At 43.6% G+C, this 116,083-nt stretch overlaps 4 protein-coding genes across 12 annotated transcripts in view; 3 read left to right on the top strand and 1 right to left on the bottom strand.

Moving 5' to 3' along the window:
• LOC311107450 (equilibrative nucleobase transporter 1-like) overlaps positions 1 to 15,254 on the bottom strand; it is a 16,494-nt gene extending 1,240 nt beyond the window's left edge. The window contains exons 1-13 of one of the 4 annotated variants that reach the window (XM_084149944.1): positions 15,149 to 15,254; positions 11,766 to 12,031; positions 11,405 to 11,534; positions 9,660 to 9,706; positions 9,424 to 9,500; positions 9,073 to 9,165; positions 8,821 to 8,960; positions 7,624 to 7,739; positions 7,299 to 7,442; positions 5,327 to 5,434; positions 4,433 to 4,619; positions 3,956 to 4,079; positions 1 to 3,779 (exon numbers count right to left, since the gene is read on the bottom strand). The exon at positions 1 to 3,779 is cut by the window's left edge and continues 1,240 nt beyond it. In XM_084149944.1, coding sequence (XP_084006070.1) covers positions 3,651 to 3,779; positions 3,956 to 4,079; positions 4,433 to 4,619; positions 5,327 to 5,434; positions 7,299 to 7,442; positions 7,624 to 7,739; positions 8,821 to 8,960; positions 9,073 to 9,165; positions 9,424 to 9,500; positions 9,660 to 9,706; positions 11,405 to 11,534; positions 11,766 to 11,952 — 1,482 coding nt within the window. In that variant the 5' untranslated portion in view covers positions 11,953 to 12,031; positions 15,149 to 15,254 and the 3' untranslated portion in view covers positions 1 to 3,650. Of the gene's footprint in view, positions 3,780 to 3,955; positions 4,080 to 4,432; positions 4,620 to 5,326; positions 5,435 to 7,298; positions 7,443 to 7,623; positions 7,740 to 8,820; positions 8,961 to 9,072; positions 9,166 to 9,423; positions 9,501 to 9,659; positions 9,707 to 11,404; positions 11,535 to 11,765; positions 12,032 to 12,344; positions 12,396 to 13,365; positions 13,515 to 15,148 lie in introns of those variants that run through there. The other 3 variants (XM_084149947.1, XM_084149946.1, XM_084149945.1) reach the window with 3 other exon arrangements.
• An 8,156-nt stretch (positions 15,255 to 23,410) lies between these two features.
• smtnl1 (smoothelin-like 1) lies at positions 23,411 to 29,325 on the top strand (the record flags this gene model as incomplete). The annotated part of the gene is made up of 6 exons (XM_084149704.1): positions 23,411 to 23,491; positions 24,343 to 24,523; positions 25,181 to 25,274; positions 25,389 to 25,503; positions 25,594 to 25,745; positions 29,001 to 29,325. 6 exons carry the CDS (start codon positions 23,411 to 23,413, stop codon positions 29,323 to 29,325), a joined length of 948 nt encoding a protein of 315 aa, XP_084005830.1.
• A 28,201-nt stretch (positions 29,326 to 57,526) lies between these two features.
• LOC311107841 (uncharacterized protein) lies at positions 57,527 to 61,870 on the top strand. The gene is made up of 4 exons (XM_084150407.1): positions 57,527 to 57,887; positions 58,824 to 58,918; positions 59,007 to 59,094; positions 59,199 to 61,870. Exons 1-4 carry the CDS (start codon positions 57,599 to 57,601, stop codon positions 60,035 to 60,037), a joined length of 1,311 nt encoding a protein of 436 aa, XP_084006533.1. The 5' UTR covers positions 57,527 to 57,598; the 3' UTR covers positions 60,038 to 61,870.
• A 2,423-nt stretch (positions 61,871 to 64,293) lies between these two features.
• On the top strand, positions 64,294 to 104,785 carry LOC311107591 (catenin delta-1-like). 6 transcript variants are annotated; one of them, XM_084150102.1, is made up of 21 exons: positions 82,456 to 82,518; positions 85,496 to 85,647; positions 86,975 to 87,043; positions 90,017 to 90,139; positions 90,248 to 90,513; positions 90,636 to 90,932; positions 91,044 to 91,278; positions 91,410 to 91,632; positions 92,075 to 92,267; positions 92,398 to 92,515; positions 92,630 to 92,786; positions 93,744 to 93,761; positions 94,237 to 94,305; positions 94,375 to 94,502; positions 94,629 to 94,779; positions 94,937 to 95,129; positions 95,281 to 95,480; positions 95,606 to 95,647; positions 95,739 to 95,815; positions 96,012 to 96,108; positions 102,834 to 104,785. In XM_084150102.1, the coding sequence occupies exons 2-20, from the start codon at positions 85,501 to 85,503 to the stop codon at positions 96,069 to 96,071; spliced, it is 2,766 nt and encodes a 921-aa protein (XP_084006228.1). In that variant the 5' UTR covers positions 82,456 to 82,518; positions 85,496 to 85,500; the 3' UTR covers positions 96,072 to 96,108; positions 102,834 to 104,785. The 6 variants fall into 6 exon arrangements, with proteins under 6 accessions (XP_084006232.1, XP_084006233.1, XP_084006228.1 ...); XM_084150106.1 differs by lacking the exons at positions 82,456 to 82,518; positions 85,496 to 85,647; positions 93,744 to 93,761 and adding exons at positions 64,294 to 64,382; positions 65,394 to 65,471; XM_084150107.1 differs by lacking the exons at positions 82,456 to 82,518; positions 85,496 to 85,647; positions 93,744 to 93,761 and adding exons at positions 64,478 to 64,647; positions 65,394 to 65,471.
• Positions 104,786 to 116,083: the final 11,298 nt, after the last annotated feature.

Consider the following 116,083-nt stretch of genomic DNA (forward strand, 5'->3'; position numbering starts at 1 on the left):
AGAAAGAAGAGGGGGGAAAACAATACCATAGGGGGAAAGGACTGTATTCAAGTAGTTTCATTTTGTTGACATCATGTTATGCTGTTACTTATTACATCTGATCTGCCTGTACTTTTAAAGGCATGGTGTTCACACTACACTTCCCACAGTACTCCCATACTTGGGCAGCATTTTGGTTTTGAGCTCTCGGTCGCTCACCGGGTGGGACTGATTGTACAGGGGCTGTCCCTGACCAATGGGCCTGATTTGACCAGGGCGTGGTTTCACAACAGGGAAGGTGAAGGACGGTAACATCTCAATAGGAGGGGGTGCAGTGCCATTAATAAAAATGTCTCTAAGATACAGTGACAACAGTTACAGCACGCTGGTCTTTCAATGGATACAAGTTCACATACTAAGTGAAATAGTCTTGGATGATGTCCTAAGGGTGATATAGGGAGCTCATGTCAGCGGACACTTTTTTGGAACGGGCGTGTCGCGGGGGCTGTCTGGAGGGGGCTAAATCTAGTCCCCGCTACTCGCCCGTTCCAAAAAAGTGTCCGCTGACATGAGGTCCGCTGACATGAGCATTGCTCTTGACTGACATCCTATAAACTCATGACAGTACTTTTCTATATCCCCAGTCATGAAGGGCCAGTAAAACTGTTCTGGACATCTGGCCAGTGTCTTTTTATAACCCATTTGACCCACTGAGGGGTGTCAATGTAGATCCTGCAACACCTGAGGGAGAACTGAGTCTGGGACAAAATTCTGCAGGGAGGTCTCACCTGAGCTATCATATGAACGCTGGCAGACCAATCGACAGCTAACCATCAGTCATGGTTGAATATATCATGGGTGCACCTAATAAACTGGCCGGTGAGTGTATATCATCCCTGTGCAGCTTATTACCATTTAGTCAGTTCTCTCCTCTGAGATCTCAAAGACTGTCTTGAATAGCACATAGCCTAAATAATGCTTTTCTGTGTTCTTGATGCAGTCATATTAAATGCAACCATACATCCTTACACCCTGACCAAATTGCCCAATAAACCAGATGCAATAAAAACAAGACAACTGTCCCATTGCAACATGAATTTCTGTGGAAAAATTAACCACCCTACATTACTCATGTATAACGCAAGTGTTTAGCAACCCAAAGATTGTGTGTTCGAATCTCATTACGGACAACTTTTGCATTTGAGCTAATTAGCAACTTTGCAACTACTTGCTACTTTTTTGCTACTTTGCAACTACTTAGCATGTTAGCTAACCCTTCCCCTAACCTTAACCCTTTTAGCTAACCCTTCGCCTAACCCTAACCCTTTAACCTAACCTCAACCCTAAACTTAACCCATAACCCTAACTCCGAGAGCTAGCTAATGTTAGCCACAACAAATTGCAACTCGTAACATATCATACAAATTGTAATTCGTAACATATCATACGAAATGGATGATGGACATCCACAAATTAATACATACCATACGAAACATAACATATAGTAAATGGAGTACCTCGGATTTACAAACAGAAAGATACAAAATGCTCTGAGACCATGTTGGGTCCGCTGGGAAAGGGTAATGGCATTTTACTACCAGTACCCACTTTACTTGGGGTAGGGGATAGTGTGCATGTGTGTGTGAGTAAGTGAACGAGAGTGTATGAAGTGATGAGTTTCACGTGAGTTTTTGTTGCCAATGTCACAGTGATTTATCTGTGTCATATATTGATTGTCAAATGGACAGTGGTGGGAAAAGTACCCAATATTCATACTTGAGTAAAAGTAAAGATACTTTAATAGAAAAGTGAAAGTCACCCAGTAAAATACTACTTGAGTATAAGTCTAAAAGTATTAGGTTATAAATATACTTAAGTATCAAAAGTGAATGTAATTGCTAAAATATACTTTTTGTATCAAAAGTAAAAGTATAAATCATTTCACATTCCTTATATTAAGCAAAACAGATGGCACAAGGGTTTCTATTTATTATTACCTTTATGCCTACACTTTTGTATCATTTCTTTTATTAATCATACTTACGATGTATGGTGGATTTATTGTTCTCCATGTTGAATCAATACTTTTTTTATACTACTCATCATTTTGAATCGTTTGCTTGGTGGAGTTGCTTGTTTTGGCCTTTTCACTGGCTTGATATAAACTGAAGGGTTTGAAACTACGTGTATCTGATATTTTCTCCTCGACTTTAGTACATGTCGTTCTCGAATTGCGGTGGCATTTGGGCATGGCATTTTGGAAATAATTTACTAAATGTTTCTAGATTTTAAAAAAATGTCTTCACATTCAAAATCACCTAATATGGCAGCTTAATGACTTTAAATACTTTTGAACATTATGATAACATTGTGTCACCAGTAGGAGTAGTAACACCAATGACAGTAACAACAATGACACATTTTAGGTAATTTAGGATTTTCTTAAATGGAGGCCACAGATGCTCACATTTTATGGCATTAATCCTTTGTTTACTTTCTAGCATTCAAAATATTAGATATAAATCTCTAATTCCCCAAAACATCTCACCACAACTCTAATGGGTCACTATGAGGACAAGCCAATTTGCTTACCCTATGTACTTTCAACAATGCATAAACATACAGTTTTGCAGAATAAAGAACTTGTCTAATCATTGATAAACAGTTCACTATAAACAAAAACATATATGATGTGTAACTATTTGTCATTTTAAAGTGTTTTACATAGTTGCTAAGGTAAAAAAAAAAAAATATATATATATCTAATGCTATAGTCCCTGCATGTCCTGCATTGAAAAATCCCTTTACAATTAATACAGTACATTCTCAATACAAATAATAGTCTCTTGAATGTTGTTGACTTCCATGTATAAGGCATAAGTGGTCTATCTCTGCTATCTATACCACACTATAAATAAACCCTATAAAGGTTCTCGCTGTTATGTGATTGGGTGATATAATACAAAGCCCATCATCATGACACGGTTTGTTCAGAGGAGGGTAGTAAATGCCACCCAGAAACAGGCTGTTTCCCCCAGTTTAGGTCAGTAGGTGGCAGACCTGTTCTGCCTTTCCTGCCAAAATGGCCTCTCAGACTCCCGAAGAGAGGTGTTTGATTTATGAATTGGAGACATTGGGGACCCAATTCCTATACCTCAAACTGATTATCACATTAATTAATCCTTATTCTAACAGGCGTAATAAACACTAGATTTGTTTAGATGTGTTGTTGTCCTTGACTGCTTGGATCCTACAATGGAAAGTCTGAGTGTAGGGGTTTGGGCAGCAGTGTCACAGTGCACGGTTAGTTAATACTGCTTAGAGTGGAATAAAAGGAGGCAGACTAGCCAGCTAGAATACATCAGATCAAATACGTTTTCAGCTACAGTACATACAATAGCAGCCTATGGGCTTTCAGCTGTAGCCAAGACCAATGGGGCGGTCGATGCAGGGCTGAACAATAACATTAGCACTTAGGAGGAGTCTGTAAACAGTTTTTGTTCCCACTCTAACAGAGTCAGCTAAAATCCTGATTTAAGACATGTATAACCCTAACGCTAACTAACTGATACCACATGTATATAATATACAAACTGGAGAGGAAACAGAGGAGTGAGGGTTGAAATGGCCTTTTTAAAGTGTGTGTGTTTGTTTCCCTTTTTAGAGCTGTTCTAGGAGGAGGGGGAGGGGAGGGGGTCCTTGGGTTTACCCCTCTGGACTGCCAGGCCACGACAGTGCAGATAGACACAGACAGGATGGATGAAGGCCAGCAGGCTGAGTAACGTCAGGGCTATGTTCACCTGTAGAGGAAAGAGAGAGAAGAGAGAGAGAGTGAGGAGGGGGAAGGGAGATGGGGTCACCACTCTGCAATAACACCACTTTAGAACATAATGGTAAAGGTTAAAGCCTGCTGCAAAGCTCTATCAATGGCAAAGGTAGTCTATCTGGTCATTCTGATAACAGTAGCTCCACTCACGTATAGTGGGTCTCCTCCCAGCACTCCTTTGACCAGGGTGAAGCAGGGGTACTGCAGCAGAGCCACCACTGCAGACAGAGCCATGATCATACCGTACAGCTTCCCAAAGTGACAGGGAGGAAAACTACACACACACAGAGAGAGAGAGAGAGAGAGAGAGAGAGAGAGAGAGAGAGAGAGAGAGAGAGAGAGAGAGAGAGAGAGAGAGAGAGAGAGAGAGAGAGAGAGAGAGAGAGAGAGAGAGAGAGAGAGAGAGAGAGAGAGAGAGAGAGAGATATAAAGATAGAGATAGAGATAGAGATAGAGATAGAGAGAAAGAGAAAGAGAGAGAGAAAGAGAGATTGATTTGTTCCTACACTACAAAAGTAGGACACTAAGAATGTGAGCGTCTATCTGTGCTCCACTTATCCTGTTGCATAATGTTTGTTATTGCAAACAACTGGTGTCTGTCTGTGTGTGTGTGTGTGTGTGACTCACGCAATGCTGATGAAGGCTGCATTGCCTCCATAAAGGAAGGATCGGTTGAGGACCTGCAGGATGAAGGTGAGGTACTGGAGGGGGAGGAAGGGGGTGGAGGCACAGATGGAGAACAGGACACACTGCAGCGCCGTCAGGGTCAGGGAGAGCACTGACGCACGTAGGTCTGCTTCCTTCTCACTCATTCCTGCACACACACACACACAACACACATACACCAAACATACAGTATGTACACACACACACACACACACATACACGCACACACACAAACACACAGATAAGATGAGTGTTGTGTGTATAAACCCATGCTTATTTTACACCCTTCCCACGCCCCCCACACAGTTAGATATCAGGGTCAGAGAATCAAGCAGTTCTCAGGGATCTGGTGTTGAAGTTAGTTTAGAGTATAATTATACTTATGAGTTATCACAAAAAAGTATTGTACACGTTTCAGTAGTGTAAAGATGTAAATCTCGATTTAATTCTGTCTTCTCCATTACATTTCTACGCCACCTTCTTAGGTAGCATACGACACCACCACTTCAGTCACCCCCCTCCAAGTAGTAATGTATACTGAAGGTCAGAGGCTCTTCAGACCAAACGTTCCTCCAGTAAAAATCTTAATAGCAGAGCAATTTCTTTGAAAACAGCTGGACTGTTTAGACATCCTTATATTTGAGACTTGTTTTATTGAGTTTTAACTGAAATTGCAGTAATAGCCTGTTACATTCTGAAATTGTCGCCGTAGCAAATAAATTACCTGTGAAAGACGGCACTGGTCTCATAGCTCTAAAAACATTCTTGGTGTGTTTGGTTTGGAGTGTGAGTGTGTGAGGTTTCACATGTGTCTTGTAGAGAGGTTGTAGTAGTGTCTGTAGGTGAGGTTTGTACCTGGGGCCCTGGGTTTGCCCTTGTGTCGGTCCATGATGAGGCCGTTCCAGGGGGCACACAGCACCCCAAAAAGCTGGGTCACAGCAAACGCATTGGTGTATGTGCTCACTGCAGGGACAAACAGAGCGGATTAAGGACATGCTTAGAAAGAGAGAAGAGTTACACTTTAAAACAACTTTAGTATGTAAGTTTACTTTATTAAACATCAGTAAGATATTTATAAACGGTTAAGACAGTAATACACTACATGGCTAAAAGTATGTGGACACCTGCTCGTCGAACATCTCATTCCAAAATCGTGGGCATTAATATGGAGTTGGTCTCCCTTTTGCTGCTATAACAGCCTCCACTCTTCTGGGAAGGCTTTCCATTAGAACATTGCTGCGGAGACTTGCTTCCATTCAGCCACAAGAGCATTAGTGAGGTCGGGCACTGATGTTGGGCGATTAGGCCTGGCTCGCAGTCGCCGTTCCAATTCATCCCAAAGGTGTTCAATGGGGTTGAGATCAGGGCTCTGTGCAGGCCAGTCAAGTTCTTCCACATCGAACTCGACAAACCATTTCTGTATGGACCTCGCTTTGTGCACGGGGGCATTGTCATGCTGAAACAGGAAAGGGCATTCCCCAAACTGTTGCCACAAAGTTGGAAACACAGAATCATCTAGAATGTCATTGTATGCTGTAGCGTTAAGATTTCCCTTCACTGGTGTCATGACTCTCCCTGGATGAGGATCAAAGGTCTCATATCAGCTTGGCAAATGGCAGACAACAACCAGACCCTCTTACCCACAGGGGGGGGGGGGGCTGTGCCGCCCCTCTTTACCAGAGTGCATAAAAGACTGAGATAAGAATTATCAGATCAGACTAGATGGACCTCAAGCTGCAGCTTTTGTCCATATTGGTCCCGACCCTGAAAATCAACACGAGGTGAAGACGACAAAGTTGCCTCCACTAACAATCAACATTATGGCTGAGTAGCTGTTCTAAGTACTGTATCTAAGAAGGTGAATTTAAGTGGGACCATCCTGTTACTCTCTTCAAACCATCATCTACTACACTGCTGTCATCACCCCACAGGGGATCAATTTCAGAAAGAGTGAAAGTAAACAGAAGACTAAGAAGAAGGACATTGTGACCTCTTGTGGACAATCTGAGCCTTACATCTGAGCCTTACATCTAAAAGGCCATCCAAAAAGAGAAGGCCCAATCGACTCTTCCCACGAAGGCCTGGGTCCAACAGAGACAACGAAGACAAACACGTAAATACATGCATTACTTCTTACCAAACAGGCGGCAGTTCTGGGCAAAGTATTAGGATTACTATGAGCATAGTTCCATGTGTATCCAAGTGTTTTTCTCTCTCTCTCTCTTCAACTCGCCATCTTTTGTAACAAGTGTCATATTGTGTTAGTCCGCTATGGACCCGTTTTCATTGTATTAAGTTTCTAATCCCTACCTATACCGTGTATGTGTTTGTATCTTGTGTTATCATTTTAAATGAGTTAGTAAATAAATAATTTAATAAATGTGTGTGGTATGGAATGATCAGTAAGACCCGTGTTTGTGCAGACTTAAAGAGCCTACGACTTTCAGAATGAGACTGATATGAGGTAAATTATTAATAAATGACTGTTAAATGATAAGAGATATCTTGATATCTTTAGAGTTATTTCGGGAAACGGTAACTCGTTAAACAACTCTTCTCGTGGTGCCCCAAATTCCTAATGAGTTAATTGTTACATGATTCATTTAATCTAGTAACAATTAAACATAGTAGGTAATTATTCGATAAATAATAGTCTATGGGATTTTATACACCTGTCAGCAATGGGTGTGGCTAAAATAGCCGAATCCACTATTTTGAAGGGCTGTCCACATACTTTTGAGTAAAAGAGTATAACATCTGTCAATAGGCATTTGTATGTGTGTGTGTGTGTGTGTGTGTGTGTGTGTGTGTGAGTGTTTGTGTGTACCCAGAGAGGGTTCTCCCTGGGTCAGTCTCTGCAGCATGGGATTGAGGGTGCCGATGAACAGGTAGTGCCTCAGCTGCATGACAGATAGCCACACCAGGTGCCAGATGAAGAACTTGGACAGGAAACACTCCCAGAAAGTAGCCACTGAGATGGGGTGGGGGTGTGGGGTAGGTAGAGGAGGTGGGGGAGGAAGAGGTCAAATCCGTCACAAATACACACAGATTATGTAATTGCAGTAAACAAGGTCTGTATGGTCAACCAATCATGAATATATGGGACAAGGGAACAAGCAGGGCTGATATCAAGGTAACCTAAATCTACACACCTTTCTCTGCGCTCTCCTTGTTAAAAGGCGTTTCCTCTGTGACATCATCACTCTGCACGTTGCAATTGGCTGCTGTCTGCTCCGGGCTGAAGGTCTTGGTCTGGCCACAGTTTATCCTGTCACAGGAAGTAATGGTAACACTGGTTAGAGTCACACAGAGGCCAGACAGAACGGACCCACAGGGGGTGTGCTGGGGTCTCTAGTTTGTTAGAGCTTCTGCTAAGAGCAACAAACACTCAGCAGACATTTATTCCCTTGTTTCCCTGGGTGTGTTTTCTGTCCAGCTCCTGTTCTTACCCCTAGGTGTAGCCCTCAGGGAGGGGGTAGGGGATGTGTTCTTACCCGTAGGTGTAGCCCTCAGGGAGGGGGTAGGGGGTGTGTTCTTACCCCTAGGTGTAGCCCTCAGGGAGGGGGTAGGGGATGTGTTCTTACCCGTAGGTGTAGCCCTCAGGGAGGGGGTAGGGGATGTGTTCTTACCCCTAGGTGTAGCCCTCAGGGAGGGGGTAGGGGATGTGTTCTTACCCCTAGGTGTAGCCCTCAGGGAGGGGGTAGGGGATGTGTTCTTACCCCTAGGTGTAGCCCTCAGGGAGGGGGTAGGGGATGTGCTCTTACCCGTAGGTGTAGCCCTCAGGGAGGGGGTAGGGGATGTGTTCTTACCCCTAGGTGTAGCCCTCAGGGAGGGGGTAGGGGATGTGTTCTTACCCCTAGGTGTAGCCCTCAGGGAGGGGGTAGGGGATGTGCTCTTACCCCTAGGTGTAGCCCTCAGGGAGGGGGTAGGGGGTGTGTTCTTACCCCTAGGTGTAGCCCTCAGGGAGGGGGTAGGGGATGTGTTCTTACCCCTAGGTGTAGCCCTCAGGGAGGGGGTAGGGGATGTGTTCTTACCCCTAGGTGTAGCCCTCAGGGAGGGGGTAGGGGATGTGTTCTTACCCCTAGGTGTAGCCCTCAGGGAGGGGGTAGGGGATGTGTTCTTACCCGTAGGTGTAGCCCTCAGGGAGGGGGTAGGGGATGTGTTCTTACCCATAGGTGTAGCCCTCAGGGAGGGGGTAGGGGATGTGTTCTTACCCATAGGTGTAGCCCTCAGGGAGCGGGTAGGGGATGTGCTCTTACCCGTAGGTGTAGCCCTCAGGGAGGGGGTAGGGGATGTGTTCTTACCCATAGGTGTAGCCCTCAGAGAGGGGGTAGGGGATGTGTTCTTACCCATAGGTGTAGCCCTCAGGGAGCGGGTAGGGGATGTGTGTTCTGGGTAGCAGGAGGAAGGTCCTGACCAGGTGGATGACGCCACACGCAGCCAGGAAGAGGAAAGAGGCACGAAGAGAGATCCCAGCCTCAAATAGCAGCTAGAGCAGAAGAGAGGCAGGAGGGGTGGCATCATCATCATCACCACCATCATCATCATCATTAACTCATGGACAGCTATCAACTGATAATCTATGTGTGTGTGTGTCTTACCTTGATGATGAGGAAGAGGGCGGAGGAGGAGTCGAAGGCACCATTGTAGAGGGTGATGATGGTGGAGCGAGCAGAACCAAACAGGTTGCCTATCTACAAGAGTAACAGAGAGGTGAAGCATAACCGGCTGGGCCTGTGTGTCTGTGTGTGACTCATGAGTACACACCACAGACTGACAAAACCCCAAGTCAAACGGAAGTAAATGCATGGCCCAAGGCAAGGTTATGCTACATCATGGGTGTGTTCTCACTTATGGTCCTCTTTAATTACTGAGAGAACTCCTCTGCCCTGAGGACTGCCGTGTACATGACTGATGTTTATTCAGGAGGTAATACATATGAGAGAACAGACCTGCATGTTGGTGACCAGAAACAAGATGCCTCCCACAGAGATGAAGGACAGAGCCGGGAAGAGGAGGACGGACAGAGCTGAGAGAAAAAAAGAACAGACTTAGCTCTCTTGAAATATTGCAAATTGCTGACAAAAGTGTAACAAACGTTCCAACTGTTGATAAAAATGTATCAAACGCCATGGTGTTTGGGTAAGCTGTGCCATAAAGCCTGTTTTTGAAAAGTCAATGATTTTACCTGAACTTGAGAAGGCCACAAACAAGGCACCAGAGGTGTACAGGGATCTGGAGAATACACACACATAAACACTTGCTGACAATCAGAAACAATGTGTCACAATGAGACCAGTCAGGGGGTAATGCTTAAAGAGACTCAGGTTAAACTTGTCGTATTCTTGCCCTCTGGTGGACCTCCCACTGTCCTAGCCCTGTTTTAAGAGCCTTAGCCCACATTAGCTGTGCTTTCCTGGTCCTACCTAGGAGGTCTAGATCCCATCTCCATCTCTCTTTCTAGTCTCTATCCTCTCTCTATTTGCATTCCTTCTCTTTTCATTTCCCCTCCACCTAGAGTGAAAACATATGGATTGGCTTCTGATTGGCTGATTGGAGTTTGTTGTTGCAGATTTGGAATCTGCGGCTATGGAAGTTTTTTTCAGTAACTGGGTCTGTGCCACATTGGCCTAGTTGGCCCAGTCTAACCCCATCAACCCTAGGCTCAACCACATCCTGAATACTCACAGTCAACAGCATAACCCCCAGCCCTTAACTATATCTGTAAATGTCATAACTCTTCCACCCTGTCCAACTTCATTCCTCTTTCTCATTCCCTCTCTGTTGGCATGTCCACTCTCCCTCCATTCCTCACCTCTGGCAGTGCTCTCCATGGACACCGCCATCTGGCTCTGCCTTGCACCGTCTCTTGGACAACTAGGCACTGAGTCCAATCTACTCCAACAGAAAACTGTAACCCAGACAACTCAACTTACCCCACCACTTTCCTTTGGTCTCTCTCTCTCTCTCTCTCTCTCTCTCTCTCTCTCTCTCTCTCTCTCTCTCTCTCTCTCTCTCTCTCTCTCTCTCTCTCTCTCTCTCTCTCTCTCTCTCTCTCTCTCTCTCTCTCTCTCTCTCTCTCTCTCTCTCTCTCTCTCTCTCTCTCTCTCTCTCTCTCTCTCTCTCTCTCTCTCTCTCTCTCTCTCTCTCTCTCTCTCTCTCTCAGAGCTTACTCCACATCTGTTATTGTGAACAGACATGGGAACCCTCCAAAGGAAATAACAGGATGTGACAGCCAGAGAAAGAGTGACTTAGCACTGGAGGGTACACACACTCATACTTTCCACCGTCACTTAGATACCAGAAGCAGGGAGAAAGATAGGCAGGGACAGAGTGAAACTGTTGGAGAGAGTGGTAAAGAGATAGACATACAGGGGGTTCTCTGTTATGGCTAAGGTAATGGCAGACTGTGTCTTATTGGCCATATATCACACCCCCTCGGGCCTTATTGCTTAAATAACAGCTGGCTGCTTCATAGCACTGTGCTTTTTGTCGGTCTCTCAGTCTAACAGCCATGAAATTAGTCATTAGTGCAGCATCGACCACAGACAAAGAAATCTCAACTCCCATGAGGTTAGGCACATATTAAAGCCTCACTAACTGAACAGATTCTTAAACATTTAACAAGATGTTATAATATGCTGTCTTCACGTAACACCAAATCCTTGCGGGTAACTCAAGACTTAGCGCAAATCAATGGTTGATGTCAACGGGAGATTTGTGTGAAAGGTCAAGCTACAGTCTCAAGTTAAGATAAGACAAGGCTCATATAGCTGTGTTCAGTATCTTGTTTTAGTGAAACTACTGCATTAGGTTGTTTACATTATCTCTGTCAATTGTCTCTTGCCAGATTGTTATGGTTATGGTTGAATATAGGTTATCAACCCTGTGCAGTTTAATGATGCGTTATAACATGTTTCTAAAAATACTCACATTCCCAGCAGCCTGGCCACCATGGTGCCGAAACGGTCAAACAGGAAGCCATTGGGCAGCAGCAGGAAGTTGTTCATGAAGGAAGCGATGGTGAAGATGAGGGAGAACTGTTCATCTTGTCCACTGCAGTCTGACACACACACACACACACACACACAGAGGCAGGCAGAGAGCTGTCAGTATGGACAGGTGTGTGTGTGTGTGTGTGTGTGTGTGTGTGTGTGTGCATGAGTGTGCCCAGGTCTCTGAATGACCTTAAAAATATTGATTTGTATTGTAAGATATACTGTGAATCCAAACAAATTATACATTATGTGAGAATGTGTTTGAAACGGGATGGTGAGGTGTCTCAGTCACTGACCTAGGAATTGCGTTCCATTGACCCCGGTAGTGTTGACACACAGGTAGCTGAAGTAGCCTTCCGTCTTCAGGACGAACACCAGGGAGGCCCAGCCGAAAACGGCCCCCGCAAAACACAGGCACTCCAGCAGCCCTGTGACCAGGGTCAGCCACCGCCGCACCACCGCCCCACCCTCACAACCCAGCATGGTCTTGTCCCGCACACACACACACACCTGCACTTTCACTCTTTCTCTCTTTTCAGGTTCCCTCTTGGAGTCACTTCACCTAAGAGAGAAAAATAGAAAAATAGAAAATCAGAAAACAGAACCCAATAAAGATTTTTTTAAATCCCATCTCTTCTCTGAAAGTGATTTCAAATCTTAATGACTCTTGAATGCCCTCTTGAATAGCATATACCCTAAAATAATGCTTTTCTGTGTAGTTTTGATGACTGGCTATTGCATTTTGCTGCAGTTGCATTGAAGGGAAACATAAATTTCTAACATTCCAAACATATTGCCAAAGAAACCAGATGTAATAAAAAAGAGACAACTGCCTCATTGCAAAATTCATTTTTGTGGACAAATGAACCACTTACTCACGGTTCAGAAGAATATCCCCAGCTACTCTTATAAAACGTATCCTCTCTCTTCCCTCAACTCTATTTTTCATACTTTATATAGCCTTCCTTCCACCCAGTCTCCCCTCCCCTTCGTTTGACCCCTCCTCTCCCCTAAATCCCTCTCTCTCTCACCAAAGGAAGTCCTATTTTCAGGTTTTGTCTGATGGCGAACACATGAATGTGAAGGAAAAGATACAACGAAAGAAAGCCAATACATGCCATGAAAGCAAATTAAATGTCATATGGGAGAGATACTTCCAATATTGCCCATCTGTAAAAAGGACTGTTCATTTGGCTGTACTGTTTTGCTTGTCTAAACTGTTGCTATTTACATTGCTAGTGAATGACCAGTGTCTTTCATGCGTATCAAGGGCATTAGCACTTAGCCTTTGACATCCATGCTCCCTCTCACACTCGTTCACTCCCTACCAGTAAAGTCAAAGGAGGAAGGGCTGGAAGACTCAATGGGTGAAGCATTAAACTATAAATAACGACCACAAGATCTGATGACATCATAATTCAGTTTTTACACCTCGGATCACAAGACCTTCTTTGCCAAAACACAACGTAACTTCCTCAAATCCATGACTGCACACGTCAAAGGCTAGCATCATAAACACGCGTAGAGAAAGAGATAGAGAGAGAAATAGAGACAGAGAGAGAGATAGAGAGAAATAGAGAGAGTTGAGATAAAAACAAACATACAATCTATCACACACATGAAGAAACAGTTATCAAACATACAGAGTCAGAGAGATCATACATTCACATCCTATTCAGATCCATTACTTTTCATGTGTGATAGGATTTATCTTATGGATAATATATCCCAGGTAGGTCTATGTATTGGAACTCTTCCTCTCCCGCACTTAAGTCTAGGGGAACTAGTGGTCAACGTGCCAGATGTAAATAGACTCTGGATTCAAGTTACTGGCTCCAAACTGCTCTAATCAGCAGATTTTTGGGCAGTATTTGTCACAACCATCTTTATAATAACCAGAAACCACGAGACTCTCTTTCTCCATCACCATCACACTTCTCATGCCACTGCCAGAAAGCACTGTCCACTTCCTCTTTCAGGGGGCCAGGGAGAGAAAGGGCATCAAGGTATCAACCACATGTCTGAAGGGATCATCTTAGGGCAAGGGAATAACATAGAAATATAATGGATGCATGCAATGTTCATCAACTCAACATTGTAGATGGAGGAAGGTTCATGGGCTATTGGGAAGAGAAGATAACCATACCAGTCCTTATCTATTTCTATGGATACCATCCATCTACGTCCTAGCACGTATCTATAATAACACCATGATTATCACCCCAACACATCAGTCCACCTCACAACCCTGCAAACAACAGCTGTCACTCAAACAGCCACTATAATAGAATGAACAGTAGTGACATCAGTTTTAGAACTGATTAATGTCAACACGCTAACAACCAAAACGATATTGATGTAACCGAGTAATAATACACAGCTTCTTCTATACAGACGAGACTGAACAAAAGCTATCATTGGAGTGACTGTCATAAAACAGGGAATAGGAGCAGATTCTGAATCCGACACTGTAGCTATTTCAGACTGAATAGAATAAGAGCCTGATCCACACCCTGATCAAAGGCACTTAAATATTTTGTCTTGCACCTTCACTCTCTAAATGGCACACATACACAATCCATGTCTCGTTTGTCTCAAGGCTTAAAAATGATTATTTAACCTGTCATCTGATTGAAGTGGATTTAACAAATGACATCAATAAGGGATTGTAGCTTTCACCTGGATTCACCTGGTCAGGCTATGTCAATGACATCAAATTCAGCCGCAGCTGATTTTTTCTGGAGTGGATGGTAGGTGGGCCTGAACATAATTTGTATAAGATCATGTGTCTCTCTATTTTGCGTGGGAATACTTTGGAACAGATTTCTTAAATTAAAATCACTTGGAGCTGATTTCCTGGTGTTTTTACAGTCTTTTATGTCCAACAATGAAAATATGTTTTGCTTATAAAATTTAGGGGGGCAAATAAAACCACCCACAGGCAAAATTCGTTCCGCTGGCCGCCAGTTGGGGAACCCTGGTCTATGTCATGGAAAGGTGTCCTTAATGTTTTGTATACTCTTTGTATATTGTGCTGTTAGTGTAGCTCGGTGTACATATAGTAGCCTACGTAGCCAACGTCACGTCACGGTTGGAGATGTGGCTTGCGCCAGGCTGTAGCAGCAATAAAAGCTTGGAACAATGATTAACAGAACCGTTATGTAAACCTTTGCTTTTCTATCAGTTAATCTCAATTTGAGGCAAATCAATCTGGTAATGAGGTTATTTAGCAACTGTGTTAAACAGAATACTACACTTTCCCTCAACTAAAGCATACTGTAATATGGGAAACTTAAATCTCGGGGATATATAGCCTAGCTATAGCTCGACATGAAGGCACACCCGCAACAAATATACCAACCACTGAACCAGTAGCAACATTATCTATGTGTTATTTCACACCAGCTAAAGTAACATAAGTATCCTGGGAGGTTAGGGTACTACCAGTCTGTTTGTGCCATCATCATGCCACTCCTTGTCAATGTCATCAATGAAGTTAAAATTATATCGAAAACAGATCTGGGACCAGTCTAACAGAAGTAATCCCTCTGTGTCCTACCGTTTTCATTGTAAATAAGTTTTAAAATGCGTTGTTACTAGCAAATTGGTAGTAAATTGTCTGTTGCTATTATTATAAGCATGGGTCTGTTATTGGAAAAGTGTAGTAAAAAAGACCCACCCGAACGGAATCCTCCTGTCGCCACGTATAGCCAGAACACAGTGGTCTTGCAAACGCAAAAATACATCATAATAAAAGACAGGCAGGCAGGCAGTCAGCCACTGGCTTCACTGTCAAGCCTCGAGCATTGCTCTTCAGCCTGAGGTGCATTACAAATGTCTGTCTTGCACAATAAATAGGTAACTGGAGTGGCATGACAGACGATAAGATAGCTAATAAGACCAGTGGCGACCCATCATTTAGGGCAGGTGGGGCTATTTATAAAATACAAAATATTTAAAAAATACAATAAATATATAAAAATAAAATTGTTGCCTGTTTTGCATGTTATTTTGGCATAAATATATGTCACATATCAGTTTGCAAACAATGTAAAAATATTTTTATTAAGTTAATAAAGCCGAATACAAACATGGTCTCTTTTTTGCTTTCTTGAGTAAGGCTGCTCCCAAGCCTAGCTCAGTGCTTTCTGTGGTGGAGGGGCAGCCAACTGAAAATACAGAGCGTAGGTGTTGGTAATCTTCTCTAGTTGCGCCGTGATTGGCTCAGTGTTCTGTCACTCACGGGGACAATACTCACCGCAGAATCTACAGGGAGAGCTAGGCAGTTCAAGCCCTGTTGGGTGCGGCCATAGATTTACATTAGAAGTGCCCATCCAAGAAGGCTCAAGGTCATTGGCCACAGATAAAATGACATCAAATCACGTTATATATACCGTAGCTTTGATTGGACTGATCATGTCAACATCATACTTTCAAAATCTTAGCTAGCAAGCTAGACAAGCAGTCATCATCATGAATCATGTGGACGATCTACTGGAAAATCCTTTTCAATCCTTGTCATATGAAGAGAAATTATAGATCAAATGCATCGGTGCTCATCAGCCATTGGACATAAACATTACACAAGAAGTTGGAAATCGCAAATTCAACAATGAGTGATTTGGAAGGAATCAGTGGCTAACTGCAAGCATTACAAAGCAATCACTATTTTGCTTCCCCTGCCTGCTATTCGGTGGAGAGGGTGGTCCAAGTCTCGGTTTAAGGGTCTATTTTCCAAGCTTAAAAGGATAAACATTCACACGCAACACCATGGGACAGAAAAAGGTTGAATAGATTGGCCATGCTGTCAATCCAGCATGACTTCTGCAGTGTTCAAAACAACTAGAAACTCAGAACTGGGAAATCTCAGACTTCAGTGAGTTTCTACAACTTGATTGGAGTCCACCTGTGTTAAATTCAATTGATTGGACATGATTTGGAAAGGCACATACCTGTCTATATAAGGTCCAGTTGACAATGCATGTCAGAGCAAAAACCAAGCCATGAGGTCGAAGGAATTGTCCGTAGAGCTCAGAGACATGATTGTGTCGAGGCACAGATCTGGGGAAGGGTACCAAAACATTTCTGCAGCATTGAAGGTCCCCAAGAACACAGTGGCCTCCATCATTCTTAAATGGAAGAAGTTTGGAACCACCAAGACTCTTCCTAGAGCTGGCCGCCCGGCCAAACTGAGCAATTGGGGGAGAAGGGCCTTGGTCAGGGAGGTGACCAAGAACCCGATGGTCACTCTGACAGAGCTCCAGAGTTCCTTTGTGGAGATGGGAGAACCTTCCAGAAGGACAACCATCTCTGCAGCACTCCACCAATCAGGCCTTTATGGTAGAGTGGCCAGACGGAAGCCACTAGTCAGTAAAAGGCACATGACAGCCCGCTTGGAGTTTGCCAAAAGGCACCTAAAGGACTCAGACCATGAGAAACAAGATTCTCTGGTCTGATGAAACCAAGATTGAACTCTTTGGCCTGAATGCCAAGCATCACGTCTGGAGGAAACCTGGCACCATCCCTACGGTGAAGCATGGTAGTGGCAGCATCATGCTGTGTGGATGTTTTTCAGCGGCAGGGACTGGGAGACTAGTCAGGATTATCCTTGATGAAAACCTGCTCCAGAGCGCTCAGTACCTCAGACTGAGGTGAAGGTTCACCTTCCAACAGGAAAATGACCCTAAGCACACAGCCAAGACAACAGAATTGGCTTCGGGACAAGTCTCTGAATGTCCTTGAGCGGCCCAGCCAGAGCCCGGACTTGATCCCGATTGAACATCTCTGGAGAGACCTGAAAATAGCTGTGCAGTGACACTCCCCATCCAACCTGACAGAGCTTGAGAGGATCTGCAGAGAAGAATTGGAGAAACTCCATATATACAGGTGTGCCAATCTTGTAGCGTCATACCCAAGAAGACTCAAGGCTGTAATCGCTGCCTAAAGTGCTTCAACAAAGTACTGAGTAAAGGATCTGAATACTTATGTAAATGTCATATTTCAGTTATTTTTTCTAAAAACCTGTTTTTTCTTTGTCATTATGGGGTATTGTGTGTAGATGGATGAGGAAAAAAACAATTTAATGAATTTTAGAATAAGGCTGTAATGTAACAAAATGTGGAAAAAGTCAAGGGGTCTGAATACTTTCTGAATGCACTGTATGTTTTTTTTAAAGGCAGTTAATGAGGCTGAATTAACTGTTTCGCTGCCAGACAAGGCTCCGCTGTTAGCCAGGCGTAGCACTGGTAAGGATTCACTCCATGGTGCTGAAAATAAAGTTCTGCTGTTGGGACAGCTTTATGTAGGCCCAACAGTTTGAGGGCACCATTTGTCACCGTTATAGGGCAATTCATGTATTACTTAGTGTTGTGTTGTGTTGTGTAGAGGTTTTACTGGCATCAAAAAACAATTTGGGGAGTTTGCCCCACCAAGATTTACAGTGAGGCAAAAAAGTATTTGATCCCCTGCTGATTTTGTAGGCTTGCCCACTGACAAAGAAATGATCAGTCTATAATTTTAATGGTAGGTTTATTTGAACAGTGAGAGACAGAATAACAACAAAAAAATCCAGAAAAACGCATGTCAAAAATGTTATAAATTGATTTGCATTTTAATGAGGGAAATAAGTATTTGACCCCTCTGCAAAACATGACTTAGTACTTGGTGGCAAAACCCTTGTTGGCAATCACAGAGGTCAGACATTTCTTGTAGTTGGCCACCAGGTTTGCACACATCTCAGGAGGGATTTTGTCCCACTCCTCTTTGCAGATCTTCTCCAAGTCATTAAGGTTTCGAGGCTGATGTTTGGCAACTCGAACCTTCAGCTCCTTCCACAGATTTTCTATGGGATTAAGGTCTGGAGACTGGCTAGGCCACTCCAGGACCTTAATGTGCTTCTTCTTGAGCCACTCCTTTGTTGCCTTGGCCGTGTGTTTTGGGTCATTGTCATGCGACCCATTTTCAATGCCCTGGCTGAGGGAAGGAGGTTCTCACCCAAGATTTGACGGTACATGGCCCCGTCCATCGTCCCTTTGATGCGGTGAAGTTGTCCTGTCCCCTTAGCAGAAAAACACCCCCAAAGCATAATGTTTCCACCTCCATGTTTGACGGTGGGGATGGTGTTCTTGGGGTCATAGGCAGCATTCCTCCTCCTCCAAACACGGCGAGTTGAGTTGATGCCAAAGAGCTCGATTTTGGTCTCATCTGACCACAACACTTTCACCCAGTTCTCCTCTGAATCATTCAGATGTTCATTGGCAAACTTCAGACGGGCCTGTATATGTGCTTTCTTGAGCAGGGGGACCTTGCGGGCGCTGCAGGATTTCAGTCCTTCACGGCGTAGTGTGTTACCAATTGTTTTCTTGGTGACTATGGTCCCAGCTACCTTGAGATCATTGACAAGATCCTCCCGTGTAGTTCTGGGCTGATTCCTCACCGTTCTCATGATCATTGCAACTCCACGAGGTGAGATCTTGCATGGAGCCCCAGGCCGAGGGTGATTGACAGTTATTTTGTGTTTCTTCCATTTGCGAACAATCTCACCAACTGTTGTCACCTTTCACCAAACTGCTTGGCGATGGTCTTGTAGCCCATTCCAGCCTTGTGTAGGTCTACAATCTTGTCCATGACATCATTGGAGAGCTCTTTGGTCTTGGCCATGGTGGAGAGTTTGGAATCTGATTGATTGATTGCTTCTGTGGACAGGTTTCTTTTATACAGGTAACAAACTGAGATTAGGAGCACTCCCTTTAAGAGTATGCTCCTAATCTAAGCTTGTTACCTGTATAAAAGACACCTGGGAGCCAGAAATCTTTCTGATTGAGAGGGGGTCAAATACTTATTTCCCTCGTTGAAATGCAAATCAATTTATTACATTTTTGACATGCGTTTTTCTGGATTTTTTTGTTGTTATTCTGTCTCTCACTGTTCAAATAAACCTACCATTAAAATTGTAGACTGATCATTTATTTGTCAGTGGGCAAACGTACAAAATCAGCAGGGGATCAAATACTTTTTTCCCTCACTGTACATGCTAATATCGCCACTGAATAAGAGAAGATAATAATACTGACTAGCGAGTGGAAGCATATTTCAATAAAACTTGAATAACTTTAATTATGAAGTTAGTTCACATGAATGAAACAGGATTTGCGTGTTGCTTGCTCATCCCCCTTTGCTTTCGCAAGCTTTTTTTAAGCCCATGACATAACGTTAGCTAGCTAGTTAGATAGCTATGGATATTTAGCTTGCAAGCTTATGGACTTTTAGCTGGTTAATGTATTTCAGCCAGCTAGCTAAGGTTAGCTAAGTTAAAGCTGCAATATTTAACTTTTTGGGCGACCCGACCAAATTCATATAAAAATGTGTGTTATAGATATGTCATTCTCATTTAAAGCAAGTCTAAGAAGCGGTAGATATTTTCTATGTGCACTATTTCTATGCTTCCTGTTCTTAAGTTTTGTTTTTGTGTCTTTTACTTTGGGTTTTGTACACCAGCTTCAAACAGCTGAAAATACAATATTTCAGGTTATGGAAAATATATTTCACAGCGGTTTAGATGGTACAATGATTCTCTACACTAAACTTGCTTGTTTTGTCACATAAACTGAAATTACTGGCAAACTATTAGAATTTTAGCAACCAGGAAATGGCAGAGCGATTTCTGCATAGTGCATCTTTAAGTTAGTTGGGGGTAAAGTCCAGTCGCTTGTTATTTTCCAAAATACAATTTTAGTTACCTGAATTTAAACATTTTAGTTGGGCCAACTTACCAACATGAGAAAATGTAGGCAACAATTCAGTCAACTTGAAATGATGTGTTTGCTCAATTTGTCTCATATGTTCATTCAATTACACATTATTATTTTGGCATTTTAACATCAATAAAGACTGTGGAACTAGTTACACACACAGTGCTTTTAACATACAATGTTTCAACGTACATATTTGACACACGTTGATATACATGATTACAGTGTGCATGTTCATTTACATAGTGATGTAAAGTAACTAAGTAGAAATATTTCAAAGTATACTTAAGTAAATCGTTTTTTGGGGTATCTGTAACCTACTTTAATATTAATATTTTTGTCAACTTTTACTTTTACTCCACTTCATTCCTGAAGAAAATATGTACTTTGTACTCCCATACATTTCCCCTGACACCCAAAAGTACTTGTTACATTTCGAAGGCTCAGGCAGGACAGCAATATGGTACAATTCTGTCACGGTCGTTGAGAGACGGGTCAGACCAAGGTGCAGCGTGATATGCGTACATATTTATTAAGACGAATAAACACTTGACAAAATAACAAAACAACGAAAACGTGAAGTCCTATGGGCTATACACACAACAAGCCTAACAGGAACACAAACAAGATCCCACAACCAGGCTACCTAAGTATGATCCCCAATCAGAGACAACGATCGACAGCTGCCTCAGATTGGGAACCACACCCGGCCAACATAGAAATACAATGACATAGAATGTCCACATAGAAATTCCCACACATAGATATTCACACCCTGACTAAACCAACTAACCAACTCTATGTCAGGGCGTGACAAATTCACACACCTGTCAATATAATATGTTGTCATCCCTACTGCCTCTGATCTGGGGGACTTACTAAACACAAATGCTGCGTTTATAAATTATGCCTGAGTGTTGGAGTGTGCCCCTGGCTGTCCTTAAATTTAAAAAAAACAGAAAATCGTGCCGTCTGGTTTGCTTAATATAAGGAATTTGATGGATAGCATTTACTTTTACTTTGTACTTTTACTCAAGTATGACAATTGAGTACTTTTTCCACCACTGTACTTAAGTAAATTTAAAACCAGATACTTTTAGACTTTTACTCAAGTTGTATTTTATCTTTATTTTTACTCTACTTTTTACAACACTGCATTTACGTTTGACATTTTAGTCATTTAGCAGGTGCTCTTATCCAGAGCGACTTACAGTTAGTGCATTCATCTTATGATAGCTAAGTGAGACAACCACATATTAAATATACAGGAAACAAACATTCCATTTAAGCCAAACAATGAATACATGTATATATCGTTTTGCCCCCCAAAATATTTTACTTCACTAAAATGTATCTAAAATCTATTAATAGAAAAATCTGAGAATATTAATATTTTACACACACATGAAGGTACCCATAAGCAATAATATCTGATGAAAAACAACAAAACAAAAAATTAATCAGGATGTGGATCTTCCAGCAAGACAGTAACCCCAATCGCTAATCAAAATCCCCAAAGAAATGGTTGACCACAAAATCAACATTTTTCAAATCATATCAACATTTTATTTGCCACATGCGCCGAATACAACAGGTGTAGACCTTACAATGAAATACTTACTTACAAGCCCTTAACCAACAATGCAGATGAAGGATATCAAGGATCTGGAAAGATTCTGTATGGAGGAATGGTCTAAGATCCCTCCCAACGTATTCTCCAATCTCATAATTTTGGGGGGTTGAAAAAGACTGTTGTTACCCTCGCAAGGAGAGAGTGCTAGAGTAATAATTTTGATCCATGTATTTTTTTGATTTTTCTCTGAGCATTTGTATTAGTATAAAATAATATAATTTTCAATTTGATTATGGACCCCACTGTCTATCGGTACAAATCTGGTTGGACATTACAGGACATTAACATTCTGCTTTGAAGAAAAAAGAAAGAGAGAGAGAGAGAGAGAGAGAGAGAGAGAGAGAGAGAGAGAGAGAGAGAGAGAGAGAGGAAAGAGAGACTGAATATATTCACACCTTCTGACTCACTGGTCGCTGCAGTTTATTAACACTATATTGAGAGACAGAAAAACAGAGAGAGAGGTGTTAAGACAAACAGGACAGACAGAAGTAGACACTGACTTAATAGAAAGAGAGAAAGAGTGAGAGAGAAAGAGAGAGAGACAAAGCAGGACACAGTGACCACAGCGAACCCAGAGGGCTATAGGTACCACACAAGGTAAGGGCTGCACCTCTCCTACCACGCAACTCACACTCTTCTATCAACATCAAAGATTCACTGCATGTGTACGTGGAAGTGTTGGTCTCTTGGACTCCATGTATGTTGAAAGATTGTTGGTTGGTGTATGTGTACTGTATTGATTGTTACTATTTCTGTTAACTCTTATGTCTGAATGACTGCATTTACTTTGAGATTAAATAGCCAATTGGGGTCATTCGGTAAGAATTCAATTTAATTTGAGTAGAGTCCCGACTATGCAGATCTGTTTGCTAGGGCTTGACTTGAGACTATATGAGTGAGTGTGTGTGTGTGTGTGTGTGTGTGTGTGTGTGTCTGTCTGTCTATGTGTGTATTTGCACACATGTATACATGTGTGTACTTATGCATGTTTGTGTGTGTATATATCTGTGTAACATGGTTTCCAGAGCAGCTGTAGGACTGTGCCGATGTCACTAGCTCTATTTCTGGAGGTTGTTCTAAAGGTCAGATAAAGTGGCTTGGAATCTTCGCAAGGCAGGAGGCACTCACTAACCACACACCAGAGAGCACTGACAGAGAGATATAGACAGAGAGATATAGACAGAGAGGTAGAGAGAGAGAGAGAGAGAGAGAGAGAGAGAGAGAGAGAGAGAGAGAGAGAGAGAGAGAGAGAGAGAGAGAGAGAGAGAGAGAGAGAGAGAGAGAGAGAGAGAGAGAGAGAGAGAGAGAGAGAGAGAGAGAGAGAAGAAAGAAAGAAAGAAAGAGAGGGAGAGAGAGAGCAATAGAGAGAATGAGAGAGCAAGTGAGGTTTCTTCCTAGAACAGAACTTTGAGGCTACACTGATTGATGGAAGGGACATTGAATGAACATAGATATTGAATGATCAGGAGCAATCCAATAACCTTGGAAAGGAAGAGTCTGATTTGACTTAATGTTTCAGAAGAAGTTGGACAAACAGACAAAGGAAGTCCACCAAACCATGGACGATGTATCACTCCACCAGGAGGATTCTGGGAACGATGCAACAGCCAACCAGATGGAGGACAACAACAACAATCAGGTGTGAGTGTGTTGATGAAGGAAACACACCCATAAACAGATACAGACAACCCCAAGACAATATGCATAGAGACAATCCTGAAACATCTACAGAAAAAAAATGCACACATTTTCAAGAAGAAAAAAACACATACAACATGAGCCATGTAGCTTTACAATGAGGTGGCAGAGTTGTTAGATGTATTTGTGGTGTGGTCCGATTTAGTATTTGGAGCGAAGATAGTGGGAGGGGTTGGTGGTGGTCATGGCTGGGCTACACCTGTTCCTGTGCCAAATTCTGACACAGGAATGTTGCTGCCTTTCTCTCTCTCTCTCTCTCTCTCTCTCTCTCTCAACACACCACACACACACACACACACAAACATGTGTGTCTATCCTATTTCCACTGATGAGTCACTACCCTGAGTCATGACCAGGAGTGACACCTGGGACAGTTCCTCAAGTGCACTTACATAACATAATTCCAACATACTGTATTATCTGCGATGTTATATATCTTAAAATTAGGTTGAATATTTGCATAACATAAAAACAACATAAACATGTAATATGTTTGAGTTGTAATTTATTAAAGCCATGAAACATTATGATAAGCGTGTGTGTGATATTACAGCAATAAACAACTCTGTACAGCCGGAGGCATGTGTTCTGAGCACCTAAGTAACAATGTGGATTCCCTGGAGTGAAGCAGACTAATTTCATATTTTAGTACTTAACTATGTACCATAGTCTCTCCCCTCAACAACTGATTTAAAATCAGGTCTCTGACAACAGTTCTGTCCTATAACCCTAACCAAACTACCTCAAGTGCTCATAATCGCCAATTGTAATCATATCTGGTTTGTCTCTCAGACAGAGAGAGAAGCTCCAGTGCAGGAGTGTGACCCCCCTAAGAGAGAGCACCTGGCGGGAGACACCGTGGAAGGTCATGGGGTCAAGTCAGGGGCTAATAGGGAGAAAGCTCCAGAACAGGCAGCAGGGGCTAGCATTGGAAACATAGAGGAGTCTCAGCCAGTAACCGACACCAATAAGGGTAATGGTGAAGAAGCTTGTAAGGGTGAGGAGGGGCCGTGTTATGGTGCAGACACCGGAGAAGCAGAAGATCCCAAAGTGGTGAACGGAGAGAAGAAGGGGGGGAGAGAGAAGGAGGAGGACAAGAATAGACAGGGGCAAGAGGTGGTCAAGAATGGAGAGATTGAGAAAAAGAAGGAGCTGAAAGAGGACAAAGAGAAGGGGGGAGAAAATAATGCCAGGAAAGAGGGGAAGGGAGGAAAGATAGAAGAGGGGAAAACAGAAAAGAGAAAAGGAGATGAAGAGAAGGGGAAAGACAGAAAAATAAAGGCAGGGAAGGGAGAGGGAGGGAAGGGAGAGGGAGAGGGAGAGGGAGAGGGAGAGGGAGAGGGAGGGAAGGGAGAGGGAGAGGGAGAGGGAGAGGGAGAGGGAGAGGGAGAGGGAGAGGGAGAGGGAGAGGGAGAGGGAGAGGGAGAGGGAGAGAAGGGAAAGGGAGGGAAGGGAGAGGGAGAGGGAGGGAAGGGAGAGAAGGCACCAGAGAACAAGAGCAAACCAGTAAAAGAAAAGGAAGGGGCAGGAGGAGGAAAGGTTAAAGAGAAAAGCAAGGAGGTGGAGAAGCAAGCGAAGACCAAAAGAAAGAGTGGCTTGAATCCCACCGCCTCTACCCCATCCTCTGCAGCCCCCTCTGTGGTCCGACCCCGGAACTCTGCACGCTCTGCCAGGGCGTCCACTAAAAATGACATCATAGCAAAGTTCCAGCAAAATGCACCTGAGTAAGTTCTGACATGTGTAATATGACACAATGTGTATAATTAAATATATAACATTTATTAATATAACAACATTTTAATGGGAAGAATTGTATTTGTCTTTTGACTTATTTTCAGGACACCGGTTGTCCGCAACTTCAAACTTCAGAGATCATCTATGGCTGTGGCAAACGGGGCATCAATCAAACAGAAAGTGCTTTCATGGTGTGCCAACAAAACACGCAACTATGAGGTGAGGAGATGTTCATGGTCATGTGCACAAGAGACATAAGAACTGACATCTGGGGAACCATAACCCTGCCTGCCACCCTCTCTTTCCCAGGGCGTTTCCATAGAGAACTTCTCATCTTCATGGTGTGATGGGCTGGCGTTCTGTGCACTCATCCATCGCTTCTTCCCAGACGCTTTTGACTTCTCAGCCCTGAACGCATCTGAGAGAGAGAAGAACTTCACCCTGGCCTTCAACACAGCAGAGTACGAAGCTGTGTGTGTGTGTTTATGTCTGAGTGTGTGTTGAAAAGTAATTCTCTCTCTCTCATTTAAGGGGTTTATTGGCATGGGAAACGTATGTTAACATTGCCAAAGCAAGTGAAGTAGATAGTAAACAAAAGTGAAATAAACAATAAATATTAACAGTAAACATTACACTCAGATGATGTATATATATACAGTGTTGTAACACTGTGCAAATAGTTAAAGTACAAATGGGAAAATAAATAAACATAAATATGGGTTGTATTTACAATGGTGTTTGTTCTTCACTGGTTGCCCTTTTCTTGTGGCAACAGGTCACACATCTTGCTGCTGTGATGGCACACTGTGGTATTTCACCCAGTAGATAAGGGAGTTTATCAAAATTGGGTTTGTTTTCAAATTCTTTGTGGATCTGTGTAATCTGAGGGACATATGTGTCTCTAATATGGTCATACATTTGGCAAGAGGTTAGGAAGTGCAGCTCAGTTTCCACCTCATTTTGTGGGCAGTGTGCACATAGCCTGTCTTCTCTTGAGAGCCAGGTCTGCCTATGGCGGCCTTTCTCAATAGCAAGGCTATGCTCACTGAGACTGTACATAGACAAAGCTTTCCTTAAGTTTGGGTCAGTCACAGTGGTCAGATATTCTGCCACTGTGTACGCTCTGTTTAGGGCCAAATAACATTCTAGTTTGCTCTGTTTTTTTGTCAATTCTTTCCAATGTGTCAAGTAGTTCTCTTTTTGTTTTCTCATGATTTGGTTGGGTCTAATTGTGTTGTTGTCCTGGGGCTCTGTGGGGTCTGTTTGTGTTTGTGAACAGAGCCCCAGGACCAGCTTGCTTAGGGGACTCTTCTCCAAGATCCAGGTGATGGCTTTGATATGGAAGGTTTTGGAATCACTTCCTTTTAAGTGGTTATAGAATTTAACGGCTCTTTTCTGGATTTTGATCATTAGCAGGTATCGGCCTAATTCTTCTCTGCATGCATTATTTGGTATTTTTCGTTGTACACGGAGGATATGTTTGCAGAATTCTGCATGCAGAGTCTCAATTTGGTGTTTGTCCCATTTTGTGAGTTCTTGGTTGGTGAGCGGACCCCAGACCTCACAACCATAAAGGGCAATGGGTGCTATAACTGATTCAAGTATTTTTAGCCAGATCCTAATTGGTATGTCGAATTTTATGTTCCTTTTGATGGCATAGAAGGCCCTTCTTGCCTTGTCTCTCAGATCGTTCACAGCTTTGTAGAAGTTACCTGTGGCGCTGATGTTTAGGCCGAGGTATGTATAGTTTTTTGTGGGCTCTAGGGCAATGGTGTCTAGATGGAATTTGTATTTGTGGTCCTGGCAACTGGCCTTTTTTTGGAACGCCATTCTTTTTGTCTTACTGAAATTTAGTGTCAGGGCCCAGGTCTGACAGAATCTGTGCAGAAGATCTAGGGGCTGCTGTAGGCCCTCCTTGGTTGGTGACAGAAGCACCAGATCATCAGCAAACAGTAGACATTTGACTTCAGATTCTAGTAGGGTGAGGCTGGGTGCTGCAGACTGTTCTAGTGCCCTCGCCAATTTGTTGATATGTATGTTGAAGAGGGTGGGGCTTAAACTGCATCCCTGTCTCACCCCACAGCCCTATGGAAAGAAATGTGGGTGTTTTTTGCCAATTTTAACCGCACACTTGGTGTTTGTGTACATGGATTTTATAATGTTGTATGTTTTCCCCCCAACCCCACTTTCCATCAATTTGTATAGCAGACCCTCATGCCAAATTGAGTCAAAAGCCTTTTTGAAATCAACAAAGCATGAGAAGACTTTGCCTTTGTTTTGTTTTGTTTGTTTGTCAATTAGAGTGTGCAGGGTGAGTACGTGGTCTGTCATACGGTAATTAGGCAAAAAGCCAATTTGACATTTGCTCAGTACATTGTTTTCACTGAGGAAATGAACTAGTCTGCTGTTAATGATAATGCAGTGGATTTTCCCAAGGTTGCTGTTGACGCATATCCCACGGTAGTTATTGGGGTCAAATTTGTCTCCACTTTTGTGGATTGGGGTGATCAGTCCTTGGTTCCAAATATTGGGGAAGACACCAGAGTTAAGGATGATGTTAAAGAGTTTAAGTATAGCCAATTGGAATTTGTGGTCTGTATATTTTATCATTTATGCTGTTCCTTCTTTTTCCATAGTTTATTTCTGTATTGTTTTAGTGATTCACCATAGTGAAGGCGTAGGCTCAGGTTTTCTGGGTCTCTATGTTTTTGGTTGGATAGGTTTCTCAATTTCTTTCTTAGGTTTTTGCATTCTTCATCAAACCATTTGTCATTGTTGTTACTTTTCTTTGGTTTTCTGTTAGATATTTTTAGATTTGATAGGGAAGCTGAGAGGTCAAATATACTGTTTAGGTTTTCTACTGCCAAGTTTACACTTTCACTATTACAGTGGAACGTTTTGTGCAGGAAGTTGTCTAAAAGGGATTGAATTTGTTGTTGCCTAATAGTTTTTTGGTAGGTTTCGACAATACTTTCCTTCCATCTATAGAATTTCTTAATATTATTCAGTTCCTTTGGCTTTGATGCCTCATGATTGAGTATTGCTCTGTTCAAGTAGACTGATTTTGCTGTGGTCTGATAGGGGTGTCAGTGGGCTGACTGTGAACGCTCTGAGAGACTCTGGGTTGAGGTCAGTGATAAAGTAGTCTACAGTACTACTGCCAAGAGATGAGCTATAGGTGTACCTACCATAGGAGTCCCCTCGAAGCCTACCATTGCCTATGTACATACCCAGCGTGCAACAGAGCTGCAGGAGTTGTGACCCATTTTGTTGGTTATGTTGTTGTGGTTGTGCCTAGGGGGGCATATGGGGGAGGGAATGCTGTCACCTCCAGGTAGATGTTTGTCCCCCTGTGTGCTGAGGGTGTCAGGTTCTTGTCCAATTCAATTTAGGTCGCCACAGACTAGTACATGTCCCTGGGTCTGGAAATGATTGATTTCCCCCTCCAGGATGGAGGATCTGTCTTCTAGCACACAGGAGGACATTTTTCTCTGTTGAGATAATTTCCTTTTGAATTTCTAGCCAAATGTTCCTCTTTTGATTAATTTAATAGAGTGAATTAGGTCTGCTCTATACCAAATTAGCATACCCCCTGAGTCCCTTCCCTGTTTCACACCTGGTAGTTTGGTGGATGGGACTACTAGCTCTCTGTAACCTAGAGGGCAACCAGTGGGTCCGTCTCCTCTATACCATGTTTCTCCCTCTCTCTCTCTCAGGACCATGGCTGACTGCTACCCCCTGTTGGAGGTTGGTGATATGATCCTGATGGGGAACAGACCGGATCCTATGTGTGTGTTCACCTACGTCCAGGCCCTCTGTCATCACCTCTCCAAAATAGAGAAAGAGAAGAAGGACAAGGAAGAAGAGGAGAAGAAGGACACATCAGAGGAAAATAAGAGTGAAAGGATGACAGACGGAGAGGTAGAAACCATTACAGAGAAAAAAGAGGAGGAGAGCGAGGGGGGGAGGAACAAAGGGAAAGATGGTAAAGAGAAAGAAAGCAAGGAGAGCTCAGCGGTGGAGGGAGATAAAGAGAAATAGAGAGAGGAAAGAGAAGTTGTAGTGTTAGTTGAAGCACAGGCTTAAGCTAATACTAAAGATAAATTGAAAAGACCAAAGGAGAGAGATTCAGAAAGACTTTTCAAATAAGCTACATCATGAAGTAGAGTCTTACAGTGTTCAACACGAGTGTGTGTGTAGCATATATGAGCATCATTTTTTAAAGAGTGACACATTACTACTGTGTATTCAAAAGCTGGCTTACTGAAGGTTTGGAATTATGCTCAGATTCCAACAATGTGTGTAAATTCTAACCTGTTGTGATATTTTAAACATTATTTAACATGCTGTGTTTTTTCCCCAATTTCATTATCATGTGTGTTGTGGATGTTTGTGCGCAGGAACATTAAACGTCAATGTGTATTATTATGTATTCTTTTGATTTATTCATCAGACAGACCACCCATGTATCTACTTATTATGGATAAAGTTATTCATGGCCCTTGGGTTCATGGTGATCTATCTTGAATAGAAAAACGAATGATTTATGACAATGATGATGGGTGATTCATCAGAAAAGTAGAACCCCAAAAAATACATTTACATTTTAGTCATTTAGCAGACGCTCTTATCCAGAGCAACTTACAGTTAGTGAGTGCATACATCATTTTTTATTTATATTTTTCATTCCCTGTGGGAATCGAACCCACAACCCTGGCGTTGCAAACGCCATGCTCTACCAACTGAGCTACATCCCTGGCGGCCATTCCCTTCCCTACCCCGGACGATGCTGGGCCAATTGTGCGCCGCCCCATGAGTCTCCCGGTCATGGCCAGCTACGACAGAGCCTGGATTCGAACCATGATTTTTTGGATTTTCATTCAATTTTATCCATAAAAGGGTCCTTTGGAGGAAGGGTTATTGACCTCTATTTTACATTTGTATCTTAGAGCATAATTGAGAAATAATTGATTGAAGTTGAAACATTGGTGACATTTTGGCATTACCCAGGCATCCTTTAAAGTGGAATTAGCAGTTGAAACAATAACCAAGCGAATTCCCTGCCCCTGTTTCCATAAAAAGCTGAGGGATGGAGCTGGAGAAATGTAACCACTTTCAAATTCATAGACAGAGCTATGGATGCAAGGACTGACCATCCGGTATTTTAAAATTATAGTTTTAACCATGTTTTGAGGCTATATAGTGTTTGTTTACATTTACTTTATTTACAAACATTTGTGAAAAACAAGAAAAGATTGTTGGCTGCTATGAAAGTGAACTGTGTGTGCGGGTGATCAGGGGTGTATTCATTTAGCTGATTCTGTTGCAAAATGTTTCTTAAACAGAAGCAAATCGAACGAAACGGGGTCCACCATGGCCACATTTTCTCAGCGCAAAGGCCTGAAGCCGGACCCAGAGAAAGTAAGAGCGATCCTCGACATGCCAAACCCGACTGATGCAAAAGCAGTGCAGTGTCTCCTCAGCTTTGCAAACTATCTCACAAAGTTCCACACCTGTCAGCAGTCTGTGAGCCTCTGTGATGGCTGCGGGACAAAGAGACAGCATGGCATTGGCTACCCAAACACGAAGCCTCGGTGCAGAAGATGAAATCCCTTCCCTCATCCATGCCAGTGTTGCACTAATACAACGTTATGAAGCCTGTCACAATCCAGAGCGACTCCAGCCAAAGTGGACTTGGATGCTGCCTCATGCAGGAAGCCCAGCCCATCGCTGGTTGAAGAACCACTTTGCCTCGAGAGATCTCACCCCCACCGAACAAAACTATACGCAAATTGAAAAAGAGTGCCTCAGCATCATCTTCTCCTGCCAGCGCTTCCATCCCTACTTGAGCTGATCACCACTGAAACTGATCACAAACCTCTCCCCAACGTGCCCAAAAGGCTTCAAAGCATGCTCCTGACTGCAAAACTACAGCCTGAAGGTAATCTACAAGCCAGGAACAGAGATGTACATCAGCAACACTCTGAGCAGTGCCTGTCAGCGACATGCCATCTGCTCCCTACAGCAGGAACAACTAATAGGAGACCCCTTTCACAGTGAGAGAATACTGGACCTTTCAAGACGAGATCGGCAAAAAATGGCAATCTTGTTCAGAGATCAGAAGGTCATTATCCCCAAATCACTACATCAAGAGATGCTTACCCGCACACACTCCAGTCACATTGGAGGTGATGCATGCTCCCGCCAAGCACGCAAAACATTATACTGGCCAAACATGCAGGCAGAAATGAAAGACTTTGTCATCAGCTGTACCACATGCAATGAGCATGCTCATGAACAGCTAAATGAAACCATGATGTTGCAAGAATTGCCCACAAGGCCCTAGCAGATCGTCAGCATGGACTTATTCAGTCACAGACAAAAGGACGATCTTCTCATCGTTGATCACTACTCTGACTTTTGGGAGATTGAACTGCTCCCTGACTTGTCTGCAGAGACAGTCATAAAGCGCTGCAAGGCACAATTCGCAAGGCAAGGCCAGCCTGACAAGGTCATCACAGACAATGGCACATAATTCATTGCACAGTTCAAGTGTTTCACCTCAGAATGGGAGTTTGACCACATGACCTCCTTTCAAAGGCACCCAAAGGCAAAAGGCAAGGCAGAGTCAGCTGTCAAGGTTGCAAAAAACCTGTTACACAAGGCCTTGCATGACGGACACAACCTCTGGAAAGCCATCTTACGGTGGCAGAACACACCCGCCGAAAACATGGACAGCAGCCCAATGCAAAGTCCTTCTGTCGAGACGTCTGAAGACTCCCATCCCCATAGCCAAAAAGCTACTTGAGCCCTAGGTCGTGGTTGGCGTCACCGACAACTTCCCTACAGAAAGCAGCTTGCTAAGTGCTTCTACGACCGGAATGCTTGAGACCTACCAGAGCTGGAGGTGGGTGAGACAATAAGGATGAAACCCACTGCCGGGAGACCACACAGGACTTTGGAGGCTGGGCAGGTGCCTACAGAAAGTCGCACCATGTTCTTACCTGGTGGATGTCGGTTGATTTCTCTATCGCTGCAACCAGGTGGATCTGCACGTAGCAGAGCAGACACTAAACCAAAACATGACGCCATACACTCACTTTTTTTTTTTTTTTTTTTTTTTTCACCTTTATTTAACCAGGTAAGCCAGTTGAGAACAGGTTCTCATTTACAACTGCGATCACTCAGATGAGCCGGATCACAGTCCAGGCTGAAGTGAAAAGAAAATGCAATGAAATGTATATTTTATCCGAATTTGACAAAGTCATGTTGGGAAAGCGTTCCTATTGTTTTTGAAAGAATATTTTGGCACAGCAAAAAAAAAGAAAACACTTTTAGCGTAGCCTCTTTTACACCCCTGGCTTACCCCTACTAGCTAACCACTAGCAGCCTTGAAATACATAACTTATTAGCAGTTCAGCACCTCAGAATTTCTCGTACTGTTACACAAATTCAAGATAAACCTTTACCATCATAGTAGACATTGAACGTCTGTCTGTAAGGGTCTTTCTATAAATAATGGGGCCAATGTTTGACATTGGGATCAAAATTCCAAAATGGTTTGAAACCAAAATAAAAATGATTTTTATGCAGTTTCACATGTGTACTAGAAGAATAAAAGTGAATATATGCAAATTGGCCCATAACTCCCCCTATAAAACAACATAGGCTTAGGACTGTGTTTCGTGTAGGCTTACCCTGGCGTGACGTTTTGATAACCATGTCCTCTGTAGCTCAGCTGGTAGATCACGACGCTTGTAACGCCAAGGAAGTGGGTTCGATCCCCGGGACCACCCATACACAAAAATGTATGCACGCATGACTGTAAGTCGCTTTGGATAAAAGCGTCTGCTAAATGGCATATTATTATTATTATTATGTAAATCTCTTTCGGACAAGGGTAAGCCTACACAAAACACAGCCCTTATTTTAAGTGTTTCCAAAATCCCCTATGGGATAGTGTCGTATCGGGTGAATGGTGGCAATTATTGCTGATAAACAAAGGAGTCCGCTCATACTGAACTTTGATCATAAGGTTTATTCAGATCACAAGCTTCAGCATAAGTGACAGATGTCATGACATCCGGAGAGCGACGCCTCAGAATGGCCGCTCTGCCCTTTCATTGTCTAACCCCTACTTATAAACGATGCAAAAAGATGGGTGGCTCCCTCTTCTGGCCAATCACCAGTCTCCCCTGGGGCGTCACCCCACAAACGCCACATTTGTCCTAACATGAACAACATTCCATTTCTTCAAGAAAAACATTTAACAAAGGCATAATCCCAATACACGACATTTCCCCCCTTCGAGACTAAACAGTCTCGAAAACAAACAGAATAGGATTATGACAAGTGACAATTTATCTTATTGAGTATCTTTAACATTAAACCAAAAAAACATTCTTCTCTAGAGTGTAAATACCTTTCTATGAAATATGAATAACTGTTTATGAAGTGTGAATACATTACTATGAAATATGAACAAATCTTTATGGAGTGTAAGAGCGAAAAACTGTCCGGCAACCTTCGTTCCAAATCCATCCATTAATCAAGACAGTAAAATTCTCTCACGGTCCCTCTGCCCCAGGCAACCACCTCGGTACTCCCGATAAACTCATAAACAATGTAAATGCATTTGAAACTATCATGCAATTAAATACACATGTAAGCCCCTGCAAACAAAATCCTATCCAAAAAATATCCACTCTAAGGCTGGTCAACCCATTGGACCCTACAGTGGACCTCTCCCTGCCTAGACTCCCTGTCCCTAAGCATCACCGAAATAAACAAAAACATCTAAGATCCCCACATGTATTCAATAACATCAAACATCATTCTACAAAAATTAATACCTAAGAATATGACACAATTATGTATTACACATCAAATATGTCTATATTTCATTGCAGACACTGGAATGTAGTCCACTACACTTCATCTCCCCGTAGTCTCGACTTCCAATGGACTGTTGATGATGGAATCGGAATCTTTCCACCCCTCCTTGTTTTATCTCCTCCAGTCATTGTCCTTTCATATTGTCCTTGTTTGAGTATTTCAATCTCCACATGTCCCCCAAATGCTTCTGGAAGAAAAGGAAAGACCAAATAGTATCTTTTGCAAAACAACACTTTCAAATTAAACATCAATATCAACTAAGAATATAGAAATGATATATAAATGATGTATGAATCACATTAACCCTTTCCCCCCTTTGATTCATAAAATCATACCAAAATCACCCTAATATTGAAACATTTTTTTGAAAAATGATCAAATTATCAAAAATGATATTTATCCATTCAGTTCCACTTGTCCATCTTCATCCAGATCAGGAACAGTCAACAACGGCATCTGAGTGTTGTCTCCAGGCATCACTCTCCAACCTATCTCAATATCATAGCTTTCTCAAAGGTCAGTAACAAATTACAAACATCTCACACAGTGCTATCAAAGCTGCAACTACACTCTGAACCATCACTGCCCCTACTGGGCCTACCTGATCTTGCAACCAAGTCTTCGCTGACTTCCAGCTCCTTCAGATATACCAAATGCATCCCTTATATTCTTTAATGCATATATAACCCTAGTGATAATATCTGAACTATCTGGACTCAAAGTATAACTAACATTATCAATAGGATCTTCCCAAATGTTACACCATACCATGGAAAAAGTCCCCCCTTCTCCCTTAGATTTATCCTTCAATGATAGGCTTGAAGACTATGACATGCCACCATGTCTTTTTCACCCTATTTCAAACCTAGCTTCAGATTTATCGGTGTCCGGTGCTACCCCTCTTTTAATGGTAGAAACCTCATATGGAAGCTTCAATGTTGACATGTAACAACATCCTGTCCATCCATAGGGTAAGAATATATATGCTTTATCACCACAAACCCTCAAAATATCTCTAAAATTTCCCATAGTCACATTGTCAGGCAAAAGCTAATATTTTAACCCTCAAAGTCCTGCTCTTCTTACTACCTGGTACATAAAAAGTTACATTATATTTGTCCTCTCTAACCTTATGTTCGTGCTTATCCAAAGTCATCATATAATCATCACAATCTGATATTCCCATAAACATACCCCTTACATCATATGTTTTATTAGAACAAAACAACTTTTAGCCCTCAATGGTTTCACCTCAAATGCTCCAGGGTTTGCTGTTACCTGATTTTACTTCCCATCTAACAAATGCACCCAAGTTAATTCACTTAACCCAATAACACCTAAACCTAGGCTTAAACAAATGTTTTGACCACGACATTATTTTATCTGTTACTGACTGTTGCTGATACCACAGTCATGACAACGCATAAGACTGACACACACTTGATAGAGGTCGAACCCCACGTGTCTGGTGCTGGAATTCTCAACAGACATGGACCCTCAAGATTCCTCACTGATATTACAGAATGAGCTGCTGGAACCTGCCCATCTATCTCTAACTTTCACAACAGAAGAATCAAACCCATCCATTTAGTTTCTCTCTTCCCTAACGAGCGGTACTGATCAGATACCTCTCCTTGTCTGTCATTAAAATCAAAGACCTCATCCTGTACCTCCATGATGAATCTATATTCTCTCTACTACTATCTGTTCTCCTATTTTAACCCTATTCGTACTATCATTGACAGCACTCTCCATCCGTAACATAAACCCCTGAGTCCTTCTTGCTACCCCTTTAATTTCAGAAAAGTTGTTGTCGGTGTCATACTTCCTACATTTGGTATTGCCATCGTATCATTAATCCCTTTCCAAAGTTACCATTAAAGTAGTTGATTTAGTTGATGTATTAACCTCAATTATTTCTACCGATATCCTATGTGTATTATTTACTGTTGGAGTGTCTACTGTAATAATATACTTCTCCTGACCTCCTTTGGTGACTGCGGAAGCTTCAACAGATTTCACATTTTCCATTATAAGCGTCACTTTACGAATTACATAGCCTTTTAACCAAAAATTCTTAACCGGAACAAATTTTTATGCTTGCACTAGATAAGTACACATATTCTCCCTAATCTTCTCTTATCATTACGCAACATAAGTGAACAGTCACTCATAACCCTCTTCCAAACTATACCTCCTTTGATTAGGTGCAACAGCTTCTACTCTTGGTCCTGATAACAATACTTCTTCTCCATAATTATCTCTCCATGTGGGAGGAACGTCCCCATCCTAACCCTAATAAGTATTTTTCCTCTAAAATTGGTGCTGGAGCTATTGGTTCCCTTATAATCAAATGCGATATATTTATGGCTTTAATAACTATCAATGTTGAAAGAGTTAAATTGCTTCTCACTGTTGTTTTAATAGACTGAAGTGTTAATGTCCTTATTGTTACTTCATCCATTTTCCCCAAAGCTTTGAAGTCTTTGCTTGTACTTCCATCTATCACCACTAGTGTCACTTTTTCCCAACTCTCAGTCCTATCTCTAATCCCTGACTTTCAAACTTTTGATTATAAAAAATACACCAACAATTACCTTGATCTTCCTGCTGGGGATTGTAAATATAGATACTCAATCACCCTCAATCTTCTCTTATTATTCAGCAACACATACTTTCTCAATGCATCTGCTCCTAACAGATCTAAACTCCTACCATATCTTCCCCCTAAACTCTAGAATGTCCTTCACCACTGTTCTCTCTCTCTTACTACTAACTTTGAAACTTAGCTTACTGTCTTAGAGTCCCTTCAATCTAGTTCTCCTAACTTTTTAATCTAATCTTTTCTCCTAACCTTTAAAAACCTTTTCCACTGATTTATTCACAAAATCCCTTTACCACCAAATTTTAGAATATGTGATCGGGAAAGTCCCCACCTGCTTCTGACTTCTTTACACACAGACTTGGCAAACGACTAAACACCTTTTAGCCTAGCCTGAAATCTCTTGGTGTAAGAATGTAACCCAGAATAACAGTCACCCCTTTTAACTTTATTTTTCAGACAGATTGTCTAATAGGCAGTCTAATAGATTATCATCCTTCCTATGATATTATCTTTTTAAGCAAATATGATTCCCAAAAACCCTATTCTTCAAAATCCTCTACCAGACATCCGTCTAGTGTACATCTTATTGTACAATTCAATTTAAACAATGCATCTCTTCCCAACACTACAATAGGTATATGTTATAATATTAGTATGTCTATTTTAATTTCTCCTTGATTTTTTATAGCATAGCTCAATTGGTTCCCTAAGAGTAATTAACTGTTTTACTACCTCAAATCCCTATCGGTAGTTAATTTTACATAGTGAGATGTTTAACCTCTTTAGGCTGAACACAGATAAACGCTTTTCCACTATTCACCATCACTTCTCATAGTCCTCTGGTTTTACTTCAATTGTTAGATATTTTCTCTTCTTCTCTAATCGATGCTATCAGCTGACACCCCCCTTCGTATCTTCTAGGCACTCTAGAATCTTTAGGGTTCACCTGGAGAACAGGTGATCTTGACTTGCTCCTTTATCTTCCTTAAAAGTGTTCTCTGTTGTTTCCTCCTGGCCCATTGCACTCACAGGTAAAGTGACCAATCTGTCCATAATTATAACAGTCTTCTGAAAGTTGCTGGAAGTGTAGCTGAAATCTTCCTCCTCCTTCTAAGCCTTCTCGTCCTCTTCCTCTCCAATTCTGTGTCTGTCCAGAAACTGGCTGTGGATATGGAACATCTGGTACCCCCCTTGGTGGCTGGTACATTGCATTTGATATTGTTCAGTTGAAGCTGTAACAGTGATTGTTGATTTGGTTCACTCTGATTCTTCCTAACCAAAGCTTCTCTTCTCCACCAGTTGTATGATTGAGTTTTCTGAGAGTTTCTTGATCCTGTTCTTTCTTGCTGTTGACATATCAGGATTCTTCAAAAGCTTATATTCTAAGTTCTGTCCTCGAAATATCATCTTCCATCATCTTCTTACTATTGGCCTTTCCTTGACCTCAATGTATTATTCTTCTCCTCCAATTCTTGGGATTATTTTCTCAGCAGGTTTTCTCCTTGTCTCTTCAGCGTCTCAAGCTGTTCCTCTAGCTCTCTTACCTCTCCCAAAGTCCTCGCTTCCTCCAGGCCTGATAAGCATCGGTCTATATCTCCTTCTATTTCTTCTGTGCCAGTCCTTGTAGGACAAACTCCTTTTGAATACACAGCACCTTCAGTCTCCTCTTTCTCGCTGTCTTCATCTGAACTCGAATCTCTTGTATCCTTCTTCCTTCAACTTCCATCAGAGATCAAATCTCTAGTATCCTTCTTTCCTCTCTTGCCAACTTCCTTCTGATCACAGAGTCATATCCACCCATGATCTCTTCTCAATCACTCTGATCTTCATCATCTTCTTCCTTAACCTCACTCTTCTCTTTCAGACATCTCATTTTCTTCCTTCTGGAGTTTTGGATTCATCTTCATTGTCGTTTCTGCTTGTCCTCTATCTATTATTCATCTTCATCTCTGATGCAACAATCACCCTCCTGGATGATCACCGGAAGCTGAGGATAAGCATCCCTAAGCTCTACTTCCTTCTCATAAGGTGGGTGTCTTTTTGCTGAATCCGTATGTGAGAAAGGTGTACTAACTTCTGCCATTAGTTTTCCTATCACCTTCTCTATACCGTTGTTTATCTTATCGCTGGAATCTTTTATCAGTTTTTGTTTGAGAATGAAGGGCAACTTTTGTTTCATTTGCCGGATAACCTAGCCATACTTTAGTCAAAGGGTTACTATTTTGTACTATATCAATCGGTGTAATGACTTTTATAGCCTTGCTGTCCTTTCTCCCCATTGTAACAACCCTTTTATATTCCTTTATCGTGAATTATTTTATTTTAGACTATATAGCCTATGGCTTCCCCCCTTTAATTATTAATATAACCTAACAACCCAAAAAAAAAAAAAAAAAAAAAAAAAAATCAATTAAAGATCATGAATAATTAAAACCAATTTTTATTCCTATATCCTATGTCACCAATTTATCAATTAGTGGTGGCTATCTTACCACAACCCATCAAATGCAAGTAGTCAACTTCAGACTACAATACCCATAAACAAAGCCTGTAACCCCTTGCTCTATAACCCCTTGCTCTATAAGCACCTAATTATCTTAAATGTACAGAATAATGTCAGTCCTTGATTCCCAACACAACTCCAATCAACCCCCGTGATGCACATAGCCTCCAAAATGCAATTTTTAATGAAATAGTATTTGCCAAGCCTATGTGAAATTGTCATAACATCAGATATTTTGTAACCAGACCAGTCTCAAACCCTTGACTCGATCCTGTCGCGTCACGTCTTGTCACGTCACGCACACGTTAGCCCCTCCTCTCTCTCTCCTTTGTTCCTCTCATATGACAAAAGAACAAAGACACAGAATAACATTTTAGTAGTTACTGCAATCACTGAGTTATCTCAACCATATTCAACATTCCTTCGTTCACCCATTATTCACTCTAAGACTAAACTCAGAACTAAATAGATCGCTCAAAAACATTTTAATTTTATTTTAATCCGTCATTTAATTTAATTCATTATACTCCGTCAACATATATTTAATGTATAAATTCACTACATCTCAACAAATAGTTTCATGTTCAAACACCAGCCGCTTTAAACTATAAGATTCGCGTTAAAATCTCTCCTCTTTGTTCCCTCGTCTGTGTCTATTCCTGCAGCACGCAGCCCCCCAGAAATATGACACGTTACCCACAATCCCGTTTTGTAGTTTTAGTAAACAACGTTTTGTAGTTTTTTAGTACCGGAACCCAACGTCTCATAATCTCGTGCCATAAACTACAACTCCCACGTTTTGTAGTGTAGTGTCATAAAATTAAACGCATGCGCAAATGCATTCAATGATACGATTCCCAGACAATAGAACGATAGCATTACGCTACAGCTTCACTATTTTATACCTTATACTCACACAATTACACATAACAGAGCTCACATTTGCGTAGAACTTTGAATTCTACACACACATACATATTTTAAGAGGCTTATCCTATCGCAATAGGACCTCTAAGGACACGTTAGCATGTAGCACGCAACACAATTAGCATTAGCCGCTATGTACCATGTAGCATGAACCACACTCCCATTTAGCATTAACATTAGCCTTAGCCTTTAGCTAACTGTGGCCTACCACGCCCTAAGTAACCTTGCATTGTGCCTAAATCATTGTCCATATATCCCCTGCTAACTTTATGCTGCCGTAAGTTCTGGATAATCATATGAGCGGTTACCCCAAACAAATAACCTGTCGACTATAAGATGAGCATAACATACATATAATCTTATGGTTCCCAGAACCAACCTGACCCCACACTAGCGCGTTGCAAGGATTTTATGGCCCACTCATAAGGAGTCGCCTCGTTTCGAGGTCTTTAACAGATTCACAATGCTCTAATTGCATACGTATCCCTGACTTTATTCTGCCAATATCTGGCGTTAATATCTGCCTTCAATTGCTGTACAATTTTAGAATAATTATTACCAGACTCATAGTCAACAGCAATAACGCCACACGAGGCACGGTCGTATGGTACATTTCTCCAGTGTACACAAGCAGGATCCAATCTAACAAGCTCCAAAGCGGTAAGAAAAACTCACCCTTGTCTGGCCATGGCTTCAAAGCGAGTTAGCCTGGCGGCTGAATGAAACAAAGGAGATTTGCAGACCAGCCCCACGTTGGGCGCCATTTGTCGTATCGGGTGAATGGTGGCAATTATTGCTGATAAACAAAGGAGTCCGCTCATACTGAACTTTGATCATAAGGTTTATTCAGATCACAAGCTTCAGCATAAGTGACAGATGTCATGACATCCGGAGAGCGACGCCTCAGAATGGCCGCTCTGCCCTTTCATTGTCTAACCCCTACTTATAAACAATGCAAAAAGATGGGTGGCTCCCTCTTCTGGCCAATCACCAGTCTCCCCTGGGGCGTCACCCCACAAACGCCACATTTGTCCTAACATGAACAACATTCCATTTCTTCAAGAAAAACATTTAACAAAGGCATAATCCCAATACACGACAATAGCTTAATGGTGAAAAACGATTGGAAACATTTCCCTGTTTGACCTCTAGGTTTTATGGGTATTATGACTCATACTGTGCTACTCTATAGTCTATCCTACACAATTGCGCATAGTAGACTCAGTGTCCAATCCGAGGCACAAAAACATATGAAAACATGAACTCATTAACTTGATGCTTTCTCTGTTAAATCTAATAAGACCCTGTTGTAAATCAAGCAGACAACAATAGATGATCAACCTCAATTCGTTAGGGATATTAGATGCAATGTGGATCCAGGCACAACTGTCTTCACCGACGTAACTAATGAGACACCAAAATATTATTTACATTCCTCGCGCACCTTTTTCCAACACTTGGGCTGTTGTTGCATTGCATGCGCTATTACAATAGCTGTTCGTCACTTGGCTCGTCATTCGGAAAATTCTTTCATGGATCAGATGATGATGTGTGAAAATATCATGGTATAATTAATTAGCTCGACACCAAATGCGCATCCAAAAAGTATTATGCATAATTTTTGAAGAACCACTTTAATGACAGTGTTGATTTAGGTTTTAAGTACAGTATGAAGGTAAGGTGACTCTTTTGGTTAGAAGCATTCTTTTTTTCAATCTCATTTATTATTTTGGATTGTGTGCCCATGAAAACTTTTCACCATGTAAAATAAGGAGACAAAATGTTACTTAGATACACAGCATTTCTGAGCTCTCTATACAAAAAACTGTTCGTCAGCTAGATCCAGGATTCGTACAGCGTTCAAGTTCAATGTCTAATTTAACTGATTAATGCAAGGGAGAGACATTCAGAGAAAACTGACACAGATGCAGCTGGAAGAGCTGACAAGAAAGGACAAAAAATAAACACAAGCCCCATGTATCACTCCATCAGCGCCAGAAGAGGGCACCATGGCACCTGTCACCCAGGGATGCCCACAACCACCGCCTCAACAGCAGGGCCAAAGAGCTCCTGCCGCACCAGTAGTGAATGTGTACACGCAACAATCCCCTGGACAGTGGCAAAACAGAAATAATAGAAACAGACCCAAAAATCAAGGGCACCAACCACAGCAGCAGACACACCAAAATGGAGGACCAAGAGGGCCTCCAGGTGTTCGTTGGGGGTGCAATCAATCAGGACATACAAGAAGGAATTGTCCTACCAACCCGTGGCTGCCTAGGCAACCACAACAGGGCAATTTGGGAAAGAAATGGCACCAGCTCAGATGCATGGCAGCAGTCTCAGACACAGGCTCCACAGGGCCCAGTGAACCCGTGGGGAGGACCAAATCAGGGATACTAGGGATGCCCAGGGAATCCTAAAGGGGAGGGTCAGCTAGTGGCAGTAACTATGCAAGCTGATGAAGAACCTATGCTGCAGGTTCAGGTGAATAACAGAGGCACACCCATGATGATAGATACTGGAGCAACTTACTCATGTGTAAGTCCAAATTATGCCTCTCACCTCCACATGCCAAGCAAATATGCAAAGACAGTAGGATGTTCGGGACAAATGCAGCTAATACCTATGACAGTTCCAGTAAAACTAGAAGCAGGAGGAAAAGTTACCTGTTTTAGTATCAGAACACACTCCAGTTAATTTATTAGGAAGAGATGCACTGTGTAGAATGGGCATCCAAATCAAATGCACATCGGAAGGAGTAATAATAGATCAGGAAGGTATACATCCACAGATGATGATGACTACAGAGAAAACAGCAAATGTATACTGGATAGGGAACATATAACCGCCAGTACAAGAGATAATGAAGAAGTTTTGTAACAGGGAAAGAAGGGGCAGCAATGGAAGTACAAGATGCTCCAGGATCTGATATTATACAGACCTGGTTTGAGATACCAGGAACAGAACCTCACATACAGTGGGGAGAACAAGTATTTGATACACTGCCGATTTTGCAGGTTTTCCTACTTACAAAGCATGTAGAGGTCTGTAATTTTTATCATAGGTACACTTCAACTGTGAGAGACGGAATCTAAAACAAAAATCCAGAAAATCACATTGTATGATTTTTAAGTAATTCATTTCCATTTTATTGCATGACATAAGTATTTGATACATCAGAAAAGCAGAACTTAATATTTGGTACAGAAACCTTTGTTTGCAATTACAGAGATCATACGTTTCCTGTAGGTCTTGACCAGGTTTGCACACACTGCAGCAGGGATTTTGGCCCACTCCTCCATACAGATCTTCTCCAGATTCTTCAGGTTTCGGGGCTGTCGCTGGGCAATACGGATTTTCAGCTCCCTCCAAAGATTTTCTATTGGGTTCAGGTCTGGAGACTGGCTAGGCCACTCCAGGACCTTGAGATGCTTCTTACGGAGCCACTCCTTAGTTGCCCTGGCTGTGTGTTTCGGGTCATTGTCATGCTGGAAGACCCAGCCACGACCCATCTTCAATGCTCTTACTGAGGGAAGGAGGTTGTTGGCCAAGATCTCGCGATACATGGCCCCGTCCATCCTCCCCTCAATATGGTGCAGTCGTCCTGTCCCCTTTGCAGAAAAGCATCCCCAAAGAATGATGTTTCCACCTCCATGCTTCATAGTTGGGATGGTGTTCTTGGGGTTGTACTCATCCTTCTTCTTCCTCCAAACACGGCGAGTGGAGTTTAGACCAAAAAGCTCTATTTTTGTCTCATCAGACCACATTACCTTCTCCCATTCCTCCTCTGGATCATCCAGATGGTCATTGGCAAACTTCAGATGGGCCTGGACATGCGCTGGCTTGAGCAGGGGGACCTTGCGTGCGCTGCAGGATTTTAATCCATGACGGCGTAGTGTGTTACTAATGGTTTTCTTTGAGACTGTGGTCCCAGCTCTCTTCAGGTCATTGACCAGGTCCTGCCGTGTAGTTCTGGGCTGATCCCTCACCTTCCTCATGATCATTGATGCCCCACGAGGTGAGATCTTGCATGGAGCCCCAGACCAAGGATGATTGACCGTCATCTTGAACTTCTTCCATTTTCTAATAATTGCGCCAACAGTTGTTGCCTTCTCACCAAGCTGCTTGCCTATTGTCCTGTAGCCCATCCCAGCCTTGTGCAGGTCTACAATTTTATCCCTGATGTCCTTACACAGCTCTCTGGTCTTGGCCATTGTGGAGAGGTTGGAGTCTGTTTGATTGAGTGTGTGGACAGGTGTCTTTTATACAGGTAACGAGTTCAAACAGGTGCAGTTAATACAGGTAATGAGTGGAGAACATGAGGGCTTCTTAAAGAAAAACTAACAGGTCTGTGAGAGCCGGAATTCTTACTGGTTGGTAGGTGATCAAATACTTATGTCATGCAATAAAATGCAAATTAATTACTTAAAAATCATACAATGTGATTTTCTGGATTTTTGTTTTAGATTCTGTATCTCACAGTTGAAGTGTACCTATGATAAAAATTACAGACCTCTACGTGCTTTGTAAGTAGGAAAACCTGCAAAATCGGCAGTGTATCAAATACTTTTTCTCCCCACTGTAACACTCCTAGTGACTGAAGGATATTAGGCAAAAGACCTAGGACCAATTATGAAAAAGGCTAAGAGTATTGTTAGAATTTGCGTAATTCAAATCTGGTATTGGAATAAGAGAAAACATAATCAAGAGATATTCAATCCAAGCTAAATTTATTATATGCAAAATGTATGTATGATAAGTATGATGGTTCGTATACGGGCTCACTGAAATACCACGCAGGGCAGACAGAGAACTAATCCATTGTTACAGGTTCTTCCTCAAATACTCTGACAGAGAGAGAGTTCCCACCTCTCTGCTGGCCAATCAGAGTAGAGACTGAGCGTGGTTTAGACTTACTCAGCCAATCCGTTGGCGCACGGGCTAGTCCCAGACCCTTGGCGCATCCCTGCTGCCAGGTGTCTAGCTGTTTTGCAACTTATCCAGAAAGTCAGCACTTTTGCAGTACACGTCCTTGGACGGTTCACAGATGACAAAGAGAGAGTGTTCGGGTATTGTGAGACATAAGTTCTTATCTGTCCCTAACGTTCCACACATGAATCACAGCCTGTTATGTGAAACAATTTATATCAATATAGTACAAACCTATGCTCATCATTAATGCATTCCTTCTAAGCTATTCATCACATACAAATCCAATTATTAGAAAACAAATCCCAACAGTATGCAATGGTAAAAAACAGAAAATCCATTGATTTTCCAGTCTGCTGACAAAAACCTGATTAAAGTCCTCTGCTTTGCAGAACTGATGGGGGAACCACAAGAAGTGGAAATAACTGAGGAAAAACAGATGCCAATAGCTAAAGAAGAAACAAAACAAGTTAAAGAAAGAAATGGAAAGTATGATTACAGAACAACTTTGGTCAAAACATGATACAGATGTGGGTCTGGTAAAATCAGCCAATCCAATCTGCATTAAAGTAAAGGCAGATACAAGACCTCCATGGAAACAGCAATATCCAATGAAGCCTGAAGCAGAGGCAGGAATTCAAGCTACAATAGAGGGATTGATAGAAGCAGGAGTACTGGTTAAAACTCAGAGTGACTGTAACACGCCACTGCTACCAGTACTAAAAGCGAATAAACAGAAGTGGAGGCTAGTTCATGACCTGAGAGCAGTGAATTAAGTGGTTCAAGACTAACAAGCAAAGGTACCAAATCCACACACACTGCTAACAAAAATCAGCAATATACGTATACAAGGATGCCACAGGGATTTAAGCATTCTCCTCCTGTGTTTAATCAAGTATTAAGAGCTGATTTAGAAGACCTAACACTGGAAGGAACATTAATACAGTATGTAGATGACCTACTGGTGTGTGCAACCACAATAGAACAATGCCATCAGGACACTGTAAACATATTGGAAAAGCTAGCAGAAGGAGGACATAAAGTGTCAAAGAAAAAGCTTCAATATTGCCAGACACAGGTTGAGTACCTAGGAAGAACTATAGCTCAACAGACTAAAGCAATTGTACCCTCACAATTGGAAGGGTTGAGTAAGGCCCCAATACCACAAATAGTGGCACAAATGCTGACATTTTTAGGAATGACAGGATTTAGTTCAGATTGGGTAGAGGAAAATGCAGTAAAAACAGCCCCTCTAAGAGAAATAATGAATAATGCAGGAGTAACGGAGTTAAGAGCAAAGATAAAACGGAATAGCAATGCTGTAGCAACATTTGAAACAATAAAACAGGATATGCAAACAGCTCCAGCACTAGGAACTCCAGACTACACAAAACCCTTTTTAATGTATTAGCAAACCACTGTCAGTGATTTGCAACAGAAGTTTTGATGCTAGAAACATGTGCAGGAAGAAGAAATTGGCCAATAGCATTTTACAGCGCTAAATTAGATTCACTAGCACAAGGGTATCCATCATGCTACCAGGGATTGGCAGCTGTACAGTATGCATATGATAAAGCATCCACATTTACAATGGGGTACCCAGTGGTGATCTATACTCATCATAAAATAACTGAATTAATTGAGCAAGGAAAATTTGTATGGACCAATGGCAGGGTATTGGAGCATTTGACATTACTGACCTAACTAGACGTAACCATAAAACGATGTACTACAGTTAACCCAGCGGAGAGGATACCAATAGAAACTGAAGGTGACCCACATGACTGTGTAGCAGAGTCCTTGGTGTTCACTAAATTGAGACCCGATTTATTGTCAATTCCAATCCTAGGAGCTACGGAATAACTGTTTGTAGATAGATCTTGCTTTAGAGATAATGAAGGCAATTATGCTGGTTATGCAGTAGTAAGGAAAGGATTAGACAACCAATTCTACACTATAGAAAGTGAAAGTTGTGACCAACCATGTTCTGCCCAACTAGCAGAACTAAGAACACTGACAGCAGCATGTAACCAAGGAAGGGATCAAATAGTAAATATTTACACTGATTCAGCTTATGCGCATAGAGTATGTCACCTGTTTGGAGCTGTCTGGAAACAGAGAGGATTTAGGATAACAGATGGAAGCCCAATTCTACATTTTGAACAAATACAAGAACTACTGATTGCATTAATGAGGCCAAAACAAATAGCAATTGTTAAATGTCAAGCACACAAGAAAGGAAAGGAATACGTTACCAGAGGAAATAATGCGGCAGATGAGGCGGCCAAAATAGCATCTAAATGTAAAGTGGCCATACAGGCCCCACTTATTTTGATAGAAGCGGCCCCAGAAATAGATGATACAATAAGAATATAAGACAAAGCCAACATAAATGAGCATACTATGTGGGAAAAAAGAGGAGCAACAAGGGACATGAATAGATTATGGAGAACACATGATGGACAAATAGTGGCTCCTACAACACTTCTGAACTTATGTATTACAAATGTACATGGTTTTGACCATTGTGCAAGCGGGGAGGTAATAAGGAAAATTAGAAAACAAGGTTTCTGGTCTCCATATATGCAAGCAACATTAGATTCAAGATTAGCAGAATGCGAAACATGTGCGCAAAATAATATTAGAAAAGGAATAACGGCACCAACTGGACATATCCCAGTACCAGAGGGACCATTTAAACATTTGGTAATAGATTATGTGGATATGATAAGACCAGTTAATGGGAAAAGGTACATGCTAGTAATAATTGACAGATTTAGCAGATGGGCGGAAGCAGTTCCATCTAAAACTCTAGGGGCAGGAACAGTAGTACAATTCTTAACAAGAGAAGCGATTCCATGATTTGGAATTCCGACAGAAATCAGTTCAGACAATGGTTCAGCATTTATACAGAAAACGGTAAAACTAGTGATGCAGCAGTTGCGCATAAAACTAAGATTGGGATGTGTTTACCACCCCTAATCTCAGGGAATGGTGGAAAGGGTAAATGGAACTATAAAAGCGAAGATTAGAAAGATCTGTGAAAGCACGAGGTTGAACTGGGTAGATGCCTTACCTTTGGCACTAATGAGTTATTGCATGCAAGCTAACAGAATAACGCACCTAACACTGCATTAAATACTTATGGGTTGACCCATGCCAGTGCCAGTTCTTAGAGGACCATATGATGGTCCACTTCTAGAACAGTTGGAAAAAGAATTAGAAGAGTATATCAGGTAACTGACTGATATACATGAAGTTATCTACCTACAGGAGAAAAGCAGAGTTCCAGAACCAGAAGCGAATCCACCACGACCAGTAGAGCCAGGGGACAAGGTCTATGTCCGGGTCTTCAGAAGGAAGTGGAACGAACCGAGATGTGAGGGACCATACATTGTCACCCAGGCTACACCAACGGCCATACGGATAGAGGGGAGCTCGACCTGGTATCACCTAAACCACTGCACCAGAGTACCACATGGAAATTAACAAGAAGAGGAAACAGAAACAGAAGAAGGAGGAGAAGGGATGGAGGCTCGAGCGGAATAACCACTCTCTGCTGGAGCTGGCCAGAATCAGGAGATGGGGGAGGATGGCAGTGGGAATGCTGTTGATGAGCTACGTACTCTGGCTGATTCCCTCAGCAGAGGGACAGACCTCCAATACCTTCCAGACCTCCAAGTCATCCCAGACCTTCAAGATCCTACAGACCTCCAAGATCCTACAGACCTCCGAGACCTTCCAGACCTCCAAGACCTTCCAGACCTCCAAGACTCACCAGACTTCCCCACCATTGATTTCTCTACCCTTGCCTGGTCCCCCTAACAGAAATTGGAAACCAGAACAGTTGAATAAGGAAAATGGCATACTGGCAATGATGAAAAGCACAGGAACAAGACAAAGAAGAGAAACAGACAGGATTAGAATGTCTATTCCTGCACAAACAAGAACCACGATTGAAGAACAGAAAGGGATTGCTATTAAGGAACGAGGGTCAGATGACTATTGGTGTGGGTGGAACCAGCACCGGGAGTTTAAGGAAGTCACATGGGGTAACTGTGATATCAAGATAATAAGAGAAGAAGACAGGTGGATCATAGACATAAGAGCAACAGCCCAAGACCGAGATAAACAATATGATGTAGTAATTACAAGCTCGACATTCCCAGGGGGCAATGCTGCTGAAGTAGTTATTCCCTGGGAATGTAAACCATCTCCCTTACCTATTAGGGCCCCAACAGACTTGGAAGGAGGGGTATGGAAGGAGGCGCTGGAAAATGACTGGTATAAATGGGCACAATATACTACATTCAAACTGAAGAAAGGAAATTGTCTAGTGTGCACTTCCTCTCCCTTAAAATAATTGATAGTAGTACCAAATCCCCACAGCTACCAGGACTGTGCTAAGTTTAACCACAACTTCTGTCATCTAAAAGACGGGGAGAGACCGTATTAACCAGCAGAATGTTTGTCATATTTAGGAAACCCGAAATATAAACAATTTTATAATCGAACAGGGTGGGGGGAGAAGTGTAAGCAATTAGATGTTAGAATAGATCTCGGGAAAATGGAAGCACTTGAGAAATATCAAATAGACTATGAGCAGAAGTATGAATGCTACAACAAAACAAATGCGGTATATAATTTGGGAGAATTCAAGGGAAATGTGGAACTACATGGCACCTAGATAAGAATATCCTTTGGAATGCAGACACCCCTCAAAGGAAAATCTATCATGCTGCAGGGTCAAGTACTGGAGTAATAATTACCCCTGAAGTATGTGAGAATCAGACACTGGCATTACCGCGGACTGCTCTTTATGAGGATCAGTCGTTGGCCGTGGCAGATTTCTTCTGGGTCTGTCAAGGACAACTCAGGGAAACATTACCAAAAGGTTGTAATAGCTGACTGGGAAGCTTTAAAGGTTGATACGAAAGATACCAAATTAAAAAGATCAAAAAGGGCATATCAAGCCAATCCCAAGGTGAAGATAGATGCTATAGGCCAACCCCGGGTAATTCCTGATGAATTTAAAGCTAGAAGTGAAGTTAAATCAGGATTTGAATCAATATTCGTCTGGATAACTCCCAATAAAAACGTAGAATGGATCAATTGCAATCAGCAAAGGTTCATAAATTATACTGACTCAGCATTGACAGCTCTGGGAGAACAAGTACAGGTAACAAGTAGGATGACCTGGCAGAATAGGCAGGCTTTAGATTGGCTCCAAGTAGAAAAAGGTGGAGTCTGTGTTATGTTTGGAAGCGAGTGCTGCACTTTTATTCCAAACAATACTGCCCCAGGTGGAACATTCACTGAGGCAATGATCAAGCATAATGGATTAAGACAAGAAGTCAAGAACAATGCTGGGCAGGACGCACATGCCTGGGACTGTCTGGACTTAACTCTGGGAAAATGGGGAGCAATGTGCACAAAAATGGCAATCATGATAGGCATAGCACTGGTGGTAATGGGAATAGTCTTTTGCTGCATAATGCCTTTGGTGAAATCATTCCTGGTCCAAACCACGGTTAAACAGATGACTGTGAGGAGAACGACCATAAGGACCAGAACCGAATGGGACATGAACTTGACAGAGGTGAACCCAGTCCCAGGGAAACCAGGACATTATACAAATGCTAGTGGGAAGCCCTGCAACATCAAAGGAGGACCACTTGACTGCCCTTATGAAAACCCAGAATGTCTATATGGGGTAGTGGCAGGAGGAGGATGGGCTTGTCATGACTACAAGGACCAGCAACAGCTGGAGGGAACAGGAGCGGGGGATGTCAATCTCCCAGACTTATATCATGTTCCATATTACATTAGTGATGATAAAGACCCTAGAAATGTATAATACACAAAGTAAGCAGAACAATGAAATCATTCCAACATTGCCTAAAATTATAAGATACTAATGAGATATACCTATATAAGCAATATAACAATTGAGATGTACAAACTATGGCTTAAGGGAACAATGCGCGGATAAGAGGCAAGCCGTAATTTCGATTAAGACATTAATGAGCAAGTAGTTTATATAAATATTTGTTCAGCACTTTGGAAATGTACAGCGACAGAATTCAGAACATGGGCTGTTCTTACAGTATTCTCCCTGTACATTTCCAAAGTGTGACTGACGAGTTTCAGAAGAAAGTTATTTGTTTCTGGCCATTTTGAGCCTGTAATCGAACCCACAGTTGCTGATCAATTAGCCTTTTAAAATTATAAACTTGGATTAGCAAACACAACGTGCCATTGGAACACAGGACTGATGGTTGCTGATAATGGGCCTCTGTACGCCTATGTAGATATTCCATTAAAATCAGCCGTTTCCAGCTACAATAGCCATTTACAACATTAACAATGTCTACACTGTATTTCTGATCAATTTTATGTTATTTTAATGGACAAAACAATGGCCTTTCTTTCAAAAACAAGGACATTTCTAACTGACCCCAAACTTTTGAACGGTAGTGTATGTGAGAATGCTATTCATTGACTACAGCTCAGCGTTCAACACCATAGTGCCGTCAAACCTCATCACTAAGCTAAGGACCCTGGGACTAAACACCTCCCTCTGCAACTGGATCCTGGACTTCCTGACGGGCCGCCCCCAGGTGCTAAGGGTAGGTATCAACACATCCGCCACACTGATCCTCAACACGGGGGCCCCTCAGGGGTGCGTGCTCAGTCCCCTCCTGTACTCCCTGTTCACTCATGACTGCCTGGCCAGGCACGACTCCAACACCATCATTAAGTTTGCCGATGACACAACAGTGGTAGGCCTGATCACAGACAACGACGAGACAGCCTATAGGGAGGAGGTCAGAGACCTGGCCTTGTGGTGCCAGGACAAAAACCTCTCCCTCAACGTGATCAAGACAAAGGAGATGATTGTGGACTACAGGAAAAAGAAGAGGACCGAGCACACCCCCATTCTCATTGACAGGGCTGTAGTGGAGCAGGTTGAGAGCTTCAACTTCCTTGGTGTCCACATCAACAACAAACTAACATGGTCCAAGCACACCAAGACAGTCGTGAGGAGGGCACGATAAAACCTATTCCCCCTAAGGAGACTGAAAAGATTTGGCATGGGTCCTCAGATCCTCAAAAGGTTCTACAGCTGCACCATCGAGAGCATCCTAACTGGTTGCATCACTGCCTGGTATGGCAACTGCTCGACCTCCGACCGCAAGGCACTACAGAAGGTAGTGCGTACGGCCCAGTACATCACTGGGGCCAAGCTTCCTGCCATCAAGGACCTCTATACCAGGCGGTGTCAGAGGAAGGCCCTAAGAATTGTCAAAGACTCCAGCCACCCTAGTCATAGACTGTTCTCTCTGCTACCGCACGGCAAGCGGTACAGGAGCGCCAAGTCTAGGTCCAAGAGGCTTCTAAACAGCTTCTACCCCCAAGCCATAAGACTCCTGAACATCTAATCAAGTGGCTACCCAGACTATTTGCATTGCCCCCACCCCTCTTTTACGCTGCTGCTACTCTCTGTTTATGATCTACAGTGAGGGAAAAAAGTATTTGATCCCCTGCTGATTTTGTACGTTTGCCCACTGACAAAGAAATGATCAGTCTATAATTTTAATGGTAGGTTTATTTGAACAGTGAGAGACAGAAAAACAACAACAAAATCCAGAAAAACGCATGTCAAAAATGTTATTAATTGATTTGCATTTTAATGAGGGAAATAAGTATTTGACCCCTCTGCAAAACATGACTTAGTACTTGGTGGCAAAACCCTTGTTGGCAATCACAGAGGTCAGACGTTTCTTGTAGTTGGCCACCAGGTTTGCACACATCTCAGGAGGGATTTTGTCCCACTCCTCTTTGCAGATCTTCTTCAAGTCATTAAGGTTTCGAGCCTGACGTTTGGCAACTCGAACCTTCAGCTCCCTCCACATATTTTCTATGGGATTAAGGTCTGGAGACTGGCTAGGCCACTCCAGGACCTTAATGTGCTTCTTCTTGAGCCACTCCTTTGTTGCCTTGGCCGTGAGTTTTGTGTCATTGTCATGCTGGAATACCCATCCACGACCCATTTTCAATGCCCTGACTGAGGGAAGGAGGTTCTCACCAAAGATTTGACGGTACATGGCCCTGTCCATCGTCCCTTTGATGCAGTGAAGTTGTCCTGTCCCCTTAGCAGAAAAACACCCCCAAAGCATAATGTTTCCATCTCCATGTTTGACGGTGGGGATGGTGTTCTTGGGGTCATAGGCAGCATTCCTCCTCCTCCAAACACGGCGAGTTGAGTTGATGCCAAAGACCTCAATTGTGGTCTCATCTGACCACAACACTTTCACCCAGTTCTCCTCCAAATCATTCAGATGTTCATTGGCAAACTTCAGACGGGCTTGTATATGTGCTTTCTTGAGCAGGGGGACCTTGCGGGCGCTGCAGGATTTCAGTCCTTCACGGCGTAGTGTGTTACCAATTGTTTTCTTGGTGACTATGGTCCCAGCTGCCTTGAGATCATTGACAAGATCCTCCCGTGTAGTTCTGGGCTGATTCCTCACCGTTCTCATAATCATTGCAACTCCACGAGGTGAGATCTTACATGGAGCCCCAGGCCGAGGGAGATTGACAGTTCTTTTGTGTTTCTTCCATTTGCGAATAATCGCACCAACTGTTGTCACCTTCTCACCAAGCTGCTTGGCGATGGTCTTGTAGCCCATTCCAGCCTTGTGTAGGTCTACAATCTTGTCCCTGACATCCTTGGAGAGCTCTTTGGTCTTGGCCATGGTGGAGAGTTTGGAATCTGATTGCTTGATTGCTTCTGTGGACAGGTGTCTTTTATACAGGTAACAAGCTGAGATTAGGAGCACTCCCTTTAAGAGTGTGCTCCTAATCTCAGCTAGTTACCTGTATAAAAGACACCTTGGAGCCAGAAATCTTTCTGATTGAGAGGGGGTCAAATACTTATTTCCCTCATTAAAATGCAAATCAATTTATAACATTTTTGCCATGCGTTTTTCTGGATTTTTTTGTTGTTATTCTGTCTCTCACTGTTCAAATAAACCTACCATTAAAAATATAGACTGATCATTTCTTTGTCAGTGGGCAAATGTACAAAATGAGCAGGGGATCAAATACTTTTTTCCCTCACTGTATGCATAGTCACTTTAATAACTCTACCTACATGTACATATTACCCCAATTACCTCGACTAACCGGTGCCCCCACACATTGACTCGGTACCGGCACCCCCTGTATATAGCCTCGCTATTGTTATTTTTACTGCTGCTCTTTAATTATTTGTTACTTTATTTTATATTATTTTATATTGTATTTTTTTGTGTATTTTTTTAATTCTTTCTTAGAACTGCATTGTTGGTTAAGGGCTTGTAAGTAAGCATTTCACTGTAAGGTTGTATTCGGCGAATGTGACAAATACAATTTGATTTGATTTGATTTGATTTAGAACATGAGGCGACATCCTTGGATGCCCAAATACGGTGAAAGAAATGGAGGTTGCCAAAATCAGGGAAGTTCAGTCTGTTTCCTATGCCGAGGTGGTAAAAAGCGTAGAAAGTCCAGAAGGTCCGATGGTAGTGAATGCCAGTAGATCTACACTGCAACATACATTTACTTTAGCCTGCGTATCACCAGCAGGACATATAAATTATTAATGTAAAGAAAGTGGACTTTGTGTCTTTTATAGTGATGGTGGTAAATGGCACATCACAAGTTGAAAAGAAGTCAAGAAAGATCAACATCATTGTTTATGCAACTAAACTATTTCTGGGTCTAAAAGATTTCACATCCAAGGAACTACATGGAATACTGTCTCGTGTTGTCTCATTTGAGTTTTCGAATGACTGAAGGAGTGGGAATGTATATATTTTTGTTAATTATTATTTTTTTAAATGTAGTCTACATTTTTTGTCATTTAGCAGACGCACTTATCCAGAGCGACTTACAGTTAGTGAGTGCATCCATTTTTCATATTGGCCCCATGGGAATCGAACCCACAACCCTGGCGTTGCAAGCGCCATGCTCTACCAACTGAGCTACAGGAGGCCCTAGTACAGTTTGTGAGGATTAATGTTAATTTTCCCTTCCCATATGGAATTTACTTTTATTTTTTTTCACCCCTGTCCAGTTGGTGGCAACAATACACCTTTTGCGTGTAGTTCGCCATAAAACCCAAAGAAGAAGTCTTATTAATATCTAACCAACTAGCTGTTCTGTTATCCAGACCACTCATGTACAGTTGTCACGGCAAAAGGTCAAAATGGATATATCGTAAAAATTCATGAAAACAAAAATGAGCTTTTTGGTCTTCATTTAAGGTTAGGGTTAGGCATAAGGTTAGCAGTGTGGTTAGGGTTTGGTTTAAAATCACACCTGTCAATATAATACGTTGTCATCCCTACTGCCTCTGATCTGGCGGACTCACTAAACACAAATGCTGTGTTTGTAAATTATGTCTGATTGTTGGAGTGTGCCCCTGGCTGTCCGTAAATTTAAAAAACAAGCAAATCGTGCCGTCTGGTTTGCTTAAGATAAGGAATTTGTTGTATAGCATTTACTTTTTACTTTTACTCAAGTATGTCAATTGAGTACTTTTTCCACCAGAGTACATTTAAAACCAGATACTTTTAGGCTCAAGTAGTATTTTACTGGGTGACTCACTTTTACTCGGGTCATTTTCTATTAAGTTATCTTTACTTTTACTCAAATATGACAACTGAGCACTTTTTCCACCACTGTCACTAATCAATGATCATTCATTCCAAAGATTCTGTGGCGACTTAGTACACCATATTTGCTACTCCCAAAAAAGTCAGCGGACGTCTTCGTATAATTACGGTCAGCTGCGTTATTCACCGGAAGTCGTTTTGTGTACACAGACAGAAACTTGGGCCTTGGCCAGGGGCTGCTTTACAAGTGGGATGCATTGATGAGCGCTACATCCTTTGGGTTCATGCTGAATGTACTGAGATTGTGACAGACGGTTAAATGGTGTCCCTAGACAAGGCAAGAACTAGATGTATGTCAGGAGAAGTGCAGTACTATCGTAAGGAGAGTTATACTTGGAATACGGAGGAGGAATGGAGGGAAAAAGAGAGGCAGAGGAGGTCTAAGAGAGAGAGGGAGGAAGAGGGTGAGCTTGAGTCAGTTAAAAATGGCGGGAAAAATTGAGATAGTTTGTTAGAGAAGAATGGAAGAAAGTGTAAGCAGAGTGAGTTGAAGACAGGAGGAGAAATGGAAGTGAATGAGGGCGAAGTATTGGAGGTGGTAGGTGTGGTGAAGTTCTCGGAGCCCGAGGTTTGCACCGAGGGTCAGGATAATAATGAGTCTGTGACAGTAGGAGTGACGTTTTTGAAAGAAGTGGATCCTTGCCTTTTGGCTGATCCATTTGTGGTTTCAGGGTGGGTGAAAACAGAGTTGGGTGCTGTGGAATCGGTGAGGGTAACCAGAAGTGGTCTAGTGATAATTGTTTGTGTTTCTGCTGGTCAGAGGGAGCAGGCGCTCCGTGTTAAACGAATGGTGGCAAGAGATGTGAAGTGTTTGCTCTCAAGAAAAGGGCACCATTGAAAGGTGTGATTACTGGGGTAGCAGTAAATGTGAAAGCTGACCAACTGAAGGGGAAGATTCCCGGTGTTTGTGATGCTCGTCGATTGGTGCGACGCAGACAGGGTGGCGTGAGGGAGAAACAGAAGAGTCATTGTCTGTTCTTCTGAGTTTTGATGTTGAGTCTTTGTTAGGATATATAACTTATCCGGTATGAGCGTTTGTGCCAAATACATTACGTTGTTACAGGTGTCAAGCTTATGGGCATGTGGCAGCAGTGTGTAGGAGGGAGGTTCCTAGATGTGAGAAGTGTGCAGAAGGGCATGAGACAAAGGAATGTAGAGGAAGATGGGTCAAGGGGGAGGGATCCTGAGAGGAATGGTGTGAGTAGTAGATCTGTACCAATACAGATGGATAAACCAACAAGTGATATATGTTTCAGTAAGATTGGATTTTTGGCATTTATAGCAATGGTTATCAACTGTACTGCAGGGATGGAACATAAGTTGCAGAAAATAGAGGTTGTGGTGGCAGCTGCAGAGAGGTATTTGGGTGTGCGAGACTTGACATCAGAAGAGTTACAGGGTGTGTTAAGTGGTGATGTCCCATCCTTTCAGGCTGTTGGCCTGAAGTAGGAATAAATATATTTAAATAGTGGAGTATGGTAGTTATTATTATTTTTATATTTTTTGTGAGTGTAGTGTTAGATGGTAGGGTATTGGTTGTATTTTGTATTTTTTAAAGCAAAGTATAAGGGAGTTATACTCCAGTCTAGTAGGTGGCAGTAATGCAACATTTATTGGATGCCAACAGCCGTTAAACCTTATCGAAGAAGAAGAATTGTACACAGACAGACGCGTCACAGCTTGTCTGATCTGTTTTCCAATTTCTCCCTCTATCTTTTATGTCGCCAGCTATCGATGTCAACAAACATGCAGGCTCATCTGTCTTTACAGACACAACTTGCTTCGATAATGGACGTGCTTGCTAGAGCGGCCGTTGACGAGATCAGTCAACTCTTTTCCGAGAGCTCGGCTGATTTGCACTTGGAGATTTCTCGCAGCTACAAAGAAAACGACGCTCTGAAAATGAGGATGAAGGTGATGAAGAGCGAGCTTTTCTCCCTGCGGCTACAAAGGGCGAGTACACCGCGCGGCAGTCGCTTTTCTTTCAGCAGAACTTTATGCAGGCCTCGGGGGAAACTCACAGGTTGGTTGAGGTTCTCAAACTGCTATCTGGGAGACATCGGGGTATCACAGATTATCCATTATATTGACCAGATACTCTAGTGGCCGCTCGAACAAAATGTCTTTAAAAATGGAAGACAGCTGGGAGGAGGCACTATCAGGTGGGACCTTTCTAGCCAATGAGAGGGCAGATACGTTTGTGAACAACAGGCACAACGGTTTCCATTAGTTTCTACAGTCACAAAATCTATATCGTAAAAAATAGTGAAAACAAACATTTGCTTTTTGGTCTTAATTTAAGGTTAGGGTTAGGCATAAGTTTAGCAGTGTGGTTAGGGTTTGGTTTAAAATCACATTTTAATAAGATAAATAGTAGAAATGGGCGGGGTTTATGACTGTGTCTGAGGTAACTAGTGACGACCAGGCACAACTCTGATATAAAGTGTTTTTTCTCAAAGTTGCCGGGATGTCACGTGTCCTACTTATATCAGTACACTCCTAACAACCTAACCATTAAGACACTTCTATTCGATCAAATAAGCTACACATAGCAAATAAGCCATTACATCTTTTGTTAACCAAATTCGACACACTCATTGACCTCCATACAAAGACTTAGCTTGCTGTGAGAAAAAAAAAACGAAATCGCAACCTGCTGGAAAATACAGATTTTGGGCTCAGTTATCCCTCTTGCTTCACCTCATCATCTCTGGGTGGATTCCGTTGGATTCGGTTTAATCAAAACGAAAAACATTTTGCAACATAAACAAGAGTTTCTATTGGCCAAACCTCCTCGTTGTTCTGTTTGCTCTGTTTGCTTCCATTTGGTTCCTAGAGTAAACGGTTTTCTCTCGGACAAAACGTTTTGCAACTGAATCCGACTAATGAATACAAGCCAGTCAATTCAACATAATATGTTGGAAGTGGAATGGTTTTTGACCTTTGCTCTCCCTCATAGATAAGACACCTGAGCACCAGACAGCCGTTTACAGCAGGGATGATGCTCCTATTACAATAGGGGAAGAGGAGATACCATCCACAGTCAAAACAGAGGTGAGTGGCAATAATAACAGCTCATCACACATCGCTGACATAGGCTACTACTACTCTACAAACTACATGTGTTTGTTTTATGGTTCAGTGTGCAGATGTGGAGAGTCCAGATGTCATCTTGATAAAAGATGAGGAGGGGCCTGAGGATGACTTTGGAGGATGTGGGCCAGATGCAGGTGTGTAGAGGAAGAAGAAGAGAAGGAAGAGGATGATGGGATGGTATATAGACAATTGACAGCCAGATAACTACCAGATAATATTATCGTTTTGTTTCCCGTAGGTCATGATGGTATTTGTGGTGAGAATGTTGCCATGGTGACGCCACAGCCGGAACATGCCACCCAGAGACTAGGTCACGATGAGGGACTGTACAGCATGAACAACCCTCATGCTCATGGTCGAGGTGAAGGAGCGCTGTGCAGCGTGACCAGTACTGAGAACTACCCTTTCTTCAGAGCCCCAGAACTGCCCCAGAGTTTGCCCTCACACTCTGGTCTGCTGCCTGACCACACAGTCAACCATCAGATGCAGCTGAATACTCATTCTATTGGGGAACCTCTGCCAGGCAACCCCCCAATGAGGGGCGTGCAAAGTGACAGAGGGGGTCTGCCGAGAGGGGATACAGGAGGACGGGGTCTGAAAATCGTACAGCTAGCTTCCCTAGAAACCACCCCAACAACAACCTTGGCAACAGGGGGTGTGACTGTGAGGCGCCCTAGTCATGTAAACCAGTTCCAGCGCCACCACGTCCCCCACGGTACCAAGCCATTGTTCTGTAGCGACTGTGGGAAGCGCTTCTCTCGCCGGCTTGACTTGATCCGCCACCGGGTGGTCCACACAGGAGAGAAGCCTGTCATATGCAACCTGTGCGGGAATTCGTTTGTCAACAAGACGACACTGAGGGTCCACATGCGTATCCACACGGGGGAGAAACCGTACATGTGCTCCTTGTGTGGGAAGGGCTTCACCCAGAATGGCAGCCTGACCATCCACCTGAGGACCCACTCTGGGGAGAAACCCTACAGCTGCTCCCACTGTGGAGCCTCGTTCAACAACCCCAGCAACCTGCGCAGACACATGGTCACACACCCAGAGCAGGCAGGGACACTGACACTCTGACACACACAACCTCACCGGTGGCCAGTGGAGCTTTAGGCTCTTTATTTTTCTTCAGCATTCTCTCATTCTTGTTCTCTCTCGCTCGCTCTCTCTCTCTCAATTCAATTCAATATATGCTTTATTGGCATAAATGGGTTGTTGCCACTGTGGCCAAAGCAATGTATATGAAGTATTACATAAATGAACAATATGTTTGAGCAACAATAATCATATACACTGAACAAAAATATAAACGCAACATGCAACAATTTCAACGAATTTACTGAGTTACAGTTCATATAAGTAAATCAGTCAATTGAAATAAATTAATTAGGCCCTAATGTATGGATTTCACATGACTGGGAATACAGATATGCATCTGTTGGTCACAGATACCTTTAAAAAAAAGTAGGGGCATGGATCAGAAAACCAGTCAGTATCTGGTGTGACCACCATTTGCCTCATGCAGCGCGACACATCTCCTTCGCATAGAGTTGATCAGGCTGTTGATTGTGGCCTGTGGAATGTTGTCCCACTCCTCTTCTGTGCGAAGTTGCTGCATATTGGTGGAAACTGGAACACGCTGTCGTACACATTGATCCAGAGCATCCCAAACATGCTCAATGGGTGACATGTCTGGTGATTATGCAGGCCATGGAAGAACTGGGACATTTTCGGCTTCCAGGAATTGTGTTCAGATCCTTGCGACATGGGGCCGTGCATTATCATGCTGAAACATAAAGTGATGACGGTGGATGAATGGCACGACAATGGGCCTCCAGGATCTCGTCACGATATCTCTGTGCATTCAAATTGCCATCGATAAAATGCAATTGTGTTCTTTGTCCGTAGCTTATGCCTGCCCATACCATAACCCCACCGGCACCATGGGGCACTCTGTTCACAACTTTGACATCAGCAAACCGCTTGCCCACACGACACCATACATGCTGTCTGCCATCTGCCCGGTACAGTTGAAACCAGGATCCATCCGGGAAGAGCACACTTCACCAGTGTGCCAGTGGCCAGCGAAGGTGAGCATTTGCCCACTGAAGTCGGTTACAACACCGAATTGCAGTCAGGTCAAGACTCTGGTGAGGACGACGAGCTTCCCTGAGACTGTTACTGACAGTTTGTGCAGAAATTATTCGGTTGTGCAAACCCACAGTTTCATCAGCTGTCCGGGTGGCTGTTCTCAGACCATGCCACAGGTGAAGAAGCCGGATGTGGAGGTCCTGTGCTGGCGTGGTTACATGTGGTCTGTGGTTGTGAGGCCGGTTGGACGTACTGCCAAATTCTCTAAAACGACGTTGGAGGCAGCTTATGGTAGAGAAATGTGTTGTGTGACAAAACTGCACATTTTAGAGTGGCCTTTTATTGTCCCCAGATCTTGCTGTTTAATCAGCTTCTTGATATGCCACACCTGTCAGGTGGATGGATTACTTTGGCAAAGGAGAAATGCTGACTAATGGGGATGCAAACAAATTTGTGTACAAAATTTGAGACAAATAAGCATTTTGTGCATATGGAAAGTTTCTGGGATCTTTTATTTCAGCTCATGAAACATGGGACCAACACTTTACATGTTGTGTTTATATTTTTATTCTGTGTATATCAACAAAAACAATTATACATTATTATACATTCTCTCTCAGTCTGTCTTTCTCTCGCACTTCCAGCCCCAGACTGGAACCCACCTCTGTCCCTGTCTCTTCTCTCTTTCTCTCCCCGATTTACCCTCTCTCTGTTGTCTAGATGCACATACTACATAAAGTTACTGTATGACTAGTTTTAGTATGTAGCCTACTCTGGCCCAAATGAATAAACATTTGTTTTGATATGAAGGAATTAATTAACAAATGTTTTTTTTTTCTGACTCAGTGGCTGCACCACTAAGCCAAAACTCATATATACAGTGCCTTCGGAAAGTATTCAGACCCCTTGACTTTTTCCACATTATGTTGCAGCCTTATTCTAAAATTGATTAAATAGTTCCCCCCCCCTCATCAATCTACACACAATACCCCATAATGATGAAGCAAAAACAGGTTTAGAAATGTTTGCAAATGTATAACAAAAAAAAACCCCGGAAATATCACATTTACATAAGTATTCAGACCTTATACTCAGTACTTTCTTGAAGCACCGTGGGTAGCGATTACAGGATTGAGTCTTCTTGGGTATGACACTTGGCATACCTGTATTTGGGGAGTTTCTCCCATTCTGCTCTGCAGATCCTCTCAAGCTCTGTCAGGTTGGATGGGGAGGGACAGCTGCACAGCTATTTTCAGGTCTCTTCAGAGATGTTCGATCGGGTTCAAGTCCAGGCTCTGGCTGGGCCACTCAAAGACATTCAGAGACTTGTCCCGGAGTCACTCCTGTGTTGTCTTGGCTGTGTGCTTAGGGTCGTTGTCCTGTTGGAAGGTGAACCTTCACCCCAGTCGGAGGTCCTGAGCACTCTGGAGCAGGCTTTCATCAAGGATCTCTGTACTTTGCTCCGTTCATCTTTCCCTCGATCCTGACTCGTCTCCCTGCCACTGAAAAACATCCCCACAGCATGATGCTGCCACCACCATGCTTAACCGTAGGGATGGTGCCAGAATTCCTCCAGACGTGACGCTTGACATTCAGGCCAAAGAGTTCAATCTTGGTTTCATCAGACCAGAGAATCTTGTTTCTCATGGTCTGAGAGTCTTTAGGTGCCTTTTGGCAAACTCCAAGCGGGCTGTCATGTGCCTTTTACTGAGGAGTGGCTTCCGTCTGGACACTCTACAATAAAGGCCTGATTGGTGGAGTGCTGCAGAGATGGTTGTCCTTCTGGAAGGTTCTCCCATCTCCACAGGGGAACTCTAGAGCTCTGTCAGAGTGACCATCAGGTTCTTGATCACCTCCCTGACCAAGGCCCTTCTCCCCCGATTGCTCAGTTTGGCTGGGCGGCCAGCTCTAGGGAAGAGTCTTGGTAGTTCCAAACTTCTTCCATTTAAGAATGATGGAGGCCACTGTGCTCTTGGGGATCTACAATGCTGCATAAATTTTTTGGTACCCTTCCCCAGAACTGTGCCTCGACACAATCCTCTCGGAGCTCTACCGACAATTCCTTCGACCTCATGGCTTGGTTTTTGATCTGACATGCACTGTCAACTGTGGGACCTTATATAGACAGGTGTGTGCCTTTCCAAATCATGTCCAATCAATTGAATTTACCACAGGTGGACTCCAATCAAGTTATAGAAACATCTCAAGGATGATCAATGGAAACAGGATGCACCTGAGCTCAATTTTGAGTCTTGTAGCAAAGGGTCTGAATACTTATGTAAATAAGGTATTTCTGTTTTTTATTTTTAATACATTTGCAAAACATTCTAAAAACGTATTTTCGCTTTGTCATTATGGGGCACTGTTTGTAGATTGCTGAGGATTTTTTCTTTTTTTTAATCCATTTTAGAAAAAGGCTGTAACGTAACAAAATGTGGAAAAAGTCAAGGGGTCTGAATACTTTCCGAAGGTACTGTATATAATAGTACAGTTGTTTATAGTTTTTACCTCTAGAGTGCAGCATTGCCTCCTCTTAGAAATCTTGTACAGTGGTTTTTAACCTAGAGATTCTTCACCATCATGGGGGTCTCTTCAGGAATCTTCAGGAAATTGGGACATTCCTTACATTGTTCCACCCCCCCCCCCCACACACACCCCACCACACACACACACACACACACACACACAAACCCCACCACACACACACACACACACACATCCCGCCATTTTCTATAGTTTTTCTGGACAGTTTACTTTACTAAAGCTTCCACAGTGCTTTTAAGGCAAATAGCTAGCAGAGCATGAGGCAAACATTTCCAGCTGTTTGATGTAAATGATCATCATAAAACGTCAGAAGGATATAACGGACAATTTTGACCACATAGTCAGACAGTTTCTCCAACTCAACCAAAAATAAAAGTTAAAGAATGTGATTAAGCCAGTGGCTCAGATGGAACTATCCAAGCGGGACATTCTACAACTTCAACATCAACCATTGAACCCAACCTAATTGAATAAATCTTTATTTTAGTTTATGTCCATTCAGTTGGATATTTGTGGATAAGTTAATTTTCTAGTGTGCTGTGTGCTCCTGACTGTTCATTCTGCAACTGGTGACACCATTACTAGGGCGGAATCTTGTTCGGCCAACTGTTATCTGTATTTACGGTAAAAAATAAATTAAAAATATATGTTATGCCCGCCCCCTACCCCTGCCCATCTATTCGTCCCGTTGCTTTGCTCCGACGGAGAAAGCAGGAAAGAAGAAAAGGGGATAAGTGAATAAAAGACATACGTTGCGTTGGGAAGAGCGAGAATACGAGACGGATATGTAAGTAAAATAAAAGATACAAGTGGATTGAATGGATCGGTTGGTAGTGTTTTACTTAGTTCGCAAACCGCAGCGTCGTCAAGGAGTGGTCACTGGGCACAGATCAGCACGACTTTTCCAATGACGGTGATTGGGGTTAAAACGCCCAAATTCCGCTCAGCACGGATAGCCAGCTTGAAGCCTGTCTAGTAGGCCATTGTGTCCACCACAAGTGGAGGCGGAGGACCTGATATCTAGCTACCAAACATTTTAACCAGCACGGAAGGTTAGTTTAAATTTAAACAAGGCTGCTCGCTGTGTTAGCAACTAACGTTAGCGTGCCAGCTAACTTGTTCTAATCTAGCCACGGATGGTTAGTTCACTGGTTAACTAGTCAAACAAACAAACAAGCTAGCTAGCTAACGATAACTTGGTTAACTAATCCTCTTGTTAGCTAACAGTAGCTAACTGGTCAACCAACCGAACTAGCCCGAGCGTTTTAGAAATAGGAACTTGCTGCATTCTTGTCATTCATAACTAGCTAGCTGACGTTTTTCCATTGTTTTGTTAGCTAAACGTAGCTAGTCACTGTTAGCTAGATATGTTTGGATGAAAACCCATTAGAAAATCCAGATGGCGTAACTAACTAGCCATCGTTCCCTGAATAACCATGCACCGACTGATCTTTTGTTTGAATTTTACATTATCCTGGCCTCAATTGACCTCATTCAACTTCAACCTAACAATTTAAGCAAAATAACATTTTATAGATACAAAAAAATCTTAACACTTATTTTGGCCCGATTGCCATGTGAATGTCCTTGCTGACTAAAAATAATAGCTAGCTAGTTAGCTAAGTGTTTTTCGTGTTGGTACGGCTGGTTGATCAAATTAACCTAACTTTTTGGTGTCTGCTTCCCGGGCAACTCATTAATTTGACTAGTCACTATGCAAGACTGAAGTGTTTCAATTACATTTTTCAATGTTACACCTTCGTATTGACTGGTAACTTCTATGTTCTTGTTGTTATAGTATCTGAAGTGTGGTGACAACAGCCCCACTTCAAACGAGGGTCAAGCAAGCATACAGTGCTGACCACACCCGACACAGGTAAGGGTGGTTGAGTTGTCCTATGTTTTCTCCCCATGTGAAGGACTATAAAATAAACCAAGGCCTGAACTAAGAACAAGTTCTCCCTCCACCATATGTAATTAGAGGTGTTTGCTATTACCTTTTGTTGTTTTTGTCCTTACCAGTTACACAATGAGTGTATGGTTGCATGTGACTGTGGTAGTGGGTGGGGTGGTCTTCAAGTTGAATTCCCCCCACGGGTGTTTTTCCCCTGTCAGCTAACCTGTTCTGGTGGTTCCTGAGGGAACTTGTTTCATTAGGGAAAAGGTTGGGCGGGATTAACTGTCACCATGTGCTTTGAACCCGCTATTTTGGGTTGTAATTATTGGCTTTTGTATTTAATGTCTAGCTGAGGAAGCCAGTTAAGTCACTGTTTGTTGCTTGTTCATGTGAGGGGATGTTGGAATTCATTTGGGTATATCAGTCGTGTGTGTGGTGCCTGTGCAGGTGTTCCTTAGTCTGATGATAACAGTCAACAAGGGATCTCCCTGAGACCTTCACTGTGATGCATTGCAGGTGGAACAGGTGCTGCCTCTAACCCTGTGATAAACACAGCTTACAGTGGGGGGAAAAAAGTATTTAGTCAGCCACCAATTGTGCAAGTTCTCCCACTTAAAAAGATGAGAGGCCTGTAATTTTCATCATAGGTACTCGTCAACTATGACAGACAAAATGAGAAAAGAAATTCCAGAAAATCACATTGTAGGATTTTTAATGAATTTATTTGCAAATTATGGTGGAAAATAAGTATTTGGTCAATAACAAAAGTTTCTCAATACTTTGTTATATACCCTTTGTTGGCAATGATACAGGTCAAATGTTTTCTGTAAGTCTTCACAAGGTTTTCACACACTGTTGCTGGTATTTTGGCCCATTCCTCCATGCAGATCTCCTCTAGAGCAGTGATGTTTTGGGGCTGTCGCTGGGCAACACAGACTTTCAACTCCCTCCAAAGATTTTCTATGGGGTTGAGATCTGGAGACTGGCTAGGCCACTCCAGGACCTTGAAATGCTTCTTACGAAGCCACTCCTTCGTTGCCCGGGCGGTGTGTTTGGGATCATTGTCATGCTGAAAGACCCAGCCACGTTTCATCTTCAATGCCCTTGCTGATGGAAGGAGGTTTTCACTAAAAATCTCACGATACATGGCCCCATTCATTCTTTCCTTTACACGGATCAGTCGTCCTGGTCCCTTTGCAGAAAAACAGCCCCAAAGCATGATGTTTCCACCCCCATGCTTCACAGTAGGTATGGTGTTCTTTGGATGCAACTCAGCATTCTTTGTCCTCCAAACACGACGAGTTGAGTTTTTACATTTTACATTACATTTACGTCATTTAGCAGACGCTCTTATCCAGAGCGACTTACAAATTGGTGCATTCACCTTATAGCCAGTGGGATAACCACTTTACAATGACCATATGACATTCTCCCAATCCTCTTCTGGATCATCCAAATGCACTCTAGCAAACTTCAGACGGGCCTGGACATGTACTGGCTTAAGCAGGGGGACACGTCTGGCACTGCAGGATTTGAGTGCCTGGCGACGTAGTGTGTTACTGATGGTAGGCTTTGTTACTTTGGTCCCAGCTCTCTGCAGGTCATTCACTAGGTCCCCCCGTGTGGTTCTGGGATTTTTGCTCACCGTTCTTGTGATCATTTTGACCCCACGGGGTGAGATCTTGCGTGGAGCCCAAGATCGAGGGAGATTATCAGTGGTCTTGTATGTCTTCCATTTCCTAATAATTGCTCCCACAGTTGATTTCTTCAAACCAAGCTGCTTACCTATTGCAGATTCAGTCTTCCCAGCCTGGTGCAGGTCTACAATTTTGTTTCTGGTGTCCTTTGACAGCTCTTTGGTCTTGGCCATAGTGGAGTTTGGAGTGTGACTGTTTGAGGTTGTGGACAGGTGTCTTTTATACTGATAACAAGTTCAAACAGGTGCCATTAATACAGGTAACGAGTGGAGGACAGAGGAGCCTCTTAAAGAAGAAGTTACAGGTCTGTGAGAGCCAGAAATCTTGCTTGTTTGTAGGTGACCAAATACTTATTTTCCACCATAATTTGCAAATAAATTCATTAAAAATCCTACAATGTGATTTTCTGGATTTTTTTCCTCAATTTGTCTGTCATAGTTGACGTGTACCTATGATGAAAATTACAGGCCTCTCTCATCTTTTTAAGTGGGAGAACTTGCACAATTGGTGGCTGACTAAATACTTTTTTCCCCCACTGTATGTGTGGATGGCACGTGAGTGTGTCTGTGTACACTAACAGACCATGTTTTAGTTGGTGTGAAGTAGCTGAGATTGTTGAGATGCTACAGGCGATGTTTGTGTGACCAGATGAGTTGTCTGGAGGTTATAGTTGTTAACCTATCGGTGTCCCGTATATGGGACGGTTGAGCTAATGTGCGCAATGTGATTAGCATGACTGTTGTAAGTAACAGCAAACTTTCCAGGACATAGACATGTCTTATATGGGCAGAAAGCTTAAATTCTTGTTAATCTAACTGCACTGTCCAATTTACAGTAGCTATTACAGTGAAAAAACACCATGCTATTGTTTGAGAGTGCACAACAAAAAAAACGTATCACGGCAACTGGTTTGATACATTCACCCACCTCTGAAGGTAAATAATGTACTTAAATTCAGTGATCTTGCTCTGATTTGTCATCCTAAGGGTCCCAGAGATAAAATGTAGCATAGGTTTGTTTGATAAAATCCATTTTTATATTCAAATGTAGGAACCTGGTTGTACAGTTTGAACCCCTGCTGTCTCTGACTCCACACCCACCCTGCCCGGCCATCTAGATGTGTGAAAGTTAGTGTATAAGTTAATGATCCATCATGTATGACATTCCTGGGAGTGTGTAAACTTTTGTATGTTCTCTATAGTTATGTACTTGAAAATGTATCAATGGACCAATTCGGCACATTTGGGCAGACTTGATACAAAATAGTCCAGTATTGCAATGCTTCACTGGATCAATCTGAAACTTAGCACACACACTGCTGCCATCTAGTGGGCAAAACCTAAATTGTGCCTAAACTGCAATATTATATTGTGGCCTTTCTCTTGCATTTCAAAGATGATGGAACAAAAAAATAAATTTGAAAACGCATGTTTTTTTGTTTGTATGATCTATTACCAGATCTAATGTGTCATCTCCTACATTAATTTCACATTTCCACAAACTTCAAAGTGTTTCGAATGGTATCAAGAATATGCATATCCTTGCTACAGGCAGTTAGAATTGGGTATGTCATTTTAGGGTGAAAATGGAAAAAAAGGGTCCGATCCTTAAGAGGATAAATCACATTTTATTTGTCACATGCTTCGTAAACAACAGGTGTAGACTAACAGTGAAATGGTTACTTCCGAGCCCTTCTCAAAAATGCAGAGAGAAATATAGAAAAAATAATAACACAAAGAATGAATACACAATGAATAACGATAACTTGGCTATATACACTGGGCACCAGTACTGAGTCGATGTGCAGGGGTACGAGGTAATTGAGGGAGATATGTACATATAGGTAGGGTAACCAGAAACCATAATATGAATTAGCTAATAGCAATTACTACTTACAATTCATCACATCACGGGTGACCTCACCAGTAAAACACTTTCTAAAACTCGAAAGTTATCAGACGATGGGTAGTTTGTGCGCACCGCCATGTTTGCTTTTTTGTTTCAAGAGGTTATAAGAGGTTACAAGATGAGTTGGGTCTGTTTGCAGTATGCATGTTGAATATGGAATGCCGTTTGGGTCTTTCCGTGTCAAAGAAGATACAAGTCAAATAACACTATTTGACGCATCAAATAAGCTTGTTGACCAATCAGGACCTGAATATGACTGCACGGCACATAATAATTTAACACGTTAATGCATTTTTGTACGTTATTACACATTGATTACAGTCACTCGTATTTCATATGTCACAACGATTCACCGATACGTATGCTATGATGCTAGTAAAGTTTTGTCTCGCAGACCTGCCGCTGCTGCACGATCGCAGGCAAACTTCCCCAAGCGCTGGACTGGTCATAAAAAAGCTAGCTAGCTGATGTATGCAAACAATGTTCTTCCCCAAAAACATAGCAAAATGACAATCTGTTTCAGTAGCTATAGTTAGCTAGCTAACCTACTATGTGTATTGAACACTATTCCAGAGGGGAAACAATACAACGTGGATGTTTTGTAACCTGATAACTCTGAGGACGACGTTGGGAAAAAAGCACTTGGGTACTGAGTAGACTTATACCCCATTTCATTGATCCCCACTCCTTAGGTAAGGCTGTACAGTGCAATATGAATGTTAATACGCACAATAGGCTGACTGGGGAGGTGATTTCCCACAGTCAAAGTCCCGCAATAAGAGCTACGATGCTAGTATTTGCGTAAACTCTTCACAGTTGTGTTCTGTGGGTGTCACCTAGTAGACTGATATTTCATTGCTCCACATTCCAACCTTGTTTAACATTATCTAGTCTAAATATGGCATGATTCCAATTGCAAAAGCTGAAGAACATACGCACATCCAGGTAGTTTCTGCAGGTGTTGGAGTTGTAGGCAAACTCATGGAAAACAGAAAGGAAAACGCTGCTCATGCTCCCAGGTGATATTTATTTATAACAACAATTGTAACCATCGGCATCACTTTCAGAGGGACTTTTATTTTGAAGGTGAAATGCAAATTCCACTATTGTGGCTAATCCTTATTGTGACTAGCTTCACAACACAACCTGGTCCGGTCAAGCCATACTAGCCAGATGAAGCTAGCTGGCTGCTTATAACGTTAGTTTTGGGCAACGGGGTTAAGTAGCTGGCTAGCTAGTTATTTCAATAGGAGAACAACAAGTGGCTACCTAGCTAATACTTATTCACATGGATTCCTAAATCATTGCTAAGAATATAGAAAATGACTGCAGTTTCTACTGGTCATTGTTTTCAGGCTGGTTGCATTGGTGCTAGCTAGGTACCAAACTAAAGCTAGCTAGCTACCCCAGAGGTTGCTGATAACATCTGTATCAAAGATAATTGCCAACATTTTGGATCCTGCTTGTTTGATCCTGATCTAATTTCAAATGCTCACAGATGTTTTCCCATTCGGTCGAACAAATAGTGCCTTATTACCAACGCAGTATTGTACAGCTTTGACAGTAATGGTGGCGCTTGGTGTTATTTGACATGTATCTGTTTTGACACGCAAGGGGGTCTGTGATCTACCATAATTCCATCTTTGGTCTGACAGACGTTTACGTGACAACCAGAATGCATTGTATGATATCAACAAACATGGCGCCACACATAGCTGCAATTAGCTTAGCATTAGCTCATCATAATCAGTACAACCTTCAAAAAAGTATTTTACACACATCATATGTGTCCATTACAATCTATGCAAGAATCGGAATGCATGATTTGTCACCAGTACTTGAAAACGTGAATAAAACACGGATACATGCATACGGTGTGCTACAGTAGAAATTACAACACATATACAGAAACTATAATGATAACGTAATAAGGCACTTTGATAGGAACTCACATGTCCAAAGTTATCAGTAGTGAAGGCAATGCGGGCGCCAGCCGAAAAATGTGCCAGGGAGGAAAATTTAGTTTTTGGGCTCTCGTCGAAGAGAGAACTTTGTCAGACTCAGGAATGCCTCAAACGTAAATTGTCTGCAACAGTGAAATCGGTAACTTCTGTGAATTAATGAGGCGGAACACACCTCAATTCAAACTGTTGGTAGAAAATAAAACTGGTTAGAAAATAATTTGACATCGACATGTTGAAACAGCCTATAGATAATTAGCAGACAGTGTGCCTTGGTTTGAGGGAAGCGTGGGTTAACGGTCTTGTTGTGTAACAATCACATTTTGGAACAGTGAGTGCATTCTCACATCACGCGCATAAAGAAACCTCACGCTGGGGCGACCGTTAAAGATATTTGGGTACTCACGCGTGAAAAGGTTAAAGGTCTTATTCACATTGGCTACGGAGAGCGAGATCAGTCGTCAAGAACTGCTGGTGCTCTCATGCGTGGTTCAGTGTCGCTTGCCTCGAAGCGAGCATAGAAGCCATTTAGCTCGTCTGGTAGGCTCGAGTCACAGGGCAGCTCGAGGCTGGGTTTCCCTTTTGTAATCTGTGGTAGTTTGCAAGCCCTGCCACTTTCGAGCGTCAGAGCCAGCATGGTAGGATTCGATCTTAGTCCTGTATTGACGCTTTGTCTGTTTGATTGCTCTTCAGAGGTCATAGCGGGGTTTCTTATACGCGTCAGGATTAGTGTCCTGCTCCTTGAAAGTGGCAGCTCTAGCCTTTAGCTCAGTGTGGATGTTGCCTCCATAGCTTCTGGTTGGGATATGTGCATACAGTCACTGTGGGGATGATGTTGTTGATGCACTTATTAATGAATCCGGTGACTGATGTTGTAAACTCCTCAGTGTTATCGGGTGAATCATGTAAACATATTCCAGTCTGCTAGCGAAACAGTCCTGTATCTTAGCATCCACTTCATTGGACCACTTCTGTATTGAGCGTGTCACTGGTACTTCCTGTTTTTAGTTATTTTGCTTGTAAACAGGAATCACGAGGATAGAATTATGGTCAGATTTGCCAAAGGGAGGGCGAGGGAGAGCCTTGTATGGGTTTTTGTGTGTGGAGTAAAGGTGATGTAGAGTTTCTTTGCTTCTAGTTGCAAAGGTGACATGCTGGTAAAAACGAGGTCAAACTGATTTGTTTCCTTACATTAAAATCACTGGCCACGAGAAACGCTGCCTCTGGATGTGCATTTTCTTGTTTGCTTATGGCCCTATACAGACAGCCCTATACAGCTCGTTGAGTGTGGTCTTAGTGCCAGCATCGGTTTGTGGTGGTAAATAGACGGCTACGAAAAATATAGATAACTCTTTTGTTAAATAGTCTGGTCTGCAGCTTATCATGAGGTATTCTGAGGCGAGCAAGAACTTGAGACTTCCTTAACATTAGAGATTGTGCACCAGCTGTTGTTAACAAAGAGAGACCCCTCTCATCTTACCCGAGGCTGCCGTCCGATCGTAACGATGCATGGAAAAGACAATGAGGTGTATATTGTCCTTGTTCAGCAACGACTCCGAGAAACATAGGCTATTACAGTTCAGTTACATTCGCCAACAAAACAGAGGGCAATGGCGGTCTAGATGCTCGCTGACCTACTCTAATAATAACGCCACCTTGCTTGCCTTTTTCGCCGCCTTCTCTTTCAAGTCCCAGGGATCAGGACTGGTCCGGGGTAAGCATAACTTTGAGATGCTGACTCTTTGAAGTAGAAATCTTCATCCAAATCGAGGTTAGTGATCGCTGTTCTGATGTCCAGAAGCTGTTTTCGGTCATAGGATGTGGCAGAAACATTATGCACAAAAAAAATTAAGATCAGCTTAAGAACCGACACAAAATAGCAGAATTGGTCAGGAGCCTGTAAGACTGCAGCTATCCACTGCAGTGCCATCACTATTCTCCTCATGAGTCATAGGCTAAGTTTGTGTGTGTACACTGCACAGTGTTTGGGAGGTTCAGCGGGTGCATCTTTGTTGGTGTGTGTGTTAGGGGAGGTAAGTGGATTAGCAGTCTAATGCTTCAATCTTATTACCAGCCACGCACAATTAAATTGACACAAGTGACCGTAATCTAATTTATCGTCAAACACTAGCGCAAATGATGGACTTTCAGACTTTGTTTTCCCATAATGTCCTACTACTCAATCACTTTCTTCCTGGTCACTTGCTGCTGTTGCAGGTGCAGCAGAGATATCCACTACATTGCTAAAATTATGTGGACAACTGCTCTTGTTCCAAAATCATGGGCATTAATATGGAGTTGGGCCCCCCTTTGCTGCTATAACAGCCTCCACTCATCTGGGAAGGCTTTCCACTAGATGTTGGAACATTGCTGCAGGGACTTGCTTCCATTCAGCCACAAGACCAGTAGTGAGGTCAGGCACTGATGTTGGGCGATTAGGCCTGGCTTGCAGTCGGCATTCCAATTAATCCCAAAGGTATTCGATGGGGTTGAGGTCAGGGCTCTGTGCATGCAAATCAAGTTCTTACACACCAATCTCGACAAACCATTTCTGTATGGACCTCGCTTTGTGCATGGGGGCATTGTCATGCTGAAACAGGAAAGGGCCTTCCCTAAACTCTTGCCACAAAGTTGGAAGCACAGAATCGTCTAGAATGTCATTGAATGCTGTAGCATTAAGATTTCCCTTCACTGGAACTAAGGGGCCTAGCCCGAACCATGAAAAACTGCCCCAGACCATTATTCCTCCTCCACCAAACTTTACAGTTGGTACTATGCATTGGGGCAGGCAGCATTCTCCTGGCATCCGCCAAACCCAGATTCGTCCGTCGGACTGCCAGATGGTGAAGAGTTCATCACTCCAGAGAACGCTTTCCCACTGCTCCAGTGTCCAATGGTGGCTCCAGCCCACCACTCCAGCCGACACTTGGCATTGCGCATGGTGATCCTAGGCTTGTGTGCGGCTGCTCGGCCATGGAAACCCATTTCATGAAGCTCATGACGAACAGGTCTTGTGCTGACGTTGATTCCAGAGGCAGTTTGGAACTCGTAGTGAGTGTTGCAACCGAGGACAGACAATTTTTACGCGCTCTGCGCTTCAGCACTTGGCAGTCCAGTTCTGTGAGCTTCTGTGGCCTACCACTTCGCTGCTATAGAGCTGCTGCCTATGCTGTCTGACAAAATCACTGTTTTAGTAGTTCTTCAAAGTAAATAAGGCATACTTTTGTCTGCTGAATACCAACAATCACTTACAGTGCCCTCAAAGTATTCACACCCAGTCACTGTAAAGATACAGGTGTCCTTCCTTCCTAACTCAGTTGCCGGACAGGAAGGAAACCGCTCAGGGATTTCACCATGAGGACAATGGTGATTTTAAAACAGTTAGTTTAATGGCTGTGATAGTAGAAAACTGAGCATGGATCAACTATATTGTAGTTACTCTACAATACTAACCTAATTTACAGTGAAAAGAAGGAAGCCGGTACAGGAAAAAAAATATTCAACAACATGCGCCCTGTTTGCAACTAAGCACTAAAGTAAAACTGCAAAACATGTGGCAAAGCAATTAACTTTTTGACCTGAATATAAAGTCTTATGTTTGGGGCAAATCTAATACAACACATTACTGAGTACAACTCCATATTTCCAAGCATACAGTGCATTCGGAAAGTATTCAGACCACTTGACTTTTTCCTCATATTGTTACGTTACAGCCTTATTCTAAAATGTATTAAATCGTTTTTCCCCCTCAATGTACACGCAATACCCCATAATGACAAAGCAAAAACAGGCTATTAGAAATGTTTGCAAAATCATAAAAAATAAAAAACGGATCTTCATATTTACATTACATTTTACATTTTAGTAATTTAGTAGACTCACTTATCCAGAGCGACTTACAGTTAGTGAGTGCATACATTATTATTATTATATATATTTTTTTAATACTGGCCCCCCATGGGAATCGAACCCACAACCCTGGCATTGCAAACGCCATCCCTGCCGGCCATTCCCTCCCCTACCCTGGACGACGCTGGGCCAATTGTGCGCCGCCCCATGGGTCTCCCGGTCGCGGCCGGCTATGACAGAGCCTGGATGGATACATAAGTATTCAGACCTTTTACTCAGTACTTTGAAGCACCTTTGGCAGCGATTACAGCCTTGAGTCTTCTTGGGTATGATGCTACAAGCTTGGCACACCTGTATTTGTGGAGTTAATCCCCTACTCTGCAGATCCTCTCAAGCTGTCCGGTTGGATGGGGAGCGTTGCTACACAGCTATTTTCAGGTCTCTCCAGAGATGTTCAATCGGGTTCAAGCTCGGGCTCTGGCTGGGCCAGTCAAGGACATTCAGGGACTTGTCCCGAAGCAACTCCTGCATTGTCTTGGCTGTGTGCTGAGGGTCGTTGTCCTGTTGGAAGATTAACCTTCACCCCAGTCTGAGTTCCTGAGTGCTCTGGAGCAGGTTTTCATCAAGGATCTCTTTCTCTCGATCCTGACTAGTCTCCCAGTCCCTGAAAAACATCCCCACAGCATGATGCTGCCACCACCATGCTTCATCATCGGGATGGTGCCAGTATTCCTCCAGGCGTGACGCTTGGCATTCAGGCCAAAGAGTTCAATCTTGGTTTCATCAGACCAGAGAATCTTGTTTCTCATGGTCTGAGAGTCCTTTAGGTGCCTTTTGGCGAACTCCAAGTGGGCTGTCATGTGCCTTTTACTGACTAGTGGCTTCCGCCTGGCCACTCTACCGTAAAGGCCTGGTTTGGTGGAGTGTTGCAGTGATGGTTGTCCTTCTGGAAGGTTCTCCCATCTCCACAGAGGAGCTCTGTCAGAGTGACCATCAGGTTCTTTGTCACATCCCTGACCAAGACCCCTCTCCCCGATTGCTCAGTTTGGCCGGGCGACCAGCGCTAGGAGGAGTTTTTGTAGTTCCAAACTTCTTCCATTGAAGAATGACGGAGGCCACTGTGTTCTTGGGGACCTTCAATGCTGCAGAAATGTTTTGGTACCCTTCCCCAGATGTGTACCTCGACACAATCCTGTCTCGGAGCTTTACGGACAATTCCTTCGACCTCATGGCTTGGTTTTGTGGGACCTTAAATAGACAGGTGTGTGTCTTTCCAAGTAATGTCCAATCAATTTAATTTACCACAGGTGGACTCCAATTTGTAGAAACATCTCCAGGATGATCAATGGAAACAGGATGCACCTTAGCTCAATTTCGAGTCTCTTAGCAAAGGGTATGAATACTTAAGTATTTCTGTTTTTATTTGTAATACATCTGCAAAAATTTCTAGCCCTGTTTTTGCTTTCTCAATATGGGGTATTGTGTGTAGATTGAGAAATGTTGTAATTCATTTGAGAATAAGGCTGTAATGTAACAACATTTGGGAAAAGGGAAGGTGTCTGAATACTTTCCGAATGCACTGTAGTGGTGGCTGCATGAAGTTACGGGTATGCTTGTAATCGTTAAAGACTTGGGAATTCTTTAGGATAAAAAAAGAAACGGAATGGAGCTAAGCCCAGGCAAAACCCTAGAGGAAAACCTGGTTGTCTGCTTTCCACCGTTCACTGGGTGATGTATTCACCTTTCAGTAGGACAATAGCCTAAAACACAAGGCCAAATCTACACTGTAGTTGCTTACCAAGACAGTGAATGTTCCTGAGTGGCCAAGTTAGTTTTGACTTTAATCTACTTGAAAATCTATGGAAAGACCTGAAAATGGTTGTCTAGCAATGATCAAAAACAAATTTGACAGTGCTTGAAGAATTTTGAAAAAGATAATGGGCAAATGTTGCACAATCCAGTTGTGGAAATCTTAGACTTACCCAGAAAGACTCACAGCTGTAATCACTGCCAAAGGTGCTTCTACAAAGTATTGACTCGGGTGTGAATACTTATGTAAATGAGATTTCTGTATTTTGATAAATTTGCGAAAATGTCTAAACATGTTTACACTTTGTCATTATTGGGTATTGTGTGTCGATGGGTGAGGGGAATTTTTTTTACTTAATCAATTTTGATTTCGGGCTGTAACACAAAAAAATGTGGAATAAGTCAAAGGGTATGAGTACTTTCTGAAGGCAATGTAGGCCATGTTTTTTTCAGGTAGAGATACCTCGCGAAGCAACTGCTTTCTAGCCCTCTCGATCGCACGTTCTCTCGTCTCTATTACACACCTATTATTATAGCTCCGTGCTCAACACAGATAGGACAAGTAGGCAGGCACGCAATGGATTATGGTCATTGTAGTTAATTACCACGTTTTCTGCACTAAACAATGTGGAATTTTTAGGGCCTTCCTCTGACATCGCCTGGTATAGAGGTCCTGGATGGCAGGAAGCCGTACCCACTACCCTCTGTAGTGCCTTGCGGTCGGAGGCCCAGCAGTTGCCATACCAGGCTGTGATTCAACCAGTCAGGATGCTCTCGATGGTGCAAATATATAACCTTTTTGAGGATCTGAGGACCCATGCCAAATCTTTTCAGTCTCCTTAGGGGGAATGGGTTTTGTCGTGCCCTCTTCACGACTGTCTTGGAGTGCTTGGACCATGTTAGTTTGTTGGTGATGTGGACACCAAGGAACTTGAAGCTCTCAATCTGCTCCACTACAGCTCCGTTGATGAGAATGGGGTCATGCTCGGTCCTCTTCTTAATACATCTCACATTTCAGGCTTGATCTGATTTATCTCTACAGAAACCGTGCATTGAGCTCACAGAAAAAACATGAACAAAATGGATTCAAATAATTAAACAGACGTCGGTCAATTAGTTGTTTAAAACCCCATCGCTCAGCACTATAATGCATGAAAGCGACGCTGTATTCAGGTATCTCCAGGCTAGGGTGAGTCAAACTGACTGCTGCAGAATCAGACAGGACGATATGACTCGTGGTGTGTCAGTGCTGCATCAGTCATGCGTGCATGTATGAGTGCTCATGTATTCTGTATCATTGACCCTAAGGCACTCTGCTTTTATCTGCTGACGTGGTGACCTGGAGAAATTGACGTCACAGCGCGGTTTAAGTAATGGTTGGTTGTTGCGGTAGCATCCGCTTCTTCTTCCTCTTACAGGTTTTATTGATTAGTTTACTTCCTCAACACAAGAGTGGGAGGGAGGTTAGGGGTGAAGGTAGAAGCCTCAGTCATAGATGGAAGCGGAAGAACAGTGACCGCAGGAAGTGGCAGCGAGATTAGTGGCAACTTTGAACTGTTGCTGTACCCCATAGTCCAACCAAGGTCCATGAACTAAGAGAACTGAGCTTGAAGCGCTGAATCGGGTGTGGAACAAAGGGCTTGTGCACACCCTGCTGCTTATCTTCAGTAAAGACCACTGCTGTAGAGGAAATGGTTTCTAGTGGTTTACCATAGTGTGGTGGTGTAGTCGTGTCTTCACTCATCCCCAAAGGAGAATCCATAACATCCTGTTTCTTAGGAAGGGCCTGTGAAAGGAAGGGTGGGGGGAGGGAGGCAGCAATGTTTGCATTGTTCAACGATACTCACAGCTGACTTCCGATAGGCTTCAAGGATAAAATATCTTACTACTTACTTGAAAAGGGTGAGATGCAGCAATAGGTCAACTAGGAATCTGCTTAAAGCGACTGATTTAAAAAAATATATATATATCTGGTTGAAACGACTACAAAGTGTAAATAGGATCATTTTGGTCATAGTCGGTCTCGTCCAAAACAGAGATTTGGGAGATTATTAGGGGTAAAAAGGTATGTCACTGAAATGAAGGGTACGTAACAGTTTTCCTTGAGTTTGGGTTTATTTCAATCCTGCCCACAGCTGGCAGCACCCACTCAATCATCAATTTGGAGGGAAGCTGCACGCGATCCGATTGTAATGCCCAACACACTAGGGTTTAATAGCGTGAACCGGGTTGCCGAAATGTACTGTGATTTCTCGCCTAAACTCACTCCACGTTTCCCGTGATAAATAACAGAGAAACCAGTATATTGTAATACATGTATTACTATGAACAGCAGGATGGGAAATGGAACTGTTATATGCAATGTCTAAATCTGTCTTCTCATGGCCTTCTCTATGATCAATCATCAACGCTCAGTGTGTCTGTAATAGCCTATCCTATTGCTTATGCTGAAACTGTACACGCGACCTTGAAATGCAGTTAGTAGGCATACAGTAACAAAATTGGCTCCAATGTTTGAGCAACCGGTAGGGTAGGCTTTTATTGTAATGCCACAGAGGCAGAATGCAAAATCTGCAAGGGCAGAATAAAATGTAGCCTACAGGGGGTTCAACAAGTAGATTGATCGAACAGGCAAGCCTACACCCCCAACACTTGCGAGGCAAATGCAGAGAAGGGGCTTCAGCAAGTGGGGGGGGGGGGGGGGCTTTAGCAGCAAACCTCCTGGAACGATAGTCTTACCTCAAGCCGACACAAGCACTGGATGAAATTCTAGCAGAAAGGGCTGCGATTGATGGGTTCTCCTACCATACCATTGCAAACAGCATTGTGCTACACACTATCTGCCAGACTGTTCCACCGTGTGCTGCAGTCCAATTTCATCTTGAGCTCCTTCCCGAACTATTACTTTACGTAGCCTACCCCTGTAGTTTTTCATCACTGACCCCTGACTTGCGAAAGTGACACGCAAACTTTCTCCACTGTGCTGCGCAGCTCCCCTCTCAGCTCGTAGCTTACTGGGTGCGTTTCTTCACGCTCCCAATCTTCTTCAACACCAAGTTTATGTAGCTATATCTAAATCTGGCATCTCTACAAGGGACAATATTGACAAATTTCAATAGCACAAAATGTCAATGTCAACTTCAAACCAACCATAAATTGTAGAAATTCATATACAAATATTGAAAGCATTTAATGAGAACTAAAAGGTGTGAAACATGATGGATGATTGACGCTGAAGCAAAATCAGTAATTTCAGCCCCCCTTAAACACACAGTCTCAACCGCACTCCAATGCCTTCACGCTTGTGCTCACTCACACAAACTTCTCATTGTTCCAGTGGCCTCCCAAACTAACAGCTGCGAATTCCCCACTCTCTGTGGTTTACACGCAGACCCACACACCAATGACCAAAAAAACTTGCTCAATCACACGCAGATTCCTTATTTGTAAATGATAACAAAAATGTGTTTGGAGTTGTGGTAATGATGGGTTTCACTACATGAATGTGTGGAATGGCAGACTGGGTTTTGCTGGCTTTGTGAATGGGGTCACTGTGACCGAGGCTTGCCTTGAGATGTTGTTGTCTCCATACTGGACCCACAGTTCTCTACTACGGTTTGTTGTGTCTCAACTAGGGACTTTTGTAGCGATTTGACCTGACACAGTCTGAGGAATGTAAGCTCCGCTTTTCTTTTATTCAACACTCCTTATCTTCTCCCTACTCCTCCCCTCTCTTTCGCTCCTGCCTGTAGGGTAGATAACAGTTCTGTGCTGCTGTCCTGAGTCTGCCCATATAAGGGCATGTGTTACTAGACAGGAGTTTGTGCAGGTGGGCAGTGGCCTTTGGCTGTGTGTGTGTGTGTGTGTGTGTGTGTGTGTGTGTTAAAATGTCATCCATCCTCATCACTACTTCACACTCATCTGATTCCTGATCCCCTCTATTCCTAAATAAAGCAACCCTCTTGAGAAATATTTCTCCCTTTTTAAACAATAGAAATTGTATCTCTAGCTGCCTCTTCTGCTCCTGTGTCTCATCCTTCCTACCTCCTTTTTTCTCACACCCACATCCACTGCTCTTCTGGAGTAGCAGAGCAAAAAGCAACAAGGGAGCGGGAATCGGCCTGCACTAGACATGAAACGGGACGTGTGTGTGGTGAGTCACCAGACATACAGGAGCAGACGAGGCAGCTAGAGGTACTACTCAGTGATGTCATTCCATCCTGGCCATCTCTATCCTCGCTGTAGCTTGGTCTCTGACACGTTCTCTCACACTCTCTCTCTTGTTCTGCTTTCTCGTTCTCTCACACTCAGTCCCCCACAGGTGAAACTGTGAGTCAGCCCCCCCCCCCCCCCTTCCCATTTCACAATACACCTCTGTTCCTCCTTTCACCATATTACCCCTTGTCAACACCTCTCGCTCTTTCTCTCACACACACACCTACTGCAAGAAGTGTGAGTGCAGCTCCTTGTTTGTTGCCTAATGGTAAAAGGCCTAATGGTAACAGGCCCACCAAGAAATCTGACTGCCGATAGGTACTTATCACAGTAGGAGGCCATTACCTTCTCTTGCAAGGACAAAACATTTCCCTGCTTTGTACCGACCTGATACCGACAAACCTGTGGTGTATTCATTAGGGAAACAGTTTAAGAACCAAACAGAAGCAAATGGAACAAAATAGGGAGGGACCTAGCTGAATTCGTCCAATACAAACTCTTGTTTGTGTTTTCTGTTTGGAATAAATTGTTTGTTGTAAAATGTTTTGCAACAGAATCGGCATAATGATTACACCCCTGCCGTTTCTACTTGTAGAATCGCAGTGCTCGTCAGTGGCCGAGAACTTGACTTTGAGCCAATCAGAGAGTACGAGTTGATTTTCAGAAGCAGTTGTGCGAGTCCTGTGTGTGTGTCACCTCGGTCTCTCCCCATGCCCCTCCCTAGCCAAACCGGTTTGACAGGTGTATGTGTCCATGCTTGTTCGTGTGTGGCACCTTGTTATAGTAACCTTTTAAAACATCTCATGCACCCCTGGTTCCTGGTTTATCAGCAGATAAGCAAGTAATTACTACTGTCTGCCTGAGCCTTTATTTGTCTGGCTCCAATTATACTGTATGGTATCTAGTCCGTTCTATTGTGTGCTCTGAAGAGGCTGGAACTGAAAGAAACCGTGAGGGAGCGGGATGAAAGAGGGGACTTTGACAGAGGGGGAGAGATTGGTATAGAGAAAAAAGGTGCGAAAGGGCTGAGGGGGAGAGTGTGAGCGAGAAATAGTCTGGGGGAGAGATGGACGGACAGTACTGGAGGGCTTTAAAGAAAGAGAGGAGAGATTGTTCCTAGGAGTTGGTGTTCTTGTCTCTCTGCTAATGGTGTGTTTCGTCTGGCCCAGAAAAGAGCTGCAGTCTCAGCTGAGCCACAGCTACTGTAGTGATAAAGCTAGTGTAATATAGGTGTGTCCATTGTATTGTGTCTGGCGGGATAGCCACTGGGCTGTTTCGCCATATGAACAGATGCATCTATACATGGTTACATTCTGGGTTTTTTCTCAGCAGCACTTGTTTAGCTCTACATACTCAAGTGTTGTTTAGCGATCATCTTACTGCATTCTTAAACTTCTAAATATGTATTTTCACTCTTTCCTTCTCTTTGTTTCTCTCTGTCCCCCTCTGTAGTTTATTTTGCCCTGTCCATCCTCCTCCTCTTTGGGCCTATATCTACTCTACCCATGAGCCCCTGCAACTAGGGCTCAGCCTTTGACCTTGGCCTGACCTCTCACCTCTTCTCCAAAGCCACGCCCCTTGGTGAAGGTCTGTATATCTCTGCTCTTTTGCTCTATACCGAAACTTCTGTACTTTTCAGATACAAAAAAAACCCTGTTCGGTACTAGAATTTGTTTAGTTCGGTACTTCTGTCATGTGTTTCATGTGAGTCTGTTTATCAGCGCAGCCTCTTTATAGCACGAAGAGCAAAGTACCTTCTCCACTTACTCATTCTGTCTGGGCTGCATTGTTAGCATTGTATGCTGCACAGAAGTTAACACACTTGAATAATGCAACACAAAATGTTGAAAATGTTCATAACTGTTCGCAATACCATGTCCACACAGGCTAGAACACTTTTACAATGCAAGATTGTGGTCCTCTGTAGCTCAATTGGTAGAGCATGGCGCTTGTAACGCCAGGGTAGTGTGTTCGATCCCCGGGACCACCCATACGTAAAAATGTGTGCACACATGACTGTAAGTCGCTTTGGATAAAAGCGTCTGCTAAATAGCATATTATATTATTATAAGATGATACCGGTAGCTTCCTCCTTTAATTGTACTAGACTAACTTGCCTTGCTAGCTTACTGCTGACGCAAACGTCAATTCACTACCCTAATACTTTGTTTGTGATAATATGCAAACAATAATGCAACATATGCAGATTTTTAAAAAGCTGATTGTCACCAAAAACATTACTTCACTTGGTCTCCCTCGCTTCCTGTCTGGGTTCCACCAGATTCACAGTCAGATTCTGCCTCACAAATTACATCATTACTTTCTTAAAGAAACAGCGCACACTTTTTATAAAATAATTGTTTATTCTATGCAAATGTTGTTGATCAGATGCATATAAAATTGTTTCATCTGTAGCCCCATGAAATCAGCTAAAACAAGTTCAACTCAATGCATGCACACACTCCTGTTGAATAATATGCAATCAACTGTGTTGTGAATAGACCTAGGCTACATCTTGATTTACCCAGTTTATCAGAGATTTATCATTCAAATAAATTATTACCTTTTGTTGTTTTGTAGTTAGATTGGTAAAAACGGTCATTATGATTGTATAATTGATCATTAATGCATACATGGCTGTCTCTAAACTATTGACATAACGTTTTTCAAATGTAATGATATTTAACTCAAAAGGTGCTCAACGATTTAACAGAGCAGTAGCTGAGTTTATCTGTCTGGATCGAGCCATTCTGTGACTGGCTCACACGCATTCTTTTTTGTGTGTTATTGCTTTGGTATTAAGGATAGTGATGGTATCGCGTATAGTGATAATAAATCTGATGTCGAATTCAAAATGTAGAAAATAGTAAAAAAGAAAAAGGCCCTTGAATGAGTAGGTGTTCTAAAACTTTTGACCAGTAGTGTACTTCTATCTTTGACAGCTGGTCAAACCTCTTAGGGATTTCATGATGAGATTTGAGGCTTCCTGCTCTTTGCTTTAGTGCGGTTCATACTGCTATGGAGGTGTGTGTGGTTCTCTTTATAGTGTATGCCGTGTGTGTGTAACGTAGAGTGTAGGTTTGGGCGGTATCCAGATTTTCCTATCGTCATACCGTCCTCTCATCCCGGGATTTACGGTATTACTGGCTTAGTACTCAAGGGGGCGCCAAAAAACACAATGCCATTGGGCGTCTATTACCAGAATGCTAACAAAATTACCACAGGTAATAGCGAATTTCCATGGAGGCTACTAGCTAAATATGCTTATGAGTGCAAGTGAAAATAAACTAATTGCAGATAGTTAAGCCAGCTGACTAAAGTTATACATATATAGGTAGGAGCTACCGAATGTCATTTTTGGGGAGTTTGGACAGTTACAAGCGAATGTGAACGAGAGACATTGTGCAAATAAAAAAGTTTTGAAGCATGCTTGTCTGAAGGCAGAACAGTACTGGCTCTTGAGCAGCATATGTACACACTGTCTGTATGGAGTCTGGAGTCGCTAGGGCAACGGGCCTGCCTGCTCTGCTCAGAGAAGAGGGGGGAGGAGCAGATGGGCTGAGAATGGAAATAAGAAAAAACAAAAGAAAATCAAGATGTCAGTGGCAGATATACAAATAACTCATCCAAAGGGCTTTGACTTCTCAAACATGTCAGAAAGCTAGCACAATATGATGACACGTCACCTTATTAATTCATCCACTTAATTAGATAACCTGACCCCTAAGTTTAACTTGCTAGTTAATGCAGAATTTTGCGTTTTTCGCATAAGAAATATCTTGTAAACGCAGAGCTAAAATACTCCTTTTTGTAATTTCAGCTCAGCATCACTCATTTTGCCCTTCAGTTGCACTTCTGTCAGCAGACATTCTCTGACTGATGTTTAGCTACTTTTCTCCAGTACTTTTCTCCAGTAAAATGCAAGATTAACTTTAAGCAAAACATTTAGGAAATGTAGCTGGCTACATTCTTTCTATGATAAACATTAGAAATATGATGGCCATGCATTGTTTTTGACTAAAAATACCTTGCTTTTTCATTGTAAGCTCATTTACTTGTGTGGCTGCCAACCAAATAGCGTTGCACTTCTGTTCACGTTTTATATTGAAAAATGAATGTGTTGCACGTCCCTGATCACTCTTGAAGCAAAACACTGACTTTCAATATAAAACGTGACCCCTGTCAATACACAGCTGGACTCACCTGCTCCCGCTTTCTTCCTTTGCTATTTACAAACAAACGTGACTGGCTCAACTGTTCTGGGGAACTACAGTGAGCTTCATAATGTAAAATAATGTGACAGGTGAAATGAAGAACGCATTCTGCTTTATCTCCTAACGTATTGCACAAGTTGACTGCAGGTATTTACTTAAGTAGCTACAAATATAAACATTTATTGAAAAACTTTAAAGAAATAGTTTTGACGGTATTGAAAAACCATCCCGTGGCTATTGCCAAATACCCCGGTATACCGCCCAAGCCTAATAGAGTGTATGGAGCTGTGTGTGTGTGTGACTGCTCTCTCTGTAGAGTGTGTGTGTGTGTGTAACGGCTCTCTCTGTAGAGTGTATGGAGCAGTGTGAGAGCGCTGCGACTCTCCTGGAGTCGGTAAGGGAGCAGGAGGTGCAGTTTGAACAGCTGACCAGAGCGCTGGAGGAGGAGAGGAGGAGAGTGGGCCTCCCCAGCCCCCCGTCCCGCCCCCTCCCCCACACACAGGTAACACCCCAGCCCCACGTCTCCCCAGGGGAGATTTCCTAGGGTCGTTTCTAGATGCAGGCGAAAAGACCAGTCATAACCTAATCTTTCCTTCTATCCATCCCTCCATCATCCAGTGATTACTGTTATCACCCTCCATCCATCGCATCCAACCCCATAATCCATCCCTCCGTTCCTCCACTGGCGCCCTGGATTGTGTGTGGTACCTGTGCGTTGCATTTCAACCCTTATCCTTTAACACACTACTGTGTGTGTTTACATATCTCTACAGCTTTAACATGCCATGCATTATACGTCACGTACCTCTGCATAACTCCATCTCGCACCACCACACTTACTGCACTCCCATACACCATGCACACAAAACCTTCATACCACCCTTACATACCTTTGCAGGCCTCTGTCATGTAATTACAGCTATTCTCATCTTTGCCCCAGCATGTTGTGGTTAAAACTGCACCTGGAATGCTGCAGTCAGTTTTCACGCATGCAGCCTCATTCTACCACTAAGATCATAATTTTAAACGATGCACAATGTCAACTAAGAGGAACTGCTTCAAGAACTACTAATATGATTATGGCCTCCTATGTTATGTGATCATGTGTTTCTCCACAGCAGTGAAGTCACTATGCTTTACCATGCAGTTAGAGCCGTGAAGAGACATGGAGAATTCCTCTGTTTTACTGAGTAAACATCGGCTGATGGGGAAGGTGAAGGGGTTGCCTTTGTTGTCATCATGTTAGCAGGGCTAATTGGTTTAAGGTTGTCCAGTCATTCTCCTCTACCATGCTTAGTGTCAGCGTGTTAAGCAATGTTTCATGACTGTCACTGGGTGGGTGTTGCCTCTCCCGGTTCAGGTGTTCTTGTTTGTCTATTTTGACTTAAGTATAATTCCACGTTTGGACACTGATTCATTTGCTCCCATTGGAAACAACAGACTGGGGTCAGTTATAAAAAAAATTGTGAGTCTGCACTGCAGCCATGGAGCCACCTTTTTTTAATGTGTCCTACTTCCATCCATCCTTCATTGAAGTGATCTAACATGAAATGAGTGGTGAAAGAAAAGCAATGGTTGGGTCATTGATTACCTCAAAGGGAGAAGGAAAGGAAGGATGCATTTTCAAAGTATTAAAATGTGGCCGATGACTGAGGTATTGAGAGAACAAGGTCAGCTTGCTTAATGTGTCATGACGCCAGCAGTGTTCGGGTGGTTGTAGGGAGATGTTGTAGCCTAGGATACAACCCAGTTGGATCCTCTGTAATGTCTCTAAAGAAGTCTGTGGATATCAGTGTGTTCTCTTGGTTGACGGTTTCTCTCCTCCTCAGAACGGGCGTCTGGGGGATGCAGACATAGAACGACTGAAACTGAGTGAGGGATACATTAACGGGACACAGGTGTGTGCTGGTAGTGTGTGTGATGCCCTGTGTGTGTGTGATGCCCTGTGTGTGTGTGTGTGTGGGATGCCCTGTGTGTGTGGGATGCCCTGTGTGTGTGTGTGGGATGCCCTGTGTGTGTGTGTGGGATGCCCTGTGTGTGTGTGTGTGGGATGCCCTGTGTGTGTGTGTGTGGGATGCCCTGTGTGTGTGTGTGGGATGCCCTGTGTGTGTGTGGGATGCCCTGTGTGTGTGTGTGGGATGCCCTGTGTGTGTGTGTGGGATGCCCTGTGTGTGTGTGTGTGTGGGATGCCCTGTGTGTGTGTGTGTGTGTGGGATGCCCTGTGTGTGTGTGTGTGTGGGATGCCCTGTGTGTGTGTGTGTGGGATGCCCTGTGTGTGTGTGTGTGGGATGCCCTGTGTGTGTGTGTGTGTGTGTGGGAGGGATGCCCTGTGTGTGTGTGTGGGATGCCCTGTGTGTGTGTGTGTGTGTGTGTGTGTGTGTGTGTGTGTGGGATGCCCTGTGTGTGTGTGTGTGTGTGTGGGATGCCCTGTGTGTGTGTGTGTGTGGGATGCCCTGTGTGTGTGTGTGTGTGTGTGTGTGTGTGGGAGGGATGCCCTGTGTGTGTGTGTGTGTGTGTGTGATGCCCTGTGTGTGTGGGATGCCCTGTGTGTGTGTGGGATGCCCTGTGTGTGTGGGATGCCCTGTGTGTGTGGGATGCCCTGTGTGTGTGGGATGCCCTGTGTGTGTGTGTGGGATGCCCTGTGTGTGTGTGTGGGATGCCCTGTGTGTGTGTGTGTGGGATGCCCTGTGTGTGTGTGTGTGGGATGCCCTGTGTGTGTGTGTGTGGGATGCCCTGTGTGTGTGTGGGATGCCCTGTGTGTGTGTGTGGGATGCCCTGTGTGTGTGTGTGGGATGCCCTGTGTGTGGGATGCCCTGTGTGTGTGTGGGATGCCCTGTGTGTGTGTGTGTGTGGGATGCCCTGTGTGTGTGTGTGTGTGTGGGATGCCCTGTGTGTGTGTGTGTGTGGGATGCCCTGTGTGTGTGTGTGTGGGATGCCCTGTGTGTGTGTGTGTGTGTGTGTGTGGGATGCCCTGTGTGTGTGTGTGTGTGTGTGGGAGGGATGCCCTGTGTGTGTGTGTGGGATGCCCTGTGTGTGTGTGTGTGTGTGTGGGATGCCCTGTGTGTGTGTGTGTGTGTGTGGGATGCCCTGTGTGTGTGTGTGTGTGGGATGCCCTGTGTGTGTGTGTGTGTGTGTGGGAGGGATGCCCTGTGTGTGTGTGTGTGTGTGTGTGGGATGCCCTGTGTGTGTGGGATGCCCTGTGTGTGTGTGTGGGATGCCCTGTGTGTGTGTGTGTGTGGGATGCCCTGTGTGTGTGTGGGATGCCCTGTGTGTGTGTGTGTGTGTGTGTGTGTGTGTGTGTGTGTGGGATGCCCTGTGTGTGTGTGTGTGTGTGTGTGTGTGTGTGTGGGATGCCCTGTGTGTGTGTGTGTGTGGGATGCCCTGTGTGTGTGTGTGTGTGTGTGTGTGTGGGATGCCCTGTGTGTGTGTGTGGGATGCCCTGTGTGTGTGTGGGAGGGATGCCCTGTGTGTGTGTGTGGGATGCCCTGTGTGTGTGTGTGGGATGCCCTGTGTGTGTGGGATGCCCTGTGTGTGTGTGTGGGATGCCCTGTGTGTGTGTGTGTGGGATGCCCTGTGTGTGTGTGTGTGTGGGATGCCCTGTGTGTGTGTGGGATGCCCTGTGTGTGTGTGTGGGATGCCCTGTGTGTGTGTGTGGGATGCCCTGTGTGTGTGTGTGTGTGTGGGATGCCCTGTGTGTGTGTGTGTGTGTGTGTGTGTGTGTGTGTGTGTGGGATGCCCTGTGTGTGTGTGTGTGTGGGATGCCCTGTGTGTGTGTGTGTGGGATGCCCTGTGTGTGTGTGTGTGTGTGGGAGGGATGCCCTGTGTGTGTGTGTGTGTGTGTGGGATGCCCTGTGTGTGTGTGTGGGATGCCCTGTGTGTGTGTGTGTGGGATGCCCTGTGTGTGTGGGATGCCCTGTGTGTGTGTGGGATGCCCTGTGTGTGTGTGGGATGCCCTGTGTGTGTGTGTGTGTGTGTGTGTGTGTGTGTGGGATGCCCTGTGTGTGTGTGTGTGTGGGATGCCCTGTGTGTGTGTGTGTGTGGGATGCCCTGTGTGTGTGGGATGCCCTGTGTGTGTGTGTGTGTGGGATGCCCTGTGTGTGTGTGGGATGCCCTGTGTGTGTGTGTGGGATGCCCTGTGTGTGTGTGTGTGTGGGATGCCCTGTGTGTGTGTGTGTGGGATGCCCTGTGTGTGTGGGATGCCCTGTGTGTGTGTGTGTGGGATGCCCTGTGTGTGTGTGTGTGTGGGATGCCCTGTGTGTGTGTGGGATGCCCTGTGTGTGTGTGTGTGGGATGCCCTGTGTGTGTGGGATGCCCTGTGTGTGTGTGTGGGATGCCCTGTGTGTGTGTGTGTGTGGGATGCCCTGTGTGTGTGTGTGTGGGATGCCCTGTGTGTGTGGGATGCCCTGTGTGTGTGTGTGTGTGTGTGGGATGCCCTGTGTGTGTGTGTGTGTGTGTGGGATGCCCTGTGTGTGTGTGTGGGGGATGCCCTGTGTGTGTGTGTGGGGGATGCCCCGTGTGTGTGTGTGGGGGGGATGCCCCGTGTGTGTGGGGGGGATGCCCTGTGTGTGTGTGTGGGGGATGCCCTGTGTGTGTGTGTGTGTGTGTGTGCGTGGGATGCCCTGTGTGTGTGTGTGTGCGTGGGATGCCCTGTGTGTGTGTGTGTGTGGGATGCCCTGTGTGTGTGTGTGGGATGCCCTGTGTGTGTGTGTGGGATGCCCTGTGTGTGTGTGTGTGTGCGTGGGATGCCGTATGTGTGTGTGTGTGTGGGATGCCCCGTGTGTGTGTGTGTGTGGGATGCCCCGTGTGTGTGTGTGTGGGATGCCCCGTGTGTATGTGTATGTGATGCCCTATGTGTAACATTGTGTTTACAGTACAGGATGGTGGACCCAGCGCATGGCGCTCTAGACGAGAGCTACACACCAGAAGGTGATTCCCAGGAAGTACACTCAGTCTTCTCAGACGATGGAACCAATGGACGGCAGGCAGGGAACGTGGTACGAAAACACACACTTTGTACTGTAACTGAAAATAATTTTCTCCATGGAGGACAAACGATTCTCTACAACTTCCTGTCTCATGGTGATGTACTTCCTCTTCTTCAGATGAAGAAGATGATCACCTCACGTACCGTCCTGCCCTCTGATTCGATGTCCATCGACGGGGGAGTGTCCGTCTCGGGCATGGGCGGTTACAGTGCCACTCTGGACCGTTCCTACAGGCAGGGTGGAGGGGGGGACTACCCCACAGCCACGGTCCCTAGGAACTACCACTACGGCCCCGCGGGGGGGTACGACGACTACAGGAGCGCCCCGCCCTCTGAGGCCTACACCAGCCTGAGCAGGGGCATACACATGGACGACCGCTACAGGTCAGACCACTGTCGTTAAAGTTTGTGAAAACGCTAAAGAGCACTGTAAAGAAATACATTATAGTATTCCTTTGTGAAGATTCCCGTATCTTTGGGATAATTGATCTTCTGTCTCTCTCCAGACCTGCGGATGGGTACAGGACCCTGGACTCTGGGTACCGCGCCCCCAGCAGACAGCAGCTGGACCCCTACGCAGCCCAGCCTCAGGTGGGGCGAGGGGTGAGGGGCATGGGCAGTGCCCTGGATTTGGGGGGCATGCGCTACGCCCACCAGGGCCGCTATGGCATGGAGGATGACCAGAGGAGTCTGGGATATGATGACGTGGAGTACAGTATGGCTCCTCCCACCATGCATCCAGGATACGGAACTATGCCACGACTAGGCCCAGGCCCTGGAGGACTGGACAGACGCAGGCTCAGGTACACACACACCACTCTGATATGTATGTACACCATACTCCGATACAACACACACACTCTCACTAATAGGCTACACACACACCAATTCACTCGTGTCTGATTGTCTCTTAGGAGTTGTGAGGACACTTTGGAAGGGGACGTGGGAGGAGTCGACCCCTACACCTGGGGCGTCAACATGGAGAGGGGAAGTATGGCGTCATTGGACAGCACCCTGAGGAAGGGCCCGCCCACTTCCTGGAGACAGCCGGAGCTTCCGGAGGTTATCGCCATGTTGAACTACAGGCTGGACCCGGTCAAAACCAACGCTGCTGCCTTCCTCCAGCACCTCACATTCAAGAATGACAAGGTAACACACACAAACCTTTTATACCTGCAAACACACAGAAATGTATTGAAATTATGGATATTACAAGTGTTAAAGTACTGCTGTCAGCGTTTTTAGGATAGGTTTGGTGTGTGACCATGTTGGTTGTGTAGGTGAAATCGGAGGTGCGTCGTCTAAAGGGGATCCCTTCTCTGGTCTCGTTGCTGGACAACCCCAAGAAGGACGTACACCACTCGGCCTGCGGGGCGCTCAAGAACATCTCGTACGGACCAGACCACGACAACAAGATCGCCATCAAGAACTGTGACGGCATCCCTGCCTTAGTCCGGCTACTGAGGAAGGCCAGAGACCAAGACCTCACTGACACCATTACAGGTAATACTACTGTTCAGTCCCTCCAGGATTTCAAAGGGATTTTCTGTGCTGTTTGCTGGCAAAAATGCTTGATTTTGCTGCGGCATTTCTGAAATTTTGCATGGCAATATGCAATGATTTTGACCAATTTGTCGCGAAATGCACTGACGAGGGAGAATGTTTGTTGACGTGTGGCTTGATTGAACCATATGTGGTAATTGTGCTGATTTTGCCACCAAGTAAATTATCACGGAGTCCTGGAGGGACTGTTCTAACTACTCTGTAATACTTGCATTACTATTACCGTACTACTTATGGGACAGTAAAACACCAGTATTACCATGTAGTATTCCTACTATACTTCAGCTTTATAACCTCTACTATAATTCCTTATTATTGGACCCAATCAGAGAATAGAGTGTCATGGAGATGACCAAGAACGCATCTCCCTCTTCTTCCTCAGGCACATTGTGGAACCTTTCGTCTCACGACTCGGTGAAGATGGAGATCGTGGACCACGCGTTACACGCCCTCTCAGACGAGGTGATGGTGCCGCACTCTGGCTGGGAGAGAGGGAGTGACGGAGGGGAGGAGAGCCTCAAACCACGACACCTGGAGTGGGAGACGGCCCTCACCAACACAGCTGGCTGTCTGAGGTGCGTGGGGGGAGAAGAAATGGACGGCAGGAGATTAATGGAGGAGGGAATGGAACAAGGAAATATGTATTGGTCAATTCCGGGGAAGATTAACCATTAACGTTGTATCTATATATTTTTTCTTGTTCAGAAACGTGAGCTCAGAACGTAGTGAGGCCAGGCGAAAGCTGAGAGAGTGTGCAGGATTGGTGGATTCATTGATGTACATTGTCCAATCACAGATCAACCGCAAAGATGTGGACAACAAGGTGTTTAACCCAACCCTTAACTTCTAATCCATTGCTTATGCACATTTTCTTAATTTCTTTCACAATTACTTACTTGAATAAAGACCCTTTAAAACCTTCCCTGTCTCTTTGCAGTTGGTGGAGAACAGTGTTTGTCTGCTGAGGAATCTGTCCTATCAGGTTCACCGAGAGGTTCCCGGCTGCGAGCGCTACCTGGAGGCTGCGCCCCTAAACCAGGGCCCCACCCCCGGCTCCAACAAGGCCGGCTGCTTCGGCTCACGGAAGGGCAAAGGTCAGTAACTGGCGTGTAAATCCCCAAAGGTTGATGTCTGCGCCTCCGTTTAAATCAAATTAGCATAAGAAAATTTGTTTTGCTTATTTGAGCTGTTCTTGCCATAATATGGACTTAGCCCTATTTGGTAAAAGACCATCTTCTGTAAACCCCCCCTACCTTGTCACAACACAACTGATTGGCTCAAACGCATTAAGAAGGAAAGAAATTCCACAAATTAACTTTGTAAGAAGGCACACCTGTTAATTGAAATGCATTCCAGGTGACTACCTCAAGAAGCTGGTTGAGAGAATATCAAGAGTGTGCAAAGCTGTCATCAAGGCAAAGGGTGGCTATTTGAAGAATCTCAAATATAAAAAATATATTTTGAGTTTAACACTTATTTGGTTACTACATGATTCCATATGTGTTATTTCATAGTTTTGATAGTAGTTACAATGTAGAACATTTTTAAAATAAAGAAAAACCCTTGAATGAGTAGGTGTTCGAAAACTTTTGACCGGTGTGTGTATATATCTCAATGCGTTTGTATGGGCTAATAGCGGTATGGCCAAATAAAATGTTTCAACAAATAATTTTTCCAGATTTTTATAGTTAGTAGAACCCCCCCCCACCCCCCCCCCCAGCTTAGTCTCTTATGGGTTAAAGATCATAGTTCAGCCTGTGTGTTCTCTATGGCTAGAGGTAGAAAGTTTCCCTTAACCCCAGATCTAGGATCAGATTACCCTCTCCCCAGTTCTGACTCATTAAACAGGACTAAAGCTATGGTTAGTGGCAACATAATCCTACTCTGTGTGTGATGTTTGGGTGCCAGGAGCTGGATTTTGCTCCTGTGGTTCTGATGGGTTTGTGGTTGTTGGTAGCTGGGATACTATTTCAGTTTTTCACACTCTCTCCACTGTCTCTCCCTCCCTCTGTCCTCCGCCCATCCTCTTCTTGTGTTCCTGTCCTGTTTAGATGAGTGGTTTTCCAAAGGTAAGATTCTCTTCAGCTGCGTTTATGCAGGCTGCCCAATTCTGATCTTGTTTTTCACTAATTGGTCTTTTGACCAATCAGATCAGCTTTGAAAAAGATCTAATGTGATTGGTCAAAATACCAATTAGTTGAAAAGATATATCAGAATTGGGCTGCCGCTGTAAACGCAGCCTTCTTGGTGGCGTTTTGTACTGTGGCTGAATAAGGGCTTTTCCTAACGCTGGCTGGTCTTAACATTGCCTTTACTTGGTCTGTAGATTTGTAAATGGGACTTGACAAACGGAGTGCATGCTGTTCAACTAGTGCATGATACCATGATGTCATTCTGAGGAGAATCTGCATCTGTTAAAAAGGGCTGAGGTGGAACAGATTCAAATGCACCTAATATTTATTTTTTACATCTACTTCGATTGGAATGATCTCTAGATTGTTTTGTCCTCTCTTCATCCCCACTCATCATCCTCTCTCTCTCTAGGTAAGAAGGATGCGGATGACGGGAGTGCGGACCAGGTTGATATTCCAAAGAGGACGATGCCTGCCAAAGGTGAGTCAAAACACCATACGAAAACACAGCAAACACAGAATCAGTTACTGAAATCCCTCTTCCTACCAGGCTATGAGCTGTTGTTCCAGCCAGAGGTGGTGCGTGTGTACACGTCCCTGCTGAGAGAGAGCCAGAACCCCTCAGTGCTGGAGGCCGCAGCCGGGGCCATACAGAACCTGTGTGCCGGACGCTGGACTGTGAGTGGACGGCTTCTGACCTCGCACCTTTTCCTCCTTGTCTTACGTATCTTTTTCTGATCCATAGCATCACCCCAATGATGTTGATCGCAGCTTACTCCCTCTCCCTCCCTCTCTGTCCCTCAGTATGGTCGCTATATCCGGGCCACGGTGCGTCTGGAGAAGGGCCTGCCCATGATGGCAGAGCTGCTGGCTCATGGGAACGATCGTGTGGTCAGAGCCATGTCCGGAGCCCTGAGGAACCTGGCCATCGACAACCGCAACCGCGAGCTACTCGGTAAGTTGGTGTGTGTATCAGATATCGCATGTTAGTTATCACATATCAAATACGTTTTTCATCATTATTTTGAAAAAATGTAATTCCTTTCTGGATTGTTTCAGATCCACTCTTTAGTGTATGTATTGTTGTATCTGTCCGTCCTGTCCTCCCATAGGTAAGCACGCTGTGCCCCACCTGGTGGCAGACCTTCCGGGTGGCCAGAGCCAGTCGGCACGACCTCTGTCTGAGGAGACGGTGGTGTCTGTACTGAGCACACTCACTGAGGTGCTGGGCAACAGCCTGGAGGCCGCCAAGACCCTCAGGGCCTCCCAAGGCATCGAGAGACTGGTGCTCATCAACAAGGACGGGTAAGAGAGGGAGAGAGAGTGTTTGTGTGTGGAACTGACGCTCATTAACAAGTGTATATTCTTGGCGTTTATGTGTGCGTTTGTTTGAGACGGATAGGTCAGTGTCCATACAGTACATGTCTAACGGAGTGTCTGTCTATTGGTCCTGCAGTAAGCGCTCTGAGCGGGAGGTACGTGGGGCAGGCCAGGTGTTACAGCTGGTCTGGGGGCACAAGGATCTGCGGCGCCCCCTGGAGAAGGACGGCTGGAAGAAGACCGACTTCATGGTGAACCACAACCCCCCCGCCAACGGCCCCTCTACACGCACCAATGGGACTTATGAGGACACTACCATGCCACTGCTAGACAGAGGTGACTCTTGGAATAGAGTTGTATTTGCGTCAGACTTGCTTCTTAACAGCAAGTGAAAGCTAGACGTAAAATGTAGGAATTTTAGGGAAGCAAACAGAATGTAATGGTTTTTGTTTTTTCAACAGGGGAGAAGAGGGACATGATTCCACTAAATGACCTAGGGCCTGGTGCGTATCCATAGGAACACTGACAAAGCTAAGCCCAGCTATTAGTTTATTTTTCTATCAATGATTCATGCTCTTCCTCCCTACATCTTAGAAGCCTACTCTACACTGGACCAGAGGGAGAGGAGACACACTCTGGACAACTCCCTCAACGCCACAGACACTTTACAGGTAACACACCCCTGCCCTGTACACGTTGTTTCTTTCACTTAAACACACTTGCCTTTAACCCGTTCTCTTTCATTCACACCTTTTTAAAACGTCTCTCTATTTTGCCTTTTGGTTGACGACCACCATCTCTACTCAGGGTATCTTTCTCACTTTCACAATCTCTCACTCTTTCTCTGTCTTTCTCGTTCCGTCTCAGCGTGGGGTGTATGGAGGCAGAAAGGGTTCACTGCCTCTGTTGGACTCCTACGATGGTTAGCCCCCCTCCCCTCTCTCCCTCTGCATGTAACAGCATGGTACGTTTCACCTCTTGTCCTGCATGGACTCTATATCTCCATCCTTTGTCTTTGATACCTATTGCCTATCTCTGCTGTAACACTGTCAATATTGTGTTATTTCAGTACCTTGGTTTTGTACACAGTATAGTGTGCAGTGAAAACTGATTGAAGTTCAGGGTACGAATACTGTAGTAGTATACAATAGTCAGTGTTTCCACTAGTTTTTTATTCCCTATAATTGTATACATTTTTCCATGGCAAAGAGCAAAAGTTAATTTCCTACAATTCTATGCAGTTTGCCATGGCCATTTGTGTTCTTATGTTCAAACATTATAACAAAACCAATGGGCACCCCAATCGGGGCCCTTGGCCATGTGCCCTGTCAGTAATCCAGCAATGGCAAAAAATTGCCCTGACCTCAACCCCATGAACACCTTTGGGATGAATTGGAACGCCGACTGCAATCCAGGCCTAATCGCCCAACATCAGTCCCTGATCTCACTAATGCTCTTGTGGCTGAATGGAAGCAAGTCCCTGCAGCAATGTTCCAACGTCTAGTGGAAAGCCTTCCCAGAAGTTATAGCAACTCCATATTAATGGCCATGATTTTGGAATGAGATGTTCGACAACCAGGTGTCCACATACTTTTGGTCATGGGTTGTGTGTAATAAATGTATATATTACACACACTGAACAAAAATATGAACGTAACATAATTAAGTGTTGGTCCCATGTTTCATGAGCTGAAATACAAGATCCCAGAAATGTTCCATACACACAAAAAGCTTATTTCTCTCAATTGGTGCACAAATTTGTTTTCTTCCCTGTTAGTGAGCATTTCTCATTTGCCATGATAATAATATAATAATAATATGCCATTTAGCAGACGCTTTTATCCAAAGCAACTTAGTTACCTGCAAAATCGGCAGTGTATCAAATACTTGTTCTCCCCACTGTATATATATATATGTATATACAGTGATGGGAAAAAAGTATTTGATCCCCTGCTGATTTTGTACGTTTGCCAACTGACAAATAAATGATCAGTCTAAAATTTTAATGGTAGGTTTATTTGAACAGTGACAGACAGAATAACAACAACAAAATCCAGAAAAACGCATGTCAAAAATGTTATAAATTGATTTGCATTTTAATGAGGGAAATAAGTGTTTGACCCCTCTGCAAAACATGATTTAGTACTTGGTGGCAAAACCCTTGTTGGCAATCACAGAGGTCAGACGCTTCTTGTAGTTGGCCACCAGGTTTGCACACATCTCAGGAGGGATTTTGTCCCACTCCACTTTGCAGATCTTCTCCAAGTCATTAAGGTTTCGAGGCTGACGTTTGGCAACTTGAACCTTCAGCTCCCTCCACAGATTTTCTATGGGATTAAGGTCTGGAGACTGACTAGGCCACTCCAGAACCTTAATGTTCTTCTTCTTGAGCCACTCCTTTGTTGCCTTGGCCGTGTGTTTTGGGTCATTGTCATGCTGGAATATCAATCCACGACCCATTTTCAATGCCCTGGCTGAGGGAAGGAGGTTCTCACCCAAGATTTGATGGTACATGGCCCTGTCCATCGTCCCTTTGATGCAGTGAAGTTGTCCTGTCCCCTTAGCAGAAAAACACCCCCAAGGTATAATGTTTCCACCTCCATGTTTGACGGTGGGGATGGTGTTCTTGTGGTCATAGGCAGCATTCCTCCTCCTCCAAACACGGCGAGTTGAGTTGATGCCAAAGAGCTCCATTTTGGTCTCATCTGACCACAACACTTTCACCCAGTTCTCCACTGAATCATTCAGATGTTCATTGGCAAACTTCAGACGGGCATGTATATGTGCTTTCTTGAGCAGGGGGACCTTGCGGGCGCTGCAGGATTTCAGTCCTTCACGGCGTAGTGTGTTACCAATTGTTTTCTTGGTGACTATGGTCCCAGCTGCCTTGAGATCATTGACAAGATACTCCCATGTAGTTCTGGGCTGATTCCTCACCGTTCTCATGATCATTGCAGCTCCACGAGGTGAGATCTTGCATGGAGCCCCAGGCCGAGGGAGATTGACAGTTATTTTGTGTTTCTTCCAAATCGCAAATAATCGCACCAACTGTTGTCACCTTCTCACCAAGCTGCTTGGCGATGGTCTTGTAGCCCATTCCAGCCTTGTGTAGGTCTACAATCTTGTCCCTGACATCCTTGGAGAGCTCGTTGGTCTTGGCCATGGTGGAGAGTTTGGAATCTGATTGATTGCTTCTGTGGACAGGTGTCTTTTATACAGGTAACAAGCTGAGATTAGGAGCACTAACTTTAAGAGTGTGCTCCTAATCTCAGCTCGTTACCTGTATAAAACACACCTGGGAGCCAGAAATCTTTCTGATTGAGAGGGGGTCAAATACTTATTTCCCTCATTAAAATGCAAATCTATTGATAACATTTTTGACATGCGTTTTTCTGGATTTTTTTGTTGTTATTCTGTCTCTCACTGTTCAAATAAACGTACCATTAACTTATTAACATTAAATTAGACTGATCATGTCTTTGTCAGTGGGCAAACGTACAAAATCAGCAGGGGATCAAATACTTTTTCCCTCACTGTGTGTGTGTGTGCAGTCGTGGTCAAAAGTTTTGAGAATAACACACATACTAATTTTCACAAAGTCTGCTGCCTCAGTTTTGATGATGGCAATTTGCATATACTCCAGAATGTCATGAAGAGTGATTAGATTAATTGCAAAGTCCCTCTTTGCCATGAAGATGAACTTAGTCCCCAAAAAACATTTCCACTGCATTTCAGCCCTGCCACAAAAGGACCAGCTGCCATCATGTCAGTGATTCTCTCGTTAACACAGGTGAGTGTTGACGAGGACAAGGCTGGAGATCACTCTGTCATGCTGATTGAGTTAGAATAACAGACTGGAAGCTTTTAAAAGGAGGGTGGTGCTTGAAATCATTGCTCTGTTAACCATGGTTACCTGCAAGGAAACACGTGCCGTCATCATTGCTTTGCACAAAAAGGGCTTCACAGGCAAGGATATTGCTGCTAGTAAGATTGCACCTAAATCAACCATTTATCGGATCATCAAGAACTTCAAGGAGAGAGGTTCAATTGTTGTGAAGAAGGCGTCAGGGTGTTCAAGAAAGTCCAGCAAGCGCCAGGACCGTCTCCTAAAGTTGATTCAGCTGCGGTATCGGGGCACCACCAGTGCAGAACTTGCTCAGGAATGGCAGCAGGCAGGTGTGAGTGCATCTGCATGCACAGTGAGGCGAAGACTTTTGGAGGATGGCCTGGTGTCAAGAAGGGCAGCAAAGAAGCCACTTCTCTCCAGGAAAAACATCAGGGACAGACTGATATTTTGCAAAAGGTACAGGGATTGGACTGCTGAGGACTGGGGTAAAGTCATTTTCTCTGATGAATCCCCTTTCCGATTGTTTGGGGCATCCGGAAAACACCTGGTCCGGAGAAGACAAGGTGAGTGCTACTATCAGTCCTGTGTCATGCCAACAGTAAAGCATCCTGAGACCATTCATGTGTGGGGTTGCTTCTCAGCCAAGGGAGTGGGCTCACTCACAATTTTGCCTAAGAACACAGCCATGAATAAAGAATGGTACCAACACATCCTCCGAGAGCAACTTCTCCCAACCATCCAAGAACAGTTTGGTGACGACCAATGCCTTTTCCAGCATAATGGAGCACCTTGCCATAAGGCAAAAGTGATAACTAAGTGGCTCGGGGAACAAAAAATCGACACTTTGGGTCCATGGCCAGGAAACTCCCCAGACCTTAATTCCATTGAGAATTTGTGGTCGATCCTCAAGAGGCAGGTGGACAAACAAAAACCCACAAATTCTGACACTCCAAGCATTGATTATGCAAGAATGGGCTGCCATCAGTCAGGATGTGGCCCAGAAGTTAATTGACAGCATGCCAGGGCGGATTGCAGAGGTCTTGAAAAAGAAGGGTCAACACTGCAAATATTGACTCTTTGCATAAACTTAATGTAATTGTCAATAAAAGCCTTTGACACTTATGGAATGCTTGTAATTATACATCAGTATACCATAGTAACATCTGACAAAAATCTCATAACACTGAAGCAGCGAACTTTGTGAAGACAAATCCTTTTGACCACGACTGTATATTCACTCACACTCACACTCACACACACACACACACACACACACACACACACACACACACACACACACACACACACACACAGTACCAGTCAAAAGTTGTCACACCTACTCATTCAAGGTTGTTTAAAAAAAAAAAAAAACTACTTTCTACATTGTAGAAGAATAGTGAAGACATCAAAAATATGAAATAACACATATGGAATCATGTCGTAACCAAAAAAGTGTTAAACAACTCAAAATATATTTTATTTGAGATTATTCAAATAGCCACCATTTGCCTTGATGACAGCTTTGCAAACTCTTGGCATTCTCTCAACCAGCTTCATGAGGTAGTTACCTGGAATGCATTTCAATTAACAGGTGTGCCTTCTTAAAAGTTTAATTTGTGGAATTTATTTCCTTAATGCATTTGAGCCAATCAGTTGTGTTGTGACAAGGTATGGGTGGTATACAGAAGATAGCCCTGTTTGGTAAAATACCAAGTCCATATTATGGCAAGAACAGCTCAAATAAGCAAATAGAAACGACAGTCCCATCATTACTTTAAGACATGAAAGTCAGTAAATCCGGAAAACTTCAAGAACTTTGAACGTTTCTTCAAGTACAATCGCAAAAACCAAGCGCTATGATTCAACTGGCTCTCATGAGGACCGGCAAGGAAAGGAAGACCCAGAGTTATCTCTGCTGCAGAGGTTCATTTAGAGTTACCAGCCTAAGATTGCAGCCCAAATAAATGCTTCACAGAGTTCAAGTAACAGACATCTCAACATCAACTGTTCAGAGGAGACTGCTTGAATCAGTTCTTCATGGTCGAATTGCTGCAAAGAAACCACTACTAAAGGACACCAATAATAAGAAGAGACCTGCTTGGGCCAAGAAACACGAGCAATGGACATTAGACCAGTGGAAATGTGTCCTTTGGTCTGATGAGTCCAAATTTGAGATTTTTTGTTCCAACTGCCATGTCTTTGTGAGACGCAGAGTAGGTGAACGGATGAGCTCTGCATGTGTGGTTCCCACCGTGAAGCATGGAGGAGGTGGTGTGATGGTGCGGGGTGCTTTGCTGGTGACACTGTCTGTGATGTATTTAGAATTCAAGGTACACTTAAACAGCATGGCTAGCACAGCATTCTGCAGCGATACGCCATCCCATCTAGTTTGCACTTAGTCCCACTATCATTTGTTTTCAACAGGACAATGACCCAACACACCTCCAGGCTGTGTAAGGGCTATTTTACCAAGAAGGAGAGTGATTGTGTGCTGCATCAGAGACCTGGCCTCCACAATGACCCAACCTCAACCCAATTGATATGGTTTGGGATGAGTTGGACCGCAGAGTGAAGGAAAAGCAGCCAACAAGTGCTCAGCATATGTGGGAACTCCTTCAATACTGTTGAAAAAGCATTCCAGAAGCTGGTTGAGAGAATGCCAAGAGTGCAAAGCTGTCAAAGGCAAAGGGTGGCTACTTTGAGGAATCTCATAAAATATATTTTGATTTGTTTTAACACTTGTTTTGTTTACTACATGATTCCATATGTGTTATTTCATAGTTTTGATGTCTTCACTATTATTATACAATGTAGAAAATAGTAAAAATAAAGAAACCCTTAAATGAGTAGGTGTCCAAACTTTTGACTTGTGTTATGTATATGTATGTATGTATGTATGTATGTATGTGTGTGTGTGTGTGTATATATATATATATATATATATATATATATATATATATATATATATATATATATATATATATATATATATATATATATATATATATATATATATATATTCACACTGAATGTACAAAACATTAGGAAAACCTGCTCTTTCATGACAGACTGACCAGGTGAAAGGTATGATCCATTTGATGTCACCTGTAAATCCACTTCAACCAGTGTAGATGAAGGGGAGGAGACTGGTTAAAGAAGGATATTTAAGCCTTGAGACATGGATTGTGTATTAGTGCCATTCAGAGGGTGAATGGGCAAGACAAAAGATTTAAGTGCCTTTGAATGGGGTATGATAGTAGGTTTCGTGCACACTGGTTTTAGTGTCAAGAACTGCAACACTGCTGGGTTTTTCATGCTCAACAGTTTCCCGTGTATCAAGAATGGTCCACCACCCAAAGGACATCCAGCCAACTTGACAACTGTGGGAAGCATTGGAGTCAACATGGGCCACTATCCTTGTGGACCGCTTTCGACACCTTGTAGATTCCATGCCCCAACGTATTGACGCTGTTCTGAGGGCAAAAGGGGGGAGGTGCAACTCCATATTAGGAAGGTGTTCTTAATGTTTTGTACACTCAGTGTATCGTATTTGGTATGGCGGCAATAATTTAACAGCGGCGGTGAGCCACTGCTAAATTAATACAGGGATAACACTGAATACCCAAGAGGCTTTCACACTGGTATAGTATACTGTGTGGACTGGTGTATTATATACCTTAACTAACAGTATACCTTAGGCACTTTTATTTTGGCATATTGTGTATAGCCTGACATACTTGCACCACAGTATCCGCTTGAGTGTACTGTTTGTGTTTTATTCTTTTGAAGTATTAACACATGCACTAATCAAATGTATCGTCTATCATCTCTTCTTCCTCCAGAAAAACTGATGGTGTGCATCACCCAGAGTGAGCTGCCCCTGCCCTACCACTGCTACTGAGGAGAGAACACTAGAGACCCACAGTTGCTCTCTCTCATCCCCCTCTCTTTCTCTCCTTCCATCACAAGACTGTGGTTTTGAAGATGAGGGTTGGCATCCAAAGAAAGCAGTTGTTGCAATCAGAGGGTGAAATCTAATACACACTGAGACACACACACACACGGATCATAGTAGCATCAGAAATATATTCTCATTTACATTTTATTGATATTCCCTTTTTCAAGGCAATCATCTTTGTTTGACAATCATTGTTTATTTCTGTTTCTATGGTTACTTACATCCAACATTTGGCTCAATGAGCGTTCCTTGTCGTTCGTTAGATTCATCTTCCTCATACGCATCCATTTTTTAAAATTTTGTTTTGTCATTGTCGTGAATCAGATTGCTGCCATCACCTACATCCTGAGAAGAATTTATTTTTAAATATCTGTAGGGTATGTATATAAAAAGAGGACATGTTTGATTGGGGGAGGGAGGTGTCTGCCTTTTTTAAGGTTGATTTTAATTTAAATAGTGCCCAGATTGGGATTTGTGAGTGGAAAGGTCATGAGTGGCTGGTGGACCAATGAGGCTCGGCCCTCATAGATTCAGAATGTTTGTATAGGAGTTATTTTAATCTCCTAGTTATCTTCGTCTGGTTGGTTTTGGGTTAGTTGGGAGAGAGTTTGAGGCCGGTGTGTGAGTGTCATACAGGAGATCTGTGTGTGAGCTTTGTTAACGAACAAAACCCATATGACCCTGTTTATTTGAAAGGATTTCATTTTGTGCTTTGTTTTTCTACTCCTGTGGCAAATATAATTTATTTTATTTGTCTGTTCTTTTCAATTGTGGCTTTTACAAATGTACCAACTGCGTCTTATGTTGTCGAGTGATAACCATTTTTTTTTTTTTTACCTGTCTGTTTCCCCTAATGTAAAGATATGACCGTTAGACTGCTGTGTCTTACCCTCCTGAAATGTGGTTAACTATGGCTGTGTGATCTCCTACACCTATGTGAGTGTGGAATTTGCTTCTGCTGTGCAGGTAGCTGGAATACTACAGTTCACACACTGTTAAAAAGCACCACAACTGTTAGTCATACATTGCTCATACACTAGATAACATTCCAACACTAAACTACAACACTAGGAACGCATTCCCCACACTACTATACAGAACCCCACTATAGACCTGGGGCTTATTCACTAGGATGGGTTGTTAAGGTGGCTGATAGAAATGTATTGCATAGAACTCACAAGATTCTTTATTTTGCATGTTAGACATTATTAGTGTCTGTTTTAATAAAATACACTATCTGCATTGCTCTGAACCCCTTACACCACTAATCACACTATAGTTCAGTCAGTACTTACTGTTACACCAGACCGAGCAATGTGCTGCTCATATGGACCCATTGCAATGGCATTGGTTGAAAAGGAGAACGGGGTTGGTCTTCTCTATAAATGACACTTGTTATGTATTGCAAGAATTGGTTTCCTCAAAGGTGACTCGGGTGTAGACAGAGGGACCAGACTATAGACTAAGGCGAAACACTAAAAGCACATTTTGGTATATAAGATCTATTTTTCTTCTTTGTACTTTGACTTTTTAATTTTGTGTCTGTGTTTTTTAATATTGTTTTCTGATTTGGGAATGGTTGTTGGGAGTGGTGGGTGAAGCATATGCAAACTGTTATACTTTTTATTCTGCTTTTACCACTTTCTTTGAATGGCAAGAGACCAATCGTTGTGTTTTGTCATTTCCACATGCATCGTTTAACGTTAGCATTATTGCCTATTCATGTACAATTATGATGAACATGTCATACCTGCCTTGGCTCTGAAAAGTTCTTTTTTTCAGTAAGAATATGTAACTGGCAATACTGTTTTATAAAATAAAGATTGTTTCTCAGACCAGATTTGATAAGATTTATGTGCGACAGCTGGAGATGTGTACTTGGGGATAAACACATCTAATTAAAGGGGTACTGCTTAGTTCGTCTGGGTAACCAGACTCCCTCTCTCTTCAAACACACATTCACACCTTAATATACATGGTTTAAGCTTTGAGCGGTCTGCTCAGTTTTGTGCCCCACTCACAGTTAAAGTATGCATCTACTACATTTGAGATGCCTAAAATGTGTGTTTATAGCCCTCTGAATTTGCTTTTGAGTCCACACCTTTGCCAGTAAGTCATAGACATTGCTATTGCGTGGACTCTGAAGGAAGGTTAAGTGTTCTAACAGGCTAACGTGACCCTGGGGAACATTTTGACCACAGATGAAATTTGAGTGTGAATGTGCTCAGCCTTCTTTGACTCATGTCTCACCCTGTGAGAAGATACCAGGGTGGGTGTGACCGATGAACATGAGTGCTTTAAAGTATGTCAATGTCCCCTTGTAAACCCTTATCAGTATTTCAGCCATCTCTTTGCCTTATAGCTTATGCAATTAAACTACAGCTGTAGGATGGATCACAAGGCCTCTTGAGTGGGTGTGTATGAGTGCACTGGCAGACTTACCATTAGGCGGAAGAGGCAATTGCCTCAGACCTCAAATCAACGGGCCTCATGAGCTGGGCATAAAAAAAAGTATGAATAATTTATCAGCTCGAGGCATAACAAATACATTCTCAATCTGTTTTAAGTTAGATAATTTTTTGCATGGACTGCGTCTCAATCCAACGTTGGCCTTCTGCATCTGCGGTGGAAGGTGGCAGAGCTACAGCAATGTTTGTCAGACCAGGAGACATCACAAAAATCTGTCTTTTCACGAAAACGTCTGTAGAGTCCGAACAGTTTGTCCTATAAATTGAGACTCACAAACACTATGGTGTTCTCCGTTTTGCTCTACGACCCCCACAAGTGTCACAGGACTCGTCTGAAGGTAACCCGGTACCGGGCTGAAAAATGAATGGAAGTGTATAGGGCATTTCCCCGAAAGGTATCCAGGTAATTCCACTGTAAAACTTTGTTTTTCTTTTTCTGAGCTTATATCTCTCATATGTTTTGAAGTGTCTGTCCTATATTTATTTTTGATCAAATTGACTAGCAGTAAGGCCAAATTCAATGTTTTATCAAATATTCTTTGTATATACCTACAAGGGTCCTAAAATTCCTCTGCCCGTGGCCTCCAAATCACTAAGTCTGCCCCTGTATGGGTGTATGAGAGAGAATAAGTAAGTGTTAGAGTGTGTGTATGGTATGCATCCAGCCTATGTCTCTCTCCCTAAACTTGAGGGCACCTAATACAGCAGATTCTCTCTCCTTCCTCCCCGTTGCACGCGCTCTCTCTCCTGTCACTTGGTACTACATCTATTTAAAGATACCACTCTCCTTCATTTGCTCTCTCAATCATGCGCAGTGTCATGTTTCTCAAGAATCCACACAGCAGGGCAGGAGAAGGAAAACTAAAGAACAGATTGAGAAAGAGGGAACACCACCTGCTCCAGATGGCATGTTAGTGAGGATTTAAACATGTTGACCCCAGACCCATGAAGATTCAAGTCTTCAGGTTAAACTTGGAGCAGAGGGCATAACTCTACCAGCCATGGACTATTGACAAGAACTGGAGGTAACTAGTGTCTGTGTGAGAGAGCAACAGCTACTGCGCACAGGAAGTGTCTAGTGCACGAGATTAGTGACAGGAGACTGGAACTACAGAAGTACAGAATGTTCTTTGCATTTATTTTTTTCCATGGATTATTAGCCTAACTAGAGACAGCACAGGCTATAAAATAACTAAGTGAAAAAGTTTTGCATCACTGTTCATTCTACTACTCCAGAATGGATCACCTCTCTCCCCAGTCTTCCAACACGCGGGATGGTTCTCCCACCACGTTCCCAGACTCGTCTCGCCGCACCTCTCACACTGGTAACCAAGGTGGGTTGGGATCGTTGATATATGAGGTGGGGGTCGTGTGGGCTCACCTGCGGCCGCTCATACCGTTCTTTCTGATCAGTGCAATGGTCGTGGCAATCATCTACCTAATCCAGCACATTATCTACTCCGGGCCATTCACCGATCCACTCTTCTTTGAGAAATTTGAGGAACGTTGGCCTAGGCCCAAACCGCACAAGGATCCTGTACCTTCAACCCCAGTCCCTTTCACTGACCCTTTGGAATACAGAGGGAATGGAACCCTTTGAACTTGAGTCGTGAAATTCGGATGAATTCTGCCTGTGCCATAGGATTCTATTTGAAGGTGGATCAAAGGTTTTTATAATCTCCCTGTGGAATTTGGGGTGAAGTTCATAATCAAATCATGATTAGATCTGCACGTGACTCCCAGAGGGTTCTGTCTTTGACTCAAAATGGTGTCCCTATGTCTGTTCTATTCAACAGCCCGTTGGGCTATGTATATATAATGTGCAGATTATGAGAACCTGGAGTCTGGACCATTACTAGGCTATAATTAGACTACAATGCTCTAATGTCTTAATCTAGATTTATTAGCCCTGTATAACTGCCTGTCAGTGACAGTGGATTTATTTAATGATTTAAATTCCAGTAGGTCTGGCCTAGATCTACACAGTTAATTGTTTTAGATTAATACAATATCGTAATTAGGGAGAAAAATGCAAATTGATGGAGAATAAAGTTTTGGTTTTAAAAAATGTAAGTCTGTACAGTTTACAGTCCAGTACATACTAAACAAATAGCAAATTTTCATAGACCATATGGATTTTCTCTACAGGTACACGCATGGCAACCCATTTAGTCGTGTTGCCAGGTCAAGCTATAATTTGTAGTGCAATGACCACTCAAAACCTGCCCAAAAGGCCTGAAAACTACCCCAATATTCACACATTTATCCAATATAATGACAATCTAAATACTTATGGTCAAATTGCTTCTCTGCATTTCTCCCTTTGTTATTGATTCATCACATGAAATGATTTAATCTGAACTATAGAAGTGACTGATAGTAAATGGTTAAGAGGTATGTTTTTTTTCAGAAACCCTTCTTTTGAAATGGTGTTAACACAATGTTAATCATTGTGAAATAGTGTTAATACAAGTAACATTGCTCTTAATTGTATTCCTTTAAACTGAGTATAAAAACCTAAAAGCCCCAAGTTTGCTTTTTGGCTTCTTTTATTTCATAATAAGTGTCAATTAATGTGTAGAGATAAGTACTCACCAAAACAGTAGTGCTAGTTTGGTAGTAGCCCTCCATCTAGAGGATGGGGTGATCCCCACACAAGTTGGTGCTGCTGCTGCTGCTGCCATATGTTGCTCTACAGAGTAGAGGGACAGAGATATAATGAGGGAAGAGTTGGATAAACAGGGGGAATGAGACTTTGCATACAGATGACTGAAGGAAGTGTGTGTGTGTGTGTGTGTGTGTGTTTTCTGCTCACCCCCAAAGTGCTGGGTTAGGCCAACCAGGAGCCCCACTACCAGATTGAAGCCATTTCTTGGACTTTAGGGAACACTCAGCAACAGGGTTCCAGCCAGTGAGGGGCCAAAAGAGGTATATGCTGGTGATCCCCATGCAAGTTGGAGCTGCTGCTATTCACCATCACCACCTAACAGAGATGGAGAGTAGAGGAACAGACAGAGATATGAGGGATGGGTTAGAGAAACTGGGGGAATGAGACTTTACAGATGACTGAAGGAAGTGTGTGTGTAGACTCAAAAATAACATAAAAGTTACTCACCCTGCTTTTGTGTTTTTCCTGTGATTTGAGAGTTTCTTGCTGTGGTATCTTATCGCCACACACAGCAGCTTCTTGGTTGTGATGTCAGTACTTTCAACAATAATCAATGAATATGACTCATTGCCAATGTCCTTTATTAGTTCCTCATGCACTGTAGGCCCTTTAACTGCATTTATGAGCGCTGTGTATTTTGTTCTGTGGATCTTGATACCTTTCTTTGCAATGTCTTCAACAACACATCCCAGGTGATCTACAGTTGCAATGCTGGAGCGGCATGCAATATGTGCAGCCATCTGTAACGCTGGTCGTTTAACTGTGTTATTCTCTCTTACATGTGTAGTTCCATTAGAAAATGGAGCAGCATTTCTCGTGTGTTTCTCCGTTAGTGCATGAGAAATAAGATCGGCGTGGTGGGCTCGCATTTCTAATTTGCAATACATACAGTAAGATTTTCTGTCATCTCCAACGATGCTCTTAATCCATTCCAGTATACCCCGTTCTTTTTCACAGTCTTTGCAACATTTTCGGCCATATTTTGCCCATTTACCTGGCATTCTGACAGCAGAATCGTGTCTAGCCAGTAAACTAGCGTGTCAAATCGGCACGTTGCTCCCCTCTCTCTGACTTCAACGTTCAGGCCAATGTTAGCTAGGTAGCTACATACCCAGAGAGAAAGCACACTGTTCGATCCTCTCTCAGTTTCTCTCCCTTGCTGTGTTGGCTGTAATTATTGGTAGGATCAGGATACAAAGAACCAAGTAAATTATAATTTTGTGGGAGAAGTATGTAACTAGCTAGCTAGTGCTGCTGTTCATTGTTGAATCTCACATCACTTGTCATGATGTGCGCGCGTGCTGTTCTCCTGAGCCTCGAGACTCCGCTGAGCTGTTGCTGCAGCCAGTGTTGCCAACTAATTTTCGGTGGAAGTTGCTAGAGGCAGGTCGATTTGTTGCTAAAAGTTATTCATTTTTAAACACAACATGTTGAATTATTGAACAATTACATTTTATTTATTTTCTTATTAACTAGTAAACCTACACATTCTGAACAATTCTAGTTTTAAACAGTGTATTGGTAGTTAGTTAACATGCTACCTAACTGATCAACAATTATAGGTACAAGCTAATAACAAGGTATATACGCTATCTTATTGAACAAGCAACTTAATTAAAATAACTAGGCATCTCTCTCCAGGTAGTTGTGCTGCTTGGCCTGCTGCTGCCTTTGCACGAGCTGAGCGCCTGCTGCTGACGTCACTCACAGAAGATCGTTTTTGTGTCATTTAGAGGGAAAATGCGTGCATTTTAGCGTTTGAGTCACTTTTCAAAAGTTGCTAAAAGTGCCAAATACATTTTTAAAAGTAGCTACATTTGTTGCTAGGTGCTGTTTGAAAAAAAAGTTTCCAGGGTAGTCTGAAAAGTTGCTAAATCTAGCAACAAAATTGCTAAATTGGCATCACTGGCTGCAGCAGAAGCGCTCTCTCAACAGTACCACACACACACACCCCTCCCTCCGGCCCTTCCGATGACTGTATGAAGCTCCTTCCACTCAATCACTCAGCAACAGCAGGTCACAGTGAAATTAATAAATAATAAAACAAGAGAAATGCTATGGCGGCCGCTGCAAATTGGGCGTGACAAGGAGTCTAGCCTTCGGTCACTTAAGAGTTAAATACATAAAAAATATAAATACATTGTTTTAAACTTTTATGCACTTAGCATTGTGGATGCTTTGAAATTTCATTTTCTTTCATTTGAGAAAAAGGACATATCGAATGACTGGATAAAGGTGAGTAAAGTGATGCATGATTTTATTTCTGCCAGCTAACGTTAGCAGCTGTTGCAATATGTTGTATTTTAAATTACGTTTACTAGCTAGCTAATCACACGGTTAAACAAATACGTTATTTATATCATGCAAATAGAGAATGCACTTCAACAAACTATTTTCACCACTTGAAATAATATCTATATACTCATTGCTTGAGTAGAGTGTTGGTAGCTGTAGCTTAGTGGTTAAGAGCGTTGTGCCAGTAACCGAAAGGTCGCTGGTTCTAATCCCCGAGCCAACTAGGTGAAAATTCTGTCGATGTGCCCTTGAGCAAGGCACTTAACCCTAATTGCTCCTGTAAGTCGCTCTGGATAAGAGCGTCTGCTAAATAATGTAAATGTAAATGTAGCTGGTGCCCGTCGCACAACCAGCTAGCTTACGTTCTAATTTGGCTGTGATTATTTCACTAGCTAGCCAGCTATCTGTCAACTCACCGCAGATGTCTGCGACGGTGTGCGACCAATTAGGTAGATTGCAATTCAGCTGACAATTAATGGGGTTAATATTTTCCCATAACAGATTGTGATTGTGGCCTAAATTTGTAATTTTATTAAGTCATGTTTTAAGTTTAAACTCAGAGAAATGCTTTTTAACAGCTGATTGGCCAATGTGTCATCTGATGTAGCCTAATTAACAGATTCAATTGAATAGGCCTATTGTAGTACATCATCCTTTCATCTCACAACCTATATCCCTCCCTTCTTCCATTCATCCTTCCATCGACTCCTCTCTCTCCCTCCCTCCTTCCTCTCTCTCTGTTAGTGGATGTGGGAATGTGGCGGTATCAGAGGCCAGGGTTCGAGGCCTTACTCCTGGCAGAGCTTCAGAGGCAGCAGAGGTGCAGACAGTTCTGTGACACGGTGCTCCGAGCACAGGGTATGGAGACACACACACACTTATAATGTAAACATGCACACCATCCGGCTCATCCATCCATCTCTCTCTCCCTCTACCAGGGGTGTCAGTACCGGCCCACAGTTGCATCCTATCCGCCCTAAGCCCCCAGCTGTCATGTGCCCTGTCCACCTTACCGGCACCTCCCTCTGGGCAGAGCCACCTACTGGATTTCCAGGCTTTTGGGGCCTGCAACCTGGTGAGGCTGGTGGGTCTGCTGTACTCTAGGGAGATGGTGGGAGAGGGGGAGGCAGAGAGGCAGGAGGTGATCTCTGCTGCTACCAGGCTGGGGATCCAAGGACTGGTGGAGGTTGGAAAGAGGGATGACAAGAAAGAAAGGGAGGTGGAAGATGTGGTACAGCAGTCAAGGAGTATAGCGGGTCCAAGCTCGGCGGAGGAGAAGAGACGGATGGAATGGGTATCACAAAGGGACGTGGGGGTGCAAACGGACGCCCTGCAGAGCAGTGAAGCTCAGACAGAGAGAAAGATGGGAGGAGAAAGACGGAGGAGAGAGAAGAGAGGAGGAGAAGCTCTCACCATGAGGTTCAGAGAGAGGATGAAACCGACTCCATGTGAAAAAGACTCAGGGACTCAGGCCTGTGAGTTGAAGTGGAGTGAGACAGACACCGGTGACTCCAATGGTGGCTTTTCCACTGGGCCCATCTGTTCCACTGTGGACTCTGACCTCGTGACCTCACTCACTGGTTCAGCTGGGCCATTTTTTCGCAGTGCGTCCCATGTTGATGATGTCATCCCTATCCAGGGAACAGAGGCCTCTGGTTTTGTTGTCCCTCTTCCCCTCTCTGTTCCGCTCCCCACTAATGTCCCCTACATCCCCCTGTCTCACCTGCTATACTGTCCCCCAACTGAGAATCACACCCCTAACAATCCCAATCCTACCATCTTCATGCCTTCTGGGGAATCTGCACCCATTTATTTCCTCCCCAATCCCTCTCCTCCCTCATCCCTCTATCCATCTCGTCCGTGGCCCTGTCTGTGTCTGGCCGAGAGCATGTGAACGAGGGGCGCCAACCCTTCACCTCTGACCCACCCCAGACATGGGGGATGGGGCTACCAGAAGGAGGAGGACTTGGACCAGGGGGGGAGGGAGAGGCAGAAGGGTTTGAGCGCTTCGAGGGAAACATCGCTGGATTCATCAGTTACTTCCTGGATCCCGCCCAACCACAGGAGGAGAACCTGAGAGGGAGGCGGGGCCGGAGGAGGCGGACGGGAGGATCCAAGAGGGGAGGAACTGAGAGGAGAGCCAGGAGGCCGAGAGGAGGTGGTGGTGGAGTGAGAGGAACAGTGAAGAAGAAGGGGTCTGAGGTTGAGCAGGCAGTGATGGAGGTGTCCCAGAGAACAAGACTGTGGAGTTGGGGGGTCCGAGCCTGCAGGATGGGGAGGGGTGGGGGCATGGTCGGCAGTAAACTCTACCTGAAGCCCAGGGAGCTGATGCAGCCAATCAAGATCCGTCTGAAGAGGCGAGGGCAGAGCAAGGACTGGGAGATCACTGGTGTGGAAGAGGAGAGGGGTGGAGCCTCGCGGCGGGGCAGAAAGAGAGGGAGGGGCCAACAGAATGTGGGGCAGCAGCTTGTCCCGGTGAGTGACATCTGTCTGCCTTCACATAGTCACGCACACCTCTGTCATGACATACAGTGAGGTAAAAAAGTATTTGATCCCCTGCTTATTTTGTACGTTTGCCCACTGACAAATAAATAATCAGTCTATAATTTTAATGGTAGGTTTATGTGAACAGTGAGAGACAGAATAACAACAAAGAAATCCAGAGAAACGCATGTCAAAAAGGATATAAATTGATTTGCATTTTAATGAGGGAAATAAGTATTTGACCCCCTCTCAATCAGAAAGATTTCTGGCTCCCAGGTGTCTTTTATACAGGTAACGAGCTGAGATTAGGAGCACACTCTTAAAGGAAGTGCTCCTAATCTTAGGTTGTTACCTGTATAAAAGACACCTGTCCACAGAAGCAATCAATTAATCCGATTCCAAACTCTCCATCATGGCCAAGACCGAAGAGCTCTCCAAGGATGTCAGGGACAATATTGTAGACCTACACAAGGCTGGAATGGGCTACAAGACCATCGCCAAGCAGCTTGGTGAGAAGGTGACAACAGTTGGTGCGATTATTTGCAAATGGAAGAAACACAAAATAACTGTCAATCTCCCTCGGCCTGGGGCTCCATGCAAGATCTCACCTTGTGGAGTTGCATTGATCATGAGAACGGTGAGGAATCAGCCGAGAACTACACGGGAGGATCTTGTCAATGATCTCAAGTCAGCTGGGACCATAGTCACCAAAAAAACAATTGGTAACACACTATGCCGTGAAGGACTGAAATCCTGCAGCGCCCGCAAGGTCCCCCTGCTCACGAAAGCACATATACAGGCCCGTCTGAAGTTTGCCAATGAACATCTGAATGATTCAGAGGAGAACTGGGTGAAAGTGTTGTGGTCAGATGAGACCAAAATGGCATCAACTCAACTCGCCGTGTTTGGAGGAGGAGGAATGCTGCCTATGACCCCAAGAACACCATCCCCACCGTCAAACATGGAGGTGGAAACATTACAACTTCACTGCATCAAAGGGACGATGGACGGCGCCATGTACCGTCAAATCTTGGGTGAGAACCTCCTTCCCTCAGCCAGGGCATTGAAAATGGGTCGTGGATGGGTATTCCAGCATGACAATGACCCAAAACACACGGCCAAGGCAACAAAGGAGTGGCTCAAGAAGAAGCACATTAAGGTCCTGGAGTGGCCTAGCCAGTCTCCATACCTTAATCCCATAGAAAATCTGTGGAGGGAGCTGAAGGTTCGAGTTGCCAAACTTCAGCTTCGAAACCTTAATGACTTGGAGAAGATCTGCAAAGAGGAGTGGGACAAAATCCCTCCTGAGATGTGTGCAAACCTAGTGGCCAACTACAAGAAACGTCTGACCTCTGTGATTGCCAACAAGGGTTTTGCCACCAAGTACTAAGTCATGTTTTGCAGAGGGGTCAAATACTTATTTCCCTCATTAAAATGCAAATCAATTTATAACATTGTTGACATGCGTTTTTCTGGATTTTTTTGTTGTTCTGTCTCTCACTGTTCAAATAAACCTACCATTAAAATGATAGACTGATCATGTCTTTGTCAGTGGGCAAACTTACAAAATCAGCAGAGGATCAAATACTTTTTTCCCTCACTGTATGGATTTTATAACTATGTGTTTGTGCATTCTTCACTTGCCCATGCTGTAAAGTGTAATGATAGTATATTGTTTGGTAAGTTACATTTTGTTACAGTAAAGTCCTCTCCCTCAGGATGGCTTCCCAGTGAGGTCAGGTCAAGCCCCTCCCCTTCCCTGCCCTACCCATGCAACTCTACCAGGCTCTGACCTACGAAACATCATCACCATCCAACCCCCCAACTCCGTCCTCATCTCCCCGCCCCTCCCCTGCCCGTTACCTGGACCCTGCCCCAGCCCTCCTCCACACTGCCCCCCTCCCCCCTTTGGCCCCCCCTCCCCATGAGGACTCTGCCGAGCAGTTTGACCCCCTGCTGAAGGACATCATGATGGGCCTAGACTTCGCCTGTGGTGGTCGCCAGGACGCCGGCAGGGGTGTTGCCGTAGCAGCTCTTAGCGCCATGGACACTGTTACTGAGATGACCGGTGCGGGTGACCGTTCTGGAAGTGCCAAGTCTTCCTCAGAAGTGGGGCCGCAGCAGCAGCATGCGGAGGGCGAGCTGAGGGACATCCTGGATCACTTCCTCAGGTCGTTTGAGCAGCAGGTGGCAGCATCCAACCCAGTGGCAGAGGGACAGGGAGAGGGGGCTCGGAGCACAGCCAGCCTCTCGGAGCCTTACACTGCCCTCAGGAACTATAGTGGAGCCCAGATGGTGACCAGCACAGCTGAACACAGAACTCCGAGCACTCAAGTCAGAGAAGAGCAGAGCTACACTCACACAGCCCATACACACACCTCTAACACTGGGCAGAGTAACACACACCTGGCCCAGGTAGAGCAGTGTAGCACAGTCACACACCCCGCACACACACACCTCCCTCTCAATCACACATCGCCTCTTCTACACTCAACTCCTACTAACAGTGTCCAGCCCACCTCAGCTCTACCTCCTACCAGTTTGCCACCCAGCCCAGGGGAAGAGGGGAGGGTGATGACCAGAAGACAGTTGCGAGGCGAGATCAACATCCAACCTATAGTCAATCAGGTCGCTGATGCGTTGCCAGGTGTGTGTGCACAAACAAACAAGATTCCATGCCAGCCTGCAGTGTGTGTTGTCAGAATGGAGAAGACTGTGTTACCAGGGGCGGAGTCTCTCACAGGGAAATGCCCACCCCCGTTCAACCGCCCAATCAGGTCGGCTGAGAAGATCAAATCTCAGGTGAGTGACTTTCCTCAACATTTGCTGTTATGAAACATCTACTACTATTTACTCAGTATACTTTATTCATTCTTCAGTCAGTTGTTAGCAGTGTATAATTTGTATAGAGATGTTATGGCTGAGTGATCTAATTATAGTCAGTGTTGTTGTCATCTCTCAGACCAAGGCCCGGTCAGCAGCAGAGTCTGACACTACCCAGAAATCCCCACCCCTACCCAATCCCCCAATCAGCCCATTCAGAACCCCTGAGAAGCTCAGAGGTCAGAGTGCCCAGCCAATCAGACAGAGCGAGGAGGGTGTGAGGGGAGTGTCCGGGGCAGTGGCTATTGTGAAGAGCGGGAGAGGCAGACCACCCAGAAAGAGGAGAAAAGTCATTGGTGTGTGTGCAAAGGTTACATCTGCTCCAGTTCCACCTGA

This window comes from Coregonus lavaretus (genome assembly GCF_964263955.1).
Source record: "Coregonus lavaretus genome assembly, chromosome: 32".
Taxonomy (NCBI): Eukaryota; Metazoa; Chordata; class Actinopteri; order Salmoniformes; family Salmonidae; genus Coregonus; species Coregonus lavaretus.

Coding starts and splice junctions, on each gene's coding strand:
- LOC311107841 (XM_084150407.1), top strand. CDS start 57,599: ATGTCAACAAACATGCAGGCTCATCTGTCTTTACAGACACAACTTGCT. Junction 57,888..58,823: donor GCCTCGGGGGAAACTCACAG/GTTGGTTGAGGT, acceptor TCTCCCTCATAG/ATAAGACACCTGAGCACCAG. Junction 59,095..59,198: donor AGGATGTGGGCCAGATGCAG/GTGTGTAGAGGA, acceptor TGTTTCCCGTAG/GTCATGATGGTATTTGTGGT.
- LOC311107591 (XM_084150102.1), top strand. CDS start 85,501: ATGGAGCAGTGTGAGAGCGCTGCGACTCTCCTGGAGTCGGTAAGGGAG. Junction 91,279..91,409: donor TCACATTCAAGAATGACAAG/GTAACACACACA, acceptor TTGGTTGTGTAG/GTGAAATCGGAGGTGCGTCG. Junction 94,306..94,374: donor GAGGACGATGCCTGCCAAAG/GTGAGTCAAAAC, acceptor TCTTCCTACCAG/GCTATGAGCTGTTGTTCCAG.